This window comes from Vigna umbellata, chromosome 2 (assembly GCF_029865625.1).
Source record: "Vigna umbellata cultivar VRB3 chromosome 2, Vumbellata_1.0, whole genome shotgun sequence".
Classification (NCBI taxonomy): domain Eukaryota; kingdom Viridiplantae; phylum Streptophyta; class Magnoliopsida; order Fabales; family Fabaceae; genus Vigna; species Vigna umbellata.
Window position 1 is genome coordinate 7247127 of NC_142166.1, and position 119610 is coordinate 7366736.

At 32.9% G+C, this 119610-nt stretch overlaps 8 protein-coding genes and 1 long non-coding RNA gene across 10 annotated transcripts; 2 read left to right on the plus strand and 7 right to left on the minus strand.

Moving 5' to 3' along the window:
* Positions 1-6532: 6532 nt before the first annotated feature.
* On the minus strand, positions 6533-8871 carry LOC124847275 (CASP-like protein 1B1). The gene is made up of 3 exons (XM_047324730.2): positions 8610-8871; positions 8244-8367; positions 6533-7238 (listed from the first exon to the last, which is right to left on the minus strand). Exons 1-3 carry the CDS (start codon positions 8846-8848, stop codon positions 6999-7001), a joined length of 603 nt encoding a protein of 200 aa, XP_047180686.1. The 5' UTR covers positions 8849-8871; the 3' UTR covers positions 6533-6998.
* A 3530-nt stretch (positions 8872-12401) lies between these two features.
* LOC148203296 (uncharacterized) lies at positions 12402-15290 on the plus strand. The gene is made up of 3 exons (XR_015784535.1): positions 12402-12584; positions 13930-13997; positions 14600-15290. It is a non-coding gene; the product is annotated as an uncharacterized LOC148203296 (long non-coding RNA).
* A 499-nt stretch (positions 15291-15789) lies between these two features.
* On the minus strand, positions 15790-21334 carry LOC124847276 (vacuolar protein sorting-associated protein 2 homolog 2). Its single transcript, XM_047324731.2, has 11 exons — positions 21200-21334; positions 20821-20865; positions 18919-18953; positions 18782-18832; positions 18296-18400; positions 18157-18228; positions 17788-17859; positions 16655-16735; positions 16532-16567; positions 16371-16429; positions 15790-16214 (listed from the first exon to the last, which is right to left on the minus strand). Exons 1-11 carry the CDS (start codon positions 21231-21233, stop codon positions 16151-16153), a joined length of 654 nt encoding a protein of 217 aa, XP_047180687.1. The 5' UTR covers positions 21234-21334; the 3' UTR covers positions 15790-16150.
* Positions 21335-25626: 4292 nt separating this feature from the next.
* On the minus strand, positions 25627-48290 carry VPS54. 2 transcript variants are annotated; one of them, XR_015784054.1, is made up of 19 exons: positions 47212-48290; positions 44384-44446; positions 44056-44135; positions 42999-43116; positions 40720-40794; positions 37463-37619; positions 37245-37333; positions 34139-34395; positions 33173-33344; positions 33000-33083; positions 32501-32913; positions 32104-32257; positions 29754-29835; positions 29563-29642; positions 28307-28468; positions 27784-27851; positions 27013-27093; positions 26657-26911; positions 25627-26056 (listed from the first exon to the last, which is right to left on the minus strand). XR_015784054.1 is itself a non-coding variant. In XM_088105946.1 (18 exons), the coding sequence occupies exons 1-18, from the start codon at positions 47995-47997 to the stop codon at positions 26773-26775; spliced, it is 3060 nt and encodes a 1019-aa protein (XP_087962072.1). In that variant the 5' UTR covers positions 47998-48290; the 3' UTR covers positions 26412-26772. The 2 variants fall into 2 exon arrangements, 1 of the variants encoding a protein (XP_087962072.1); XM_088105946.1 differs by lacking the exon at positions 25627-26056 and having other exon boundaries at positions 26412-26911.
* Positions 48291-50441: 2151 nt separating this feature from the next.
* On the minus strand, positions 50442-51131 carry LOC124821176 (uncharacterized). Its single transcript, XM_047293038.2, has one exon. The coding sequence runs from the start codon at positions 51099-51101 to the stop codon at positions 50583-50585; it is 519 nt and encodes a 172-aa protein (XP_047148994.1). The 5' UTR covers positions 51102-51131; the 3' UTR covers positions 50442-50582.
* Positions 51132-57820: 6689 nt separating this feature from the next.
* On the minus strand, positions 57821-90034 carry AIR9 (Outer arm dynein light chain 1 protein). The gene is made up of 37 exons (XM_047293037.2): positions 89829-90034; positions 88904-89714; positions 88380-88451; positions 84858-84923; positions 84688-84759; positions 84492-84557; positions 84326-84388; positions 84160-84225; positions 83425-83524; positions 82893-83227; positions 82690-82804; positions 81561-81681; positions 81256-81431; positions 79891-80026; positions 79556-79656; positions 79425-79472; positions 78135-78316; positions 77899-78016; positions 77617-77744; positions 76248-76413; positions 75408-75526; positions 73749-73917; positions 73540-73624; positions 73351-73424; positions 73144-73263; positions 71952-72144; positions 71741-71862; positions 71335-71542; positions 69788-69861; positions 69555-69693; positions 68752-68933; positions 68229-68384; positions 62571-62702; positions 58967-59025; positions 58601-58633; positions 58375-58506; positions 57821-58269 (listed from the first exon to the last, which is right to left on the minus strand). Exons 2-37 carry the CDS (start codon positions 89681-89683, stop codon positions 58093-58095), a joined length of 5085 nt encoding a protein of 1694 aa, XP_047148993.1. The 5' UTR covers positions 89684-89714; positions 89829-90034; the 3' UTR covers positions 57821-58092.
* Positions 90035-99643: 9609 nt separating this feature from the next.
* Positions 99644-105892, minus strand: PWP2 (periodic tryptophan protein 2). The gene is made up of 7 exons (XM_047316209.2): positions 104548-105892; positions 104141-104392; positions 103963-104055; positions 103292-103663; positions 101150-101494; positions 100413-100640; positions 99644-100313 (listed from the first exon to the last, which is right to left on the minus strand). The coding sequence occupies exons 1-7, from the start codon at positions 105745-105747 to the stop codon at positions 100143-100145; spliced, it is 2661 nt and encodes an 886-aa protein (XP_047172165.2). The 5' UTR covers positions 105748-105892; the 3' UTR covers positions 99644-100142.
* A 3491-nt stretch (positions 105893-109383) lies between these two features.
* Positions 109384-112238, minus strand: LOC124840197 (cationic amino acid transporter 1-like). Its single transcript, XM_047316211.2, has 2 exons — positions 111782-112238; positions 109384-110866 (listed from the first exon to the last, which is right to left on the minus strand). Exons 1-2 carry the CDS (start codon positions 112182-112184, stop codon positions 109503-109505), a joined length of 1767 nt encoding a protein of 588 aa, XP_047172167.1. The 5' UTR covers positions 112185-112238; the 3' UTR covers positions 109384-109502.
* Positions 112239-113858: 1620 nt separating this feature from the next.
* Positions 113859-114803, plus strand: LOC148203297 (uncharacterized). Its single transcript, XM_088107579.1, has one exon. It carries the CDS (start codon positions 113859-113861, stop codon positions 114801-114803), a length of 945 nt encoding a protein of 314 aa, XP_087963705.1.
* The last annotated feature ends 4807 nt before the right edge of the window (positions 114804-119610 follow it).

Sequence of the window (119610 nt, forward strand, 5' to 3'; positions counted from 1 at the left end):
GTTAAATATTTTTGAGATTGAAATATGTTAAATGATGTAAACAATTCAAATACTAATATGAAACATGTTTGATACAAAAAAAAAAATTAAATAATTAGGTTAAAATGACTATATTCATTTACTTTTAAAATATGGAAACCAAAATGTATAAAGTTTCGAACATGAATGAATTCCAATTTTACATCAAATTTTAAAGACTAAAAACATATTTAACCATTTTATTATTTAGTTTTCTAGGTTTAGTGTAACTCTATGTTAGCACTATTTGAAAATAAATATATAAATACAAAAAACAAATTCTTTCCTTTTTTTAACTTTCTTATTTGTCTTCTCTCTATTCACACCTGCTTTGTTTTAATTCTTTTTTAAAATTTGATCTTACTATACAAGAAGAGACAAAAACATTATTCTCAATAAGATAGTTTTCATTTTAGAGGAGAACTGAAGTTATAGTAAATAAAACTATTTTTTAAGTTAAGTCTTAGCTAGCAAGTTTAAAATCAAAGTCCTTTTTTTATGTTTTGGGTGTGGAGATGAGAATCTCTACCAAACACTCCTTCACACCTTTCTCCATATCAACTTAGGTTGTTTTGAACATGCTTAGTCAAATTCCTTTCACATTCACAATAAATACAGTCACCTACCTTCTTACTTTTGACCTATATTTATAGGTTTCGAGATGAGCTTATGATTAGCAAAATTGTAATCACGATCCATTACCTAATAAATAATACTTACCAGTAAACTTGATTAGAGACAATGCTTAAGGATGTCCGTGGTTTGAGACCGTCCGTCCACGAGACCTTGTATGGTCGACCTCTCTCTGTACCCGTATGGGCATACGATACACTTTATAAACATTCTTGTAGCATGACCTTTCTTTGTATGTTAAGTTTGAACATCTTGAGTTCCATGTTGGGTCTGAAACTCCGAGGTTATACATATAAAATAAAGCTATTAGTTGGGAAATTAAAGAAAACTAGTTGCATTTGTATTGACATTTTATCATAACATTGAAATGGAAGAACATCATTTGCATTTGCATTCCAATTACTAGCAAAAATTAAAGAACATAGATTTCATTTTCGTTTAATGTTTTTTGGTTACATGTGGAACAAAAGGATTCCTTTGCATATTCGTATGATGTTTCTATTAAAATGCAAAGGTGGGATGATATCAGTGAAGTGTGTTTTGGTGTTCATCATGATCATGTTAAGTCTACAATTTTCATTTTTATCTTTAGAACTAAAGTATCTCCTCTTTTCTAATCTTGAGCTCTAATTTATATTGAGTCTCGATTTAGGTGTAATCATTTTAAGTTTTGAATTTGGGAGTCTTATGACTTGAGAAAAGAATATATTTTGAAATACGTAGGGAGGTAGTTGCATAAACATATTTGTGTTAATACAAGTAGTTTCATTTGAATTGCTTAATGAAGGTATCATCAGAGTCACTTGAGTGAGTACTTTGTTTGATACCTTTACTCAACAAGATCAAACTCGCTTAAGTGAAGTCTTTGCTTGAGTCATTTAAGTGAAGATATAATTTGATATCCTCACTCATTTAAGTGACACTATAAGAATTTTTGTAATTACCAACAAATTTTTATCAAAGGAAATAAATTCATCGATAAATCCAAATTTATCAATAAATTTTATTGATAAATTTTAAAATTTAAATTAGATTTGTATAATCGGTAAATATTTTCCTAGATAATGTATCCAACAATCAATTTTGCTCTATAAATTTTTTCGGATAATTTGTAATTCGTTAGTAAATCTATTAGTAAAATGAACAACAAGATTTTTGCCAAGTCTTTTCAGATTTTTTTTATATATTAAGGGGAGATGATTGAGAAGAAAAAGAGAAGAAGAGGAGGAGGAGAAAGAGGAGAAGGAGGGGGATGAAAAGGAAAAGGAGGAAGCATCGCGACAACAACACATTTGTGGTCATGGTGTGGCATCAACTCGACGATTGTGAGGGTCAAAGTTGAAGGAGGAGGACCAGAAAGCGAATGCGGTGGAGGTACATCGAGAAGGAGAGGAGGAGGAGAATAAGAGGAAAAAGAAAAGGAAGAATAATATAAAAGGGGAAGAGGAAATGGAAGGGTAAAAAGACTCAAAACATTTACTAACGAATTTTATTGAAATCTATCAGTAGTTACTGATGGATTTGTAGTCGTCAATAATTGCTGACAAATTTTATGGTTCTTTGAAAAAAATTATCAACAATTATTTTGTTGGTGAGTTTTTGGTTGTCGTTAGACTCAAATTATTGACGAATTTTCTTTTTTCTTGTATGAAACTAAAAAAATTATTATATTATCAAATTATATGATAGAGTATACACTTTTCTTGTGTTGTGAATAGAAGCTAAAATAAAGTTTATTGTATTATCATAGGTATTAAAAAGAGTGAATAAGAATGCATATTAAAGTTTTGGTGAAGATATCCTATAAATCCATTTTGATAATGTAAATGAGGTTTGGACGTAAAGTATAAAAATGAGTTAAAACTTAAATCTTTCATGGATAATGCTTAATATTGTTTTAAATTATAATGTTTGTTTTAATTAATTTACCTATAATGTATTCACGTATCACTTGTGAACTGAACAAACAAAATTTAGGTTTCAAGTTCATATTTACAAGTTATCCAATAATTTTTTTTATAATTATTTTTCTATAAAATAAGTCAACCCAAAAGCTATAATTTTTTTCCCAACATTGTTGAATGAAGGATTGATCTAAAAACAACTTAATTTAAAAGTACTTTTTATAAATCTGCCCATCTATTTTTTTTATTGTCTAAGCCAATCTACTAAGCTTTATACATCATTAAATAAATTATTAAATTATTGATTTTTAACTTTTAGTTTTTTTATCATGTCATTCATAAAATTAAAACAAGTTTTTAACAAGTATCATTAATAGTAAATGACAAAAAAGAAGCCGAGAGTTGAAAATGTATGATAGAACAACTCATAATAAATGCATGAATGACTTGTTAGTTTTGAAGGACAGATAATAATTACAAAACACTTATGTTTGGTAGTTCATAAATAAACACAAAAAGAAAATAATAAAGTTTAATATTTCTTAAAAGAATGTGTAAGAAAAAATCAGTCAATCTCTTCGAGAATATACCCTATAAAATAAATTTCAGCAAGCTTAAGTAGCAATAATATGAAATAAAGTTTTGTTTTCTCTGTAAAATATAACAAATTTGATGCAAATTTGAAGTGTATATGAATTATAAACATGAAAATTAAATAATTATTATTCAAATATTTCAATACTAAATAAAAAGATCTGAATTTAATTATAATTTATTTATTTTTATATATTTTTATAATTTAAAAATTATTTGAATTAATGCAGAAATAATATTTATTTTACTATTAGGATTAAAGTTTATTATAGTTTTATCATATCATATTTTTATTTTACTTTTATTTTAAAATTTAATGATCATTATCTAATTCTGTATGAATAATTAATAAAAAAATTACTTATGATTTATTCAAGATAAATTAGTATAATTTTGCTACTTTAACTACCAATTTGACATAAAAATACTTTCATTTAGAGTGAGGTTTTAAGAGACAAAATTTAATTTTTGTTCTCTTTTTAAATAGACCCTATTTTAAAAAATATTATTTAAATATACGTTTCTAAAGTAAACTTTTTGTTTTCGTTGGTAGCAGACCTCATCAGATAAGTTATTTGTAAACTAGAGCCGTACTTGCTATAAAACCAGTATCCTTTTTCAAATTCCAATTTAAACATAAAAAAGTGTCTACAAGAGCGTTTTCGACACAGAAGAAACAATTGGAACGATTTTATTATACTCTGTGTGTTTAATCAGTATATAAAGTAAAAATTTTATAATAATTTTGGAATTAGTATAAAAAAATTAATATTTCCAATACTTTATGTTTTTATACTGATTTAAAATTGTTATATTTTTTTAAACTAATATAATTTTTTTTTCTAATATGATTTTAGTTTCTTAAACGTAAAATTATACTTTGTTTATAATTTAAATTTTAATATATTTTTATTTTTTAAGTTTTAAAAATAAATAGATATAGTTTTTTTAGTCTAATTGTGTTAAATATTTTTAATTTATTAAAAACGTTTCAAATTGACATTTAAGCGGTTTACACGGTCTAATCCATTTAAACTTAAATGTCAATCTGAAATGCTATTTTAACAAGTCCATAAAAGTTAATATCATTGGATCAAAGTAACTATATTCATTTATTTTTAAAATTTAAGTATCAAAATATATTGAAGTTTGAAACATTGACGAATTTCATTTGTGTCCAAATATTTTTGTATTCAAATATATTTGTATCCAAATTTAAGACTAATATTTAACCTTACAAAATATTATATGATAGTTAGGCAGTAAACAAAACATCTCTAATCAATGGTGAAAATTTTGACTATTAAAAGTAAACAAAACATCTATAATCAATAGTGAAAATTTTGACTATTAGAACTCATTGATGGTTGTCTTCTTCGAAGATAGCAAGTCTCTTCTAAAGATTCATGAATTAGCAAAAGCATGTATACTTGTTCAATTCTAAGACCAACCACTCTTTTATATATACACTAGCAAACGAAAAGTATAGTAAACACATTCAAATGTGAAAAAAAATAAGAGATACTCTTGAGATCACATATAAGGTGATAAATGATTATCTCATGAACATATATGAGAAGAACTTGAGGAAAAACATTTGCAATTCAAATAACCTATGACACGGTTAAGGAGCAAAACTTTGAAGAACAAATCTCCTTGAGGCTCATGATGCTCAATGAAAATTGGAATTCAAGGGACATAAAGATTGTTGGAATTTCTAGGAAACAATCAAAGGGGGATATTCTAAATGTTGTTAGCATGAAATCCTCCAAGGTGTTAGAAGTGACTTTAAGCCTAACTCAACCCCACAAAACCGGTGAGATTTGCACTCATTGGCCTTATCTCTAGTCAATGTGGGACTTCCAACCCACCCCCCTCACGTCGAGGTATATACATCTTGAGCGTGGGATTAGACATTTTTAATGGGTGGTCCGATAGCGGGTGGAACAATATGCCCAAGAAACAATAAATTATCGCTAGGATAGGCTCTAATCATGACTCTATTACCATGTTAGAAGTGGACTTTAGGCCTAACTCAACCTCACAAAACCAACTTGTAGGGTGAGGTTTGCACTCACTTATAAACTATGAATTGACATTATCTCTAGTCGATGTGGGACTTCCAACACAAGGTGTAGGTATTCAGAGTCTTGCATTAAGAGATTTTAAAAAATGTTAAGTTATGACACTATATATGCATATTTCTTTATGCTATTTGGGCATGCCAATTGGGGGGTGGGGGTAAACCTAGGAAGCATCATATGTAGGAAAGGTGTAATTGAGAAAATAAGAAAAAGATGAGCCAAATGGAAACGAAAATACATATCTTTGCTGGTAGAATTTTATATTTTGCAATATATCACAAGTTTAAATCTGAGCCATGTGAATGCTCCATTAATGTGGAGAGAGAAAGAGAAAGATTGTTGAATATAGTAAAGAGGTGTAGGGTATTTTTGGAATAAAAGAAAATAGTGGGGAGGTGCATAAGCACTTGGGGTGGTGGAGGGAGCAACACCCACCGGATTTTAAGGTAAGTCTGTTTATATTTTATTGGGCCTGTATCATATTAGATCCATGAGACAACTTATAAATACAAGGTCAGGGCCATGAGCCAGATATGCTCAATTCACACTCCAAAATGTTCCATTCACATTCTACTTACACTCTACTGAGTTCATAATACTCAATTACCATAATATTCATTTGTGAGCAACAACTCCTTCAACAGACGCCTAACTTGAGCGTTGGAGTGCCTTTGCAGGTATCTCTCCCCCCCCCGTCTGCTGGTGAAGGAGAACGAACGGTGCAAATCGAAGAAGCGCGAGCGACCCATCAAAGGACAAGCGTGCGATCTATATTGCAGGAGAGCGAGTGACAAAGTCATCCATAAGCGGCAAAGTCACGTGTCTCGATCCCACAAAAATCTTCATCGAAACAAATAATAAAAGTATAAAAAACAAAACTAGAAAATATAGAGAGAAAAAATGTCAAAAACACAATAACTAAAAAGAAAACTTATGAATAATGTGGCAACAAAAAAGACTAAATCACAATTAAGTGTCAATATGCAACCATATCAAAAGTTATCATAATGCTTAACCACACGGGGAAAAAGGTTGTTTGTCAACAATAAAACAATTAAAAAAAAGCAAGCTTTTGTATTTATAAATAATAAAAAAAGAAAAAATAATAGTTATGAAAAAAATGAGTATTGTTTTTATCATGTCAAATATGTTGGGTTTATTAAAGAGGAAATTTATCGGGGAGACTTGAATCTATGGAGGAGGAAGTTCACCTGGAAGATACAAACACCAATGAGGAATTGACACCACTCTCTATCCAAAACCTTAAGACAATGAATTAATGGGTCTTTCATCTTTATTTATACAGTGTTCCACATAGGTACAATCTTCCTTTCAAGAGTAAATCTCTTCCACATAGGTACAAAATAGTTTCATATTACATCGATTAAAAGTCAAGACTTAAATAGTTTAATATTCATTCTTTTTTTCTATATTTTGAGAAGTCTTTTAAAATAATACCATAACGAAATTTCATGTTTTTGAGCTAACAATATTTTATATATACGGTGAATGAAGAATTAACTTTTCATAAGTCCATGAATGTGAAAAACTGTAGCAAAGAGGAGGAGGAATTTCATGGCACGTACCAATTGTACAGAAAGTTGTAACCCTTTTCAAAAGGTTTAAAACAGGGGATCCACAACATATGATACAAAAAAGGAAGTTGTACACAACCAACCAACATGTTTATTTATGTTTTTCTATGCGACAAAAACAGCAGTTAAAACGAAAGAAAAACATTTGTATTACGATGATGTGTGTGATCCTATGGAGAAGCATGGTTAATGCGATTTGGCTTGAGCAATTTGATGATGGACATGACTGAAATAATGAGGAGAAGAATGAAGCCAATGAAAGAGACAACAAGGGCAGCACCACTTCTGTTGCAATAGGTTTGAAATTTGTCACATATCTTATCCCATCTTGCATGTGAATTACCATTTTTTCCCAATTCTGACATGAATGTTGCTGCACCATCACCAGCTGATGCCAGAGCCATAGCCATCTTCACCAAAGTTATAACATATATCACTTTTCATACACTACTTTCATACAACAAATATTTACGAATATATATAATTATTATAATAAACAGTGCATTGATGGTGTATACTTCGAATGTAGAAAAGGTTTACACTCGCACATCATATTTAGTTTGAATTTAAAGATATAATAGAATTTGAAAAACATAAAATTAATCATGTTTCTTATATAAAATAACAATCACCGATTTTATTATTGATTAAAATCTCCATTGAAGTGAGATTTTAAAACTATTTTATCACACTAATATGAATATATAACTTATTTTTTTATAATAAATAATAATGGAAAGAGATGTAGTTATTTTATGTGTAACTTTTATCACGAAATTCATGTAATAGTATTTCGTAAATATTAGATTTCGTTAATCTAATTGTTAGAATGAGATGGACTTCTAATTATTATTTTTTATCGATGAAAAAGAATGAAATGAAGTAAGTACATTTACAGTGTCTTAGAGTTACAACATAATATTGCACACTTGCGAATTCTTATTTTGAGTTTACAAAATTTTAAATGATTTAAAAACATTGTCATCAATTAATCTTATTTTAAATGTATAACTGATTTTTCAAGATATAAATGAATTTTCAGTTTATCTAAAATCTAAGCATGCATACGTATACTCGTGAGATATGCCATAATTTAGTATTTTGATTTGTAAATGTGTATTTTAGAAAAGTTATTAATTGTATCAATTGTACATCACATTAAGTAATTTTAAATTACATGAAATTTATAGTCTATAGTTGGTTCAGTGAAAAATGTAAAAGTTATTAAATAAATTGAGTAAAATATTACTAAAATAAATATTTTTTTTCAGTAAGGATATATAATATTGATTATTACAGTAAGAAGAAAATTATTTTTATTATAATTACAATAATATACCAATATATAAAGTTGATATAATAAAAAATATTGAATTAAATTTAAAAATTAAACTTAATAAAAATAGAGTGACTACCATGTCTAATATGGCAATGAACAGAAGCCTGAGTCCTTTGTAGTCATATTGGGGTCCTAATACATCCATTGCTATCATCACCAAATTATGCAGACTAGCATTTGCATTTGCTACAACAAAGAACCTGCATCATCACCGATTATCTATCATCATAAATTAAACGTATTGTGGGAAAAAAAATGTATAATAATATCAAAGCAAACAATAAATCTCATTAAAATAAATTCTTTTAAATTACTATGATAAAATGATACCATTTTAAGAGTAAGTTTATATCAAACTTAATTTCACCGTATATATTATAAATTCGTCTTTCATAAATAAAAGTTTAAGAAACATACACAAATAAAAGTTTAAGAAACATACACAAAAGCCGGAGTTTGGTTAAACTTTGCAGCAAGAGTTGCTGTTATCGGAGAGTTACCAACGTTGGCAACTACGAAGCTTTTGGTCTGTTTGTTGAGAGCCATGACAAGTGTTGCAGATGCAGTGGCAAAAAACGCAACCACTCTGAGGGACAAAACAACCCAATCCTTCTTCTTTGCCTTTGCCTCTGCAACTACACTCAAACCAACCTCAACTTTCTCTCCATTTTCTAAGGCCATTCTGCAAATCTCTGTCAAAACTATATCTGCTGTGATGGTGCTGCTCATATCAGTGGCTAGGGTTATTATATAGATAGGACAGTGAAATTGGTCAACCATATCATTTGTTAAGTCTAAGAAGCCATGTTAGGGTTCTTTCTCAGGATTTCTTGATTGGTGTAACCAACGCAGAACTTCAGGTGGTTGCTGGTTGGTGAAGAAATACTACTTTTACTTTCACTTTCTGGGAACTATTTTGCTTAACTTAACAAAGCTAATGCATTATTCTATTCAAATATGAAGGATTTTTAAATGTTTGTTTGAGAAATGCGATTCTTAGGTAAAGAAGGTTTCCTACCACATCTTTTCTCAAATTGCAACACTATCATATACACAGTAAAAAATGATCGTCTTGATCTTCTGTACTCTACCAGTTATTATGTGATGCTCAGCATAGCATTTATATTTTACTCACCAGACAATCTTTTAGGTTTCAACTTTTGGAAAACACATATTACCAATATACTTAAATTATAATATATAAATAATTATAATTTAATAATGGAAATTTATTGTGTGAGTTCTGTCAATATTTTCTTTTGTATACACATTTGTAATTTTTATTTTATCCTTTTTAGTAACAGTTATAGACAGTTTTATAAATTAGAAAACAATTTCTCTCAGTCACACTTAATAATTGATTTAATAATTTTATTTTTATTAGATATTATTTAACAAGTTAAAAGTTTTAATAATTTTACTTTTTATAATTAATATTAATAAAATAATTCAAATAATGAACATCATAATTTCTAAATATATTTTGTCACCACAATAAATTATTTTATTATGATTTTTTCTATAAATTTATTTAATAAGTTTACTTTTTTAATAATAAATATTATTATACATAAAGTAAAGTAATATATTTGTCACTTTTCAAATTGAGAAGATGTCTAACAAATATTAAAAATAAATATTTAATATAAAAATTATACTATCTTATTATTCAATTACTTAGTATTCAAGCCTAATAATAATAATAATAATAATAATAATAATAATAATAATTTGTTTTCATTAGATTTTGAAAGTTCATTCTGATATTAAACAATAGATAAGTAAACTTCAAAAGGTTGTTGAGACACATACACAAAAAGAATTAGAGTTTTGTAATCCATTTTTTTAATCCCTTGAAAGAGCATAACAAAACCGTAATAAAATTTTATTAGTAAATTTTGTAAATATAATTTGTCTTCACATAGTAAAATCACTAGACAATTTTATAAAATAGAGATTTAATATTTAGAAAAGGTAAAACATTGTAAAAACATAGAAATATGACACAATTTTAATATTAGTAAAATTTTATATTTATTAGCATGGTAATAAATAAAATAATAAAATAAAATAGTTTAGGGAATAAATAAAATAATAAAATAATAGTTTAAGGCACTTGTGAGAGATTTTGATTATTTATTATTAATTATTAATGTGTCATACATACATTACATTACTTTTTGTTTTTAATTCTTTAAATTTGAAAATTTTATGTATGATGTATTTTATATAAAATTAAGAAAACTTATAAGGTATATTATACCCTTTCTTTATTGAGATTTACTTCAAGTTACATTTTCATGTTAGTCAGTGTGATTTTTAACACAGTGTCAAGTAAATCATTATAGTTTAATCTACTATGACTGTAAAATTTATAGCATGCTATGAGACATCAAATAAAGGAATATGACTAACGAACTTTGTCACAAGACCGAACATTGTGAAAAGAATTAAAAGACCACTTAAGTTATATTGTGACAATGTTTGCTATATTGTATTCAAACAACAATAAGATCTCGAACAAGTCAAAACATTTGACATCGAGTTTCTCAGTTATTAAAGAAAGGGTATAAAGTGGATAGATTTTCATATAACCTTTAGGGACAAACTCTAAGATAACAATCCTCTTATTAAGGGATTTCTATCTAAAGTCTTTCATGAGCATGTTGCTCTTATGAGTGTTTTACAGTTTGAAAAATATTTAGTTTAGTGTTAGTCATTTTATTTGTTTTGTGTTCTATGTTTGATTTTATTTATGTTTACATTATCTTTTGGACATATTTTGGTTGTATATATATAGTTTTTGTCATTCAATTATTACACTTTGTACATTAAGGTTATCATATTGGTTTCATTGAGATAAAATAAACAAAACTTGAAAATAAACATATACAAGTCATTTTTAGTAATTTTCATATCACATATTTCATGATAAGTCCATGTCATTTGGTTCTGTCAGCGTTAACAATCATTGACAAATTTAGTTGTGATTCTAATTCTATATGCAAATGTAATCAATGAACAAGATTTTTTGAATATGTTCAAAGAATATAATGACAATTTTGAGCTCCTAAAGTCTAAAAAAAAGTAATTATTGATTTCAAAAATGAATTTTTCGTTAACATTCTTTTCATTCTACTACGAGTGTTTATAATTTTCAAATATAGTACTAGGGGATTAATGTTTGATTTTTCAAAAGTTTGGTTTTTGTCCTTTAAAAATAAATATTTAATTTTAGTTCTTTTTTGTTTTGAAATATTACTTTTAGTCCATCTAATGTTATTTAAATTAATTACTTTTCTTGCGTTTATAAGGTTCTATATGTGAATATTAAATAAGAAATATTCAAGCACGAAACAGGTCAATATAATTGTTAGTACTTTTTAGTAGTTCAACTGTTGAATTTAAAGTATGTTTGGGGAAGATTATTCTTCCAAATTTCAGTTGTTTGGAGTTTCAATTGTTTGTTTGATACTAGTTGAAATTTGTATAAAGATTTTATTTTAAAAAATAAGTTTTTGAAAGTAAAAAGAAAAAAGAAATCGTTGTCATAGTTTTCTTTTGCCGATCAACTTAATAATACTAATTTTCTTACATAAAATTTTATTTTTTTATTTACTTTCAAACAAAATTAATTATCACATGACTAGTTTTTTCCAAGTCATAAATAATCTAGAAACAATCTAAGAAATTATTTCTTGAAAGTTTGATATGTTGTAATCTTTGTTGCATCTTGAAGACGGTATGAAATGTCCTCCGTATCTAGACTTAAACATTTACTAATGTGACTAGACAATTTCTTCTTGTACCTCCACGAATTTTTCCTTTACCCATATAAAAAATTTCGTTTTGACCCTTTTCAAATTATTAGAAAGTTATTTTTGGACGAAAATCATTTTTTCTTAGAAGAGATTTTTAAATTATACAGTTCGAAAATCAAATAACTTTCTAATTGTACAATTTGAAAACTATATTTTTAAGTTATTTTTAACTTTCAACATAATCCAAAAAAGGGCAAAAACAAAATTTTATGGAATCCAATAAGAAATTTATGGAGGTGAGAAAAAAGTTGCCTTGTGAACATTAGTTTAAATATGAATGTGTGATTTGTGGTGCTAATATTGTCACTCAAGTCTTTTGGAATTGTCCAAATGGGTCAAGATGTGTTATCCTAGTCGATACCATAATTGTAAATTCCAGAGGCATTTTATTTCGAAATATTGTTGGACCAAATATTGTGGCTTGACAAGCTCCCAAGCTTCTTCTCCAGACCCTGACAAGGCCAAACATAAGGCTAAAGATGACGCTTCGAAGGCCTCGATAAGTGGTTCCTTCCACATGAGGACTAAACAACCTGCTTACCAGCACGACGTAGTTGTCGTTTTGGACTCTCATACGGTCGATTTATCGGCCCCAGGTAATCTCAACTACTCCATAGGACTGAAAGAGCATGATATTCTCCGTCACTTCTTTGCCCGCGATCGTGTTTATCTAATACCAAATCCAATTGCTGTTAATCTTGACAATATGTACATTAGCGCGCACAATACAATCCACGGTAGTCTTATCTGATTCCACAAACTGAAGATGATAACGAGCAACAAAGAGTTTTACTCTCGCGTTGATAAAATATCAAATGCACTAGCTTTCGGATGCAATCTTATAACATAAATGAAGCTCAGAGCCCTAACTCTAACCGACGTACCAACTAGGTACGATTTGGGTGGACTCAAGAGGCCTAGAGCTGTAACGGATCTTCCGATCCCCACAGCCTTCGCCTTTGCTATCCAACAACTGGGCATTGTAAACATTGCTGACTTATAACATGATTTGAAAGTCGTACCCTGCAAGCCACAGACGGGATTTAGATTCGGCCAACCCACAGGCATTCTCTGGAACCCTAACGCTTATCAACAAGCAGTTGAATATGCAAGAAACCTTGGTATGCGATTCACAATCGTTTATACCACTGTGAAAGAAGACACTACTTGGTGGCTATTTCAGCAAGACTACACAGAAGAAGTCTTTCAGCTAACCTGCCCCTGTCCAGAAACCAACTTCACAAAAATGATGACGCTAGCTCACTCGTTGTATCTTAACAATGAAGGAGCCTACCCATCGAACGCAATCTCAAACCTCACCAGCGCCCCCACACACTTGAAATTAGTTTAATGCACTAATTTTTGAGAATTTATGCTTTATTTTGACAATGATATTAAGTTGTTCAATTTCGTAGCCCGATTAAAGTCTTAGATTCGAACTTGAATTGAAATGTTAATTTCGTAGTCCCATATCCACTAGAGATAAGATCAATTTATAATATATAAGTGTGTGCGAACCTTAGCTTAGACCGGTTTTGTGGGATTGAGTTAGGTTTAAATTTCACTTCTTAACATGGTATCAGAGTTATAGTTAGAGCCTATCCTAGCGATATTTGTTGTTTGTTGAGCATGTTCTTCCAACCGCTATCGGACCGTTATCTCGGACCACCCATTAATGTCTATACTCATTCTCGAGATGATGTCTATACTTCGATGTGAGGAGATGTGTTGAAAGGTTCATATCGACTAGAAATAAAACCAATTTATAATACATAAATGGATATAAATCTCATTTTACAAGTTGATTTTGTGGGATCAAAGTTAATTTCTTAACAATAATTTTCTCTATATGATTTTCTCTTTTTCGTCGTTGGGCGATTCTGTTATTCATATTGGTGCATTCTTGTTATGATATCTAATACATGATATCATTACTTGCAGTCAATTCCTCATTCTCCGAGCCAAACTGTCGTAGCAGAAAATCCTATGTTTATTCGAGTGGGAAATTGGTAAGTACTATTGCTTTTCTTTTTTGGTTGGTTTTGGATGCATATTTGACTAAAGTATGTTTTTAATCCACGAGAATAATTCCTTTTATTTTAATCCGAACTTAAATTTTTTATCATTATTAATTCTTATAATACACTATTTTTTTAAAGCCACTGGTGAATGAAAACAGTTTCTTTTAATATTTTTTAAGGATTAAAAATAAATAAATTTAAAATTGACCAATTAAAAAATTGGGTTTAGGACTATGGGCCTGTTTAGATGAACTACTTTATCATAAGTTCTTACAGGGGAGAAAAATTAGGAGATAAAAATAATTTAATTTGTCCAATAGTTAAAATTAGTTTGTGTAAGTTAAACATAATTTAGATACGCCATAGGGGACAACTTCTAAAAATCAGTCCATGTACAAGTTAATTTTAGTTTATAGAAAAGTTAATCTCAATTTTTCTTATTTCTTTCTCTAGGAGTTTGTGAAGAAGCTCGTCGAGAGAGATCTTAAAATTATACTTAAGCCTATATAATTCGTTTACTTCATTTCACAATCTTTTCTGTAATTTTTGGGCAAAGCAATATTTAAACTTACTAGAATTCGATGTCACAGGTGAGTAATGTTGTTGTGGGCGTTACAACAGATAAGAAATGAGACTCTTATCACATTATTATGTTATATAAGTGTAAAGGAACATTATTTTACTTATCATCAGCCGCTGGAGCTTGAAGATATTGTCCGTGAATCTGAAATGGCTGCAATAGAAGTAATACATTTTATCCAGTATGTGTTTGAGACTGCTGGAGCTATTTTATGTTTATGCATACAAGGAGAAGATTTTTTCTTTGAAGTGATTACCAAGGAGGCCCACCTTTTGCTGAGGTTGTATGATAGCGTTTTTCACACCTCGAATTAGAATTAGCATATTTAGTATGTTTGCTAATAATAGTTTTATTATGCAAGAATATGTGTAGAGTCTGCTAAGATGCCTAGAGTCAACTGCTTCTCCATTCTCTGTATAGTGAAAGATACCAAAGTCTATCTATGTACAATATAATATACTCTCCCATCTTTGTAACACTGTTTCACAATGACTTGATGTCTCAGTTTTTTTCTTTTTTCATTGGGTGCCAGAATATGCACTCAAAATTATTGGAAGCACCATTTAGTGATCACCGCTACACGCCACCGTCAACCACCGCCATTGGAGAAGGAGAAAAAGGTCCAACCAACCGCACACACATGTAATACAGGGACAAAAGGGTCGTTTTGAAAAATTCATTGGAGAATTGAGTTATTGTGATTTACGTCCAAATAATTCTACTATCTTGTGTTGCATATTCCAGTAGAATATTTCTATGAAAACTTTTATTAATGCCTCAAAGGACAAATGGATTTTGTGCCTTCTATTATCCTTCTGCACCTAAACTAGGAACTCTAATCATAAAGTCAAACTATAATACAAAGTCGATGTCAGCTAAATCCGATTTCAAATTACCTCTCTCACTCTGGTTGAATTTCATTACACATTGTGATCTTAAGCTCTCACAATAGAGAACAAAATAAAGAAAGAAAACACAAATGGATAAAATTGACTGTTTGAGTTAGAAAAAACAGAGAAAAAGGAAAAAAAGTTTTATTGTAATATTATTTTATTATTTATGTATGTTATCATTTCATTTATTTATTATATACAGTACATACTCGATTATGTAGTATTTTTAAACAAGAATTAGAGTAGAAAAAGGTGCCATCATCGATATATAGTGATTTTTTAACATGAATTATTGTAGGAAAAAACATCATAAATCAGTCACCTTTTACTGCATTCATCTTCATTCTTGCATGGAAGCCACTTGCATTGGCTTCTGTGCTGTCTCTTTTTTCACATCAACACAACACAGTGTCTCTTTTCAAAAAAAAAAAATAACCACAAAAAAAATTAAAAAATACCCACATACAGATTTACAAATTCCCAAATTTTAATAAAGGTTTGCAGCAGTCTCAAATATCCCAGTCTACTTTTACTAGTTCTTCACATCCAAACACAACAGCATAAATTTTGTAACTATGAGGTGCCAATAATACAATCTCTGCATTGCTATATTATATATAACGATTTGTACATTAAGAAACACATGAGCGAGCGTAGCAGCCAGATATTTATATTCTTCGAAGAGATGCCAATCTCTTTTCAAGTTCTTCAACATCTTGGGATTCTTCTGATCTGCATCCAAAAAGAATTTTCTCTCATAAAATACCACAGTCAACACAATAAAAAGTGTTTTAAAAGCTTTAACTGAAAGATCAACAACTTTTTTTAAGGATAGTCTAATACAAAACAGCCAGTATTCCTTGAAGCAACTTGACCTATAAAATGTACCTTGGAGCAACATTTTCAGTATTCCTTGAAGCAATTCGTCCTTTCGGAGCAGAAGATAACTACCATCATAAAATATCACCATCAGGTTCAACATTCAGAAAACTAATTGAATGAAATAATTAGTGCAAAGACAAAGGATTCATGCTGTGTCTAAAACCAACCTGGGATGCAATATCCACTCCAATCTCATCAAGAACCTATCAAGAATAAAATGGAAATTTTAGAAAAAGAGAATACTTATAATATCAGGCTGTACAATTAAGAAGTTGGTTATTCATATTCACCTGGTTGGTGAGCTCTTCGGTTTCTTCTTCGGCTTCATCTTTGTCTAAAGTTTCATCAATAGATTCTGACATCATCTCAATCTACAAATACATTAAGTTATAAATTTATGAAGCAAACGAAAATATCATCAAATGCATTGGTGGAGCTGAACTTGAATATCACTATCAGGCACAGGCATCACAGCTGTTTGCCATAGATGCCTTTTGTTTCACAAATTTAATAAGCACCCCGTTTTATTTTTAATAAAAAACAAGTGCACTCTTAAAAATAATCATTTCCAGTTAATTGCAAATTTGAACAGGGTAATAATAATCTATTTAAAAATTGAAAACGCTAGTGTTTTCCAACTTCCCTATAAAACACCCTCTTAGCAGTTTACAGCAACACAGAAACTACTGAGACACGAAGCCAATACTTTTCATGGATACTTCCTTTTTGGTTGCTTCTACTTAATACTCGAGCACAACTTGGCTACTCCCTAGACTTTAAAAAAGCCTTTTTGTTATTACTATTTCAGTTCTGCCTTCCATGTTTCTTTTGCGCTGTTGCTAGTACAACATCCTTTTCCATGCAGATTTCCATTTGCTTTCAGCTGAAAACTAAGCTTAATGGCTGACACACATTAACTTACATCCATAGTCCTCATCTTCATTGTTTTCGTCCCTATCTTTTGGTACACATGTTTTTCTTTTTTTAACTGTTTATTTCTTAAATCAATCTTCCAATTAAAATATATTGTTATTAGATATTGGTAATGAAAATGACTTTTTTATCTATGAACCACCATGCTTTAGATGGACCATGCAATAACGACACAATTGAAAATACACTGAATTGAGAGTTTAAACTAACAGTAATTTATGCTGAAATGAAAAAATAACTTCTTTCAATTTTTAGTGTGCAAAACCCTCTTTCATGGACTGAAAGAGTTGCTGTAAATGCCAACCAACAGATTCCAGGGTCCGTCCTCCTAACAACATCTCACAATATTGACATATTATTGTTAAGACAACTGGGTTATATGCTACCTAGTGAAAGACCATACTGGATCGGTCTAAAATAAAAGGCTACCACTAATGCATAAAACTTGCATGAGAACACATCAGAAATCTTGGTTAAAAGGGTAAATTACCGTCATGTCCAATTGGGCTGATTGCTTTTGGAATTCTCTGATCACTTTCACTTGTTTTGCCGGTGCCATTTGCTGAGAAGAAAAGATAATGCATCATTTAGTCATGTCTGGAAAGATCCATCAATTTCACAAAAGAATCTCACATATATGAACTTTTGATTCAGTGAAAAAAGAAAATTGAAGAAAAACCTAATATAAGCTTTCAGTCAACATATTCAATGGAATACTCAAGTTCAAGACTTTTTGGCCATTTACTAAATTCAGATTTAGGACCAAGGATAGGAACCTTGGATAACACAAACAATTAATAAAAGAAATGCATTCCATAATTTGAGTGATATGATGAAGAATAAATTTGGGTAACATTACCTTATTCATTGCCACCATTGCTTTAGTTGCACCCTTCATTCCTGTGGAGATTGAAGTGCTTGCATATAATGCCTGCAAAAGAAATTTGGAAATTATGAAAAACTAAGAGTCTTGATATTGTTAAAATCAAACTGCATACCTGTGTGTGAGTTGCTACACCCCTGATCTGTGCACGACTTCCCTGCAAATTGGTTATCTGTTGACGTAACCTAACAAGTTGACGAGCTAAGATTCTGGTGGCAGCCTGTAACCCAACACTTCCTTATTCAGTATTTCTATGTAGCTATTATCATGAATGTCAATAAAACAGGTTCATATACACAAAACACGGGATATTATCTTGGAAATAGGCAAATGAGCTTACAACTGAAGCTCAAATTAACATATAAATTACTCTGTTGAATAAAATGAACTAATACACTATCATTCCCCAGAGACTAATGGTGGCGAGTACACTGGTGAACTGGAAATCCAAAGTGAGATGAAAACACAGATATACAACAGATCAAAGATTGTTATCAATATCATATGGTCTATAACCTGTGGACCACATAAACAAAAAACAAGTATGGTTTTGTGGCTCATTAACAATTGTGGAGGACAGGCATTTAAATGAGAAACGTACTTCGTTTCCAGTTTTTGCTTCTCTCTTAATTTCTGCCACCAATTTTTTTTCCTGCAATTGACAAGGAAATGAAGCACTAAATAGAAATATGAAACAGAAAGCAAAACACTAAGAATGTCTTTGTTATCATTATGTACCTCCATCTGAAGTGATGTTATCTCTCTTTCAATTCCTACAAGATTAAATGAAAGAAAAAGAAAACAAACATAAGAGTTGCCTTATGGAAATATGAACTAAGTTTGAACCCTTGATATTTTGTAATACCTTTAAATGTACATCCCAAAGACAAAAATAACAGGAAAATGAAGAGAAGAAAACAGAGAACAATATCGAATGTCAAGCCTTACTAATTCCTAATAATATTTTTAAATGTACAGCCATATATGATATAACCATTAGTGACACTCAACCTATGTTGACGCCAATGTTTTGAAAGAAGTCCTTTATGAAGAAATACATAATTTGAGTATTATTTTGGTGTCCATATCTGTCTTGATCCTACCCATCAAGCACTTCATTAGCTTCTGGTTAATTTTTCTTAATTTGAATGGAATTTAAAACATATATTATGAAATTGGTCATTAATAACATTGGAGATCCCAATTTGACTAGAGATATTGTTAAAATATAATATACATACATACATACATATATATATATATATATATATATATATATATATATATATATATATGGATGCAAACTTCACCTTATAAGTTAACTTTATAAGATTGAGTTAGATTTAGAGTCTACTTTCTAAGATGGTATATCAAAGTTTATCCTAATGAGGTTTGTTGGGCATACTGTGTGACCAGTTATTGAATCCATTTCTATTTGTTCCACAATTGAGATGTCAAATTCTCGGTATGAGAGAATGTGTTAAAAATCTCATAACGACTAACGATACAACTAAATTATAGTATATAAGTGGGTGAAAAATTCAACTTACAAGCCGATTTTGTGATTGAGTTAGACTTAAAATTCATTTTCTAAAAAATAACAAGAACCATATCCATCTAACACAAACCTCCTAAAAAGATTAAACTACACATGCAAGAAATTATAAAATTTGTAGCACAGACACAAAAAATAAGAAAACAAAAATGATTGGTCAAAATTCAAGGTAATGGTTTTAAAGGAAAATCATTAGGGAAATATAGATACAAGAAACCATTAAGGTAAGACAGAACTACTTAGGACAAAACTAAAAATTAGGAGCAAGGACAAAAATAAAGTTGAGAAACAAAAAATGTTGTTGAAAGTTGAGGAAGGTTGACTTATGTATATCGGCCTGAATATTTTCTACTAAAAATTACACGGGCTAATCAAATGGAACTACCAAATGGTCTATTGGTTGGCAAGGGAACCGACTGAAAACAAATATAATCTTTAGGGATTTAAGATTATGTCCCCCACAACAAATCAGTAGTATTTCGGTTTGATTCATACAAACAGTTATGGTAGTAGGGAAGCAAAAGGAAGACAGTAATTAGCAACTTCTCCTGTTCACAAATATTGAAGAAAATCATTTTAAAAAGATCAACCAAAAATAGTTTGCACGGGAAATCTTAATTGAACACTACCCATAAAATTGTTTGCTAGGTTCTCCTATATATGATTTTTAACTATTAGCTTCGGCCATCTCAACTATTTATCACATGAAATATGCAGCCTCATACGATATACATTATATTCAAAAAGGAAATTCACTTGCATTAACACAAACATTATTCTTGTAATTCATAAATTATCAGAGCACATGCTCAGGGTCTCGCAGCTGAATTCATAAATTGATTTTATTCTTGTAATTTCCCTAACCCTATGAGGTTCCAAGTTTATTCAATTTGATGAAAGCAAGAGTTAGGGAGAGATTACACACAGAAGTAAGACCCAGATGTGATGTACCATTGTACTCAAGCAAGCTAATTCTTTGCTATTTGGGGAAAAACATTTCTCAATGAAAACAAAATCCCCATTGCGTCATACAAGCAGATAGTAAATGCTACAACTTCTGAATCATCAACCATTCAAGTAATTACCTCTGGTTGCAACAGCCATTTCCCTCTTACTTGAACGCAGAGCTTCTGTCATTAAAATCAAAAACAGACGCAAATGAGTGCCACTACCCAGACACAATAAGAAGTTCAACCCTCCTACTTCCTTTCCAACCTTCACCAAATTCAAACAATACCACAAAATATGGACAAAAAAAAAATCTACAAAATTAGCAGCACAAAACCCAAAATGTTTTTAAAATTCTAAAGACCCGGGTATGTCTTCTCAACGAAAACTAGATCCAATTCTAAGAGGAAAGAAAAGTTCGAATTCTGAACGCAAATCATAAGCTTTACGGAAAAAGGGAAATAAAGCAATGTGGAAAATTTTGAAAGAGAAAAAGAGGAAGAAAAAGGGGTGCACCTTTGGGTGAGGTTTTCTTCTTGAAGATGTTCATGTTGACGTTGATCTTGGAAATGAGAAAACCCTAATTGAAAAGGAAGCACAGCAGAAGTAGACACAGTTCAGTGTGTGAAGTGATTGTAGCAAAGAGAAAGAAAGTGAAGAGAAGAAAGGAGAAAATATGCCTCGAGGAGCGTACCACGTGTCCACGCATCCAACGGTTCTCCTCTAAGTAGCCGTTACAGCTTTGGTTGAGTCAAGTGCAAATCGCATTTCGAGTTTTTTATTACATTTTTTAGTCCGTTACCAATGCTTTGATAGATATGTTATTCAACTATGATACTTGCTCAATTTAATTATTATTTTAAGATGCTCTATTTAATTATTGTTTCGGTGCTCAATTTAATTATTAGAGTGTGTTGATAATATATATTTTTATTTATTTAATTTAAAAATTGATTAAACTAAAAGAATAATTAAATAAAAAATGTATAAATTAAAAAGAGAAATCCTCTTTATAATAGTATAGTCTAGACAACAATAATACTTTATTATACGGTAATCTTGTTAAATTTTATAATAACTATTTTAATTTTTTTTATGATTTTAAATTAATGGTTAATATAAATAATTTATGCTGACAAATAATGAAAATCAGAATAAATTTTCTACAAATAAAAATTATAAATTTATTACATGATCACTAATTATAAACAAGTATATATTTATTTATTTGTGTATGGTGAATTTGATTAACTTTATCATTTTCTCAATTCAGAATTAACATTATTAATAATTTTAATATAATGATTGTAAAGTTCTATAAAATGACATTTAAAAAAAGAGAAGTGAGACTCTACTATTTTAATATTAAAATATTTTAATATAAATAGTTTTGTTATAAATGAGTTTTATTATTTTAAAATATATATCTTTTTAGAAATCATTTACCTGACTCCTTTTGGAGTTCTCATTCCATGTTCATCTGTTTGAAGATCAAAAACTGTTGGAATGGTCCCTGAGACAAGATTCTCAAATCTATCCGATCATTTCTCAGATAAAGTAACTTAGTTTCTGCTCTCTTTTTTTGTCAGTTTTGTTTTTCTCTTGCATGTAATTTTTTCGTAGTTGCATGTGATGTTTGAGTCTTCTATAAGAATTTATGTTGATTAATGGTTTTAACAATATACACTGATCATGTTTCTGTTGTTCATAGGAGTAGATAGATGTTCTTGCGTGTTTGATACTATTTTGGGCATTTTAGAACAATTTGGTCATATGTTAGGTAAGGGAAGTTAACTACCACTTTTGATATTGCCTATGTTTTGATACATTGTGATGCATGTTTGATTTGGTCTAAAAATGAAGATTTTGGTATGTGGAATTACTATTGTTTTCTGTTGAGTGTGTCCTTGTCTTGTTGAGATTGGGGTTGAGTTGAGGAATTCTCAATCTGGTCATTTTAATTAGTATTCATTCTGATACTTAAACCTATTTTAGAACCGTGTATTGAGTCAGGAATACCAATATGGTCATTTGAACATATTCCTAGTTTCCCAATTTGTAGTGTTTAATTTATGTTTTTATGGTATGGCCTTGAGCATAAGCTTGGTAGGGAACATTTCAAGTCCAGGACGCTGAGCATCAGGTTTGTGCCATTGAGCGACCAATTATATGAATGTTTTAGTGTTGAGCAGTGGCTTTGTACCATTGAACGTCACTTTTCCCTACAAGTTTGGACCCCTTTTTCTTCATAATTTGCTCAGCGAGAGGTTGGTCTTGCTGGGCGAGAAAAACTGCGAGAGTTTTGCACTAAGCGCCAAAGATTGGCGCTGAGCGCACACATTTGCAAGGACTCTTGCACTGAGCGTCAGTGCAACTTTCTATGATTTTTCTAACTTTTATGGTTTGTTGTGGACTCTATGCTTGCTTATTATATAAATTATTATGCTTAATAGATTGATAACGTGATTGTAAGTATGTATGGCTTTTATTCATGTATGACATATGATGATGATTGGTTTTGCTATTGGAGATGTGCATGGTATATGTGTTTGGTGTAATTCCATGAATCTAGTGGAAAGATTTTATGGTGTTGTTCAATCATGTATATATTGATGTAGAGATTCTGAAATAGGAGTTATCCTAACACTTTAATACCATTCATCCTCAAGTAAAGAAGTGTGGGAGGATTAGCAAGAGGTCCTCGTCTATAGGCATTAATTTGATCCTAGACGCTAAGAAGGCTAACCTTATAGGTGGTATAGTGATAATCCTTTTATTTATGACTCTGCAAAGTATATATACCACTACAAGTACGGGACTAAATGGGTCAAAAGTCTGGTTGAAAGTCAAGTTGAGCTGGCCCATTGAAGATTGAGTTAAGTCGGTTCAAGTCAAAGGTCAACTTGGGTTGACTAGGCTGAAGAATCGAGTCAAGTTGACTTAAGCCGATTAGGGCTAAAGGTTGAGGCAAGTATGCTCAAGCTCAAGATCGATATGAGTTGCCCTAAATGAAGGTCTCCTTGAGTTGATTCGAGCAAAAGGTCAACTTGAGTCGACCAAGCCGAAGAATTAAGATGAGTTTGTCTAAATCAAATGTTGAACTAAACCAATCAGGGTTAAAGGTCGAGCCGAATTGATTAGGTCTAAGGTCATTACAAGTCCGTCTGAATCAAAGGTCAACCTATGTTGGCTAGAGCCAAAGGTCGACTCTAGTCAGTTAGGCAGAAGAATTGAGTTGAGTTAGTTCCGATTGAAGGTTGAGCCAAGTTGGTTCGAAACAAGCGACTCAGGCCGAAGGTTAAGTCGAACTGGTTAGGTGTGAAGAACGACCCAAGTTGGCCCAATCGAAAGTCGGTCGAAGTCCATTCGATTAAAGGTTGATTCAAGTCGGCCGAAGTAAAGGTTGATTCAAGTCGACCGAAGTAAAGGTCAATCCAAGATGTCACGATTGACTAATAAAATGTAAGTTTATTTAAGAGTGAATTATGACTTATCCATGAGTCACAAGTCAAAGAGCCATGACTCAAATTGATACCTTTAATATAGAAAGGGTGATTAATTGCAAAATTTTATTTTCTTTCTTTTTTTGAGTTAATTTTAGATTATATTATTTTAATTATTTAAAATACATTCTTAAAATTCCTAAGTTTCAATTTCTTTTGATTTGTTGATTAATACAGCTCATTTTGTTTGAACGAATTTTAAATTTACCAAATAAATAAACTACTATATTAAATTACTCTCCTAATTACTCTCTTAAATTACCTAATGGATGTTATTTTCCTTTACAAATAACTTTGAAGACAATTTGTTGAATAATTTATCTGTATATAAACTTTTTATTTATAATATTAAGGGTAAAAAATTACATTGTAGTAAACTCTATAATACATGCGAAAATTGACAATAAAAAATGATTTAATTAAATTTCAATTCCTAAAAAGATTAGATGTTTTCAATTAAGTCTTTGCTATTTGTTTTTATCGAGGACTCAAATATTTTATATTTTTCAACTAAATCACTCTTATTTAATTTTTCCTTTAAATATGTTACTTAATTGTTATCTTGCTTCATCATTTTACTTATATTTTCGTATTACGAAATATGAAATTTTATACTTAATACAAAATGATATTGCAATGTAAAACTATAAGTGAATTTTATTATTTTGATTGAAATTATGTTGAATAACAATAACAAATCTATAGAATGACAATGATGGAGACATACCCTTAGTATACCATCCATGATGATGTAAAAGATATAACAATTTTGAATCTCAATAGACTAAAAATTAATAAAAACTAAAGTGAAAATACTCAAATTTATGAAAACCTAAAATTCAGTTAAGCCTACAAAATTGATGTATTTTTTATCACCATATTTATTGATTTTTGTCTTGCAAATTCTTGTTTTATTGTTGATAATTATTTCTTTATTGTATACTACCTATATGTTTCCTGTTATTTAAATATTCTCGGCTTCTAAGTTTTTGGTGTCACTATTTCCCCAAAAGGGCATTTAGTATAACTATTACTGCCCTTGATTTACAAAACTTTCGTACACATTTTAGAAATGTCCTTTATTTAAAAGATTTCAAATCAAAATTGCGTCCTTATATGAATCGACGTGAAATTTTAAATTTCTACAAGTATATTAATAAAAATGATATTAATATAACTAATTCCTTTCGTAAGTATATTTACCTCAGACAAAATTTAGCATATTTAAATTGAAAATTATACTTAATTGTTAAGCTAAATAAAAAGAACCCAAAAAAATATTTTATTATAAAAAATCATTGAAAACATAATCGTACCACAATGTCAGTATCTCAAAAAAATAATACAACTTTGTAATACATTATCAGATCGGCAGTATCTATAATTGCGCTAATGTTCACCGTTTTAGCACAATTATGCACCTGCTGGACCATTGAACTATTATTTAATCACGGAAAATATCAGGTCTACACCTCTCTGTTATATCCATAACACTTTCAATGGTATATGTTTGACATAATTACATTGCGAAGACTATGTTGCTCAATAAAAACTAAGAGAGTTTTGAATTTAGGGTGGTACTTGTGAGAAATCCAAATAAAGGACACAAATTGGTAATATCGCTATAGATTTCTGGAATTGTGTACATATCCATGGGTGAAGAAGCGACGGGAAAGATTGGGGGTGAGGGAAAAACTTAATTCATTCACTAAATCATATCTATTTCAACTTAACATTACAATTAAGGAGACAAACCAAGAATTCTGAATATCAACATCGACTGCTACAAAACTTGTTAAATGACCAACCACGGCTGCACAATGCTCAGAAATGATACATTACCTTGTATACCCATAGACCAACCAAAGGCCTGAAAGAAAAAGGAGAAAATGGAATTCAGCTTTTATATCACAGCTAAGGAACGATGTTGTATAATACTCTCATCATCTAGTGTGTATGATATAATGTTAGCATGTGACACTTCTGACAATTTTAAGATCTGTAGAATTAATATTATTTATTTATCTTAAAATGAATGTTAGAGACAAAACAAATAATGATTTCAAATTTTAGAGGGATGAAAGTTAAAACAAAAGAATTATAACGACTACAACCTAAATTCACTCATTTTATAAGATTTAAAAAACAGTAATCCCAAATTTCACAAATTTTAGAGGGATGAAAATCAAAGAAAAATGCACTACATCCGAAATTCACTCATACTATAAGAAATAAAAACAGTAATTTCAAATCTCACAAGGGCGAAAAATAAAGAAACATGTTCATTTTACAGGAACTAAAATTATATTAAAGTCAAATTACATTATCGATGCAACAGTGCTGAATCACCCTAGTCCCTCACTAAGAGCCCGATACTAATGGCTTCCATGGCTCCCTATTTGACTTTAGACTAATCAAGATAACAAGAACTCTCCTGTAAGCTATGAACAAAATGTAGCAATAATTTTACCTCAATTTAGTGTTACACAAAAATGCAGAGTGAAGAAGGTTTAAATCATCCCCATATCTTCCACAGTATGTTAGCCTTCACACGGAAGCAATTGAGTTGCTACTTTACAATATAGTTTACTGAACAGCATCATTTCCAAATCTTTTCACCAAGAATTCATCCAGCTGACCCCAGTTTGGGGTATCAGATTTACTCAAATCACCCAATGGCAATGACCGTATGCATTGGAGAATATGTTTGACATCTCGATATAACCTAGCAAGTGTGGAAAATTCAAGAAAAAACAAAATTACTCAATTTTTCTGAAGTTCCGTAAAAAGTATTTCTAAACGACTTAACCTCAGAGAAGTAAATACCTATTCTGTGCTTGAGGAGTGCTAATATCAAATTTTGAAAATGCTTCTGAAATTTGTGAGTGAAATATAATGACCACTTGCCTGAAAAATAGCAAACTTGAGAAGTGAGTTGTAGGAATTCAGATGATGTCAGCATATTATACATTTAGTTTTCTTTCAATGCAGAAAGTAAAATTTCTGCTTTCTTTTTCATTGGGCAAATAAGAGAACTTTATTTTGAAATTCATCATAGAAAATAATGTATATTCAGGTCATTCATCACTGTCACCTTTTCCCTCCAAACTCCATCCAAAAATATACCTAAATGGTTATATTACAGTAATACTAAATCAGTATCATACATGTCTTGATCTTCGGATATAATATTTCAACCATGGAAAAAAAAATTGCTTGATTAGACGCTGAATGATTAAACTCAAAGCTACTGCTACTTTTCTCAGAGCTAGGTTCCTTATAAACTAATTATTGATAAAGCATAACAAAGAAAATAATCAATCAGCTTATGTTACGTAAAAATCAATTTATTAGAATTAAGAACGAATTTGACCTAACTCAATTTTAAAAGCTAGCTTAATAAGTGAGGATTGTACAATAAGGAGTACTTTAACCATATATCTGAAGTGGGTTCTTAATCTTAACCTAATATAGAACCCATCATTTTAATATCCCAGCATAAGAAACTACAGGTACAATGCTCAATAGTGTAATCTTGATTATGATCCTTAATGAAAGTACAAGAATAAGAAAAATGGAGATTTCTACAATTCTTACCCGAAAATTGCTTGAACATCTTCTTCATTCAAAGTTCGAGATAGAACACGTTGGAGGTACCCAACTTCCTAATAACAAAGTCCAAAAGTAGATAAGTTCCGATTAAGAGATTGCTTAAAAGACAGGTGGGGCACAAAAGTAGAACTCAAAAATGATAATTACACGTCCTCCTACACCATTTTCAACATATATATAAAGACTAATCACAAATTTGCTTACCTACAAGTGTTTATTAAATCCTTTGTCAAATAGTTTATTGCACATCTATGAGAGGTTTATCTCAAATTTGATAGTGCAACAATCACTCTACTATTTATCAGAAGAAAAACCTAGTGAAGTGACTAGTGAGCCACCATACTCTTTGAAAAAGATTACTTTTGCTCTTTGGGATATTCATATTTATGCTTTGAAGTACCAGATAGGAAGATACTATTAAAATCTCGGTTAACTTTAAAAATTAAGCAAAAAGGAAAGGGCAAAGGCAGAATACAGGCATTCTAAGAATTTACATATAATTATTTACCTTAGTAAGGGACCGAGCAAATTGACTAGGCTGAGGATCTGCATCCTCAGGTCTATTCCAACTCTCAACAATTTGAGGCAACCCACGTAGATGTACTAGTAATCTTTCTCGCATTATTTGAACTAATTTACTATGTATTTCATCTCTGTGAACTTTATAATCCTGGAATGGAAAAAATACAATAGTAATGCAAATGTTATAACAAATACATTCTCAGAAGTTCTTAAAAAAGCAGGGCAAGAAAAATGAATAATTTTTTATAATTTTTTATACATATATAAAATGTATTTTATTGGAAGAAAAAAGTAAAAAAAAAGAAAACAAAAATAGGGACAAACAACAATATCCTCCTAAACGGAGAAACCAAAAAGAATAGAAAGCCTGAGGGTTAGCCAACAAAAGCAGATCCTAGAAAGCCAAGTTTTTGTAAATATGTTTGAACACTCAAGGAAGAATAAATCAAATTCATTCTTGAAATTTCACTTAATATGGCTTCATCCCCCTCATAGTATGGACAAAAAAGATGAATGACATACTTATTAACAGAGACATCTTATACAATTGACACAAATGTTGAATGAGGAATAAAAGAAGAAAAACAATTTTTAAGGAAAATTCAAAATAAGTAACTAGCAACAATTGGTACAGATGTGCAGACAGTGAAACTAGAGTCATCACAATTAACAGTAACACTTGATTTTCATTGATGACAAAACTAAAAGAATTCGAAAATCTCCTTAGAAAAGCACTAATTTTCTTCCGGTTTTAGTTTTTTATGTGATTATTATAATTTTTTTCAAACATGATTTTAAGCAGAAAAAGTCAAGTTTAGGAGAAAAAATAATCTAATGTATGATATGATATAGTAGGGGACCATATTCAGAGATCCTTATCATTATTCCTTTCCCTAAAATCAATTTTTGATAAAGGCTGCAAAATCTTAGCTATAGACCTCCAGAACAGTGAATGCAATTGCAACTATAATTTCTTGTTCAAGTCGTGTCCTCTCTATTACTACATTGCCTCCTCAAAATATTTCCTTTTCCATTCAGATGATAAAAAAGGGGAATCAGAGGAAACACAATTAAATGTAAAAACTCTTCCGACTTGTTCAACTACAGGTAAGTTTTCACTATATGAACAGAACTGTCAATACTTCCAACAATCATTCAAACATCCTACCTATGAACAAAACGTTTGAATAAGTCTAACAAAGGACTAAAGGAACAAAGATTAAATAAAAATGAAGTACAAACCTGGGCAACCCGATCAATCTCAGAAAGCAATAGTATTTTTCTTGTCTCAGGTACTTTGAGAAAAAGAATCTGCCGAATCTCTTATACCAGAAATGTAGAACAAAGTTATAAAATTAATCCATATGATGAAAAACAATACAATAAACTCATGAAACGCATTAAAAACTTCATTTAGGTGAGTGAATTTGTACCAGGAATAATAGCATGTACGAAACTAATTACTTGACTTGCCAATGCCAGGTGTTTAGATGTGATGGACTTCAAACCAGACACCTGCACCAGAACTAAGAATTAGAAGACACTAGAATGAGAAAGCTCCAAGTAAATTGAAATGGGATCATGATAGACCAATGAACTGGGTAGAGGGAGGAACCCAGTACAGGAAAAATAGGGAAGCAAACTGTTGCAAAGCTACACTAGTTAAGGCCACCCCTGACCACAATGTCTAAAAAAAGGCTACTTATGGAGAGGCTGACCAAAAAGACTGAGTGAAATTAGTGTGGAGCTATTGAGAGAGTTGCTCTTAGAGGGTTGAGATCCTACATAAACTAGAAACATAACTTAAGTAATGCTTACAAGTTGGTTTGGTAGAGTTGAGTAAGACCCAATACCCAAATTTTAAGATGGTATCAATGCTTATCCTAGTTCTGTTATTAGGCCACATGTATTGCAACCCTCTAGACCCACAACCCCAGGCGTGAAGAATAGTGTTAAAAATTCTCCTTATTTTCAGTCACCCTTAGGACACACATTCTCAAAAGGCTACATATAGAGGGGCTAACTAGATAGATTAAGTGAAGCATCAAAGTGCGAAGCAATTGAGAGATCAGCTATTAGTGGATTGATATCCTATATTGATTACAGACACTCCCTAAGTAGTGCTTATGAGGTTTTGGTAATTCTCACCTTACAAGATAGTTTTATGAGGTTCAATTAGACCCTTTAATTTATTGTTTAAAAGCCAACATTATCTAGCAGTTTTCTCAGTGAGCAGAACAGCAACACAAGGGGAAATTATTCAAGCATATACTCCCCCATGCTAGGTTATACAGAAGTGAATTACTGAGTTACTTGAGTCTTACCTAGCTCCAACCAGTTTCTAGAGGGAGGGAGAATCTTGATACAAGTATACATGTGTACATAATGAACAAAAGATGTTCACAGATATTAGATATAATGTAAATTAGTATTCTTATCTCATTGTAATTTCATTTTAACTTCAGAGTTAATGTGCCAGTCATTCTGTTAGTTGCTAAACTCAAAAATGAATCATACAATCTACCTATACAAGGTTTTCATGACTCTCTTCCTCAACCACTCCAAGTTTGAGAGGAAATATTAGAGGCATTTGTATTTATTATCCTCATTGTAATTTTATTTGCATTTCAAAGTTAGTTGGTGTATCTATCATTTACTTAGCAACGAGTCATACAACCTTCCTGTTGGAAAAGTAATTGTAGAGAGAGATGGTATACATTTATGTCAAGTCCCACTATTGGACCATTATGGAGCACCCATCTCACATGTTCTGTTTCTCTCTAAATCTTCCCTCTTTGGATCCATGGCCTACATCCAATTTTTATCAGATAATAGGTCAAAAGCATTAGGAACTGAGAAAGTGTTTAGGCTTATTAGAAAGGTTAAATGGGTGGAGAAAATTTATGAAATGAGAGGCAGTTTGAGAAAGCATTTAATGGTTTATTATTTTTCGAAGTGGCTATCTATCTAGCAGGGTTCAGTGCGATTTAGGAAGTTGTGATAGTTTAACTGTTTTCTGCCAAATAGCAGTAGTTATTTATCACTCAAGCATATTCAGAAAATACACTCTTTGTTCTTCTCTTCTCAGACTTCCTATTCTTCAAATGATAATTTCCACATTTCAGTTTCTCTCTCCTTTCCATGTTTCTTTGATTTCTATTAACAGAAATGAGTATGTTGAAACAGATGATTCAGTATATCCAAATGGATAATAGATGCAATAAAAGTTATATACTATGAATGTCATTGATGAAATAGGCATGTAAAATGACAAACTATAGTGTGACATGTGGAATCGGTCACCCCTTTGTGGAGGGGGATAGGCCAAGAGGGACACCATAGAAGATATGGTGCGAGAAGATTTGGAATTTTAAATTACATTAAGTTCCGAAAATTTGGATACAGGATCGAGTACAATGAACCTATAATCCATATAGCTGAAAGTATTCAGTGAGAATAAGGCTTGGCTAGTATTGTTGATTGTTATATTTGTGGTCTATACAACATATACTTTATTAAAAGATGTGTGAAATAAATATAAGACCTGGCTAAAAAGACCAGAAACGCTTTATGGTACTGCAAGTTGAACCAAAAATTAAGTGCATAAAAAATGGAAATGATGAGGTAGACAAGCAGGCATAAGATAGAGATTTCAGCTAAACCAAATGGAAGAAAGTTCAATTAAAAGATGCATAAGAAGACCTAAAAACATAAGGAGAAAATATTAAAGACCCACATATATCTAAATGGTACAAACAGTTTTGAGAACAATACTAACAGTACCTGCATAGCACCAGCCCCAAGAACAAGTTGGCATGTTCTCGTGTTGAAAAACTTCAATATTTCTACTACACGGTGAACAACTTCCGAAGAAAGTGTTGGCAAAAGGTTGTTCATATCAATGTACTCTGACAACATCTTCAGCAATATTAAGCCACTAGAATCAAAAATAGCAAAAAAATCCACTGTAAATTATTTAAATGATGACAGCAAAATCAAAACTAGGATAAAAAAATCACAAAAGACAAGTGAACCTCACAAATAGTAGTATATTGTAATAAAATAATAAAGCCTACCAACACAAACATATTCAAGAGACAGAGAGAACACTGCAGAAATTCAAAGGGACAGATCGTGCAACTAATTGGGAAAAGAGAGAAGTCGAATCTAGATAACTAACCAGTTGACCATGTGATAACCAACACCTTTGTAATTAAGAGCCTGAGATGCAGATTTTTTGTGGTCCTTCTCAGTATCGTTACTATGTGCTGATGTAATCCTACCGTGACCTTTATTTGGTTCCACTGAATCATCAAGGGATTTGGGTTTATCTGATGTTTCATTATTCATAGATGCTTCAATGGAATTAGCCCGCATAATTTCATGTTCAGCACTGCTGTTTACCATTGGCATAGAATCATGGTTAGTGACCACACCATTGTAACTGGTTGAATTATCATCCTCGGTGTCATTAAAGTTCTCAGATGTTAAATTATCAGACGCAAAAAGCATATTGACAATGGATTGAAATTCATCAGGAACATCTATCTCCACCCAGGTTTCCTGGTCAAGAACTGCCTTAATCTTTGACATCTACATGCGTAGAAGCAGTCATTAACAATGATATACAGAGATTTCAGGACGATAAAAACCCTACAAAAAGAAAAATTAAAACTAACCCGTGATTCATGCTGAAAATCAACAAAAGCCTTGGCCTGTGATTGCAGTGTCCCACGGATGCTGTATCCCAATCTCCCACCAATCTGTTAAAGTAAGAATGAAAATTAATCAGGAAACAAAAAGCCAAATAATTTGTATATGTTAAGTTTTAAATCTATATGAAAATACATACTTTTTCTGTAGCAGTAATGAACTCCTGGGTAATGTTGTATATGGCTAGAAACTCCTGCAATTTCAACCTAGGATGAAGAACTGCACGGACCCCAAGAAGCTTTGCCCATCTTCCATGAGCCGCATCACATGCTGCAAAGACGGCTTCTGCGTTTTCTCGCAATATATCAGCTCTGTTTAGAACCAGATTCTTTGAGAACATCAAACAAATGGGACGACTAAAGCACAAAGTTATTGCAGAACAGAACAAAAATCTGAAATGTATTCTATCTTAATTTTTATGATTTTTAGATATAAGTGAATTCAAATGATGTCCCCAGTATTTTAATTTTTAAAGAAAGGAAAACCCTGGAAGTGCCATTTGTTACCAGCAAAAGGAAAATTCAGCACAAACAGCAAAAATAGCAGCAAAAGGGTCTAGTATAGCTTGCATACTGACTTAATCGTTGAGGTGATCAGAAGTATTAATCTTGCATGATAAAACAAATTACTCCATATTTAATGTATCCACTATGTTATAATGTCATTCCCTATTGTTAAAATAATAAGTGATCATGAAGTTTGTGTCATCTATCACAACTTTCACAAGTGAATCACAGTAGTGAACATTCAAAAAAATGTCATCCACAGCCTTTAATAAGATACTGAAAATATACAATCAAAAAATTAAAAAACGATATATAGTTTTAGCTAATGTGTATCAATTTTAGAAGTCTTCACTGCACAGGTGAACTCGTTAACATTACAATATGCTTATATTTCCAAACTGGATTATGTTGTTCAGGTGCTAGAGAACTACATAGTAGCAGTTATCAATTTATCAGAACAAAAAAAGGATGTTTGAAAAAAACAAAAAAAATCTCAGACCACACATTACTTCCTTTCTAAATCTAAACACCAAAAAGAATCAGGAAAAAGCTTCCCAGTTTCTACTACAAGTATATCAGAAACAAGACCAAGGTTTAACCTGAAATTTTTTGACATGTTGGAGGAGTTCACAGCATCAATTGATTTTCCCTGAAATGAAGGACCCTTGGCAACACTTCTTTGTGCTGAATATGGCAAAAACGCAGTACCATGAACCTCACTTTCTTGTGATGTTTCTGCAGCTGCAGCACCATGAGCAATAGCGGCCACAACTGAATCAGCAGCATAATGACCGTCACGATTGTTCAAAATCCATTCAATGGCCTTTTTCACTTCAGCAGCCCGCACTAAATGTGCCTGCAATCACTAAAAGGAAAAAAATCTTATTACATCACTCTTAAGACAACTGAGTTGCAAAATAATGTATAGCTGAATTCAGAAACCTGCATATGCCATTACTATGCTTCTATAGCATCCTACTGATTACTATGCCCATTCACAGCAAGCTAAAACATGATTTCACTTGGATTTAGAGATGGCCAAATATCAGTGAGTATCATCTGAGCTGATGTATCTGTATTTATAAAATTATGAGTACAATTATATCTGAAATAGGAAGGCTACAGCCTATGTTCCTTAACCTAAAGCTAGGTACACCCAAAAACCAAAGCTGTACAACAAAATAATATCACCGATTTCAACATTCCAACTAAGACTAAAGCATATAACATGTATGCAACAAGCTTAGAACATATAAACTGAATTATAGGCCCTATTAAAGATTTTGAATGTGTGCAAGATGGCCATTAGTGTTAATGAACACAGTACTTAGCTCCTCGACAACAACTTTTCCCTCACAAAATTGACATGAATCATACATGGTTCTCTTATGTATCACTGGATTGGAGACAGTGTGAAGGGGGGATGATTATAACAATATAGTATCATCTACTCAACTCACAAAACTTCAACTCTAAACTTGACCTACAGATACTAACTACAGAATAAAAGGTTTTTCGCTTGAGTATAAGTAACATAGAGATATGCATTGAAATGTAGCAAAAAACAGGAAAATTAATTGGATTTAAAACTGAGATGTCATATTACAAGTTTCCAAGTTTAAATATTTGGAATCAATATTACAAAATGATATGGAATTCAAAGATGTCAAACACAAGATACAGGCTAGATGGTTAAAATGGAAAAAGAAATCAGAGATTGTTTGAGACCTACCAAACTCAAAATTTATTGTATTCCTATACATTCAGCTACACCCTATGGTAGTAAAGATGGCCTTTAAAGGGGAAGTGAGTGAAAAAGGTAGTATAGTAAAATTGAAATTGTTCATGCAAGAGAAAAAGGTAAGAAAAGTAAAAATGATAATGTTAAGATGAAAGTGTGGCCACACAAGAAAAGGCAGGGTATAAAATGATTGTTCACAACGAATATTGGTAAGGGACCATGATGAAAAGATGGCAAAACTTTGGTGAAGGTGGTTTGGACATCTACAAAGAAGGCACTATTGTGCAGACAGTAGATAGCATGGTTTTTAGGTATGTGGGGAGGGAGAACAAGAAGGACATCAGAAAAAATTGTTAAAAGTAATCTAATGGTGAATAATACACCTGCAAGTTTGGTCGTGAAGTGAACTCAATAGCATCGTGCAGTGCATGCAGTTGATCTCAAGTATAGTGGGATATCAGTTGCGTTGTTGTTTGCCTTTTGTTATTAATTACTTGGATGTTTGGCACAAGACTATGACTTTGGCTATTTACTTTGAATAAGCTAATAATTTAGATATTTTTTACTTCTGAGCATTTATATATATGTAGATAACTTGTTTAATTTGTATCCAGTCTTCCTTCCTTCAGAAAAGAATTAATTCTTTTCAGGAACCAAACAAGGAAAAATTTGAGAGAAAAGAACGAAAGGAGGAATTATTTCGTTTAGTAACCAAAAGAATGTTAAGCTTACCCAAAGGAGTAAAATACTTCACACTTGATATCCCAGCGGATTATACAATACAAAATAGGTACCCTCTCTCTTCACTAGGAGAGCTATTTATACCCACAATTAACTTCCAAAATCTACCAATCTCCCCTCCAAATCTTTCTTCTAAGATATATACTTGTAGTCCATTTGGTCAGTTCGGTCTCCTCCCTAACACCATCCTACTATATGGCGTAGAGGTTCTGTTGTCGGCATGGGCCACTCCACACAATTATTTGGGATTCGTATCATGTTTGCACAGTTGCACTGAGTTAAACACATAATTTCACAACCAAGCTACATGATCTTCTGTCTTTCTCATTAATTTGTCTTGTAAGAAAAGTAATTCAACTGAAAGAAAACTAAGTTAAGGATAAAAAATTCCCAGAAACTCAAACACCAGACAAGACAAAAACCCCATAACGCAGCTAATGTCTATAGGACACCATGACACTGCACAAACACACATATAATGAGAATTCAATTACGATTTTATATTTACCTTTTAAAAATAAAGGTGTTAAGCTTCAAAATGAGACAGCGGAAATAAATCCTGGGACACAGCTAAAGGAACAATCATATCTCTTAAAACAAATGCTCAAGTCCTATGATAATGAGCCTCGTGTTTTGGGTTAATATGCTTATAATTACAATATTTTAAATTATTTTAATTTTTAACATTTATAGTAGAGTAAATTAATCTGACATCCCTTAAGATTTTTTAAAAAGTACGCTTAACACCTGTTTTTTTCACCATTACAGTGGTCTCCCTTTCCAGGGCTTCTTAAGGAGGCATATGTAAGGTGAAAAGAGATGACAATGGAATGTTTTTTAAACAAAAATGGAGGTCTGCGTAAAATTTCAAAACTGGAGTCTCAATGTAATTTGAAAAAACTTCAGGAGGCATTAATGCAATTTACATTTTATAATATAAAGTAAATTGAATTTGGACCATGCCCAAGCTTTACCAGAGAAGTCTTTAAGCCAAGAAAAAGTATTTTATAATTCAGACACTGGAAATGAGTATATGACAACTGCCCAAAGAGTGTCAAAATTCAAAAAGTGTTGATCACATGGCACACTGTTTAGGAGCCGTGCTGGGCTTCCTAGCCATAAAGGCACATCATCTATATTATTAAAACTGAATACATTTCAAAAGACTGCAATATTCTAGTCTAGATGATCTAACAAATTAACAATTGCCAAGTATAAATTACCTGTACTATCAAGAAAATAGCACTCAAAAGATGAACAAAGCAGTCAGATGATAGGCTCCTCAACTTGCTAGCAAGTGATGCACCTCCACCTGAGTTACAATTTAGGATTAGCAAGTTGAAAAAAGAACAGATTCCACAAAAACACAGCACACTAGAAGCATTTAAAAGTATATCTCCTTATAGACAAACATCACCAATTACGCTAAAGAAATTCTCACCATCTGCATCTACAGTTCTGTCTCCAGAAAAGAACTCTGACTCTGAACCTCGAGAAGCAAGAACTGGAAGCAGCTCAGCAACAGCAGTCTTAATAGCACTCTTCATATCAGCAGTCAGTGTATCTCGATAAGTTCTCAGAAGAGAGGGGAGTTTAGCCTGAAAATAAGGTATTTTTAACCAAATTAAGCCTAGTACAGATCTTAATAGCACTCTTCATATCAGCCCTCAGTGTACCTTGATGTTTTATTGTCGTGTTTCTTAAAAGAACAAGAAGCTCATGCTATTAAAAAATGTGAAATCTCTTAGTATTCATTATACCCATCACAAAGAAAACGCAGATAAAAACACATCAAACATATGAGCAGCTAAAGGAGCCAGAAGAAACAGGATAAGTTAAACAAGAAAAATCCTGTCTTGTACGCCCACTCATCCAATGAAACATTTCCATCTATACTACACTAATTTTATTTTCTTTTTGGCTTTTTATAGATTAACAATGCAAATCTTACTTATAGATAGGAAAAGTTTTCCTTAAGCATGGGCACTATATTTCTGTCACATAGAATACCATAAACAAGCCTTCATTTAATCCACCACAATCATATTCATTGGTTGACATCTCTCTCAATATCTCCATCGTTTTGCATGAGGGAGAAAATGCTATGGCCTGTGACTTGTACGGTATGGTGTCCAACTTTTATCTCTCAATGAGTTATACTTCTCAGATGATGTGTTCTGTATATCATATGTAAAGGAGTACAAGTATAAATATATAAAGACAAGAGGCTACAGCCTATGACACTTAGCCTAAAGCTAGGTACACTCAAAAAGTAGCTTTAAAAAGTTTTCACAACAAAATAATAAAAAACTATTCTAAAACCTCCCCTTATGCTAAAGGATATAAAATGTATGCACCAACTTAAAGCTACCATGTTTTACATTATGAACTTCAAGTGAGTTGGAAGGCCCCAAAAAATGCAAGATGAGCAATACATAAGTTGCAAGACTGGGTTAGAAGTGTTGTCTCGGTTGGTCTCTAATATAAGTTAGCTCATGGCTCATTGGAGTAGGTGAAGAATTATAGGTTTGTGATTCCTTGTATTAAAAGTCTTCTTGAAGGTGTTTCACAAAAGCATGTATAGTTGTGGTGAGTAGTTAAGAAACGTTTTTGCTTGATAGAAAGGTGTACCAATATCAAACGAGCTTAAACTTACAAATTCATGTGAGTTGGAAGACCTCACGTTGGCTTGAAATGAGCAAGATAAGCAATATATAAGGACAAAGACTCACAAACCTATTGCCTAAAGATTTTGGACTGGAGGTAGGGGTAGGTCTCTTGTATGGGTTTGTTTATGGTTCATTGGTATCAAATATTCCCAGTGTCTCTTCTCGAAGAAACCCACAACTCTTAGGAGAACAATTTTTCCCTAACAAAATGACAATTTATCTCTATACATTTGGTTTTCTAATGAAATCATGGACTTTGATTATCACAATATAACTTCATCAACTCAATTTCAAAAATTTTCAACTCTTGAAAGAGTTGCTTAATCCGTACAAGTTCATAGGTAGCCAAAGCCATAGATCTATATTCAATTTTCACTAGACTAAGCAACAACACATTTTTTCTTGCTCTTTCAAGAGATTATATATAATCCCTCCCATGAATACACAATATCATGTCTTGGATCTGATGTCAATACAGCCTAATCTACATCACAATCACATAATATTTGAGCATTTCCTAGAACCCTTGTTATAGATTTGAGAATGTGAATCACAACATTCCAGTGATCAATGTGAGAATTCTTCATGAATTGACTAACAACTACAATTGCATAAAAAATATCAAGTCTTGTAATAAAGAGACCGATCAGTTTTCCCACCAACCTTATATTTTTCTCTATCTAAAATATTTCACCTCAGTCCAACATTAGCTTTTGAGTTGGGTCCCTAGGACTATCAACGAGCTTGCAATTTGTCAGCCCTATCTCTTACAAAACCTTCCTTTGGTTAAGCCACTTTAGTAACAAAAAAGTATTGAAGATAGTCAAGGTCCTTGCTCTGAAAATGATTGAATAAGTGCCCTTTTAGTTGAGGAATCCTAGTCACATTGTTTCTTATAATAACTATATCATCAACATAGACCATTAGATAAACACACTTCCTAGGTAAAGTATGAGAATAGAAAACTGAATGATTTGTCTCATCTTGTTTAAATCCAAAGCTCTACATGGTAAAACTAAATCTACCAAACCAACTCTGGGTGATTGCTTTAGTCCATGGAGAGACCAACATAATTTACGAGTTAGACCATACTCCCTTTAGTAACGAATCTAAGAGGTTGCTCTATATAAAATTCTTCCTTAAGGACACCATGAAGGAAGATATTTTTAATGTCAAGCTAGTGAAGTGACCAATTATGAATAGTAGCCATATCAAGGAAGAGTTGAATTGTGGTGATCTTGACCACGAGAGAAAAAGTATCTCCATAAACAAGGTCATAAATTTGAGTATATTCCCTGGCCGCAGCAACCTAACATTAAGTTGATCTACATTACCATTAGGCACAACTTCAACACAAACCTATCTGCAACCACCGGTCTTCTTCCCGAGGAGGAGAGGGACAAGCTCCCATGTGTCATTGTTTGAAAAAGCCTAAATTTCATCAACCATGGCTTGTCTCTATCCAAGATGATCAAGTGCCTCATGGATAGTTTTAAGAGTCGCAGTAGTAGACAAAGAGAAAACAAAAGAGTATAATTGAGATAAATGGTGGTAACTCAAAATGACAGAATGCATTTCCCAATAACAATGGGCAATCTAAATTGGAGTCATAGGAAGATGTTGAGGATGAAGGATCCATGGTATGGGAAACCATTATAGGAGAACTAGAATCACGAGAAGCTTGAGGCTGGTGAGACAACATCATGTAAACATCATTAATATGGAAAACTAAAGCCATTGTTTCTTTGTATATAGTAGCTCAGAAACAGAAACGTTCTATGTGGCATGAGATCTCATACAAAGTAATTTTTCTGCTTCGTTTATTCTTCTATCAGTTGCAAGAAAAATAAGTAATATTCACATATCTTGAAGAAGGGATAAAGGACAACAAAACCTCAAAAATACATAATGGGAAATCTCGCTGCACTGATCTTACAAAAAGTTATTTCTCAAAAAAAAAATAATACTCAAACTTCCAAAACTAGCCTAAATAATAATTTAGTCAAGAAAAATACTACTAATTACTTACAGTTCTAAGCAATCCAATTACTGTAGGAAGCAGACAATCTTTGAAATTATTGCTTTCCTCTTCTTCCAACTTTACCTGATCAAGAAACAGATTAGATCAAAAACAGCATCCTAAAATTTCACAACTATGACTTTACATTGAAAAACTTCCGGCTACTCAATCATTGGACTAAAGCCAAAACAGAGTACTACATTAATTGTTGTGCAGTGTGTAAAAATTAAGTCATAAAGAATACAAGCTTTTTTTTTAATAAAAGATCTCCAAAAGCATCTCGGCATACAAGTAGGGATGACAAATAAACCAGTCCATAAGTACCGTCAAAATCAGTCCCGATTTTGACAAAAAATCCCCATGTTGATTGGGTATGAGTATAGATATGGATAATACCCGATTTTTTTAATTGGGTACAGGGATAGGAATGGGTATGTACATACACATCTCATCTGCATTCCTATTTTAAATTACTAAAATATCCTTAATTTATTAGGTAATCTAAAATACTTACTCTTATGTCCTTTGTCTCTTTTCATTTGAAGAACCCTTCTTTTGTTACACAATTTTCATTCTCTCTCTCAATTGTTCAACTCATTCGATATCCATCAACTTCACTCAGATCCCTACAGTATTTTCTCTCTCATCACAATTCCAAATACACATTTTCCACTATATGGCTTTCTTCAAACGATGTATTACATATTAGGAAACATATACCTCAACTTTACCAAATTAAATTGTTTAGGGTTTAGGTATAACCTGCCCCACCCCATTGCCATCGTTATGTACAAGACTGCAATCCCAACTAGGTTGACGCCGGTCTATATCAATAGTCTACAACACACCTATATATCATTAAGAAAAAAGAAACAAAAACAAGCCTAGGCTAGCATCATTTACCCTTCTATCATCACTTGACTCTATTACTCATCTATGTTCCAGCACAAACAAATTTGGATTTCGGATTTTGAATTCTTCATGTGTATTTTCCACAAAGATCTTTCTCAAATGCTGACATTCTAAATTAAATAATCAATCTCTCAAAAATTAAACAATTCCATCCCTGACAAACCCACTTGAAACTTTTGTACTACCCTCCTAAACACAGGTCTTTCTTAGACAGAGATCCTTCATAAGATTAACAAATATGATTAAATGTTAAAAATTCATATACCAGCCACAGCTTTTCACCATACATCTGTTACATGCAGACTAACACTGGAACCAGTAGAGTAGGAAAATAACGAACTTTATTCAAGAACTCTAATCTCAGTTCAGCACCAGAGTGACAGCAGAACTAGATAGGCATGAATGCTGAATAAAGAAATGGCCTTGTGAGGCCTAATATCTCTTCAGCTTAATTTCACATAAATGAGACCCCCTTAACCTCGCTCAACCATCCTATTTAACAATCATACCTCCTCAAATTTTAGTTATGCACCTGAAATCAGTAACGTTTAATTCAAAAGGTTTTGTTCAGCCGCAACTTTCCTACTTCTTCTCTCAGTCCCCCTCACAATACATGCCAATACCAATCATGTGCAGGTTTAATAAGAAACAGTTACCCATTTGTTTCTGCACTGCAAAGAGGCTCTTTTATGACATAATCTGGTTGTGGTTCTCGATGAACCCAGGATATGTCCTTTCCCCTTACAGATTATTTTAAAAGAAAAATAATTTTTTACTGAGTAGAAAAGAGGTTATGATATCATTTAGGGAGATTACAAATGACGAGGGTATGATATCATTGTACATGGCAGGAGAGTAATGTAAATATTTTCCAGGGTGTCTGTTTTCCCATTTATATGTCAAATGGTGTTTAATGGACCCCTGATCCTTGGTAGTGCCCATTTCAAAGGAATTTCTATAACTGATTGATATCCAAAGAGATTGTGAGTTTTGTTGCACTCATGAGCCATTTCAAATGAGATAAAAACAGTATCTTAAAAGACAATACATTAAGCATGCTGTTGCTGTCTATGAAGTTTACTACTTCAAATTCTATATAACCAAAACATCAACGTTTACTTTTTCTTTAGTAAAGTTAACATATACGTGTATACATGAACTCCATCAGAAAATGTAAGTAGAGCCTATTGGCCCCCCGTGACAATATAGCACAGCTCATTTTGGCATATCTTGACCAAGTTAAAGCAAAAGAACCCCCCCATGGGAAAGAGTACCCACTCAAAAAAAGTAACAGTGAAGATTTGAAAGATTTCCATCACATGAGTAGAAAATTAAAGAAAAAGCACTGAGAAAAATAAATGAAGACACAATCTTACTTCATCATCCTTTCCATTCATTGGAAGGGAGGCTCTTGCTTTAGCTTTGGATAAAATTATCCCATCTTTTTCTGCAGCATCTTGTAAGGAAGCCCGAATAAACTCTGCTGAAAGAATGCTACCAAAATAATACAATACATTACTAAATGTCCAGTACAAAATATAACTTTAGCCTTTTCTTTCACATATTTAAAATCCAATTTTAGCAATATATAAATAATAGCCAAAAGTTAAGATTTCGAAGTTAAAAATACCAAGGGACAAAGAAAACATGTTTAAAAAACAAAGAAGTTTAAAATATTTCAAAATAAGAATGGAATTACTTCCTAAACATAACTATTGAAATCATGATTAGTATAAAATCATTTGATATGATTTTTTACAACATTGATAGATTGAAGAGCCAATCACACACTAGCCGGAGTAACAGCTCAAATTGGCAAAATTATAAGGTTCGGTACAGAAACTGAGTCATGAACCCAATGTCTACTTATGATAACTATTGCAACCCAAAGCCAAAAAAAAGCTGAATTTTCTGTAGAGAAAAGAATAATGATACATTGACAAAAAGCACTGTTCTCACTTAGTGAGGAGAGAAAAAGCTATTTTATTTATTTATTTCTTCCTATATGTCCTTTGCCATTGAATGTGAAGATGGATAGAATAAGGAGACAGAACAAAGGTACAAACTTTGGAGATTGAACTAGAACTAGGTTAAGTTGCTACTGGATAGTAATATTCAATTTATGTCTTTGCAATTTTGTTCCATAAAATTATGATTAGAATGTTTTGTGATCAATCCCTGGTTTAAAATTATTACTATCAGACTTATGTGTATGAATACAACAATTACACATTAACTCTACGTATTTCAAGACATTTTTTATTGTGTCTAAATCTTATGACTCAATAGGTAAATATTGTTTCAACCCATCTAAGCAATTAGCTCAACCCTATTATCTTCTAATTATTACTCAGCTCCATAAAATCAAGAAATTAGAAAGCACTGCTTACTGAATTTTCAGATGCAATTAGTAGTACATCATAAAAGGTGTACCTGTTTATGGATTCTATAAAGCCTATTACATGATCTCTAAGATGCCTAAAGCAATGTAGACCACTGAGCTCATCTCCATCCTGCAAAAGTTACAGGAAATGAACAAGATAAATTAGAACAGAGTGTTTTCTTCAACTGTCAAGAATCCCATCATGCTATGTCATAAACAGTCTACCAAAAAAACTACCCAAGTTCAACACAGTGACTGATATCAGCTAAGCATCCATCTCTAGTCTGATCAAGCTAAGTTAAAAACAGTATCCATCCCAAGACCATCATTTACAAGCAAACACATCTACACCATATTGCACAATGATTAAAGGGATACCAGTAAATGTTGCAAATCATCAGTCACATCTAGCGCTCCAGCACAATCTGCAGATGCAACAAGCTGTATCACAGCAAAACCACATCAACTTGAAAGCCTCAATAATAACTCAAACACGACCAAAGTAATAAAGAAAAGGCCAAAAACTAAACACATAAATGCCCCACACTGAATCAATATAGATTGCTAAACAAAAAGAAATTTCGAATGTTTATCACAGAGAGTAGAGGAATAATAAGTTCTAGAATTTTCTGTTAGATTCTGTTAGTGCTGAGTTGGCAATTTGTTAGATTGGTTAAGAGAAATTCTGTTAGAATGAGTACATGGCCTAGATTAGCTGTATATTGTTGTAATTTCCTTTATCGAGGTGCTGAATAGAATATTGATCCTCTTCCTTTGTCCTTTTTTGTAAGGGGTATCTCTGACCTCAAATACAAAGAATCAATTCCCCCATAATTTTGGTGCTTTCACTGAGAGTCACTCTTTAGTACCAGGGCTAACAGCACCCCATTGAAGAATTCCAATTCACAACCTAACCAGCATGATAATATTGTGCAGCAATTGACTCGTTTGCAATCATCTTTAACTGACCATATCGATGAAGTTGTCAATCAAGTATTAGCATTAGAAGGCTGCCCAACTGCAAATCCTTATGAATCTCCTCTCAGTACAAATTCCACTCAAGAATATTTTCCAAATCAGGACATTACTAGTTTTGACAGCCAATATCCTCATGGCTGAATTTTCAAAAAACTGTCATTTTTTTATCAGCAAGCTACCCTGCTGAAGAATGCAACATTGTTTCTTCATTGCACCATGATGTAGTACCTATAGATGTATCATAACAGTCAGATTTAATCATGGATGCAATTTTTCCAATGTTTGGAGACTAGTTTCACTCTCATGGACTTTGACAACCTCGACAGTAAGCTTTTCAAACTTACCCAAACGTCCACAGTTGTTGATGATTACTTGAGCAATTTTGAGCCCTAGCTAACCATATTGATGGGTTGAATCCTTCTTTCTTGCGGAAATGCTTCATTTCAGGGTTGAAGTCGGAGATTAAATGCAAAGTCCTCACCCACCAACTCTACACCCTATCACAAGCGACAGGCCTTGCAAGATTTCATTAAGCTGTGTTTTTTGAACTAATTTTTTCGTCCCTTGCACCATTGGACATTCACTCCTATCCACTGCCGTTCTTGCAAACCATCACCCCTAAACAACTTCCACCATTGCTACCAACAGCACAACCTCAAACTTAAGTATAAACATCTCTTTGATGTCAAAATCATAGATCGCAAAGAGCATGGCATCTATTTTTGTAGTGAAAAAAAGTTCTCTTGTAACGACAATTGTAGAGCTCATTCCTTCTTGTTAGTGATCAAAGAGGAGGACATTCCACTTCAAGGTGCTGTTGGTGAACAAAATGCCAAAGGGGACTTGAGTTAGGCAAACCTCACTCCCCTTTTAGAGGCCCAATTGGGCTCTCATACACTGGCTGGATCAAAGACTTTGGATCAAACATTGCGAGTCTTAGGGCATGTGGCTAGGTGGATAGTAGGAGTACCCACAATTCTACCCAACAAGAGAATGCATTTGCATTAAGCTTTAAGGGATTTCCACAACTCCGTTGAAGGTATTGGTTGGTATGGTGAGTCACTAACATGAGACCGTGAACGTCTCAATGATGATTTAAGGCCATCAATTCGTGGCTGACCTTTATGTAGTGGAGATTAGTGGTTCAAATATGTAAAGCTTCAACCTGACAAACTTCTGTTTCTGGTGTGAAGTATCACAAGTTCTCTAAGAACTTTTATGTCCTTATCAGATGCTTGACCGCATTGGACCCATGGCCTACATACTTACCTAGCCTTCCTAATCTAAAATTCACAATGTTTTCATTGCCCACTTTTGAAAGCACATGTGGGGCCCCCTCCCTACTCTGACGAGGTTCCATTGCAATTAGTGGACCACAGTTCATTAGTTTATCCATTAGCTACACTGGGGTTAAAGAAAAAATCTGTAAGTGGAAGTTCAGTTAAGACAGCTCTAGTGCACTGGCAAGGTCTTTCTCCGGATGACACTTCTTGGAAGAATTTGGATGATCTGCCACTTCCAACCTTGAGGGCAAGGTTGCTTCTGATGGGATGGTATTGATGTGAACATGCAGATAGGCCTAGACCAGTAGGCCCAAATGGATTGAAAAACAGAAAAGAAAGTCAGAATATGTTTATTACTAAGAGGAGAGGAATAATAAGATCTAGAATTTGATGTTAGATTCTGTTAGTGCTGAATTGGTAATTTGTTAGATTGGTTATAAGGAATTCTGTTACAATGAGCACATGGCCTATATTGGCGGCTTATCATTGCAATTTCCTTTATGGAGGTGCTGAACAGAATGCTAAGCCTCTTCCTTTATCCTTTCCGGAGGAGGTATCTCTGACCTTGAATACAGAGAATCATTTCCCCCATCAGCATTAATGACACGGTAATTAGTAATTAACAACCACCCTAAAATTCCCCAAATTAATATACAACCCCACCAAACTACAATAACTCTAAAACACAAGTTTCGCATGGGACAAACTCAGATACAATTTCATAGGTATTTCGGTGTTACTTATGTTGATCTTTACCACAAGCTTTTATTATGCCAGTTACTTATATAATTCTGATTGGATAACAGCTCCAAAAGTATGTTAGGGATTACATCTAAGTTTCTCCTCTAGCCCTCACAATCCTACTCAACAAAGTTTCGACACTCTTCACAAAAACATCAACAACGGTGAAAAACATCACAATCAAAAATGCAAAAGCAAGAGTACCAATTTGAGAGCTGAGAGGGCCTGGTTGACGTAGAATATTAGCCGGAGTTTCTGCAGGAGCGCCAAGAGATTGGTCCTGGTGCCATTGAGCTCCTGAATCTGGCGCGCGTCGTGGACCAAATCGGCGTCGAGAAGGCGAATGGTGTCCTTGAGATGGCGAATTTGCGTGCAACCGTGGAGGATCTTAGCATCGAGGTCCTGCAGCTGCCCCTGCGCCTCGAAGAACGAAGACGAGCGGAGCGAGATCTCCTTCACGAGATGGAGCTCCACAACATCGAGGTAGTGCGAGAGCTTCTCCTGCAGCGCAAGGTTCTCGGCAACGTTGGCGAAGGGGCAGGCGGCGCGGAAAGTAGCTCCGTCTTCGAGGCGGAAGTCCTCCTTGAAGTAGAGCGAGGGGACCTCGCGGAGGCAGGCGACGAGCGCCTCACCCTGGCCGGAGGCGGCGGCGGCATTGGCGAGGTCGTTGATCTGTTCCTTGGAGGTGTGGTTACGGATGTCCTCGAAGCGATGGTAGGCTTCGGCGATAGGGACGACGTAGTTGTGGAAGTCCGATCGGGAAACCTCGGAGGCAGCCTTGGCAACAGCGATGGGAGCGAACTCGGGCGGGGCGACTGCGGTGGCGGAGGACCACCAGGCGCCCCAGGATGCGGCATCAGAGGCGTGAGGGTTATTGAGGATGGATGAGAGGCTTTGAATGGAATCGGAATTTGATTTGGAAAGAGAAGCAGATGAAGAGAGGGAGGTGGGTGACCTTCCCCACGATTGCTGGGAAGGTGGGGAATCCATCACATTACGATTGCGATTTCAATTGAAGTCTTGTGACGATTCCGTTGCGCTAATGTGATGGATTGAATGGTGAGTGTGGGTTTTTTTGGGGATCTGCGAGAGAAAGAGAGAAAGGGAAGTGTTGCTTTGTGTTGTGTTGTGTTGCTTGGAAATGGAGAACATACGGGATCGGGATCGGGATCTTCAACCCGAAACCATTAAACACCGGAGAAAAGTGGGTGGGGCTTCAAAAATTTAATCGCACCACCATTGTCCGACTAAGCCAACAACACATTACACTCTTTCCACATCTGATCTTATTTCTGAATATTAGTATAGAGAATTTCTTTTATCGATAACTAATTTTTGTAAATAGATATTATTTTAAAAATATTTATATTTATAACATGCTTATGAAATTCATATTATTCATATGCCAAAATCAACCATTGAGATTGTTCCACACCTTTACCGCATTTTTTTTCACGCAGAGTGTCACCTTCGAGAACCGTAGAAGACAATATTAGTTAAATGAGTTTAATTTCGTTAAAATGAGTTTATGAAAATATAGATACATTTATTTTATGAAAATGAGTTTAATTTCGTTACAATATTTCTTATGTAAAGTTTATGAAAAATGAGTTTAATTTCGTTCAAATTACCAATATTAGTTAAATATGAAATATAAATACATTTATTTTATGTTTAATGTTAAGTAAACTATATAGGAAGGTTTAGGCTGAAAACATTTATCATCTTAATGAAGGTATTATGATTAACTTGGTGTTTAGAGTAATTATTTTCTGACTAATATTAAAACTTTAAAAGCTGTTCAAATTTGTAATAAGAAATATTAAGTGCTATAGTCTTAATTGAATTTTTAAGTTTAAATTAATTTGTTATTGTATTTCGAATTTTTTTTTTCAAGTTTAATGTATTTTTTATTTGAGTTTTTTTGTGTTAGTGCTAAAACAATTAATCACTATATGAGCTCTTTTAAAATAAATAAATCAATGATAGTTTTAACTGGAAGACTTCAAAATCTAGTTAAAATTATAATTTAGTATTTCATCCAGATTTTGAATTGTAAGACTTAGTTTCAATCGGTTAAAAAATCGAATTCGACAACAAACTTTAACTATATATTATTTATCAGTTAAATATATTTTTAATTTCTTAAATTCAGATTTTTTTTTATATTTTAAAATTAAAAAATTAATGTTAAATTTCAAAAATATTATTTTTTAATCCTTATTAGTGCTATGGGTTACTGACATACTTACAAAAAAACTATGTGAACAAATCACGAGTAATCAAAATAATAATGCAAAAAAGTATTCTTTAATTTTTTTTAATCCTCTTTAAAAGTGAAATAAATTTCGTTGTGGCTTTCAAATTTAAAAGTAATATTTTTCATGTTGAAAATATAAAATTGATTCTTTCAGTCTCTTCAATTTAAAAATGGTATCTTTTCTGTCCTTTACATTTAAAAAGTGGTTTTTGAATTCTCACAATTTAAAGATATTTTTTTAATGCTGGAAATTAAAAGTGATTTTTTAATTCAAAAGTAATTATTAGTCCATTAAATTTAATTATATAGTATTCTTAGTTCTTATTTGTATAAAGGTAAATTATTTTAATTTTTAAAAGTTTGTTGTTGTTAAAAAGCCAAATATTTTTTATAATTTAAGAAAAACATATATGATATATAAGTCAAACTTCCAAAATTAAGATAATAAATATTTTTTAAGAAAATTGTGTTAGTGTAATATTATGGTTAGGTTACACATTATAGCCAAGAGTCACTGCACTTTGGTCTCAAAATAATACAAAAATGAAAAAGAAAAAAACATGGCAAGGGTATTTTTTCTTTTTTCTCAACTATGTTAAACTAACAATTGTCGAATTTAGTATTCTATATTCTTTTATGTATGAGAAGACACTAGGAACTAGAAGATGGATCATACATTACTTTATTATATATGGGTAAGATCCTACTTTCAATCATTTTATTACTATAATTATAGAAAGTAGATGTTTATAATAATCAAGTGTAAAACACTTAACCATGTCACTAACAAGTGTAACATGTCATGATTTTTGGCATCAACTATTGCAACATCTTTTGTTCGTGATTATTATTTAGGTGATGCTTGAAATTGTTTATGTGAGAAACTTACTATTTAACAATAAACATGAACATAACCATTTTTAAGGAAATTTAACCACATTCAACACATAACAATGATTGCATACGTTATTTCATACATTTATATCATTAACCATCCACGAGATAAAGTTACTCGTTTAATTTAATTGATCATTAATTTCTTTAGACAAAGTTATAACCACATATATTTCTACGTGAAAAAATGTAATTTATGTAAATTATAAACGATCAAAATCTTATTTCTTTTAATTTATATTTTCCACATTCAGATAAGCCCATGTTTTAAATCTGGTAATTTTCAAACAAAACATTTATATCTTTTTAATATTCAAATAAAACCACACATAACAACACAAGTATTACATTGCACCTTAATTATAACAATACTGGTAGCATGCAACAGCTACCTCTTATTTAGCAGAAATCAAAGCAAGCTTCAGAAGCAGGTGCAGTACGTCGGAAAGAACTTGGGGAAAGGCAGCATTTGAAGTGGTGGTGGTGGTATCTTAAAGGGTGGCACAAAAAGCGGTGGTTTCTCAAAGGGTGGCATGAGAAACGGTGGTGCAGAAAGTGGTGGTTTTTCAAAGGATGGCATGGGAAAAGGTGGTATCTTGAAGGGTGGCACGAAAAGTGATGGTTTCTCAGAGGGTGGCATGTAAAGCGGAGGCACAAAAGGTGGGGTTTTGTAGGGTGGAGGATGGTCAAATGGTGGCTTATAAAGTGGGGGTTTTTCAATAGGGGTGTTGTAAAATGGTGGTTTCTGGAATGGTGGGATTTTCCCAGTTGGTGGCTTATAAAAGGAGGGTGTTTTGTGAGTTGTTGGAGGGTTGTAAGATGGTGCCTCAGATGGAGCGTTGTAAAGAGGTGGCTTGTTGTCAGAATCTGCTAGTGCTTGGGAGAGTTGAATCATGGCCGCAAAGAGGAGCACCAGGGAGCTTAAGAAAACCATCGCCATGTTGTTCTTCACCTTGGTTGGTGAAAATAACAGACGACAATGATGTCCTTTTATACCAGTTTGGAGTAGGTGCAATCTCAGTAGGTGAATCTTCTTGTGGTTGCTGTTGAAAAATGAACGTACAAGTCCATACCAGTGTGAATATTTTTCAAACTCACTCACTTTCCTATGTACTTTTGGAACTAGTTTACACCATTTTCTATGTAACTTCAAGTTCATATAAGCATGTACAGAATAGTTGCTTCTGAGATATTGCTTCCTTTAAAATTAGGTAAGTTCATCGTTGTTTGAATTCTAAGTCTTGGCACTCCGTTGCAGACTTATAGTTGCAGTAAAACTTTCTCTTAAATTTGTTGTTATATTATGTTGTAAATACTGAATACATTTAGTAAATAGATAAGGAAAATTATTATTATGGAGAACAACTCTACATGAGAAAAATTCAATAATAGAATAACTTTTGTAATTTAAATTATGTATAAATTTTGAAAATTGATTTTAACTATTTTTTTTTGTCTATAGATACTAATAAGAAAAAGTGTCAGGTGTAAGAAAAATCGTGCCAATTATTATCTCATAAGCTATTATAGAAGTGAGTGATTCATACGCTCTTTTATATATCACACCTTATATTTGACGAACTTTGTATCTTTATACAAGTGTTTCTCATTCTTTTATATATTTCTCTGTTCAGTGTTCATTCTTGTTTGAAGCTACCATATCAATATATAATAGAAATTATATAGATATATTTAAGCACATTTTGGTGTGGAACTATATATATAATTCCTTATCAAATAACTTTATTATAGCCAAATTATAAAAATATGGAACAAAATAAGAGTTAATCAAGTATAAGAAAATACATAGAATCACATATAAGACCAATAATATAAGTTAATTATTTTTTAAAAATGAATATTAATTACTTTCAGAAGTAGATCATAATAATTTATTTGATAATACCATTGACCGATATATATTAAATCTAGCAATCTCCTATAAAGTGACAATTTTTTTTGTATATATATTTATATTATAAAATGCTATAATAATCTTATAAAGAAAACATTAAATATTTTGATTTATAAATATGCTTTTTTAAGAGTTGAGACGTGTTTCTAAATAAATCCCATCTCAATCCATTAAAGTTGAACTGGTATGAGTTTAAATTAAATTAAATTCAACATCTCACTCATATCCCTAGAATATAACTCAACTGTTTTATTTTGCATTACAATCTTATGTACATTATGAATAAATATTCTTACATTTTATTTAATCCTCTCATTTATATATCAAGTGGAGAAAGTATTGGTGTTTGTTTTAGTAATGTTTAAAAAATACTATTTACGTTAATATTTCTTACTAAAAGTATCACGAAAACTAATTTCCCCAAAATACGAAGATTAAAATAACATTTTATTTCCTTTGCATTTTATGCATCTCCCCCTTTGATCCTTTATGTTCTAAAATTCTTAATATTTTTATGTTTTAAATGTTACTTAAAATTCTTCTTCCATCACTTTTATATTAACTTCGGTACAAATAATAATAATAATAATAATAATAATAATAATATTATTATTATTATTATTATTATCATTTATATCATAGATGTGCTTAAAAAAATAAAACATGCAAATAATAAAATGTCAGAAATACAAAATTAATTAACAAAAAAAACTACAATCAAAGAATATTCGTACAATCTAATAATTCATTTATCAATAGCATGATCACCGTTTTACTAACTTATGTCATTGTCATACAAAAGTTTGTTTCTATTTTTCTTGGTAGTAATGTCCTTTTGCATATAAATGATGGGTTTTGATGACTTTTGTTAGGGATCTACACTCGTTGCCATCATCATTTGTCAATTTTTGGTGAGTCAAATCTTATAAATCTAACTAGTATATGACTTAAGTTATCTATATGTGTTTGCTAGTTGGTCACATATTATATTATAGTAGAAAGTGAGTTTAAGCCTAACTCAATTCCACAAAACCGGCTTGTAAGGTGAGGTTTGCACTTCACTTATATATTATATTTTGGCTTTTTATCTCTAGTCGATGTGGGACTTCCAACACACTCCCTTCACGTCGAGGTATAGACATCTCGTGCGTGATAGTAGAAATTGGGTGGTCCAATAACGACCCGATAACGGGTAGAATTTGAGTTAGGCTTAAACCCACTTTCTAATATATTATATTACTTTCAACTTTTTAAAATAAAAGATTTAAATATTAACTACTTTTTTTTTATAATATCAGGTAAAGCATAAATGGATAATATTTATTATTATTTATTTTTATTTATCATGATTTATTTTTTTATTGGTTTAATTTTGATGGATGAGATCATAAATGAGACATAACACCTATAATTTCAACTCACACATAAAAAAATTGACATAATCTTTAATAAACCATGGGTTTATCAGTTTTTATTATTATATATTGTTTAATCTTATTTTCTTTAATCAAAGTGTGTCTGAGAGTCACATTTTTATTTCCAAACCATTTTTTCTTTTGTTTCTCTTATGCCCAATAATAGTTTTACATAGCGAGTTGAGACTAGAGACAGTTTAAATATTCTTTTCTTCTTTGACTATTTGAGATACATTTTAAGGACAAAATTGTGATGGAACTTCAGGTTCCAAAGTAAACAATACCTTAGAATAAGGATGATTAACCTAAACTATGTCACTCGACAGACTTAGGATCGAAACACTGGTCCATCGGCTAGAGATAAGGCTAATTTAGAGTATATAAGTGGATGCAAATCTCACCTTACAACCTAATTTTGTGGGATTTAATTAGACTTAAAAGTCCATTTCTTAACATGATTTAAAGTTTATCTTAGCGAAATTTGTTGTTTGTTGAGTATATTGTTTCACCTACTATTAGACTGTTATCAGACCACTTATTAATGTCTAGTCTCACGCATGAGATGTATATACCTCGACGTGAAGGGGATGTGTTGAAAGTCTCACACCAACTAGTGATAAGACTATAGTTTAAAGTATATAAGTGGGTGAAAAGTTCACCTTACAAACCAATTTTGTGAGATTGAGTTAAGCTTAAAGTTCACTTCTTAACATCATATCAGAGTCATTGTTAGAGTCTGTTCTGGCGAAATTTGTGTTTGTTGGACATATCATTATACCCATTGTCGGGTTGCTATCGGACCACCTATTAATGTCTAGTTTCACGCACAAGATGTATATGTCTTGGTGTGAACGGGTGTGTTGGAAGTCTCACCTCAACTAGACATAGAATCAATTTAGAGTTTGTACGTAGGTGCAAGTCTCAACTTACAAACTAATTTTCTGATATTGAATTAGGTTTAAACACTATTTTTTAACATAGTATCCGAGCCATTGTTTAGAGTCTATACTAGCGATGATTGATGTCACTCAACAAACTTGAGATTGAAACATTGACGCCCACTATAGGACAATCACCGATCCCTTAAGTCTTTCATTGGAGATGGCCAACCATTCTTCTTAGATTTCGACTAGAAAACTTATATTCCTATCATATAATATCTCATAAATCCGATGAGAGAAATCCCAACTACGAAAAAATAGAAACCCTAATTAATAAATATAATCGATTAATGTATTTAGACACTAATCTAAGTGATTATTTTAGTTCCAATAATTAACTTTATGATGTCTCAAAGTTAGACTCTTAACATTTTCCAAAAAAATTTGAGTTAAAAGTACTTTTTATCCCAATTCATAGTAATTTTTTTTTATTATAAGAAATCTACTATTAGCTAGCTTAGTTTATTCTTTTATACGCACAAAATGTGAATTATACATCTATAGTTTGTAAAATAAGAAGCAATGATGCTATAAATGTTTGTTTTACTTGAAATGTGAAAGCTAGAAGAAATTGGAGTAATATTTATAGTGGAAATTAAATGCAAACTGAGTGCCACTAACAAATATGGTTGAGATCTCTCTTTCCTTATGATGGTGGTACCGTATTGCAAAAAGTTCAAACTCGTTAATTTGAAAAACTTAGTTTGATTTCATAACACGCTTGAGCATATTCACTCAGTGTTATACTTTTAGAAAAATTAAGTTGTGGAGATCGGCCCGGGTTAATACATACTAGAATCATTAAACCAAATGCTAAAGATTAAATATATTCTGACATTTTAATTTAAAAAATTACAGAAACCTTAGTATAGGATAAATCATAATATGATTGATAAAGTAAAAAATATTTAAAAATATTGAAGAAACTACTTTACCTTAATAAGATATGATATATAATTAGACGAAATTATAAACTAATAATATATTTTAAAAGCAAATGTCATATGCATTTTGATATTACGTAGAACATTAATAAAGGGATATGTCAACAAATAAATTTTGTCATTTTCTTTTCTCAATTGTATTTAGTATTGCAAATACAATGTTATATTTTATTAAAGTAAAATATATCATGTGATAATTACACAAATAATTAACTTATAATTTAACAAGTTACCATAAAGATAAAATGTAAAAGTAAATAAAATATATTTATTTATATAAATAGTAAAAAAAACGTCAACATTCACCTTCACAAGTTTAAAAGAATGTTTTGTTTGCTCTCAAACAGTCATTAAACCACTTAAAACTTATTCATTAATGATATTGTATCATTCAAGAGCTTTATTAGTTAATAAAATTATTCAAAAATATTATACAAAAGAACATTCTCAACATCATTACTCATTAATATACTATAATGAGCTTTGTAATAGTTTATTTTCAAACTTTGTTAAATAATACACGTTTGTTTACAATATACTATGACATTGTCACTCTAGAACTTCTTTTTTTTTCGTAACTTCATCATTACCTTCAATTTAAAATTTTTAGACAATATTAGACACACCCTGTTTTAACTAGGGCTGGACAAAATTAACTAAATTGTACTAAACTATAGTTATCTGTACTATAATAAACTAAAAAAAGCTGAACTAATTAATATAATATCCAAACTGTATTGTTTTATAGTTCAATTTTAAAAAACTGAACTTATATCAGTTAACTAATAACTAAACTATACTATCCATTATCCATTAAAACATAAGCCTACTGTGTTTAAAAAGCGGTGACTAAAATATATATCTAAACTAAACTTTGCATTCAAACATAAATATACTGGTATTCAAACATGAGCATAGTCAGTTTCAAAAAGCCGTAAATAAAATATATATGATTACAAACTTTAAATTGTGGAATTGAAGAAAAAATTATTTAAAATACTATTTATTTATATTTAAAATAATAAAATGGTATATTTAAAAATATTATTTTATATTTAAAATAATAAAATGGTATATTTAAAGATATTGTTTTATATTTAAAATAATAAAATAAATAGTATTTAAAAAAGAATATCTACTTTATTTGTTCAATTTATTCACTGTCTTAATTGGTGAATAATTAAGATTATAAAAACAATTATTATGAAGCACAATTAACTTTTAACATTTGAATTTAGCCACAAATTATATTTGTTAGGTGTATTTACCTATAATTTAAATCCAAATTGAAATCTTGATTTTTATTAATATTGTTAATATTGTAAACAATTATTTAAGTTCATAACTTTTCAATACTTAACGCATAACAAACAACATTGAGAAAACAATTATGCAGTTGATAGTATGCTTACAAATTTCAGTTCAGTTATTAGTTAACTAATATAAGTTCAGTTTTTAAAAATTGAACTCTTAAACAGTATAGTTTAAATATTATATTAAGTAGTTCAGTTTTTTTTAGTTTATTAAAAATATAGTTAATGTAATATAGTATAGTTCAGTATGTTATGCCCAGCCCTAGTTTTAACTAATTTTTCATTTTTTTTTTCTCAAAATATGTAGATATTTTGTTCATTTAGAGACATAAGATATTATTTTTTAAATATATACAAAATAAATACTAACACAAAAGTAACTATTCACATCACTTCATTTACATCCTACCCATAAATAACACACGTAAAAAGACACGGTAATAATTTTATAAATGCAGGACTTACCATGGTGAGACAAAAAAACACTTTTATGACTGACTATAATAAGTTCAACATAAATCTCTTTTAAATTTCGCAGTCAAACCTTCTCTTCCTCACTTCTCCTGCACGAAAGAGCAGTTGCGACATAAGTTTTATTCTATAGCAATGAAGCTTATGCTGGTGGGAGCTACATTATTGACCAAGACAAGCTTTCTTCACTCATGAGACAACTTTCTCTCCGATTGATTTCTACATGAAATTAGTTTGCTAAACCTTTGGTTGTTACAATGACCATAGAAACTCAATTATGGCGATGCATAAGTGTCCTAATTAGTTTTGTTGAATGTGTTGTACGTTTGATACTTTGCATGTCTTAGTTTGAAATATTGATAAGATTTTGAAAATCGGGGTTGCGCAAAAAACCTTATCAAAATTGTTAGATTAATATTCACTAAATGCATGAAATAAATTTCCGAACAATGTTCTCAAAATGTATTCTAAAAAGAGTTTTTCGAAATAAGCTTTTTCCACATTCTGATTTCTTTACAAAGTTCTCCCTTTCTTCTTTCTTTGCAACATGACAACGGTGGCAGCACTGGTTGTGTTGTACAATAAATGCGTATTTCACTGTTAGTGTGAGTGCATTTAGTAAGTAATGATGAGGTACAGGAAGCCAAAAGCCAAACCATAGACACTATAATAGTTACTCTACCCACGCACTACCCATTCATTAATCACCCTAATCTAAAATGCAAATAAAATTCAAAACGCAAAATCTTTAAATGACGATGCTGTGTGAGCCATCCGCATAGATCTTGGAATCAATGGCCTACAATGATTATGGCATTAAAAACTGCTCTATTAATATAACAATTGCAGCACCAGGACAAACAAAATGTGAGAAAACTGCCCCCAACAGCCTAATTTCCTGGAACAAATATGACTATACAATGTAACCGAGTTTATGTGTCTATCTTGAGAAGGGAATTGAGGGAAGTACTATTGAATCGCTGAGCAAGTCCTCGAATCACAAGAACAATAACATCCCGAATGTGTCGGGAGTGCACCATCAAGTCTGCTTCATTCTCACTGTCCACTACAAGCCTAAGACGGTGTTGATCATTCCTGAAAAGCTCCACCTGATACATTTAAAGATCAATACAAGAAAATCAAGAATATGACGAGCTGGGTTTAAAATTATATAATTAATCATGGAATAAAAGTTTCCAAGTCACCAAACTTACATGAAAGGGAGGAGCATAACTACCACGAAGTTCCGTAGTTGGAAAAGAAGTCTTCGTGGCAGGCTTTACCACCTTTACCCTTTTCCTGTTAATTTCAAGGATACGTCTCTCGTATGTGCCCACTGATGAAATCTGAAAGAAAAATAATGACAATTGGCACCAGTCCCTTCTGGGCTTTTCCACCAATAAAAACTGAATTCATAAACATCAGATGACTATAGAGTACCTTTTTTGAGTTTTGCTCTTTGTCGCATAATACCTGTCAACAAAGTCATAAATGAGCTCATGAAGGATTAAAACTAAAGGTTAAACATCTCAAAATTAAGGTAAAACAAAACTTTTAAAGACCAAATTTTAGAGCAAAGCTATAAAAATTTAGAACAAAACTCAAAAAGAATGAATCAATGAGGTACAGGAAGACTCCGAAGTGAAGACACAGCAATCATCTATCCAAAAATATATCTTAACATTTCAGGTACTTGGACAAAATGGATTACTTAGCAAGGCATATTAGTGTGGCTGTATAGCGCGTTACATGAATTTCCCAATCAACAATACATTTTCAACATTGTAAAGACAATAAATATCCCACCTCAAACTTCACTGATCCAAGTTCAAGGTTGTGCTTCACTTCTTTAAGAACATCGGGCTCTGCATTGAATTAAAGCTCATACAATGTTACGTTCTGTCTAGAAAATTGTAAAACAATGGTTAACTGAACAGTTCCAAACTATCCATATCATAAAACCAAAGAAGCAATATTGCATAAGACAGTAGAAAATATAGAGAAAAAAAGATATTCTTGCATATCCACTGCTATGGCACCCATCGGGGTTGTGGCAGTTAATGGCACCCAAGGTGGAATATATATATACACATTCTTTTCAACTTTGAAACCAACTTTAAGTTTTAGCTTTGCTCATTTATAAAAGAACCCGCTTTTGAACACCCTTTCTGACACTCCCTCTTCTCTTAAGTGAAACCACAAAATGAGAACCCTAGAAATTTTCTTCTCTTATCAACTGCGATGGTGCAAACCCTTTAAACTGCAACTGACCACTCCTGCAAGCCTTCCATTTACTTTTTGTTTTTTTTGCTTTTTTTCATCTGTTCTTGATTTCTTCAGACGATCTCAGGCATCTCTTTGTTCTCTTACTATTTATGTGGCTGCTTTTGTTCTTCAATCTTTTATATATTCAATATTTTGGAGCTCTGTGCTTTGAATGTTTCAAAATTATAGTTCTTGGTATTTTTAAGAACATCATAATTTTAGTTCTCTGTTTTTAGAATTCCAGAACATGTTATCTTTCTAATGTTCGTTTAAGATGTGATATTTTCTTGAATTTTAGTCTAATATTATGCCATTTTAAATTCATTTTCCCTGTTTCGTTTAGTCTCTCTTTATATATATATATATATATATGTATGTATAATGAATATATGAATATATATCTATACACACATTTCACTGGCATCTGCCATATTTATATGGTGGATTTTTGGCTCAGTGTCATAGACATCTCTGGCATTGATAACTTATAATTAGAGACAAGAAGCAAATCCTATATAATAAAGAATAATGTATCATATGTATTAGGAATGTTTTTTATTTTTTCCCATATCATACTTTTACTTTATGAGGATATCAAATTTCATTTATTTATTATATAGATTCTTTTTTTCTCAATATAAATAAAGTATATATACTATCTCGAAAACGCAGTTTCTGTTTAATGTCTTTTTCCTGTAGTTTAACAATAACCTTATACAGAGATAACTTGGGAGAAAAAGAACAGATCGAATTTGCATTTATGTAAAACAATGGAGAACAGTGAGGAAACCCCATAAGAGAGAGAAAATACCAGTAAATAAAGGGAGTACAAAAATTTAAAGGAACCCTGGCAACGAAACTGTAATGGAACGGGTTACAATAGATTGTGCTGCTCTGTTACCACGTTAGATTTAGAGGGAGGATGGAGCATATTATTCTACAGATAATTTAGAGATCGAGAACGCTTTACTGTTCAAAAAAATTTGTGGTGCGTGGGTTTTGCACATTCTCCATAAATATAGACTCTTGATAGACATTAGAGGAGATTATTACCTGGCATAATAAGAGATACAACTTCCTAGACACTTGTAGATGAACACTAAATGAGAGATGCAACATCGAAGAGTGAGAAACATAAACAAAAGAGACAAGAGCATATTATTTCTTAAGGACAATAAATGAAATCTTTTCAACTAAGAGGAATTGAAGGATCGCACAGGACATTCAACAACAGGTTAGTTATTGAAAAAGGACCAGGGGCTTAAAGGTAGTAATTGTGGGATCTGGAAGACTTAGGAATAGATGGGAAAAGTTTGAAACCAAATTTTAGGGGTGCCAAAACCATGGATGAGTTTTCGAATACTTATTGCCTGCTCATCATAAATCAACGAATTCAAAAACATTTACCTAAATCTAGAAATGAACAGATATTTCAACACTCACCCTGGATTACTATATAATGTCAAAGATAACTTAACTATACACAAACTATATTATCTATCTATCCTTATATATAAAGAAGATTCTCTTTTTTGGTGTCTGTTGTTTTTTCTTTCCATTTTTACGTTTCAAGTTACCGTTTTATTTAAATTTAACTAATTTTTTTAAATTTAACAATTAAATAAATAAAAATCATCTACTAAATAAATAAAAACCATCTATAATTAAATTATAAAAATTATTTATATTTATTTTTATAATTATAGTTTCATTACCTTTTATTATCAGAAAAAAGTGAATACGAAATATAAAGGGAATTTGCCTTGTGTACACATTTTGTTTTCCAATTTTACTTTAATAAGTTCTTTTTTTTTAATACCCGCTTCTAAACGGATCGGATGCGGTATTATACTATCTAACCAGCAGATACCCGTTACCCGAAAAAAAAATAATAAAAATTTAATTAATATTTTTTAAAATTAAAATTCTTTTATTACTCTTACAAAGGGGAAATTTTAATAACAATGGAGAAATTTTAATAACAATGGGGATTCCTTTCAATTACCTTTTTAAAAAAAAAGAAAAGAAAAAAAAAGGGTTACATTACTTTTGAGCTAACCCTAATAAAGATATCAAACATATACATAGAATCTCATTAGAAAATTCTCTCTTAACGAAAGACTCTTTTCTTCTTCCTTATGGTTCAGCTTGCGCAAGGAGTAGGCTCCATTTCCTCTTCCTCTCTCTCTTAGTTCTAATTGAGGTTTTGTTCCGATTTGGGATTTGAAATTAGGGTTTTATTTGTTTTCTGATTTTGGGGGTTTCTTTTGTACACTTTGATTCGCGTTTTGGGAGTTCGTTTCTTGATTTCTTCCCTGTTGATTGGTGACGCGATTTTGGGGTTATGATTCGAATAAGTGTTTTTGAGTTTTTTTGGATTTTAGTCCATTGATGCAGATTAGATTTTTGAAGACCCTGATGGTTATCATGGTTTAGAGATTTTTGTGATTGCGTTCGTTTTTGAAATTTGGGTTTAGGGTTCCTGTTTGCATTCTCTTGAAAATTCTTTATCTCTTTGTTTCATACATTGATAGGTATTCTGGGTGTTTCTTCCTCGTATCTTTTTTTTTTTTCAAAAGTTGTTGAGTATTTGTTTTATTATATTGTGTCTTTTTAATATGTAGCAAATATATTAAATTGTTCTCTTTAACTTGTAATTTCTTGTAATTTAATTTAAACCTTATTTAAAAATTCACAAAATACATTTTTTAAACATTTGTGGATTAAAAACGGGTATCCAACGGATATCCGCGGGTTTAAAAAAATCCACGAATTTTTTGCATTGGGTCGGGTTGCAGGTATGGTTTTTTACATGCGGATCGGGTGGCAGGTAGGCACTATCTGTGCCTGACCCGACCCGTTGCCATCCCTACTAGTACCTATTAATAAAGAGATAGTTCTTTTATAAGCTCAATAACTGTTTGTTTTTTACACATTTCATTGTCCATTTTACCCTTTAAATTGTATAACTTTTTTCATAATTATTATTTAAAAATATTTTTTATAAATTTAATAAAATTTTTATTTTAATAATAATTAGAAAAATTAGTTTTTATTTTTTTATTACTATAAGGTAAAAGTGGACACACATAAGTGTAGGCACATATGTTTCCACTAGTTAATTAGATAAAGAATTTCATCTTACCAACCGCTATTGGCTCCGTGGATACAGAAATTGATTGCCCCTCTACTCCATCCTCTCTTACAGGAGTATAGATGGCCACCAGCCTATAACCAACATCATCAACATTCGCTTCATACATTCTGCCAGTTTCTCCTGCAGTTTAATCAGTTGAAAGAAAAAATCACAGGGTTAACGAAGATATGTACAAGTAATATATGAAATACAAGACATGCAAGGAAGAGAAAACAAAAGACAACTGAATCCATGTGTATTACACAGCAGAGAATATTATGCTCATTTTATTCAAATTAGATAAGATATCTTGAAAGAGACCAATATTAGGAGATATTGTTAAACTGAGAGTGCTTTTAGAGGTTTTTCTCCAATGAGAACATTTTTTGGAATTTCTACTAACACCTTATCTCTTCCTATCTATCTTTTTCCTAAATTGAATCTAGATATCTCACATTCGCCTTCAATGCATGTTGAACAGTTCTCCAGCATGAGAAAATTTAAAAAACAAAAAAAATTGAGTTTAGGCACAACATGCGTATATATGTAACATACATATGCATGTGTGTGCGTATGCGATGCTCCAATGTCATATTTTGCATAGAGACAAGAATGGGGCATCGTGATTACAAGTTTGATTGTACCCATCTTCATCCTTGAAATGAAAACTCAAACTCTTTCCAGTCCTCAATACTTGATAGATATGAAATTTGTATGTTATCTCTATAGAAAAAGAGAATGCCTATACCCGCTGCAATATTTACCAAATATTATTTACAAAAGATAAAATCAAAACAAAGAAACATCAGATTACCAATAATTCAATGTCAAAAGAAAACATTTTTTTCTCTTCAATGCCAACTAACAATGAAGAAATTATAGTGGCATAAATTTCAAAATAGAGTACCAAATAAAGTAAGAACATCTTCAGTTGTGATTTATTAATGAGCTCCTTGGCTTAAAGAAATCAAATATTGAAGAAATATATCATTTGAAAGATGCAAAGTGGCACAGCGTTTCTTCAAACTTAAGAAAAATTTCTTAGATAAGAAAGGCTCCATTATAATACAAACACGAATTTGGCAAACTGAAATTCTTTACCATTGGAACACAATTATGCATTTCTTAAAAGTGATGTGAGATTGTAGAGATCACAAAAAGTACTGTGAACAGTTTTTTTTAAGAAACTATGGTAAATAATCCCCATTAGAGATGCCTTTAAGGGTGTTTTAATAATTTAAAATGAGGATGAGTATAAGGATGGGAATGAGATAAATATGTACATACCCATCCCTGATTTCGAAAGTCAAATATTATTCATTTTCATGTCTAGTAATTCGGGGAATTCCCTCCTCAACTCTAGTAATTCTGGGTATTCCCTCGTCAACTTAAAGATGAGTTCAAACAATACCATGGATACAAATTTATTTGTCATTCCTGATGTAGACATTAGTAAAAATAATTTTGTATTACAATATAAATAGTTTATCATTTAAAAATATGATTTATTTGTTCGAAAATAGTTTTTTGTTACAGATTTTAATTCTAATATAATTTATATATTTGAAAGTATTTTCCTTTCTATAGATGTTACTTATATAAGATAAACATGTAACATGTGCATTTGACAAATTGAAATGCACGCTACATAATTGTTATAGCCAATTCGGCAATTACAATGACAGTTGTTTACAGAAAAACTTGAAAGAAAGAAATAAATCTGAATTGTTCACAACATCTCACCTAATTAAGGAAATAAAAAAAGGAATAAAAAATATAGAAATCAGTCTAATTAAAAGAATAACTTTAGTTATGGTAATTAGGCAATTCTAAGCTTTATATATTTACTTAGGCAAATAATTTCTAAATAATTATTACTCACCTACAGTAAATGTTAGGTTCCTGGGTTTGAAACCTAACTAAGAACACTAAAAGTAGGTAAAAACAGTAATGAAAATTATTCACAGTAAAAGAACTCTCTTTACAAAGAATGGTTGGGAGCATAACCTCTGTTAGGCCTTGGAGGGTTTATGAGAGGAAAAGGGTGAGGAATAATACCTAACTGTTATCTAACAGAATAACAGTTAAGAGGGCGGGAACAGAGTCTATATAAGGACCCTGTATTTGTTCCTGAAAGAGGGGTTAGTGACTTGTATGTAGTTGACCGGTCTTAGAACCAGGTGAAGGAGGTTAAGCTCCTGGGTACATTGTATTCTTGATTTGTTGGTTTGAATGCAATTCCATTCTTTCTCATTCTATTCTGTTCTGTGTTGGTGTAAGTGAGTGAGAGTTAGAGAGCTCGTTAGGGATTTCATCTTGAATACCTAACAAAGTGGTCCGACCTGCCGGATCAGATCGGAGGAAAGCGCGAGTGATGGAGGGAAGAATGGTCAAGGTTGAGGGGAAGATGGAGTACCTGGAGTTGGCGGTCGACGGTTTGAAGGCAGAGACGGCAGCGAATCGCCAAGAATCGATCGCGATGCGCAAAGACATTCAAGAATTGTTACGGTTGATGGGAAAACGTAACAGCCAAGGGAAATCAGGCTCGGATGAAAGTCAGGATTCAGTGAACCATAATGGAGGGAACCGGCGCGGGAACGAAGGAGGGGGAAAAGAGGGAGAGCGATCAGACAACGGCTTTAATTGGAGACGACGGGTGGAGTTACCCATATTCGAAGGACCTGATCCTCTGTATTGGATTAACAGAGCGGAGAAGTTTTTTGAGATTCAGAAGGTAGCGGAAGCGGAGAAAGTCGAATTGGCTCATATCAGCATGGAGGGAAGCGCGGCTTACTGGTTCAAGTTCTGGAAAGACAAGGCAACTGATCGAACCTGGGAGGGGTTGAAGGAAGCATTGCTGATCCGATTCGAGAGTCGCCACCGTGGGGGAATTTACGAAAGAATAGCGGCGATTAGGCAGACCACTACCGTGGAGGAGTACGTGAAAGAATTCGAAGCATTGGCGGGGCAGACAAGGGAATTTTCCGATAACCAATTGTTAGGTTATTTCATTGCGGGGTTACGTGAGGAGCTGCGGTGTCAGATGAGACCACATGATTCCCGCGATTTGATGACGACGATGAAGATTGCGCGTGACGTAGTGGAAGCTCTTCGCGGTCTAGGGTTGATGGGATGGACGGCAGCGAAGACTACCCCCGCGTGGGGACGACCGTCCGGAGGAGGAGCGGTGGTGACGAGGACGGAGCAACCAAGGGGTAGCATGGTTCGAGCGACACCGATAGAGAGTGTGGGATCGGTGAAGAGCGACACGGCGCCAGGGAGTGAACCCGTGAGGAGCGGAGGTTACAGCGGCGGGGACAGTCGGAACCGGAGCTCAAGAAATTTGCCGTATCCTGAGTACTTGAAGCGCCGGGAGGAGGGTAGATGTTTTCGCTGTGGGGGGCCCTTCAGTCCCGGGCACCAATGTCCTGAGAAGAGCTTGAGGGTGGTGTTGTTGGCCGAGGACGAAGAAGGAGATGAAGGAGAGACAAGGGCGGAGACAGAACCGCCATGCATGGAGTTGTCGGCTCTCTCAGCCGGAGGGCTGACTCAACAAAAAACCTTGAAGCTGCAGGGGAGGGTGGGAGAGAGAAAGGTGCTGATACTAGTGGACAGTGGCGCGAGCCACAACTTCGTTAGTCAAGAATTGGTGAGGGAGCTGAAACTCGAGCAGGAAGACACATCCCCATATCACGTCAGTTTGGGGGATGGTCAACGAAAGAAGACGCGGGGGTGTTGTCCGAGAGTGGTGGTTTGCATGGGGGACGTCGAGATCACGGAGAGATTTTATTTGTTCGAACTGGGGGGCGTAGACATGATTCTCGGAGTGGAGTGGTTGGCTAAGTTGGGTGAGATCACGGTAGACTGGGGAAAATCCACCATGTCGTTCTGGCAAGGGGAGCAGAAACACACCATAACCGGAGACCCGAGGTTGGAGAGGAGGGTGATAGAACCCGAACAACTGCTGAAACTTAGCGAGGTAGAGTCGTGTGCGTTGGTTTGGAGTTTGGAGGGCAAAGAGGCAAGTGGGGAGACTGAGGAAGAAAGTGAGTTGTCGAGAGAACACAAGGGGGATATGAAGAAACTTTTGGAACAGTACGTGGGGGTATTCCAGGAATTTCCAGGACTGCCACCTAATAAAATGGCAAAACAGTGGGGAGGAAAGCGCTGCTTGGGAAGATCGTGTGATGATGCAAGAACAGTTCCCAGAATTCAACCTTGGGGACAAGGTTGATTTTCAAGGGGGGAGTAATGTTAGGCCTTGGAGGGTTTATGAGAGGAAAAGGGTGAGGAATAATACCTAACTGTTATCTAACAGAATAACAGTTAAGAGGGCGGGAACAGAGTCTATATAAGGACCCTGTATTTGTTCCTGAAAGAGGGGTTAGTGACTTGTATGTAGTTGACCGGTCTTAGAACCAGGTGAAGGAGGTTAAGCTCCTGGGTACATTGTATTCTTGATTTGTTGGTTTGAATGCAATTCCATTCTTTCTCATTCTATTCTGTGTTGGTGTAAGTGAGTGAGAGTTAGAGAGCTCGTTAGGGATTTCATCTTGAATACCTAACAACCTCCCTCGTTAGTACATAACTTCCCTCTACAGGCTAAAATCCTGTCTTTACAACAAATTCACTCAATAACCCCCTGTACAGAACCCACTCCCTATTTATAAAGTTTTTCTTCCCCTTCCCACTAACTAACTAACTTGTCAAATAACTCTTCCCTCCTAACTGCCCTATCATTTTCTCTTCCTTCTATCCTAAACCCATTATCACCCTATATCCTATCAGTAAATCATACACATTGTTGCGTACATGGGACACAGATTAGGTAACGTCTCTTACTTTCTCTCCTTCCCAAAAAAGCCTTCAAGTCACTATGCAGCCCTATCTCTTTTGAAAAAAAAAATACTACTTTTGAGTCAATCTAGAATATTCTTGAACCTAAGTGTAATCTCAAGTTTGATTCTTGTTGGTTGCCACTCCTTCACAAGTTCCAATAATCAAACAAGAGAAACGCTAAAGCATCACTATGTTATTTGAGATCTCAATTATGTTAACACCCCAAATAACAATCATTTGTGGCTCAAAAAGTACCATAAAACAATTAAAATTGTCATGTGCAACTGGAGGGACAAAGCCAAAACCCACTAAGAAAACCTACAATATGGCAGAGAAGCTTACACAGTCTTTATTATTAGCTGAAACTTATTATAAAATTACGAAAAACATGTTGGCCCCATTGCTTATTTAATGAATTCAACTCATGGTTTTGTACTTTTCAATAAACTTTGACCAAACTCATCAAACAATAGGATGTTAGTGAGTTTACACAAAATTGACTTGTAAAATGAGGTTTGTACCCCTTATATGTTATAATTTTGCCATATCACCTTAGGACAGGTTTTTTCTAGTATGGCCTTAATACCATGTTAGTAAATGAGTTAATGTCTTACTCAACCTCATAAAATTAACTTGTAAAGTGAGATTTATATTCCATTTATATTATAATTTCACTAGTCGATGTAAGATCTTCAATATAAATTGTAGTAAAATGTCAAAATAAGCAATATGGACCCTATTATGGATGTATTGAAATTCAATTATATACTTCTAAATATCTTTAATTGGAAATGTATCAATTTAAGTAACTCAAATGATTTAGCATACCTGGTATGGAGATCAGGTCAGGACTTCCAACCATTGATCTAAGCCACTGAACTCTACTTTTCCCTTCCTTTCCACCACTGTAAATGCCATGAACAGCATAGAGATTGGTATGAAATCCCCTTCCTTCAATCTCCAGCTTGTGTATTCTAGGAATTCCTAAGAAGTCAAACATAATACTTTAACAAAAGGAGAATGCATGACAAAAAGTTCAAGGGCAACTCAGTTAGAAAAGAAAATGACAATAAATGTTTAAAAACACAACACTCTTTAGTTCGTTGCAAGTTACAAGTACTTTAGCAGGAAATGATAGGATGAAGAATCACAGGGTTAGGTATCAAGTAGTCAAATTTCAATTTTTCATTTGCAAAGCCATTGTGTATTTCCATGAGAAAGAGAAACAGCTCTTTTATGGGAATAACATGAATGGCCATAAATATTTCATAGACAATATCTTTGCTAGAAATGTATGTGGAAATAAGAAGCTTAAAGCACCAACTCAGCCACTATCAATGAGAGCAATTACCTGGCAACACAGGTGTTGTCTCAATGCATACTGCCTCACCAGACCTTCCAAACACATCATTTACGATACACTCACATTTTAAATGATGACCAATATCTTCTAGCCGCACCTTATAGGAGCAAGAATTCTGATTAGGTAATGGATCGTACGAAAGACTGTCTCCAACTTCAGACGAACAAAACCTGAAATTGTGTTAATGTGATTAAGTGATACATATAATCAGCCTTTACTACAAGAATTGTTGAGTTAGCAACCAGGATTCTCCTGATACATGCCATCACCCAAAAGCTTTAGTGTTTGGGAGAACTGGCCATTGACAAGGGATTATGGAACAGTCTCTACTGAAATGGTCAATAGTAAGGGAGGAAATAGGTCAGGCTGCCTGTCAAGAACGATAATTGTAAAAATTGATGGTTCCCTAATTTACATAAATACATATAACTCAGACTCTAATAATATCCGTAAGTAAAATATTCACTTAATCTGTATTCATTTAGTAATAAAAAATGTTCACTTGGTACGAAAACCATTATTTTCTAAGTGGATTACTAATCAAAAAATGAAACATTACTGTCGATAGTGATAGCTACTTTTACCTACTTATTTGTCAATCCTTTTAAACTAGTTATAATTCAAGTTGCTTATTGCATGATGGCTAATGCAAATGATTTTTTTTAAGGGAAAAAATTACAGTTTATTTGTTAATGGTACAAAATTACATAATTAATGAGTGATAATATTAATTTTCAGTTTTTTCATATTCTTTTAGAAGTACTTTAATTCAACCTACTATATCACCATACCATTGATATCTTATATCTTTCTTGTACTTGCTCCAAACATGTCGCTGTGTCTCACTATTTGGAATCACTTCAACAGCAGTAAGAACATCACCTTCAACTGCCTTGCCAGTCAGAGCAAGCATCTCGACACATGGAAGCTCTAGAGAACAATGCAAGAACCATACTTATTTTCCTAGAACTTCAAAATCTTGAAAGAAAAACGCAAGGCTTGCTTAAACATGGGAAATGGTTACCTGGGAACACAATATTAGTAGGAGCAGATAAAACAAGCTCCCCCACAACCAAATCTGAACGAATAGGTGTGTATCTGGGAAAAAAAGGATGAAAATGTTAATATCAACAGGATATAAAGGTTGTAATTAAAGGGTTTGGACAGGGAGGGAATAAGGATAAGGATTATCTCAATTATAAGATATTTCATAGGTATGGCATAAAATGAAGCGATACAATACAATCTAATCATCTTTCAATTAATAATTAGATCAAGCCCCACTGTAGTAATAACGGCACAATCCCAGCTCACTAATAAAATAAGACTATTAAGCCTAGTTAAAATAAACAGCAAATTAGGGAAACCAAAAACTTGCTTTCTTTAAAAAGCAAAGGTATGCAAAAACATCACTATATAACAAGCAATTCCATCTAGATTGACCCTACAAGATATATCAATCATTTACAGGGTACTCAAATATCATAAAAGATAACAAAAATACAAAAGAAAATGGGGAGACTATACCAAAACCCACTCAAGAAACAAACCTATAAACACAAATTCCATCTATTGTTATAGAAATCAAACTTAATAAAATCTAGAATAAGATCCCCCCACATAGTTGATATATGTTGATTTTACATGTTTTTATGTGTATATTTTTGTGAATAAATCAACTCCTTTATAGTTTTTACCTTGTTTTGTCCCCAAAAAGTCAGTGTGTTTTCATGTTTTCTTGTATTTCAGTTGTGTGAGCTTGTTTTCCTCTAATCTTTATTCTGAGTGTATACAATAAGTCAATAGAAAGCAACTCTGGTGGAGGAAAACAAGTTGGAAATCAAGGAAACATGTTTTGGACAATAAATGATCATGTTGTCGAATTGCTTGGGGCTGAGCGCCACCAGCCCCTACACCAGTAGCATTGAGAGGTGGAAAAATTGCATTGAGCGCTAGTTAATGCGAAAGGAATAGCACTGAGCAGTGGCGTCACAAACATGTCAAAGTAGGTTATTTAAACATGTTTCTCGTGAGGTTTTGGACATTCTCTTCCTCCCAGACTTAATTATGCACCTAGAGAACTTAGTGTTGCACAAGTTCCTTGGAAGAAAACAATATATTTACTTATTATTTGCTAAGCTGCAACCGATGCACTTGCCGTTAGTTTTGCAACCACCAATAGTACATCTATATCTAACCCCAAAAGACGAAAGTATGTTGGCTGAATGGTTTCCCTCTTTACATATGAGATATATGAAATCTCATATTCCTCACAATATGATGATTGGAGAGAGCTTCGACGCCAACATAGAATCACTTTTCAATTCATAGGCTATGCCATCCACTCTCAACCATAAATTCAACAGCTTGGATAGCACCAAGAAGTCAGTCATCTAATAATTTATACTGATAAAAAGCAACAAGGACATAAATGAAGAAAAGATCATTCCTTTCACACTTTCAATTTCAAGTTTAGATAAGCTAAAATGTTTAGCATGAGATACAATACACTATCTTCATTGTCATACATTAACACACATTAAAGGCTAAAAGAGAAATAAGAATAATTACCCAAACAACAATCGAAAATTGTAATCCGAATCAGTAACTTCATAGATTTTAGAATTTGCTCCATTAACTAGTTCAATGGTTCCCTCATTATTTTCTCTATACCAGCTAAAGAGACTTTCTCCTTCATGTCCACCAAAATATTCACCTTCTCCAGAATAAATTCCCGTTGACAACTCTTTCACGAGTACATTAGAAACTATTGGAGGAGCTGCAAATTACAAAAGCAGTGAGGCAATAAAATGTACTAAATATCACATTTTATGTCACTTAAGCCAAAAATGCTAGAACAAATGAAATTCTAAATACAGTGGGCACAACCACGACAACACAATACTATTTAAACCATGTGATGAAAAGATATCATCAGATACTGCAATGAACTTCCAGCAAAGAATTATAGAGATACCAGGGGAAACTGGGGCACTGCTAATTGCAACCAATGGCTCTCCACATTTTCCATCTTCTCGAGTAGGCACCCAATACAAAGCCAAGTAAGCTGCAACATCTTTAAGCAGCGGTTTATACATTCTGCCATGTCAAGAAAAATAATGGAAAAAACCCTCAACCTCGGTTACAGTTTTTATTCCTACAAAAAGTATGAACATCTCAGTACTTACAGCTCTGTCCCAGATATTTCAACATCAGAGGCATTAGATATATCTAGCAGTTCAGATCCTTCAAGTTTACGCTTTGCACGATACCAAATATACTTTCCAATCCCCTCATGTCCACCAAAATATTTTCTCAGTGGCATAAGCTCTCTATCTTCACAACAATCAGGAATTAAGAGTTCTATTCCCTTAGGATCCGCTGTTCACAGGAGTTCATAAAGAAATTACATTAGGGATGCATATAACTACCTTACAATAACATAACAGAATGTTAAAAATAAATTATACCCCAAAGAAACTGTTGAAACACAGACATAAGAAAATTTTCAAGAAGTTTGTTAAGAATTGAACTTTAAGTTTAACTCAATAAAATCGACTTGTAAAGTAAGATTTGTACCCACTTATATATTGGAAGCTCTAACCCATGACTTTGATACCATGTTAAGAAAGATAGTTAATCCTATATCTAGTTTTCACCATTTTTACATTATCTATTCTTTTTGTATTTGTTAGAATAATTACTGTTACATATCATCATTAAGACTAGTCTGCCAGACCAGTAATGAGTAGTACCTAGTTTTGTACCTAGAGGTCTAGTGCAGACTCTTGGTGTTCCATGTACTCTTGCTTTTTCAATATATATAGAAGATAATGAGAGGGATCTGTTAAGCCCTCAAGAATATATTTTTATCAGTTTTTAATCTCAAGTGTATTGTTCTGAAGTTGCTATAGCAATTAGCATGTTTAGTACTACAAAAGCAATAAACCAATATTAGTGATATTATTAGACTCCAGGAGTACAATAACACTAAAAAACACCATGTTTCCTAGTGATCATTCCCAACATAAAGAAGAATAGTTATATTGTCTAAGGTAGTTTTTGCCAGCAAAAACTATCAATCAAACGGCCAATTGAGGACCCAGAGAATCTAAAACAAACAAAGCATAACATATTCATAAATGATTAATATAATTGATAAATGGTCAACTTCAAAGAAATTTCTATAAAATTTTGGAACTATTTGCAAAATTAACTAATCCATAACTACATAAAGCAGGTGAACATTTAATTAAAGGTCCCTGATAAAACCCGTATCTAACATCCTCCTACAAAATCTAGGGTATGTTATTTAAAGTTAACAAAGGAGGTACCACTATAATCATAACATGTCCAATTTCACAAGTAAAACAATCTTACCAGGAGAAATCAGATCAGACACAATGTGCTTTGGGCTGCCTTTGATTCCATCTTTGCGCACAGGAGTATAGATTATTTCAATGCACGCACCAACATCCTCAAGAGTCAAATCCAAAAAGTCTGCAAATAGTAAATAAATAATAAGCATTTATGTTTCCATCACAAATAAATAACCCTTAGCTGATAAAACAACAATATAAAAGTTACCATTGGTACTTATTCTATCTCGAATACTATTGTCTTTTACCCTAAACCACTCATAGGTACAATCTCCTTGCTCCCTGAAAAGCAAGCAACAAAATTCTAAGACAGGGAAAGTAACCAAATGGATAAAATAAAAAGTACTAAAGGAATAGAGACTTGTAAAGAATAAACAATGCATAGTAGAAGCCTGACCCTCCAGTATACACAGCATTAAAGCTTAAGTGCTGCCCTTCTATCATTGATCCCAAAAATTCCAGGGAATGACAAGTTGGGGGACCTAAATTTGTAATGTAAAAATAGTTGTATCATTAAAATTGTCTGAACCTGAAAAAAATCTGTATGTCTTCATGAACAATATAAAGCTTAAAAAGCACAATAATAAAATAAGAAATAACTAATACCAGGTACTATTGGCCCAATTTGTTCAGACAGAACCATAGGTCCACGAGCCCAATCACTTCGAACAGGCTCGCATGAAACAGAAATAAAGGAGCCAATGTCATCAATTGAGGGCATATAGGATGCATCAGTGGCACCCGCAATTTCTTTTTTTGTGCCATCAGGAGTGGTCTACATAAAGCCACAAAATAGTTAGTTGATCACCCAAATATTTAATTGACCAATTATAAATAGTAGCATCAACATGGTAACCACAATAAAACAAGGAACGGAGGAATCCACTATTTATGGCAACTATAAGGACATTTTTTCCTGGCTCTGCTTTATTAATTTACTGAAGTTTAGATATGTTTACTGTACCCCCTCTTTCAAGTTCAGATCATAATATATCAAGGCAGTTTCTAGAAATTGGAACTAGAAACATTTTATTAAAGTTGTCAACTGAGCTAGCCCTAAGCCATTCGTCCGAGTCCACATGAGCCAAGGGGAAATGGCCTACGTGCATATAAATGGCTAATAGATGTCATGCCATATGCCATTTGAGAGATGTCCTAGCTAAGACCCAACTGAAGATGTTATGACTGAGGTTAAGTTGTTAAAGCCCCAAAATATGCCATGACCCAAGTTGAACAAAAGATGCCTGGAAAAAGTCAAGCCACAATATACAGCCATCAAATCTATACAAACCTAGCACAGTACGGAGATCACTGAGACCCAAGGAAAAAACCCATATGTTCAGCCATGATGTAAAAATAGGGAGTGGTGTGTCCAATTCAAAGAGGAGTTGAGGCTTTGGAAGGCTACGAAAACTTACCCTTTGGTCTGAAAGGATGACTGACAAGTGACATGCTCTGTGGCTACAGCAGCACGAGAGTGGTGCTAACATCATTAGTGTAGATGTGCAAAGGTTTAGTTCTATCATGTTGCAAACAACATAAGAAAGAATCTCTAGCATACCAACACCAAAATAACCCTTGAGAATCAAACAGCAACATATGGTTGTAAACAAACATATTCAACAAATAGCACAGAAGAGGAGACAACAGATGGGCAACACTCGCAAAAACCATTAAATACATCAAAGGGATGTCTTGAATGAGAGACCCATATGCTAAAGTGTTGCAGAACAAAACTAGGGAAGATCAGCAAACTCAACAAGAATGATAGTAACAACAGATGCTGAGAAAGTAGTGTGTGAAACAGATAAACCAGTGAGGTTCACTGAGCCAACCATTCTGTTTAAGCTAAGTTTTTAGACACTAGTTAAACAGTTGTCCCCCTCAAGCAAACATGTAGGGTTGAGATAGGACCAATCTATCTTGAATGGTAATTAAAACACATCAACCAAAGTCACTTTTTCTTTTAATAAAAACAAGTAGTAACATATGGTAGAACTCAATAAAAGTGTAAACTCTTACCAATTAGGATAGGGGCATTCTAGTGACAAAAAAGACTTAATATCTAAAGAGCAAGGAAAGTAAGAAAATCACCAGCAATTTAAAGTTTAATTAGAAACCTAAATGCAAGTTCATTATTGTTATTATTAATGAATGTACAATACCTTACTGGTTCAAATTTTTCAGAGTAAGACGCAAGACTTAAAATTAAAACTTAAATTCGTATCAAAGACTTTCACAACACAAAGTTGAAGTTACAAGTACCCTCAGCCAGCGGTAAACTGAATCTCCCTCTTCACCACCCCAATACTTTTTTTCAATTCTTAGAATTGTTCCTTCAACAGCATTTCCAATTATGTGTAAAGAAAGCAATCTTGGGCTTCCTGATCACCAAGAAAAACCAAAACTATATTAGAACAAAATATAAAGCAAATTGAATGACCTTTTTTCTAAATCAAGATACCAATGTTATTGCGTCACTTATGTTATCACTTAACTAAGACAACCTGTATCAATCATATACAGCATTGGTGATATTCTAAATACAAAAGAAAGGGAAATACAAAAGTGGGGGAACCAAACTAAACCAACAAGAGAAACCTAAAATATGGAAGACCACATTTATCTCTACAATAATCCCAACAAATGCAAAGAGGAACACAAATTGAACGACCATATCAGAGCAAAAGGGATCAATAAATAATGTCACCAAAAAAGTGAACCAAATTTTATTTATTAATATTATCAATCATACAGTGTAATGAGGTAATTTAGTGAGATTGAAAAGATGAAAATATATCATTCTTTTTTACAATATCAGATGGTAATTTAGAATTAGATGTTTGAGGAGTAAACAGTGTGACTAATAAGTCAAGCAAGATATATTTACACTACAAACTAGAATAATTATATTAGTAGCATTGCTAAGTTAGACATAATCCCTGTTCCCTAATCTTTCAGTTCTGGATCTTCTCTCTCCGTAACTATGCCTGATATTGGAAATCTTTAGCACAAATGTCGTTAATGTGAATTTCTTTGTATATTACTTCAAGAAATAGACCAAACTCATATTCATATCTTCATGCTTAATCCAATAAATGTTACCAGGGCGAATGCGCTCCTGGCCCATGCAAATTCTTGTGTCACCAACAACACCATCATCCCGTACTGGAGTACACTGGAATGAGATGAATTTTCCAATCCCTTCTTTGGTGATACGGTACTGCAGTCCCGAAACCCCTGGTATCCGAGAACCTGAATCACCTTCAACCTGCACATTCCAGAGACATTTAGAACAAAAAATTTCTATCTAAAGGACATTTTGTGACTAAAAGGAATATTTTATTTATTTATTTCAGCAGGTCAAATCTGCATCCATGTTTTGATCCCTTAGAATAATTTTTTCAACAGTCAATCCATTTTATTCTCATCCACTAAATGCACCAAAATTCTAGAATGAAAACAAATAAAACATGAGACATACAGTTTACCCAGACAGCATATTAAGGAGCTTTCGATCAAGCAAAAAGAGTGTTGAATGTCAACCCATATGCATGATAAATATCTAAACATTTAGTTTTCCAGCATTAAATGTCACAACGTGAATTGATTTGGTTGTGTACATCTAGAAATTTACAAGTAGCAATTAGTACCGTATTGTACTAGCAAAGAAGAATCAATATCACCAAATATTTCCTTTTTTTAAATGAAAATAATGATCCTAAAGCATTACTATGCACGACATAATCCTAACAAGGTTAGGACTATAACCTATATCAATCATATGCAGCATTCCTGATAGCATAAATAAAAGAAAAGAAATATGAAAGTCGTGAGACCCAACCAAAACCCACTAGGAAAACCTAAAATGTGAATGTTCACATCTATCTTTACAATATTCATAAGAAACTCAAGGTGGAATTCCCTCCTACAAAATAAAATCCACACCCCTAATGCCGTAATTAGCCAAACAATCAGCATGCCTATTGCCTTCTCTATACATATGCAAAAATCTGAAATTCATCCTTTTAAACTAAACCCATACTTACTTGTTTATTCAATGTATTAAATATTATAATTTTCTATCATTTAAAGATGACAAATAACTTATTTTTCTTACAGGAGTTCAAATATATTATTGCTAACTGAAATAAATGCAGCAAAAGATTATTAATAAGCATCAGTAAAAATTAACTCAGAAAAAACAAACCCTGAAAGGTCAAACAATCTAGTAAACATAGCAAAAATGTTGGGCTGGCATAGTAGATAGAAGAAATACAATGCTAAGTTGACAATAGTATTTAGTCGAAAATCAAATCCAGGACAGTCCCTAGGCAGTTTCTGTTCGAGTTTTAGCACCTATTTTGTAAAGTACTATAGACGGCTTTATAGTGTTACTAAGGTAAGAAGTAGAATCCCATAGCATAAATTAGATAAGTTAGCTAAATACTGTGGAACTTAAATTTAGATATACCTCATGAATATACCAACTATATATACTCTTTCCTTCATGACCTCCAACATATCCATATGAAGCAGTCAAAATTCCATCTTCATTGTAATCCCCAATGATAGATAAGAAATTCAAGCTTGGGGGAAGAGCTGTAAGAAATGTATTAAGTTGTTAAGACTATTGATTTATTCAGCTAATAGAGATTACTGGATTTATTTTCCTGTTATCAAAGAGATTTATATTCAGTTTATATTACTGTGGGATCAAGAACAAATGGGAGTGAGAAGGAGCAAGTACACCTACTCTCCACTGCTTTATCAGATATTAAAAATACTGGTTCTCCAGAATCACCATCAGGAGTCATGGGAATAAATTTTGCCACAATGTAATAGCCCACAGCTCCAAGAGGTATGCGGAATGCCTAAGTAGCACAAAACCCACAAAAAATTGAAACTAGATTTATAAGGGGGAATAGTGCACTGTACTTGCGTAACTATAGGATTCCATCTCCCAAAAAAGAGAACAAAACCCAAACCTACTTTGGCAATTTTAGAAGTACTTAATGCTTCAAGAGTGTTTTCATCCAAAGTTGACGAATGTGTTTTATACCACTGAACTCTGCTAGATCCTTCCGTTCCTCCCGTTACAATACCAGTTGCAGTGACCTTGCTATTCTCTCGTAATTCACCAATTATTTTGACATTTGTTACCTTTGGAGGTGCTGAAAATGAAACAGTGCATCATATTCATTCAAACTGTAGGTATAAACTAGCAGCTTTAGAATTTTTTTAAAATCATCACCATAAAACATCTAATTGTATTATCAAAAGAAAGCAAAAGAACTAACACACAAGCAACAGAGTATCCAGAAAATACATTTAGATTCTTAGAAGAATGAATACAGCTGTGTCACATTATAGGAAAGGTGGAAACCTTCTTTTCTAGGATGCACAAGGAATGTATTCATAGAGATATGAAAATGAGGAAATTCAATATAGAGCTGGAAGTGTACTGAGAAAAGAAAAATGCTAACAAATTCCTTATAATCAAAGGATTAAGCGTATCAATATGCTTAAGTCAAAGCAAGTGAATAATTCAAACCCATCAGAACAAAAAAGTAGCATTATAGTTACCAGAGACAACAATCACACACTAATTAAGATGAGTATCCATTAGCTCTCCCAATGGCTTAAAATTATTAGGTGGAGTGTCAGAATGAGTGTCAACTAGGATGGTTTTATAAATCCAACGCTCCCTCACATGTGAGAGTTGTTTGTGCTTCATATATTGACAATCCAGAGGCTCTTTGCACCTTGTATTTGTCTAGATATTTTAGAAAGATTAAGATTTTATTCCTATTGGTTTTACTTTTGTATCTATTCTGCAATCTCAGGGATGTGTTTCCTAGCATGTGTTGTGCTTGTTTACTAAATTATCTGACAATGTATCTATATATATTAGATGTATGTAATCAAAGTGAATAAGAGAGAAATTATTTTCGTCTAATCTTGAGAGTATTGATATTTAAGATTGAGGCAACAAAGGCCAACCTCCTGACTACTGAAAAGAGAGTCTTTCATACAATGTCAAAGCCCAATTATTCTAAAAGCCTAGGTTACTATGTGGAGGTCTAGGAATGGCTTTATACCTATAAGAATGACAAACTGGTACATGACAAAGAAAACAATAGCATTCAGTTATTAGAATAATAACAAAATATCACCTGCCAGTATAAAACAAAACAGCATGAACTACTAGAAAAAAATCACACAATAGCACCGAGAAAACAACCAAAATACAGGAGACATTGTTAATAGTCATCCAGGTACCTTGTTTCACAACAGAAGACATTACAGACATAGATTTTCCTTCCTGGCCTGAAAGATATATCAATGAGTATATTACAAAAACACAGCTACAGTATTTGGAAAAGATATAGTCATCATGTATGGATACTAACCCTCAAAATTAATGGGTATGTACACAAACGCCACACAACTACCAACATCCTCTTTGGTCAAGGTATACTCAGATGTTCCTGCTGACACTAACAACAAGCCTCTGCACAGATTTTCCACATTGTAACAAGAGAAAACACCTCAGAAAAGTGCACTAAGGGAGTAAATAAAACAAAATTTAAACAAAATAAAAGCAGGAAGCACCCTCAAAGCATTGTAATAAATGCAACATTATTCTTTCTAATTAGAAAAAACACAAAGTTTAGGATAAGAGAATTTATTTTTCAACTTGATACTTCCATGCCCTTAGGTGAAGGGCAATGAAAAGAATACTGACCCAGAATCCATGCTCTCCCGCAACCATTCAAACTTGCTCGGACCCTCCCTTCCACCAAAGTAATCTCCGACTCCTTTGATGGTACTTCCCTCAACAGCATCTCCAACTATTTTCACATTACTGACAGAAGGAGGAGCTGCCATGTGATAAGACTATGATCAGAGAACAATTAGACAGTAGCATGCTATGTATAAAACTAGAGGATCCTAAGAGGGTTGGAAGAAGATAAAAAGACCATAACTCAAGGAACATAATTTAACAAGAGTTAAGCATATAGAAAAAAACTATACTTATAGACATGGACATAAATTAAAAAATATAGACAAGAAAAATAAGTCATCACAAATCATAAATATTAAGATCCAATACGTATTGCAACTAAGCTCAGAAGTCAGAATATAACTCAACTGATAGATTTCAACTTAAAACCATTTTTCATTAAATGAAGTTGACCAAAGCAGAGTCATGCAGGTTGTTGTTTGATTTGATTTGCAATTCGGAAGCATAGGCGAAAAGGTTATCTTTTTTAAGTTTTTTGAATTGAATCATTATAAACCTGACCTGAAATCCAACTACCTGATTTGGGTAATTAAATTGGTTAAAAAAAACCCAAGCTTGCACAAAGACTTTCAGGATCAATGCAATGCACGAGCCATAATTTAACAAGCAAAATCATGATCCCAAAATGATCGGTGACTTCTCCATTCACCACCTTGCACATTCACTCACTTGGGTCTCCCATACTTGCAGGACCATGTAGGTTGGCAAGTATACTCGCAGTTTTGATAACATTGGTAGCATGTGAATTGAGTGGTTTAAGAATACTGGTGACTTCATGAACTCCCTTCAATTTTGGATAGTTCCCAACTTTATACTTCCCACAATATCACTTCTTCAATAATATTAACCTTGTGTTGACAAATTAATCTTCAAATTTAGTCACTTCTTTCATGATGTGCTATTAATCTATCAAATATATGCCTATTCTTGTTCGTCGAGAAATTTACAAGATTTCACAATGCAGCACATTAAAGGAGTGCTCAGAACAATAATTACTGAACTAGTTAAAGGAGTTCTGTACAAAAATACCCAAATTTTACGGGCTACATACTCCAATCAAAAAATCAGCAATCTCAGGTGAGAATATCTTACTAAATATACTAACATAAACCAATGTAATAATGACCAAATAAATGAGCACATCAATGGCAAACTTGAAGCCAAATTACTCACTAACAATAAGAAATCATAATTACCATCGACCATATATTCAAAGAACTAAACCTGTTGATGAATCTAGATTAGTATTTTGGAAATAGATATCAAGCATGTTTACATAAAAATGAAAAAACTTAAAATACTCACCAGCTTTTACAAAATCTGTATATTTGTATTGAGGTTCTCCTTTTGCACCTTCTTCTGTTACTGGTGTGTACATGAAAACTAAACTTGAATCAACATCATCAATGGTTAACTTATACTCTTCCTCTTCTGCCCCAACAATAACCACAGGACTGCTATTCCACTTTCTCCGTAACCAACTAGAGCAAAAAACAAAACAGAATAAAAGGGATACCTGTGTCACGCCATTTAAAAAAAATCTAGGTAGTCTTATGCTATAGAAATGACACAAACAGACACGTGTACAAATACAAGAAATGTCATCCTACCTAGCAACACCTTTTCCTGGAGTTCCACCACACCAAGCAACCTTAGCACAACCCCTGATGATACTTCCTTCTACCAGTTCCCCATGTACTTCAAGATCTACAACCTTTGGAATTCCATTTCCTGGAGGATGTAGATGTGTAAAATTATTCAAAATGAATGAAGAATGAACATATTAAGGAACTATTAAAAGAACATAACATTGATATGGAATCCAACCCTAAAGTCAAACAGCTCCTTGTTCTTTGGCCAGTAAGAGACAGGTCAGACAACAATATCTCAATGAACATTGAATATTACAAGAGTACAGCATAAAAAATTAGATAGCTTACAATTTCTCCACATCTAATAATAGGGAATTTGACTAGGATATCACACACATAATACAAGCATGAGGGATACAATGGAGAAGTATCACGGTTCATGCAATCACAAAATCCCGACCGAGCTCAAAGGCAAGTTTGGTTTATGTCTGATTGCCTATATTACCTTGCCTGAGAAGAGAGAGCTTGGCTCTACATCTAATCCATCAATCCTTTCCTGCCTCCGTATCATGTTGAGACATAATACACTTGGTCATCTCAGTTTTCCATGTCTGAAACACATGCACCCTTTTTTGTTTAAGAATAAAGCCGTAAATTCTTTTCGGTGAGAAACCTGTATTTTGGCTAAACAAACTCACTATATTTATCCCAAGTCAACCATACAAATCATCTGGACCTCACTAATTGACAATGATATTTGGGGCCTATCAAGGATTAATCATATTTCTGGAACACAATGGTTCATAACATTCACTGATGATCTTTTAAGGGCATGTTGGGTTTATCTCCAAAAAGAAAAATCTTAAGAGTGCATCTGTTTGCAAGCATATTTGGAAAAATGTGTATACACAATAACACAAAATAGAATATGCATGTTTTAGTTTCAGACAAAAATAAAAATAAACAGCAAAATCAAAAAGACAAACAAAAAAGGAATCCAAAAACGCATTTACAGTAAACATCACACATACTTCCACAGCTTTATGCTAATAAAATACACAGGTCACTTTATTCATACAGGCTTAGGATCTAGAAATTTAGCTGTTCATCTAAATTATACAATAAAAGCCATAGAACACAGGCCTACCTCGCGAAATACGAGGTGAGATGGCAAATATAGGAGGATATGTCATTTCTTCTAGAGTGAGGGTGCATTCCACCTTCAGAACTTTTCCAATGTCATCATGCTTCGGCCAGTAAACCTAAAAATCATACAAATGTAATGAACACAAATAAGATAAACAAATATACAAGTATAAGGCAGTGATAATGATGTAATCAACTCTTTACCTCACTGGTAGCATCCGGAATAGGGGCAAAATTTGAAAGAGATAAATCACCACAAAACCATTGATATTTTAAATCTAATGGGGGGCCTGTACTAGCTGCACCATCGGGAATAATGGCGAAGTGACAACGACACACATCTTCTTCCACAGGTTTATCTATGGAGGCTTCTTTGAGGAGAAAACCAGGAGGAATATGGTCTTTCCATTTCTCAACTAAAAAGCGGAAAGTTGAGTCTGCAGCTTGCTCAGGGCGACTGAAATCCCAACCATCTCTAATGCATAAAGCCGTATGTGCAGGATAACGCTTTGCTAGAGCCACTTCCTCACGAGAGAGATCTGCAAAACTTTTCATATTCAATAAATAAATTATCTTAATACATGATATAAGAGTTCAATGATTTCAGTAGAAATCACTTGAAGAAAACATATACGGCACATACTCTTCAACCTATAGTAAGAATCGGTTGTCTATCAATACAACAACAAAAAAACATACCAAAGGCTAAGAATAAGAATAACTTCACTATGCATACCTCTGTCATTGTACTTTTTCAATGTAGGTCCAACTAGTAATATTGACGCTGCTTCCAAATGAAGCATCTTAAGTATAGGATTCTCCTCCACTCGCAAATGCTACAGTACAGAAAAGATCACTGACAGTAACATCAACCAGTCTATATTTATGTATGCAGCCACAAATGCAAATATAACACTATGTATCACAATTAGATTCACAACCCAATGTCCATGGTGACTTCACTCTATCTACACTAATCTGATGGTTACCCTTTTCTCTTTGAGACAGTTTCACTCATTTATAAACATTCGGTTTGCACCTTAATCCAACCTATAAGTAGCTTTTCCATAGCCCAATTCTCAAAAAGAAGCAATACAATTGGTAGAACTCAAGAACAAGAGAAGACCCCAACCTAAAATACTAGTACATGAGATAGGAGAACTGATGGCAGCCTTTTTTCCCCTCAATGGCTTCACTCAACTATCAGAATTAGGCTAACATCTTAATTGAGCCTATTAGGCAGAACACTCTATAGCCCAACTCTCAATAAAAACACCAATTATTAGTACTAAAGCACAAGAGGAGAATCCAGTTCAAAAGACTAGTCCATGAGGTAGGAGAGCCTCCAGGTTTAAGTACCACATCAAGTAACTCATTCCACTCATTGTAGTACTCCTCCTAACACTAGGTTCCTAGAGAAAGGGAATCAATGATGAAATTCCTTACAAATAGAAAACAATTTTCTACTAACCTCAAGAACAGGTAAATACGGGAAACCCTTAAGAGTAGAAATTTTGTTTTTGCTGGCAGCTAAGACCTGCACCAAATTATTTCGTTCATAAGCAATTCAGTTATACACATGCATACACGAAAATACACAAAATACATATATCCAATACTTCATAAAGCTGAACAACCTGCAGTCGAGGTTGGCTAGCCATAGCAAGAGACTTCAACTTATTCTGAGCTACTGAAAGGAACTGCAAAAGATGAAGCACGGAAGATACCAAAAAGTTTTTTATGGACGCTGAAGTAAAATATCTGAATTAAAATTCAAAATGATAGAAAGGGATTTTAACTTGCCTCCAAATTAGGAAGTTGAGGGAGACTTGCCAATGATGTAATTTGATTTCCAGCAAGATAGAGTTGCTGCATATAAGTTAAAGATTTCAAACTGATGTTATTAAACAAGTATTCACATCTTTTAACTTTCGTATCTCAGTCACGAGACAATATCATCCACGCATTAAAAAACTAAATTCAACTGAAGGCAACATACCTGCAGTACTCTGCAATTCTCAAGAGGCTCAAATCCAGGCCCCTTAAAATCATTAAAACTTAAATCAAGAACCTGATAAAGTAAATAGTTTCCTTCAATCAGTGTATAGAAATCATTTATGATATTGTTCAGACATAACATCCTGAATGAAAATAATCATTATATAAAACCTTCACTCTGGTCAATATTTCTACTCCTTCCAGTGTAGACAAGAGATTGTCTCGGAGATAAACAAACTGCCAACAAGAATCATAAGTTTAATGATATTATTTATTAAAATCCTCAAAACAGAAAGAAATCAGGGTACAAAAAAATACAACTTGAAACACTCTCCTTTACTGTTATAGAGAAAATGTATAATATCTATTTACACAGCTATATATACCACAGAGACTCATAAGGAATCAGCTGCAACAGACTAACCATTAATCATCTCAAATTAACCACTGTAACTGACTAACCAAGTCAGTTACAGCAAGCACCCCTACATGAGTTTTATTTGATATGAGGTGGATTTTGAACCTAACTCAACCCTACAAACTGTCTTGTAAAATAAGTTTTGCATCAACTACTTAAATACTATAATTTAATCTTATCTCTAGTCAAAACGGAATCTCAAACCCACCCCTTCACAACAAAACATGTATATCTCAAGAATTAGACTAGAAATTTATAGGTGATCTAGTAGCAGCCCAATAGTGGGTGGAACAATAGACCCAAAAAATTTCGTTAAGACAGGCTCTAACATGGCTCCAATACGATGTGAAGAAATGGACTTTAAATCTAATTCAACCCTACAAAATCAATTTGTATGATGATACCTCCAACACAAACACAAAGGAGTTATACACTCACATTTGCACTATGGAGTACTTGGAACAAGTTATGGCAAATTGAAGAACAAAACCTAAAGCCGTAGAAAGGAATAGTTGCAGCTGAACCAACATCAACTCAATCCTCCTAGTATTTCAAGGACGGAAAACATTTAGAGAAGTGGTATGCCTAGGCCAATATAACCATAGAATAAAGTTATCAACCTTAGATCGTAGTGCATAACAGTTGCTCTGAAAACACTATAGCAGGAAGAAGAACGGATGCTGTTTAGATATTATAAATACAACTAAATAATTTATGCTACACATAAATACTCGAAACAAAACAAGATTACAAAAATTCATAATAAAACAACACAGTTTTATTTACATAACCACCATCAATCAAGGACTAAAAAGAACATAAATGGTAGTTATAATGAGTTAATGACTACTATGAGTAAAATTCAAGCAGTGCACTTTGATGCACAGACACTTCTCGCTTAATGAGTCATAGTGTTGAAATCATCTTTGACTCAAATACCTCTCTAACACCCATAAAAGATGTATCAAACAATCCTCATCAAGTGTACACCTTAAAAATTACATATATTGGTTCAAACAGTAGAGTCAAGTCCCTTATATTGATGAACATTGCGATCATTTTTCAAAAAAAAAGAGTCATACGCCTGAAATATGATATATTAAAAAATAACATTATATGTAAGAAAGTCACAATAATTGGAATCACCATAAGTCACAATCTCTAGGCAAAAACTGCATGTGAAGGGGTTGACTAGAAATATTAAGTGAAGTGTCATAATGTGGATACACAAAGAGGTTAACTTTTTGTTGTAAAAGCTTAAGTAAACACACACTAAATGGACTTCCTAAGGCATGCATGTTCACTATCCTTAAAGACTCACCCGTGATGTATTATAGCAAGTCCATCAAGACACAATAAGAACTTCTCGAATTTTTTGAGCAACTCAGAACTAGCAAGAAACTATTAAAGAGTAAAGTTAAGATATAAGAGAAGAAAAGATTAGAAGAAAAGATGAGAAGATATACAGAGGATTTTTCTTTTTATGTTCTTTCTATCTCTTACATTTTGCAATATGTGGGGTATTGTAGTGGAAACAGAGTATTGCAAAAGGAAAAGCAAACTTCCCGATCCGCATGCTCCCGTCTTTCCAGGGATTTTTCTTCTCATGGGGCCATCTCCAAGCTCTTTGATTATAAATATTGCAAAAGAAAGGAGATGTACTTTTGGCTCCCTATAACCTGTGACTTTATTCCGTTTGTGCTATGATCAATAGTAGATGGTCATTGATTTTATTAACAGAATTTTGCCGCAACAGTTCTTCACGTGGTTTCAATCGAACATTGCAATATATCCTTGGCAAGTAGTAGGTCGTTCCACATCTTTGGTTTCTTCCACAGATTTTGTGTTGCGGGTCTTGAGTTTCTAAACCCATATACCTCCCTATAAATAGATTGCTCGCTCTCCTCCAAAAGTAGACATCTTTTCTTTCATTCACATCTTTTCTCATTTATTCTTCTCTTATATCCTGGTTATTACGTCTAAATAGTCTCTTACTAGTTTTAGGTTCCTTGAAAATTTGATAAGTTCCTATTGTATCTTGGAGGTCTTGCACAATACACCATAGATAAGTCCTTAAGGACAATAAACATACACACCTCAGGAAGTCCATCTAGTTTGTGTTTTCATTAATTTTTGGGACTGTTATAATGAAAGAGCTTGGGGATGGGCACATGAAAAGAAAAATCCCTGGAAAGGAGAGCCTATGCAAAATAGAAAGTTTGCTTTTCCTTTTGCAATACTCTATTTTCACTACAATTTTAGTGGGTTGAGTTCCCATATTAACTAGAGATGTGGCGTAAGTAATGCTAGCACAGCTTGGGCATTCCTCATCTTATAGGCTAGTTTTGTAAAGTTGATTTAGGTTTAGTCAAAACTTCTAAAATATCGAAATTTATCCTAAATCTATTGTTGAACCACTTGCAATGTCAAACTCTAGACCCATAGCCCTAGCCATGAGGGGATTGTTAGAAAGCCAACTCAAATATGGTCACCACTAGGTCACAATGTCTCAAAAAGAACTACCAATAAAGGAGCTGACCAAAAAGACTAAGTCAAGTGTCACAGTGTAGGGCAACAAAGGTACGAGACACCAAATCTTAAGTGGTTGGGATCCCACATTGACTAAATATATGACCTAAACAATGCTTGTAAGGTTTATTGTCACCTTACAATTTGGTTTTGTGAATTGATTTAGAACCTAAGTCCAAAATCCAAGACTATCAATGTGTTTTTCAATAAGGCTTGCAATCATAAGGTAAGTTAATATACAAGGAAATACAAAACTTAATCACTATTTCAGATCATTTGTTATGTAACTTACAGTTAACTTCACGTGGTATATGACCCTTGCAGACACAACATTGGATATATACATATACCAAAGAGCAAATTCATATAATTTTTACATTATCCGTGTCAATGAGGTGCTTAAGCTTAATAGTTAATACATAATGGGGCACCAAAAATGCAGTGCACTTTCCTCAAATCTATTCTTTCATGCCAGTGAATAATTTGCACTTACTGTGTTTTTCAATGCAGACAGTAGAATGAGTTGTATTCCAAAAATACAAAGACAAAAGGAAAACGACAAAAAATAACTAAAGCAACTAAAAGAGAGCATGTCGACATAAATATATTTATATAAAGATGCTCATTGCTATATAAGACGTAAATAAAATTTGGTTGTTCCCTAGCATAAATTGTTTTAAACATTGTAATAAGCATTGAACATATTATGTAAGATACATAGTGAGATAAACAGAAGATACATTTACCTCTAAGTTTGAGGATAAGTTTAATCCACTGGCAGTGAGACTGCGAACTCTGTGTCCCCTTAGATCCAGTCTCTGATATAATATCGAAATGGGTTAGAAATCAGAATTAGATGATGAATGGTCTGAAAAGTCCATCGAAGTTGCTCAATATACAATAGAAGAAGTTTAACTTCAGAAAAACAAGAGATACCCGCAACTGCGCCCACCAAACACCAACTAGCAACAGTTACTAAAAGTTAATGAAACGTAGACAAATGGATCGACAAATTTCAAAAAGAATGATTGTGCTCGCTAATATATTAATTGCAAAGTTCCCTACTCATCCAAAAAATCATTCAACTGGTATTCATAATTCCTTCTTTTCCAGCAATTATTTCCTTTCCACTGTTCACACCTATGCAGACATTATTCCTTCATCCGATTCCTTCCCCCAATAATTCCATATCCACATGACAGCCAACAGCAACTCACCAATGAAATCCTTAACAGTAAACTTAAAATGTTGCCATGATCTCAAAACTTACCAAGTCATCATTGGCCTTAATCTCAACATGCGGAAGCGCGATAAACTTCGAATCCCGGCTATCAGGAGTGCCTCCCTTTCTCCTTCCAGAAAGTGCAGAAGCTCTATCCTGCGATGTTGACAGAGAGCCAGCCTTCAACCCGCTCGAAACCGTCGGCGAAGAAACCCTGGAAACAGTCCTTCGAGCAGAACCTCCACTGCTGGCAGTGCTATCCACGGACGAAGAACTTATCCTTCTCGAAACAGACGAAGCCGAACCTGAACCCGACAATGCCAGTTTACTGACCGGCTTCCTCGCAACCTCCGCTTTACTCGTACCAGAAGTCCTAGAAGCCGAGCCAACCGGCGAGGCCGCAACCGGATTCGCCGCAGCGCCGGCCCGTGAAGAAGTTACAGAATTACGCCGGAGCTCCGGCAGAGACTTTCGGATAGGTTCACTCGCCGACGAAACGCTGCTCTTACCTCCACCAACAGACTCAGCACTGGCTTTTCTCCCTGCAACAGAGATCGACGACTTCTGAGACAATCCTCCGGTACTGTTCCGTCTCAGCGCAGAAACCGAACTCGCGGAACCGCCAATCAAACCCGATCTCCTCGCCGCAACCGTGCCGGCACCGGCACTCGAACCGGTTCGCGGTTCAACTTTCCTTTTCGCCGCACCACCAGGTTCTGCGGCGGTTTTCGCAGCTCTCTTGGAAACTTCTGGAACGCTCTTCTTCGAGGAACTCAGAGGCTTTTCCGGCGCCACATCTTCGCCAGAAGGCTCCGACGACACATCCATTCGACCGCGAAGATTGCAGAAAGTGAACGAACTGAAAAACAAAAATAGTAAGTAAGTAACAAGTTAAAGAGCTAAAGCATGAAACTAAACGCGAAGCGCAATGGTTTGGATCTAAGTGCGAGGGAGAAAAGAAAAGAAACATAACGTGAAGAGAGAGCAGAATGTGCGTGATTAAAGTGGTTCTTCACGAGGTAGCTAAAAAATGTAGAGATCTAAAAGCAAAGCTGGATTAGAATATGAAGATAGAGTAACAGAGGAGTTGCGAATGAAGAAGAGGGAGTGGGTAGAGGGTAGCCAAAAAGCAAAAGGTGCATTGAGTGTGAGAGGGACACAGGAGCTGGAACCAATAAACGAGAGTATAGAAATGAAGCAAAAAGTGGGAATGGACCCTTGTGGGGTAGGGTAGGGTTCTCTCAATATTTTCAAAAAAATTTGTCGATAGCACGCGCCAAAGTAAGGGCGGGTTGTGAGACGAAGGAAGGAGCCACTCATGGACAAAAAAGTGATTTTCTTTTTGTCCTCATCACTTCATTATTTTTTTCCCTCTATCAATTAAACTTCGAAATTACAAAATTTCATTCATTTTGGTCATTCGGGATAGTAACGAAAAAAAAAAGAAAATGGTTTGTCCTCGGTTTACGACTTAGAATGTATTTTAAAATTACTACAACATATTAACATAAATCTTCTAAATGAAATAAATAAAAACTATCATGAAATAAGAAAAATGCTTATCCTTACCTCTTAAAAAAATTAATATATATAAAAAACTATGGAAATGTTTTATTTACCGTTAAAGTCAATATCGCGTATTTTTTGGTCTTACAAGGGCAGTTATACAATGTATAACGTGGAATGGATGTTATTTTAAAGTAAAATATTTAATTAAGATAATTTTACTATATTCAGATAATCTTAAATTAGTGAAAACACACGACATGTCTATTTTTTTTCTCACGATAAGATTAATTTTTATCACTGTTATTAAAATAATATATTTGTAACAGTTATGTGCTAAAACAATGATTACAAAAAAGTTATAAAATAAATATTTTTCATTAATAATTATACATAATTTCACATTAAATATAAGATAATTAAGGTGATACGTGTCATCATACACATGTTTATATGAAATGATAGTTTAATATAAAAAAAAGTTGTCTAAAATTGTTTTTATTTATTTTTAGTTTTGTTATATATATATATATATATATATATATATATATATATATATATATATATATAAAGAAATAAATAAATATATATATATATTGTTTTTTTGTTTTTTTTGTTATTTTCTATTTATCATCTATGAATTAATATAAAAGTGTAAACTAAATATTTATATAAAAATATAGGTAAAACAATTTTAAATAATAAATTTCATTATTTATTCACTTTAAAGTTATGTGTGACCAAAATAGTCATGTATTAATTTTATGGTTGAAGTAAAGCAAATTAATACAAATTTGTAATTAGATAATAATATGACCATGTCTCTATTTAAACAGTGATATAATATAATGTACACATTATATTTAATTATCCTTATTATATGCAGTTGTGAGAAATAACATTATTCTTGCTCAGGAAGAGTAATATTAATATTGTAACATTCCAAATTCTCACATCATCATTCATAATTTAATTTATGAATTGTAGTATTATTGTAACATTCCAAATTCTCACATGTTCATTCATAATTTAATTTATGTATTGTAGCATTACATTTAGGGTAATATTCCATAATTTCTCACTTGATAATTCATAGTTGATATATATCTATATGTTTTAAACTCAGATTTCAACTACAAATTCATAAATATAATTTGAATTCTTCTACTTTATTTTTCTATCTCTTGGCATTAAGTCAGACGACATTCTTTCATCTACTCCCGTATAACGAATTATATGATCATAAACCCAAACACAAACACAAACAAGTAGGGTGAGCTAACATGCAACCAATCATTTATAAAACATGCATAATTACTTTGATGCACTCAACAAACCTCATATAATAATTATGTCAGACACCCTCATACCATCATACAACAATCGCATCATAGATACTCATCCCACAATACCACAATTACTAATAGACACTCGTTCCACAATACCCAATGAACACTCATTCCACAATACCCAATACACACTCATTCTGACGATATGTTGATGAGCGGTCATGGGAGGTTATGCACTTGTGATGCCTTCTACTTCCTCTTACAAATACACTTCCAAAATACTCCATACCATCCACAAGGTTAGTCCTCAACACTATGTCCAAAACCGGCACATAGACCAGGACCTCCCGCCCCTCTCACCACATAATTCATCCTTCTCTACTTGAGACTGGATGATTATTAGAGTATCAGGATAACCTCCAACTTCAGGACCCTCAATATCAACATATACACACATACCATGGCATTACAGAATCTCTCTGCGAGACTCATACCATGCTCACATTCCTCAACTCATATTATACCTTTACGAAATCTCCCCATAATACTCATATTATGTTCAGATGCATAAATTCAAATCCAATATAATAAAATACAATCATCACAGAATCATACAAAATGAATATATCACAAAATAAATTAACAATACTAAAATATCACCATAAATGGTCACCGGAGAAGAATCAAATGTTTGACGAATCAAACTCACCATAAACGCCAGTACATATGACTAGTCACAACTTACTGGATTTGACCAGGACTACTCTATGATCAGGGATGTACCAACTCCGGTTTTTAAGATTCCTCTATCCTACCATCACAATTATAATTCATAATTCCATGTCTACCACAATAACATGAATTCATCAGAAATTTTCATTCCAACAAGATATATTGCACAATAATTTAACAGTACAAAATCTGTTCAACAAGATTTAAGTTAAAAGTTTGTCGAGTAGACTTCCAGGAAAGAGAGGTGCGTCACAATGGACAACTTAAGTACCAAGTCTTTCCTTAACCAAAGTGTTCCTCAACTAGTTTTAACAAATTTCTTATTTACAGATTCAAAACAACAGCATATAATATTAACACAAAAATTCAATATAGATAGATATACATTAAGCATTAACAGTATTCACACAGAATTTCAAGATATGAATAGTAATAAAACAATACTAAATCATAATATAAAAGCTTAGAAAGGTTAGCTCCCCTACCTCTATCCAGACTTAATCTCTTGCTCATAATTTGTTTCCTCGAAAACCCTCCAGAACTTCTACTCTTCTTGCAACTAAAACTTTATTCCTAACTCTTTCTTCTCCACTTCTCAAGCTCTCACTTGATTCTTCCTCTCTTCGTGCAAAATAGTCTCCCCTCTCATGGCTATTTATAGTCCAAAAATTTTTCTATTCAACAATTTTTTTAATATTATTTTATTATATTAATATCTTAATCACCACTTACATAATGGATCCCTCAATAATGTCTTAAAACATGGAGTGCTTTATCTACTATAAATATTTTAATTTTGTTTTACAAAAAGGTAGAAAAGAGTTTGAACCCATGTTCTTGAAATCACCACAATTTTCTACCAATTAAGCTACCAAAATTTCTTATTTAGCTTTCCATATTTTATTTTTACATAAACTTATTATATTTTCTATTCACAAAGAAATTTATTATTACTAGTAATAAAATTGTTACGGATAAATATTTTTCATAAATCTTACAAATATAATATAGTAAATTAATATTGTATTAATTGTAACACAACCTTTTTATTAGTAATCCAATTATATACTATATTATGTCATCTGTAGAACATTTGATTTTTAGTTCAGAGTAGTTGCTGTTCAAAAGTGGCCACTTAAGGGTTTGGGAAGAATGAGGTTTTTCAATTCAAATTTATTTTTCAATTTTTTTTATGTAAAATTATTTATTAAATTGTGATAATTTTTTTATTTAACTTTTCATAATGTTTTTTATTTTCAACTTGTATTCTTATTTTATTAGAAATTTCATCTAAATCTTAATATAGTTAATAATTTTGCAGTTTAATCTAAATAAAAAACTTCAGTTCCCATCAAATTATATGTAGAAAAACTTTTAAAACTTATAAATCGAAAAGTATTAAAAAATAAAATCTATCAAAATCTTTAAGATAAAAACTTTAGGATGAAAGAAAACAAAGAGAGACAACCTAAAATCTACGAAAGTCACAGATAAAAATATATTAAATAAAAATAAAATTTGGTTATAAAACAATAAAGATAATTAATCATTATTTTTTTTCCAAACAAGAATATAATTTGTTAAAAAATTATTTTAAGTTATTAAATATCATTTTTAATATCAATAACAATTTAAAAACTCGAATAATATTTAATTAAATTTTATTCTCAAATATAAATCTATAATTATTTTAACAGAGATATATTACTGCTAAAAAAATTTGAGGTCTTTTTTTCTTAAATATAATTTTATAATTAATTTAATAGAGAAATTTTGAGACATTTTTTGATAACATAAATCTATAATTAATTTAATAGAGAAAATATTAACGCTAATTTTTTAGGCCTTTGTTTTTTCTTCTTGGAGAACTTAAGCTAGTATTATATCTGCTTTACCTTTAACTGATTTGTATTCAAATAATTATTGGGATTTAAGTCAATTGGTTGTATTTTAAATAATATTCAGCATAATTACTAATCATGGATGATTGAGTTCTAGACAATACTTATGTTTTTCAATCATAAATAATTATGTCCTAAGAATGAATTAGTAAAAATAATCAAGTCGAAACAATATTCAAGATTTTACTTAATAGTAATTATGATCTAGATAATACTTATAAATTTTAGTCAAGAAGAATTGTTATCTAACTAATATTATATTTGAAATTTTAGTTAGAGTGATTGTTTTCAAATAATCATTATATATATTATATTATATTATATGTATATTTGTATCATTAATCTGCCCAAATTAAATTCAATAAACTGATTGAGAAGTGTTTGTTATAAATAAACATGATAAAACATTTACAGGGATTTCTTTTCTCTCTCATTTTTTCTTTAAATTCAATGTCTCTTTACTATAACTAGCTTTGCTTTGACATATTTAATGAAAACAAGTTTGAAAATTGTTATGTAGTAAGATATTTATTACATAAATAAATATCTTAGATATTTTAAACGGTTAAGATATTTATGAATAATTAACCACATTTTTAGATAAGGTTATTTTTATTTTAGCTTATAAATACAAGGGCAAAAGTCCAAGTACGTTCTCTCTATGTTTTAGAGACCCTAAATAATATTTCAGAGCAGTATTCTAATCACTCTCTTGAGAGCTGAGGCTCCATAACCCAGACAGCCAGGAGCAACAAAGACACACTGGAAAATATCTACACCGAAACAAAAAGTGTTTTTGAATCTTTTATCTATCAAACTTGAAGTTAAATCTAATATTTATCATTAAACGGAATCTATTAACACAACTATTTTAGAGTACATATGATAAATATAAACTTTTTTCAGTTCACATTGATCAATATTTGGGAAAATATTTTAAAATGCTTTAAAACACAATTTAATATGATTTTACAAAAGCTAACAAACATCTTAATTTGTTTATTCATTAATAAAAAAGTTTACTAATGTTTATATACTTTACTTTTATGTAATACTAAATAAGATTTTAGGCATTGTATACTATATATATCGTGAGATATATTCGTATTAAAATCAGAAAATAGTGAAGTAATTTATCATCATATATTATTGTTTATTACAACGAAAATCCAGATATGCATATATAAACATTCACCACGCGTTTTAATTCACATTCATAAGGTGTGGGATCTACGAGAGACGCCAGCATAGAACAGGAGAGTGTAGTGTAGTCTCTTCCAATTATTGTCGTATGAGGAAAATCTTGTATTGTTATAAAATCTCTCCTGATATTTTAGAAAATCCAAAGAAATTTTGTTGAAAAAGCTGAATTTTATTGAAATCGCTGAGATGAAAGTTTGTTAGAAAAATCTATTATTATTTTATTAAAATTAAAATGTTTTTTATTTTTTACTTTTTAATTAAATATTTTTCTTTTTAAAAAAATCAAACGAAATTCAGTGCTGAGATATATATATATATATAACATTGATTTGTATAGGTCCAAATGTGTCAACTTCTTAAGTTAAATATTTGTTCAAATTCATTATGAAGATTTTAGGAAATAATTTTTTGGATTTTGACTTTCGCATCTATCAGTCTTACCTCAATCTATGTTTTTTAAATTTACGGTATATAATTGAAGATTCTTTCGGCCTTGTTAATTATAATCTTTAATTTAGTTATTTAAGATCACGATCTCATAATCATTAAATTCCCTATCGGGAAACAGGTGTATGTAAGAGGAGAACGAGTCTCAAGAAGTGGAAGACAGGTGGCGGCAGAAGAATAGACGATCGGTTTTTTCTGAAAGAGTATATAAGCTAAAATTTCAAAAATTGGTTCCACTCTCTGCATGCGATCTTCTCCTTTAAATCTTCTGAACTAGTTTCTCCTCCTTCTCTCAAACTTCTCTCTAAAATTATCAGTTTTTCTTCCATTGAATCTCACGTTTTCTTCCATCTAATTATCCATCAGAGTGTATGTAAGGTTGCTGGTGGCAAGGATCCTACTTTCAACCGAACGTTTAATGTTTTGAACTGGTAGGTCTTTCTAATTTTAATAAAGTTTAGTTTGGGGCACATGCAAACCAAGTTTCTGTTGCTTGTGTTTATTTTCTTCTTCTTCTAAGGTTCTGATCACGGTTCTGGTTTTTTGGGTGGTTTGTTTTCCTAAAAATAGTAAATCTGGGAGGTTAAGTGTCTGGTCGTGGTGCAAATTTCATCTTGTGAGCGAGCGGTCTGTTAAGAGGTAAGGGAAGCTATTAAATTTAATTATGCATGTGTTGATTTTGTGTATGTATGGAATGAATGGATTGATGATTTGTATATGAGCGTATGACTTGTATGCTTTCTGGATTTTGGTGGTTCTGTATAAGTCGATAAGGATTCTGCAAAATTACGTAGAATAGTTGGGTGTTCGGTTATGGTTAGTGAATAAACTATCAATAGAGTTAGCATTTTGGCCTTACCAGTTTGTAGTCGTTCGTTTTATAGGAAGTGATTAATATATCAAGTGTTGATGGTTATATACAGTTTTAATCAGTCTTATTGAATTAGGTAAATTGGGTTTGTGATAGTTCATATATTATTATTAGTAAACTTTGTACTAGTAATAGGCTTAAGATATGTTCCTTTATGATAGTGTATAAGTTTATTTATATTTTAGCTAAAATATCTTAACGTTCGGTTTCCTTAAAAATATTAGGTTTATTGAATAGTTTATAGGAGTAATCATAGTGTTCGGTATAAGCTTTAGGCGTTCGGCTTTGTCAAATAAGGAAGTAACGTTCGGTCTTACACCAAGTGTCAGTAGTTATAAGTGCTCAGTATAAACTTTAAGCGTTCGGTTTTGTCAGATAGTGGAATATCGTTCGTTCTAGTGGCGAGAAGAGTTAAATATAGTTCAGCCTTAAGTTAAGAATTTGATTTGATTAGAGTGTGTATTCTTAAAAATGGGCTTGGTTCATGTCAAAGTCCTCACGATTACATGAACGATCGGTTATTTTGTCTGTTGTATTGATCTTTCCTGTCCAGTTGTATTTGAAAGTAGTATTATGTGAGTGTTCGGTCTTTTTATATGAAATGTTGTCTGATCTTGTTATGTTGATGTTATGGATTGGTGTTGGTTGTTTATTATAGTAAAGATTCATTATGAATGAGAAACATTATGGGTATTCAAGTATATGTGTATGTTTTTAAGTAATGTGGAAGAGAATTCCCGGGAGGAATGTCTCAGTGAAAGGTTACTGTGGTGGTAAAGTATGAATATGGATAGTGAAATTCATGGAGTTCATCCTGATATTCTGATGATTACCAATTCTCAAGTAGAAATGGATAAGTCATTGTGTGAGAATGGCATGAGGTCCTAACCCATAGGTAATTGGGTGAGTTATAACGGACTAACCTCGGGTGGCAGCTGATGGTTTTCCAGTTACTACATCACCCGAGTGCATGAACGGCCTCAAGCTACGTATTCATACAATCCGGATGGTCAAGTCAAGTGTCGGTTGTATAGTATTTTTATATTTCAGTTATGTGTGATATCTATATTGGCTCCTGTATGTTATAGCGTTCGTTCTGTAAGGGCTTGTAGTTTATTACATGTGTGAATACATGCTTAATTGAATTATTATAGCTTACCCTTGTTTTCTGTTTTATCCATGTTACCGTTCGGTTTTCTATTGCAATGATCATTATTGTTGGATGTGGGCAGAAGGGGAAGGGCTTACACTGGAGCAGGAGCTGGGTGGTGAGACTCCTACTGAATAGTTGATGACCGTTCGGTCGTATAGTATATATAGTTTTTGTTCTGTAAAAATAACCGTCCGGTTATATGTTGAACGTTCAGTAGTAGTATAGGAAGCTCTTGCAAAGTTAAACGAAAAATTTAATGGTTATTTTGTAATAACTTTGTATTATAGTAACTGTTCTATCATATTATTAAATGTGGACACCTTTATACAATGATGTGTTATATTTTTGGGATGTCACACACAACATTGTATTATTATCATATATCTAGAATTAACAACCTACAACCAATAAAATAATCTTTAAATACTTTATGACAGACAACTTGATCAGATATTGGATAAACCAGAGTTTGTATATACTCTGCTAGTAGCATTAATCGGATAGGATATCGCCTATCAACATATTCTCGTGCGATGCTTGTTGAAGACATTCCAACAACAATTCCGACGTCACATAGCCAAAAATGAGTCTAATCTCATAGATAATTTGATTATTAGGCTAATAGACTCATAAACATAACTCACTTAAATGGAATTTATGGTCAATGTAGTATATTTATAAATACTATTTTAATAGTTTACTTTTATATTTAATTTAGATTTGATCAAAATTTACTTTGAACGAAAAGTTTATGAAGGTAAAAAGCGACACTCCAAGAACATTAAAGTAATTTGCAAGTTTAGTTTTAATTTAGAATAAACTCACTTTTAATTTAGACTAGTTTAAGAATCACTTTTAATTTAGACTGGTGTAAGAAATACTTGAAAATTATGGTGCTGTGATTTCAGAAAGAGTTGAGCTTCCATGATTATGGGCAGCGGTCTGATGCGAATATTACCCTATTGAGATATTTGAAAGGAACATCTAATGTTCGAAAGAGTGAATTGATGAATGAAAAGTTATTGAAATTTAAATAAAGAGGAATTAGGGTTTTACGTTATGAGATTTTGATTTTTGTAATTATCTTAACTTTTATTGTTATGTTTTCATACTTAAAAAAATATATAAATACAATTCTCATCATCCAACTGTATTCATGATTTATCATTTGTAACACTTAAAAACAGTTAATATTATTAGATGATAATAACTACGTTAATGTATTTATAAAATATGAATCAAAATTTAAAATAAAGATAAAATCTAGAATTGTATTATAATTTAGAGACTAAAAATATAATTAATCTGTTAAACTATATGTGTGTGTATTTTGAAATATAAAACGTGATTTCATTTAAACATGTTTTAAATATTGACAACTTAAACGTAAGAGACAATTTTAGTTAAGGTTGGTTCTAGCTACAAAATAATATAGTATAATTTTTAGTTGTTAAGGTTGGACTTTTTCATAATATTTTTATATAATACACTTGTCATTTTCTTATTAATCCATTATTTATTTATTATTATACTAATATACTTTAAACCAAAGAAACAGATAATACGTATACTATGTCAATATGTTAAAAAATCTATATTAACATATTATTGTCCAATACTAAATTCTAAAACTGAACATTCATCAAAGATATTCCTGGAACAGAAAAACTCGAAGGTTCCTAGAAATTGAGAACGTTGCCAACAATTAATTTCACTTATAAACAGCCAATAACAATGGTACAAGACACCAATAAAAAATTCCACATTTGATACCACCCAAGGTGGTTGCTATCATCGGGGCAAAATTTCTGACCAAAATTTTCTAACATTTTCTATTAATTAATTCTAAAATAGTTGATTCCAAACACATTGCTGCGTATATCAAGCAGGAACCTCAACCTCTGCAATCTGTTAACCACCACATTACAAAGAAATGCCTCTCAAGAGATGTCTTGGTTAAATTGCCAGTAGACCGTGAAACACACCTCACGGAGGCCACACCTTCAAGAAATTGAAACTTCATTCAATTGGAAATTACATCAAAATCCTGCTGGATTCTTCAGAGGTTGCTTGCTAGTTGCTACTTGCTAATGATGTTCATCAGATACCAGATTTAAATAATACCGAGGTTGGAAAGGGATTCTTGAGCAAAGCTGCTAAAATCCAACGCGTGAATTCTTAAAATTCATTTTTTGGCACCAGAAGAGCATAAATACCGCAGCATATATTCGTTGGAGGAACATGTATCTGATAGATCCTGATGAATTTTAGTGATTGCTTTCTGCAAAGATTTTAATGATGGTAACAGATTGCGAGAGTTCTGCTGAATAGAATTCCCATGGGCCTTGCAGAGCTCCTGTCAAATCATACCAAAGATAAAATGATTTTATAGAACTGCCATCACCTTGAGCAGCAAACTTATGAATAAGACTAAATCTAAGCAAGTAAAGAATACCTGACACCATCTAAGTATAAATTCCAAATGTGGGCAGTTTTCTAAGAGATCTGCAAGTGCCTCCACTAATCGTTGGAGATATTTGTAAGGGATTGACGTGGCAACTGCAGGAATATCTGCTGGACTAACCGCAAATATACATTTTTTAATGAAGGAATCCTCATTCAAGCGAAGGCTAAGGATCAAGGCTTTACTTGGTTGATTTTCACGAAGAGCTTCTTCAACAGCCTGTTCCAAAATGCCAGCTCAAGTTATTAACGACATCAAAACAGTGCAGTGAAGGAAGAACATCATATACAGCTAGATGGAGTGCTATTAAATTTATATATGCTGCATTATTTTCAATGTTGATTTTGATTCCTTGTTTTCATGATTAAAATGAAAAGACGGATCTAGGACTTAGTTATCTTCATTTATATCTGACGGAAATTTTTACCATTTTTAATAAATTGCTGAGAAACGAAATCATACTTTTCTTGAATTTTATGCTTACTGTCATGAATAAAAAAAAACAATGATGTGAAAAAATCCGCACTTTCAAGAAGAAAATTGCGTCCTTTTCATGCAAGTATATGTCAAGTACCATCATAACGACTCAAAACACAAATTATTGGATGACAAGAAGTTACCAGAGTAGGTGTTCTCCAACTTATTTCTTACAACAGAAAAAAGTTCTAGAATATTCTTATATATTCTTTGAAATAAACAGTGGTAGTTCTTTCAAAAAGTTAAATTACCTCTGGTGTAACATTTATGTCAAGGTCAGTTGGATCAAATATGAATGATTCATCAACAGAATAAACCAAAACTCCCTCAGTTGTTGCTGCAACAAAACTACGCCCTGTAGGTGCAATCCTCAGGCACTTTGTCTGAATAATAGGCCTTCCACGGTTAGGCAAAGATCCTGGCAAGTTAAATCCTAGTTTCCCTCGAGTTTGTTTCTCAATGCCTTCTTCAATGTCACTGTTGTCATCATCAATCAAATCCAGAGGGCCAGCATCTGTCATATTTTTTGAGTTTAAAATGTCAAGCACTCCATCTAATGAGAGATTGTGAGTTATCTGGAAACGTCGAAGTAAAACCTGAACAAAGAGATTTCAATTAATGAACAGAACTGTACTACAATATGAGCAGAAGTAGATAACATAGTTCATTTTAAATCTGCATCCACTTTGAACACCCCGTCCTTATTTACACTACACACACGGGCAAGGGATGCAAACAATAAGACCACTCAGGCACAGCTGAGAGAAGACTTCAAGAGTAACATATTTTAACCATCACATGCATTGACATTCAATATAACACCTTCTAAGTAAAAATAGATTTCAGAGAATAAAAACTATTAGAAGTCCCACATCAACTAGAGATAAGGTCAATTTATAATATATAAGTGAATGCAAACCTTACCTTACAAACCGGTTTTGTAGAGTTGATTTAGGCTTAAAGTTCACCTCTTAACATGGTATAAGAACTATGGTTAGAGCCTATCCTAGGGATACCTGTTGTTTGTTAGGCATGTTGTTCCACCTGCTATCGGACCACTCATCAATGTCTAGTCTCACGCTCGAGATGATATCTATACCTCGGCATGAAGGGGTGTGTTGAAAGTCACACATCGACTAGAGATAAGGTCAATTTATAATATATAAGTGAGTGCAAACCTCACCTTACAAGCCGGTTTGTGGGGTTGAGTTAGGCTTAAAGTCCACTTCTTAACAGAAACAAAAAACTTTCATCAACCTTTGCTTAAGATAGATGGTTTCTGCCTCTTCAAGAGAAACAAATTTTCCTACTGATAAACCTAGGTAAAACGTAAATTAAATTGAGGGAGTTCGGTAAAAGATTATGAGGTAAGGTACCCATGAAAGGGAGGGACACTTTACAACCAGATATACGCCCTTAAGGTGAAATCTCTCAACCATCAAGATAATCTTTTTTTTCAACTATCCTAGTGACCAAATGAAGTTCCTCATCATTCAGGATATAAAAAAAAGGAGAAAAAAAAGGAGAGAATACGGGACAAAATTGATCCATGGAATAAGCACCTTACAAATTACACGGCACTTATAGATTTTATGGATGACTGGATCCTGGAAAGAAGTAACCCTAGGATTGATACCTAGTGAAACTGAATTGGTTCAATAATAAAAACCCCTTATGAAAACTAGGTTACTGGTGAAAATAAACCTTCAAACAAATCATATTGTAATGGAAATGCCTGGTTACAGCTCTAAGAGGAGGGACGGAGGTATCACAAGGATTTATTTTACTAAATATCACAAGAATGGATCAAACTTGTGAACTGAACATCCTTTCTCTACAAGAACTTATTGAGCTCATCAGCCTTTCAGTTCTGTATCATTTAACTAGGTTCGATGAGGCTCAAAAACAACATTCAGAAGCAACTACACTACATCAACAGAAAGCTATGCTCGATAAGGAAAGTATAAAATGATACGCCTCTTCAATTTTTAACCGATCCATATTTACTAAAGGGCAACAGTAGACATGGACCCGACATGGACCCCATACAGTATTTAAGCTTTGATATTTAGACAAAAAGTTATGATATAGAAGGTTGCGTTAACATAACGTTATTACTGAGTAGGTTTGTATCATTATAATACAAAAGTTAGTAAAATATTTCATGTTTTTTGTAGTTTATGAATTATCTAATTGCCCTACATGCAAAACATACCTGTTTAACCCTTAATGAGTTGGACAAAACTGAAGAGTAAAAACACATCGAGAGTATGCATGACATTAACATGTACAGTAAATCAATATAGAAGCTTCCTAGAGGATAAAATGTTTACAACCACTGCTGTGACTTTTACATATATATGAAAAATCAACCAAAGTGCATGTAGACCAACCTGATCTGCAACATCATACATGCAGATGTATCTGCTACTTCCCCCAGCTAATATGTAGCTTCCATCAGCTGAATAACACAAAGTTGTAAAGAACTTCCCTGAAGTTGAGTTAGCTGCGGACCTACGGTCAGTCATAAGACGCCCACCAGCAATATCTCTAGAACCTTCTATAGTGTACATCAACAAACCATCTACTGGGTCCCAAAAATGAATTTGCCCATCTAATGTGCTGCAAGCTAACTGCCTTCCATCTGGACGATACACTACTGTAAGAACATCATGAGTGTGAGGAAATGTTTCAACTGCTCCTTTTCCATCAAAGACATCCCACAGCCGAACAGATTTATCATATGATGATGAAGCCAAGACAGCCTGTACAAAGCGAAAAGAGATGATGCTAAGGTTTTTTGTTATTATAGATGTAAAACATAAAATAAAATACAAACTTTAGTACTTCCTTTCGTCATATATCTCAAGAAACAATAAAATTATTGATGTTTGATGATGTCCTACATGCTTAGAAGATAATATTATTTTATAAACTGAGAACATGAAACATGAGTTGACATAAATTTCTACCAAAGAGGAAACTTGGAACCGGTTAAAAATACTACACAAGATAAGAAATAAACTTATGCAAGCAAATATCAGCAGAAGAAAATATAACTAACATTTGTAGGAGAAAAGACCAGCCCATGAACAGGAGCTTCGTGACCACTAAGCACATCCAGCAAGCGTCCCGTTCTCATTGACCAAACAAAAATCTGTTACACATGATTGAGCAAAAAGGGTGAATGGTAAAATAATAATGAAATAGTTAGAATCAACCTAATTTGTACAAAACTATACCTCAAAGGAATCTGAAGTGCCTGCACATATCACTTCACCACTTTGATCAGCTGTCAAGGAAACAAACTGTCTAGAAGAAGGGGTTGTAAAGGTCCTAAAATTCCGGTAGCGTAATAAATCCCATGCACGAATGGTCCCGTCAAGAGATGCACTAAGAAGGCAATTGTTACTTGCCATAAAATGTAAAGCCGTAACAGAATTAGTGTGCTCCGAAAATGTAACAAAGCAAAATCCTGACGAAAGTGTCCACACCTGTAAAAACAACAACAGAGCTTTCACTTCAGTTCAATTCAAACATTCAATTTAAAACCAGCGCAACACACAATACAAAAGGCACAAAACAAAGAAATCAGTTAAAACTGGATCCAATTTCAAAACCCCACCAACCACAAGTGAAATTCAATCACCTTCACTTTATTATCATCTGCTCCGGTGGCAAGGAGCTGCGAGTCTGCCGAATAGGCAACGCAGTTAACATCAAAGTAATGACCCTGCTGCTTCAAAATGTAGCTCTCAGAACGCCACTCCCACACCAGCAGCTGCCCCAATTTGGCGCAGCCAAATGTCAGCCAGTTCCCAAGCTCGTTAAACACAGCGGTGGTAATTTTCTCCCTTGAAATAGATAGCAAATGAATGCACACAAAATCTGGCATCTGATACAACCCAAACACACCATTAGAAAATCCAACAACCACCATATCTAGCCCCCTATGATAATCACATGCTGTCACTTTTGCCCATCCCTGCATAAACCCATCCTTCCTCAATAACTCCCACTTTCCCTTACTCAGGTAACCCTCATCACCATCCTCAACATCAATTTTCTTCCTCTTCTTCACACCATCATTCTCAACAACCTCCAAATTCCTTTCCGCGTCCCTCTCCGGCGTCCCTGGCGAGGGCGGCTCCGAACCCTCAGCCTCACCACCACTATCAGATGTAAAACCCCAGCTAAATAAGTAACAATCCCTAGTAATCGTATAAGCCTTACAAACTCTACTAGTTTTCGAATTGACACCGAAGAACGAACCTACAACCGAATCCCTGTGCCCTAGGAGCAAAAAGGGTTTTTTCTTTCCACCACTATTCAATTTCTTCAAGCACAAGATTCTCGCGGTTAAATCCTTGGACCCGACGATGAGGTACTTGGAGTCCGGGCTCCAATCGAGGGTGGTTACTTTCGCGTCGAACTCGGCGAAGGTGCGTACGAGCTCGAAGGGGAAGTACTCGCGGCGGAAGGCCGGAGAGCGCCAGATCTGGACAAGCTTTCCGGTGGCGACGGCGATGAGAGCCCCGTCAGGGCTGAATTCTACGGCGGCAACGCGGTCCTTGAAGGAGATGCGGTGGAGGAGGACGCGGCGGCGTAGGTTAATGAAGAGGCAGCGATTGCGGTCGTCGACGGCGAGGAGGAATGTGGCGTCAGGGGAGACAGCGATGCTGGCAACATTGGAGGAGGACTGGATGGGGAGGGTGGAGGTTTCGGACTTGAGGAGGTCGGTGACGGCGACGCGGTTACCCACAGGGGAGAGCAGCAGGGTGTTGTTTGAAATTACCGCGTTGCCCCCTCTGTAGGGGGCTCCCAACAGATTCTGGAACCTGAAGTTCATTGCTTTGTTTCGATGGCGGTCGTGGTGGTGGTGGTAGAGTAGAACGGGTGCTTTACTTGCATGAACTGCGAGAGTTCACGGTGGTGTGTGGCGGGAATGGAGGTTTATGAGTTTAGGGTTTTAGGAGTAATCTGTGTTGAAGTCCAACACCATACGGTAGCGTTTTATTAAGAAGACACGTTTATAATTAATTAGATAACTTGTTTTTTTCCATGTTATTAATTTAAATTAAAAATAAATGACAGTAGTCCTTTCTTTCTTCAACCCGATAAAAAAAACTATAAACGCAGGAGTAAATTAATTTTCCCTTTTTAACTATTTTGTAATATTATTTATTGTTTTTATAATTTCTTCACCTAATTTTTGGAATATTCTTTTATCTCAATAAGAATATATTTTAATTTAAAAGTGCTTGGGAGGATTTGAAAATGAAAAGTTAAAAAACTGAGTTCGTGTTTTATAAATACAATTTTCAATTTTGTTTTGTAAATTTTAATGAAAAAGTAAATTCATAAGGTGGGACTTGAATTAGACGACATTCAATTTCTTTTAGAAATTAAAATTCCTACATTATGTGAGTTCCTTAGAAGGAAAAATATATACAACCCGCATAGGCACCTAAATGATGGCAGACAACACAACTGGACCACTTTTAACTGAAGGTTGCTCATTATAAAATCTAAAATTGAGATATACATGTAGCATTTTATTTCAATCCTCTTACAATATCATCATAAAGAATATTAAAGAACCCACATTCCTTGATAGCTTGCGAGTAAACCCTCATGAGATTCAGTTTAAAACTTAGTTTATTACCAATTAAAAGAGTAAAACTCAGTCTAAGGCTGTGTTCGTTTGGAGTGATTTGGGGGAGATGATTTGGGGGAGATGATTTGAATGGATTTGAGTGGATTTGAGGGTAATTTTTTTGTTGTTTTTTTGAGTGGATTTGTGGGTAATTGAGAGTGGATTTGGAAGTAAAGTTTGTGAGAATTAGTGTAGGATTTGATTGATGTGATAGATTTTAAAAATTAGTTTAATTGATATAAATTAAAGATTACCAAAATGTCCCTAGTTATAAAATGTTATTTATAAATGTTATATTTAATTGTAAAAATGTTTATAAAAAAAAAATTATGAATAATTTATAATTAATGTTTAAAAATTAAAAAAACTAAATAATCAATTTTTTTTAATAAATTAGAAAATATAATAATCAATTTATTAAAAATAAATTAAAAAATATAATATATCTAATTTCATTAATATTAAAATAATTATAAAAAAAACTTGAAAAAAAAAAAAGGAAATCGCATAACCGGTTACGCGAACGCGTAACCTGTTACGTGAACTCGTAACCGGTTACGCGAACGTGTAACCAGTTACGCGAACGCGTAACCTGTTACGCAAACGCGTAACCGGTTACGCGAACATGTAACCAGTTACGCGTTTCCAGCGTTTCTTAACCGAGGGCACACCCGACATTTCGCTCACAATCCGCGTAAATCTCTTCACAACCGCGGGTGACTGAACAGTGCAACCATCCCGCGTTTCATCGCAAATCCGTCCGCGCATTTCACTCCAACCGAACGCATAACGAGCTGAATTCTTCGCTCGCAAATTCGCATGAACAGTAAATTCGGTTCATGCGAACACAGCCTAAGTCTTTTGAACTAGAGAGAAGATTTAAAGAAAAGTGAATAAATTTAAGAGAATAGACAGGAGATTGCGGTATTATTTTGAATATAAAAAAATGATATAATTTGAGATGAAAATTTGTATATAATATAATGTGTACGATATATTAAAAAATTATTTTAATAAATAAAATTAGATCATTATCATTTTATCTTTGAAGATAAAGATAATATAAATTTAAATATAAATAGTAAAAATTCTATTAAAATTAATTAAAATTGTTAAGTAATAAAAATTTATATTAATTATTACTATAAATTTATTATTTTATTAATTTTATTATTATTATTATTATTATTTCTATTTTGTTATTATTTCTTTTATTATATTATTTATATGTATATATATAAACAAAAAATAAAAATTGATTATATATATATATATATAAAGAATGAGTGGGTTGTTGAATGTGTGAACAAGTACTTGAGTCAAATATTTATTGTGAACAATTCATCTCCTCAAAATTTCCGTAATTTTGCGTAGATCAAATTCTTTTTCCACCCACCAAATCCGCTCTCGCACATTAGTTTAAATTATTCAAAACAAATAGTCATATCCAAGATCATGTGTATAGTTGATCCCAGAAAAAAACACACACTAAGAACATAAAAATGAAATATTGAAAGAAAAACAGCACATTAAAACCAAAATGCACTTTTACACAAAAGTGATACAATAAAATAAAATAATTTTTTTTACAATTGATTAAAAAGAAAAGGAAAATGTCATTTGCCATCAGTTACTACTTTTGACAACTCTTTATAAGATAAAATGACCATATACAAGTGATCTTTTCTATTTTTAAAAAGAAAAAAGAAAAAAAAATCATAATATTAAATGAGAGTAAAATTTTATTCGATATCAAAAAATATTATTATAAAAGAAAATCAATATATTTATCAATAATATTATTTAAAATTAATAATATTTTAAAATACATAAACTTGTTATATTCATTTAATATTATTGTTTATTATTTTTTTATTTTACAAATATAAATATTCTTGTTTTATAACTATTTTATGAATATAAATATGTGTTATTGTATCATTAGTTATTCTTGAGTTTTGTGTGGCTTTCTTTGCTTTCTGAAAAGTGGGGGCAGAACCGAACTCCATGTCAGTTGTCCCAAGGCATCATAAGCGTGCAGCAGTGCAACCTCAGCAGTGTTCGCACTATTTTTTAATAGGAAAATGTTATTTTGACAACAAAAGTTTGACACAATTTTGACAACGGCGACGTGGCAGCTGTGCATTGGCTCAGTGAACCGGGGTGAGGGGTATTTTGGGTTTTTTCTGGTTTGTTTTCAATTCACTGAGCCAATGCACAGCTGCCACGTCGCCGTTGTCAAAATTGTGTCAAACTTTTGTTGTCCAAATAACATTTTCCTTTTTAATAAAACCTAAAACTTAATTAAGCAGACAAAATTAAAGTTAAATATGCTTACTTGTTGTGTTTGGAGATGGTGGTGTAATTTTGGTAGACTTTAGATAAAAAATTGTGTATAATTTAATGAATATGATAAATTAAAAAACTAATATTTTAATGGTTATATAAATTTAAATACAAAGGGAAATTATGTTAGAATGAAATTAAAGTTATTATTTAAAATTATTATTATTTATATTATTATTATTACACAATTTATATGGGTGATTAATTTGAATAAAATGGGATTGAAAAAAATTAAGTTGAAACAGATTTTAGATGATTAGTTTGAAAATATTTATTATTATTTATATTATAATATATATATATATATATATATACACACACAGATATATTGAAATAAGGGCTTTGGAAATGGAGGTGCGGTTATTTAATTATGGTGAGTTGTATTTCTCACCATTTCTCTTCAACGATGCAACATGAGAACATTTCCTTGCAAAATCTGAACTCTTAAATAGGCGTAATACTAACACACTGGCCTTTCTTTCTTAATAAAAATAAACAGTACTAAAACCGAAACAAAGAGGGGTTTAATGTACAAATATCATTCTGCATTAATATAAAACTAAGTTGAAAAACAAAGAATCGAAAGCAAAAACAACTAGAGACTACGTAGAAGAGACGACCCCATCTTCCAACCTGTTCAGCTCCCTTTGGGCACAACGCTGTGCCTCAAACTCCTTAGCTGTGTCATAAGAAGCATGCAACCCGAAGAGGACATAGTAAACCAAGAGAAGCACAGTCCAAATACAAAACCTAACAAACGAATCTTTATCAATAGATCCAAGAAGGAATATGTTAACAAAAATAGATATGGAAGGTAGCCATGGAACCAAAGGCACCCCCCAAAGTTTTGGCTCCTTTGCCTGTGGAACCATAAACCAAAGTCCTCCTGTAGCCAAAATCCAAATTGGACAAAGAATAGCATAACCAACCCAACCATCACTTAGTGCCCAATAAGATGAAATCCCACATGAAGAGCCGATGATCACCACAATGAACACAATGAGCTTGATTTGGTTCCCCTTTGTTGTGACTCCACTGGAGTAGTACCTACGCACAAGGAGAGCAACTGCCACCAACGTGAAGATGAAGAGAGTGGAAATTGACAAGAGGTTAGAGAGAACCTCAAGTTCAGTGAAGAAACCAATCACAGCTGAGATCAGAACCAGGGAAATTGTGGCATTCACAGGTGTCCCAGTGCGCTCATTCACCAAAGCAAACCAAGGAGGCAGCATGTGTGTACGTGAAATGTGAGTCAGATACCGAGCTTGACCCACAGCAGTCACCAACAACACTGTGGTCATTCCCTGCAAAGCCCCCAATGAAACAATGTACTTAGCCCAATCCCACCCTATGGCACTGAACGCAACCGAAAAGGGTGCATTCACGTCAATATTGGTATACGGTTGCATGAGGCACAGTGTGGCTGCAAGCAAGCAATATGCCGATGTGGCTATCACCATTGAACCCACAAGCCCAATTGGAATGTCCCTTGAAGGGTTCTTGGTTTCTTCAGCCATGGTTGCAACAGCATCGAACCCGACATAAGCAAAGTAGAGCACAGCTGAAGCTTGGAAGACGCCCCTAACACCGAAGGGTGTAAAGGGTACGTAGTTTTGAGGCTTGGCATGGATAAGACCTGCTATGACTATGAAGACAAGGATGACTGTGTGTACGACTGAGGCAACGTAGTTGAAGATTGAAGAGCCTTTGGTGCTGCAAACCGCAAGGATGCATACGAGTGCAAGGATCACGACAGCTATAGGGTCAAGGTGGCCATAATCAGGGTTCATGTTATGCATGACTATGCGAAAATCATCAGGGTTTTTGTTGCAGAGGGTGGCGAAGTATGAGGTCCATGACCTTGCTACTGCGGCACAACTTATCACGTACTCAAGAAGGATGTTTCCTGCAGCTACGAAGGCTACAAAGTCTCCTAGCTCCACTCTTAAGTAGGCAAATGAACCACCTAAGAAAAAAAATGAGAAACAAAACAAGCAGAAAGTTGATGGCAAATTCAACAACATTATTGATTCATGATGTATTACGATAAATGCTCGTGTTAAAATTAATCAAGCTTTTCTTTTGCTGTATTCTTTTTATTGCTTAAATATTTTAGTTTATGATTTTTAATCGTGAGGACCAAATTAGCATATTTATTAGAAATTTAATTATATTTAAGTCCCTTATATTAAAATAATTTTAACTTTTTAACTTAAAAAGAATTATGAAAAAATAATAATTTTAAAAGGTTAAAAAAATATTTATCTCAAAAGACAAAAAAACCCCTAATTAAACCTATGGAGGTATCAATTTGAATATTCAACAAAATTACCCAAAAAGTTATTTTATTATCTATTTTACGTGATTTTTTTAATATAAAATAAAACAAAAAAAATAGTGATAGATGTATACCAAAAAGTTACATATACACCGACTTGAAATTACAAAGTATTGTTAAAATAAATAACTTTTTTTGAATGCCATGTATTTTCATTCTCTCAATGTAGGCGTAAATATGTTTAACTAACAAGGTTTGACCCACATACATAATTATGTTGATAAATGATTCATCACTTTATGGCAACGATTATAAGACTTTTTTATATGATTACTTGAAATTTATGTTTGAATGTATAATTTGCATTTGGAAAAATAAATTTAATAACCAATAGTTATATTAATTTAATTAATACAATGCACAAATTTAACTTTGTGATTAAAAAAATATATATATGTGAAGACCTAGGGGAAGTGTACGTGAAGGTGTCCATTTATTGTTTTTTATAACCCTAATTAAAAGATCAGAACAGAGGTTGTTATGAAAACTAAAAAACAGTGAACTAGGAAGAACTAGTAAGCAGTGAAGGAAAGAGTCACGCACCGGCAACAGGGATTTCGACGGCAAACTCGGTGTAACAGAAAACGGACAGCATGGCGGAGAAACCGGACACGACGTACGACAAGATGACGGCGGGACCGGCGGCGTTCCTAGCCTCCAATCCGGTGAGGACGAATATTCCGGCGCCAATGACGGAGCCGACGCCGAGCCAGATGAGGTCCCACCAGTTGAGCGTCTTCTTCATCTGGTGGCTGCTTCGCGTCGTCATCTCGCTGATCTCCGCTCGCTCGCTGGATCGCGTGAGAAATCGGTCCTTCAGTCTCCTCGGCGTATCCAGCAGCGCCGTCGTGTAGTTCTCCCAGCTCTTGAACGATTCCTCCGGGAGGAAGTCATTTTTCTGAATCGTGCAACAACTTCTCTTTCGCACTCCTCCTCCTCCTTCCATCGGTATCACTATGCGTTTCGGTACCAAACTCTCTTCTTATCTGTGTTTCTGGTACCAGAGCTCGCGCACTCGCTATGTAACCATGTGTTTCTTTCTGTTATGAAACCCTATAATTTTGCACCTCCTATCCATACACCCACTTAGGTGTCAATTTTAATAATATTTTACTTATTTTTAATTGCTTTTGACCAATTACTATAATTAATTATATATGAGCATATTTAGATAGGTCTATCCAAAGATGAACATGATATTTTAACCACATTAAAATAAGAGAAATATAATGTTTATGTGATAAACAATAACAGAAATACGCAACCTATTTTCACAATTTTCTGGGCAGAAAAGACTCTTTCCAAGACTGTTGTGGCAACCGATAAAACCATTATTAACTTCAAAACAAGGTAAACTAATAGATAAACAATTTATATGCATAGATTTAACCAATTTGTTAAAATGATTAATGATTCTTTTCAAACATGAAAAATTTACATTACTAGGCATATCAATTATGTAAGTTTCAAGTTGATTATCAAGCATCACTAAATCAATTGTAGAAAATTCATATACATAAAACTTTGCAAATTCAATTAGCTTTGACTTATCAAAAATAGAGAATAAATTGGTTGGATTCAAACAATTCATGTATAGAAGCTACTGAGTATTTGTCTATGTAAAACGATCATTAGGTTTTTGAAATTGCATGTCCTTAATAATGTAAAATAATTCAACACGATGCTCTGTTGTTCAGCAATATAAAATAATTCAATACGATAATGATGCTCAATTGTGATAGTTTGAGCTTTAATTATCTCTCCATGCCATGTTCTCCTCCTTAGAAAAAAAAAAGTCTTCCATATTAGGAATGTTAACGGAATGCTTATTGCAAAATGAAATTACTTTATGGAGTAAAGACTCTATCCATTATTCTTCATAGTTTGTAATCGTAGCTTTATGATGTTAACCAAGTTCATAGCTTTGATGATATATATATATATATATATTGATATTTCCTTTGCGATAAATGTGAGAATTCATTTGAAATAACAAAGATGTTTTTCATCAAATGCAACGTGAATTCAAAATAAAATTCCTCTAGAAAATGTAAAAGATCATTTGCTTTAGCTTTTTTTGATCTACATTTGATCCACTTCTTTTATAATTTCAAGAACATCAATTATAGAGGAATACATCAATATCAAATTGATCAACCCAACAACTATCAATCTTGATCAAATTCTCCTTGCATGTTGCCACCACCATCATAACTTTGTCCACTAATTCGTCATATACTAAGCTTATGTTTATAGAACAACTCATCAATTATCATTTTGAATGATAAAGTTGTAGTATCTTTAACATGAACTGTTATTGTAAACTAAAAGCAACCGCCCCAATTGACGAGCGTTAGTTATTGTGCGTTCGTTGGACCGCTTATATACTCTTTTACTATTTCTTCTTTCAGTTAATTTTTTGAATAATATAATTTACCTTTCATTCTCATATCTGCTCTCCGCTTGCTCGCTCGCTCGCTATCTCTCTCTCACATCCTCTGCACCATTTACATCGCGCATACTCTGCGTTCGTCTACGTCGACTGTGCGTTCGCCAACGTTAACAGTGGTATCAGAGCAAGGTTCGAAAACCTAGTGGATCAGTAACTGATCAAGAAGAAATGGCTGGCGTGATACACAGTAATCTTCCGGTGTTCGACGGAAAAGGATTCGACGACTGGTGTGTAAAGATGGATGTCATTCTTGGATTTCAAGAAGTAGATGAAGTGGTCAAGAAGGGTTTTAAAGAGCCATTGAACGGGGATTCTGAAGAAACAAAGCGACATTGTAAAGAGAACAAGAAATTAGATTGTAAAGCCCGAATGCTGCTACACCAATGCGTGTTGGCCACCATCTTCCAGAAGGTATCAAAGGCAGGCACGACGAAAGAAATCTGGGACATTCTTCAAGAAGGCTACGGCAACACAGGCAAGGTCAAGAAGATCAAACTACAGTCGCTCCAACGACAACACGAACTCTTAGGCATGAGAGAACAAGAATCGATGGTTGAGTATATAGGCAGAATACAGATGGTGGTGAACGCCATGAGAGCGTCCGACGAGGTGGTAAAGGACAAGAAAATCGTGGAGAAGATTCTTAGAACGCTAACTCCGCAATACGATCATATTGTTGTTGCTATTGAAGAAAGCAAAAACGTGGAAGACATGAAAGTGGAAGAGTTGCAGAACTCGCTGGAAGCCCATGAACAACGCCTGCTTGAAAGAAAGAAAATCGAAAATGAAACGAGTTCGAATCAAGCTTTGCAAGCAAGAAGCAGCTTTAAACCTAGAGGACGAAGCGCTGGAAGAAGCAGAGGTCGAGCACGGGGAGGTCGAACCGGAGGTAGAAATCCGAATGTCTCTGATCAGAATGCTGAAGAGGAACATAGTGAACACAAAGATGGAAGCAAAAGAAGCGGAAAGCAAATGAGAGGAAGAGGAAGAAAGAATGTTGATAAGAGGAATATCCAATGTTATACCTGCAGTAAGTTCGGTCATTATTCGTCTGAATGCTGGCACAATGAGGCCGCAAAAAAGAACAAGAATGATGAGGCAAATCTTGCCTAAGATACAGGTGACTCTGATTCAGATCACATATTGTTGATGTCCATTACCGAACGGGTGTAGACGTATGATGAGACAAAATGATTGTCTTCCGAACGATCTTTACTATTGAATGAATCAAGCCTTGCCAAGAACCGAGCGGGTGTTGAAGAGACCGGAAGGATATTTTCGTTTCACCGAACGGGAGATGATGGAGAAATCAACAAAGAAGTTGGACGAACGTCAATGAATATTGATGGAGAAACCGAACGGTTGTATAACCGAATGGTCGTCAACAATGAAAATGAACGAACGTTAATCAACAAAGAAGCTGGACGAACGTTAATGGATATTGATGGAGAAATCGAATGGTCGTATAACCGAACGGTCGTCAACAATGAAACTGAACAAGCGTCACACAAGTGTGAACGAGCGTTGCACAAGGGTCAAGAATTTGAACATGTGTTGATATCTATCAATACGAAGCATGCAGAAAATGACAACTACTGGTACTTAGATACGGGCCGTTAAACAATTACAATTTGTCAATTGTTTAACTACAAGTGTTTCTGATTTTTTTCAATTGGGGCTACAGTAGGGATGACAGAGAAAAGGTTGGAGTAAGAGATAAAGAGAAAGGGTTGAGAGGAATGAGAGAGGTGACTAAGGGTTTGAGTTTTTTTTTTTTTACTTTTTTTAGTTTTGAGAATGAAAATTATTAAAATACCCTTAACCTTAAAACTTAGAATCTATGATATATAAGGGTATTTTTGTCTACTAAAACCCGGTACACATTGCTAAAATGTACCAACTGAAAAACAAAAGTACGCGCGTTAGCAAACCCTATATATATATATATGTGTGTGTATATATATATATGTGTATATATATATATATGTGTATATATATATATATATATATGTGTATATATATATATATATGTGTGTATATATATATATATGTGTATATATATATATATATATATATATATATATGTGTATATATATATATGTGTGTATATATATATATATATATGTATATATATATGTGTGTATATATATATATATGTATGTATATATTTATGTATGTATATGTATGTATATGTATGTATATGTATGTATATGTATGTATATGTATGTATATGTATGTATATGTATGTATGTATATGTATGTATGTATATGCATGTGTGTGTATATATATATATATTTTTTTTTTCTATTTTAGTTTTTTTTGGTCTCATTATGTTTCATAGATTACGAAACATTCTAATCCAATCAAATTTTTAAACCAAAGTAAATTTTTATTTATTTTGGAGATTTTTTTTTCTTTTTAACTTTGTCATAAATATTATATTTTATGCCGGAATTGTGATTGCGTGAAAATTTATTTGAATGCTTAAAATCGAATGTTATTAAATTAAGTTGATAAAGTTTTTATAATGTTCAGAATTGGATTAGTAATTTGAAACTGTTTAAAAATTGTATTGTAAAAGTGTTTTTTTAAATGATTTTTTAATTTTGATTGATTGTTTTTTTCATCATCAAGTATGATTTGTTTCATATTTTGATTCAAATGATGAATTTTCGTTCAAAAAGAGAGAGTATAAAATGGAGACTCAAATTTTGTTTTGAATCCTATTTTTGTGCATGTTGAATATATCTCTTGAATAAGATTAATGTGTAATTTTTATGAATTTTAAATATTGGTATTTTGGTGAAATTAATTTTTTTATTATCTAATTACAATGTTTTTATTTTATATATACTTTCTTAAATTAAAAAATTGTTTTAATAGCTCCCTCGCGTATGTTGTTTTGTGTTATAATATGCAAGGTTGATATTATGTATACCAACAAATATACATGTGTAGGAATAACTTTCCAAAAGAATAAAGTTTTATTTGTGACTTTATTTTTCTAAAGAATTGTATTTATATATTTATATTTAAAGTATGTTTAGATTGTATTTTAAAATACTATATATTTTGAAGAAACGGGTTATATTATATGTTTTATGAAGATATTTCATATAGTTTTTACAAATCAATACATTTCATAAAATGGTAATTATATTTCAAAAAACCATTTTTTTATTATAATTTATGTATTAAGTTATTATGAACTGTAACATCCCAAAAATACAGTCTAAAACTATATAATAGAATAATCACATTAAATAATAATACAGATCAGTCTTACACTAAAGTAGAGCGCACGGTTATGGCCGAACGACCTTACAGAAAGAGTTACAAATTTAAACTGTACAGTGGTACAAATTTGACCGAACGGTTTACAAAATACTATACCGAACGGTCATAAAAAACAAAAGGGGAAGGTGATCGAACGACCACCTTACTATCTTAATAAACTACTGATCAAACGTTCTATTGTTCGGTCTTAACTTCTACCTCGACTAGGTTCTCTTCTTTCAGCGCCTCTTCCAACGACTCGTCTCCTTCTGCTCACATCCACATGGATGATCATTGCAATGACAAAGACGAACGTACAAAACATGACAAGACAGGAAACACAGGGTAAGCTTATGTAATTTAATTCATGTATAAACATGCATTTCATACAATCAACCAAACAATATAATTCATCATACGTTTCATACAAAACCTAATACTAGACTGACTGTCCGGACGGTATGAAATCTGTGTAGCTACGACGTTCGTGCACCCGGGTGATGTAGTAATTGGGATGCCCTCAACAGCTGCCACTCGAGGTTAGTCTTATCTGTCCAAATTAACCATAAGGACTAGGACCTCCTGCCGTTTCCACACATGGCCTACCCTCCTCTACGTGAGGACGAGTACTCACGGAACATCAGGATGAACCGCCAGCTTAGCATGCCCACATTCATACTTTACCAATTCCATTATTCATTCATGAGTCATTCCTCCCCGGAACGCTCGTTCATAATCCACTTTATTTCGTTCATAACATATTTTATCATCTTTCATTAATAAGACCTCAATGAGATCAATTCGAATAAACGTCTCTGAAGACACCGAATGCCAAACGTTAACTTCGACTCTGAACAAGACCAAACGCTTGAAGTGAGACCAAAGGTCTTCAGTCCCAAGCGGATCAAAATAGAGAGAGAGAATCACTGGTTTAAGAAATGGAGTGATTAACATAATAATTCTCGAAGACGACTAACACCAAACATTTATATATTAGGTGAGCCAATTGGATGAACTGACTCACGAGTTAGACCGAACACCAACACGCCTAGGCCGAGTACTAAAACTCTAGGTTGGAACCAATTTAGACATACACTGAGGGACATCAAATAAGTGTACTTAATTGGAATCGGTGAATAAACCGAACGTCAATAAATATACTTAGACTTTGAAGGAGCTAAACACCAATAACAATCAGAATGCCAGTCAAAGACTGAACACTATAGTGAGCGAACCCTATTGGGCTTAAACGAACGCTTTTATTATGAAGTTAGCTTAAGGAACTAGGAGTGTCTGGTGTAAGACCAAACACTTGCTTAGTACGAACACTTGGTATAAGACCAAGTGCTACTAAACTTATAGAGAAGAGACTTGATAAATATAATGGATACCATTTTGAGTAGTGTTTAAGAATAAACGAAAATATACAAATATATATATATATATATATATATATATATATATATATATATATATATATATATGGGGGTTGCTAACACGCGTACGCTTGTTTTTCAGTTGGTACATTTTAGCAATGTGTACCGGGTTTTAGTAGACAAAAATATCCTTATATACCATGGATTCTAAGTTTTAAGGTTAAGGGTATTTTAATAATTTTCATTCTCAAAACTAAAAAAAAAAAAAAAACCCCAAACCCTTACTCACCTCTCTCATTCCTCTCAACCCTTTCTCTTTCATCTTTCTCACTCCAATCTTTTCTCTGTCAAACTGTAGTCCCAATTGAAAAAATCAGAAACACCCTACTGTAGCCCCAATTTGAAAAATCAGAAACACTTGTCGTTAAACAATCTTACAAAAAAATGATTTTATAATGAGTTTTGGTCTTATAATTTTTGTCTCATCTAATTTTATCAATTTTCACAAGCATAAAGGAATTGGTAATTGACCTGGAAAAAATCAGAAAGACTTGTTGTTAAACAATTTTTTACAAAAAATGATTTTATAATGAGTTTTTATTTTATAATTTTTGTCTTATCTAATTTTATCTAATTTTCACAAGCATAATGACATCCGAAAGAATTGGTAATTGGCCTGGAGGGTTTTTTTAGAGATGATGATTCAACCTATGCAGATGATGAAATTAGAAAAATTAGTGAAGATGGTGAAATTGAAGAGATCTTGAATGAACCTTTGCTTGAAGGTGAATATGTCAATGATTCAACTCTTTACAAAGGCAAATTGTTTAAAGACAAGTGTTTCTGATTTTTTCAATTGGGGCTACAGTAGGGATGATAGAGAAAAGGTTGGAGTGAGAGAGATGAAAGAGAAAGGATTGAGAGGAATGTGAGAGGTGAGTAAGGGTTTGGGTGTTTTTTTTTTTTTTTTAAGTTTTGAGAATGAAAATTATTAAAATACCCTTAACCTTAAAACTTAGAATCCATGATATATAAGGGTATTTTTGTTTACTAAAATCCGGTACACATTGCTAAAATGTACCAACTGAAAAACAGGCGTACGCGCGTTAGCAAACCCCTATATATATATATATATACACGTAAGTTTGTAACCGAATACCAAGGAACGACTACCCTTGGTCGAACGCTCATGTACAATATTACAACACGAACTCGCTCGTCCTCAACTAAGGTTCTTCCCAAATGAAAGAATCCAATTCTAAAAATC

Bases quoted from the DNA above. Each gene is read 5' to 3' on its own strand.
- LOC124847275 (XM_047324730.2), bottom strand. From the start codon at position 8,848: ATGGCCTTAGAAAATGGAGAGAAAGTTGAGGTTGGTTTGAGTGTAGTT. The intron at 8,368-8,609 runs GTATGTTTCTTA...GTGATGATGCAG, and splicing joins AACCAAACTCCGGCTTTTGT to GTTCTTTGTTGTAGCAAATG. The intron at 7,239-8,243 runs GTAGTCACTCTA...ACTTTGGTGAAG, and splicing joins TCATTGCCATATTAGACATG to ATGGCTATGGCTCTGGCATC.
- LOC124847276 (XM_047324731.2), bottom strand. From the start codon at position 21,233: ATGAACATCTTCAAGAAGAAAACCTCACCCAAAG. The intron at 20,866-21,199 runs GTGCACCCCTTT...TTTTAATGACAG, and splicing joins GAAGAAAACCTCACCCAAAG to AAGCTCTGCGTTCAAGTAAG. The intron at 16,430-16,531 runs GTTGGTTTTAGA...TTATGATGGTAG, and splicing joins GAGTGGATATTGCATCCCAG to TTATCTTCTGCTCCGAAAGG.
- VPS54 (XM_088105946.1), bottom strand. From the start codon at position 47,997: ATGGATTCCCCACCTTCCCAGCAATCGTGGGGAAGGTCACCCACCTCC. The intron at 33,084-33,172 runs GTATGTATTTTC...TTACTTTAACAG, and splicing joins TCATTACTGCTACAGAAAAA to ATTGGTGGGAGATTGGGATA. The intron at 29,836-32,103 runs GTACTGTTAGTA...GTTCTGGTGCAG, and splicing joins TTGGGGCTGGTGCTATGCAG to GTGTCTGGTTTGAAGTCCAT.
- LOC124821176 (XM_047293038.2), bottom strand. From the start codon at position 51,101: ATGGCGATGGTTTTCTTAAGCTCCCTGGTGCTCCTCTTTGCGGCCATG.
- AIR9 (XM_047293037.2), bottom strand. From the start codon at position 89,683: ATGGATGTGTCGTCGGAGCCTTCTGGCGAAGATGTGGCGCCGGAAAAG. The intron at 76,414-77,616 runs GTATATCTAAAT...TGGAATGTGCAG, and splicing joins ATAGTTGGTATATTCATGAG to GTTGAAGGTGATTCAGGTTC. The intron at 71,863-71,951 runs GTAAGTACTGAG...TTGACATGGCAG, and splicing joins GAAATATCTGGGACAGAGCT to AATGTATAAACCGCTGCTTA.
- PWP2 (XM_047316209.2), bottom strand. From the start codon at position 105,747: ATGAACTTCAGGTTCCAGAATCTGTTGGGAGCCCCCTACAGAGGGGGC. The intron at 104,056-104,140 runs GTATAGTTTTGT...CATGTGTAACAG, and splicing joins GCACTTCAGATTCCTTTGAG to ATTTTTGTTTGGTCAATGAG. The intron at 101,495-103,291 runs GTTGGTCTACAT...CTCTTTGTTCAG, and splicing joins TGTATGATGTTGCAGATCAG to GTTTTACTTCGACGTTTCCA.
- LOC124840197 (XM_047316211.2), bottom strand. From the start codon at position 112,184: ATGGAAGGAGGAGGAGGAGTGCGAAAGAGAAGTTGTTGCACGATTCAG. The intron at 110,867-111,781 runs GTGCGTGACTCT...TTTTTTTCTTAG, and splicing joins CGTCGAAATCCCTGTTGCCG to GTGGTTCATTTGCCTACTTA.
- LOC148203297 (XM_088107579.1), top strand. From the start codon at position 113,859: ATGGCTGGCGTGATACACAGTAATCTTCCGGTGTTCGACGGAAAAGGA.